The sequence below is a fragment of the Capra hircus genome, chromosome 15 (genome assembly GCF_001704415.2).
Source record: "Capra hircus breed San Clemente chromosome 15, ASM170441v1, whole genome shotgun sequence".
Lineage (NCBI taxonomy): Eukaryota > Metazoa > Chordata > Mammalia > Artiodactyla > Bovidae > Capra > Capra hircus.
Window position 1 is genome coordinate 47,210,689 of NC_030822.1, and position 140,969 is coordinate 47,351,657.

Consider the following 140,969-nt stretch of genomic DNA (forward strand, 5'->3'; position numbering starts at 1 on the left):
AATTTTGGGCCTGTCTTACTTACTAGCTGTATGATCTTAGCAAGTGACCCCCAAGTCCAATCCCATTTCCTCATCTGCAGATTGGGAGAGGAGCACCTTCCTCAGCACTGGACCACAGTGACATGAGACGCATCCTTTCTGCGGGATCTGCACACGGGGTGTGGACGAGCTTAGACTGCTCTATCTGTTTCCACATGATGCCCTAGAGGCAGAATCTCAGAAACAATTCTCACAGAATTTCTTGCTAGGCTGAGGGGACGTTAGGGGAGCTCTTCTGTCTGTAGTTAGACAAGTGCCTTAAAGAGAAGGGTGGCCCCAAAGGATGGGAGCACTGTTGGTGGACAAGAACCTCTGTGGGGTGGTCAAAGGAGGTCTGCTCTAGCTGCTCTTTCCATGCCTGGAGCTTTTCAGCTTTTCCCTGAGTTAAGCCTAAATGCTAGGGATCTCACAGGGTGAAGAGCCTAGGACTAGGAGAAAGCAATGGCACCCCACTCCAGTGTTCTTGCCTGGAGGATCCCAGGGACAGGGAGCCTGGTGGGCTGCCGTCTATGGGGTCGCACAGAGTCGGACACGACTGAAGTGACTTAGCAGCAGCAGTGATTCTGATTTTCTGGGATCAAGGAGGTCTTATCTGCGGCCAGCAGGTGGCGCTAAGCCCTCAGTTCTGCCATTTCGCCATCGCCAGCTGTTTAAAGGTGTATGGAGTGGAGGAAGGTTTCTCTGAATGGTCCCCAAGGAAGGTGCTGCCCAGACGCTTCTCATTAGTGAGTCTCACCTCCTCTGGTCTTGAAGACAGGTAAGCTGAGTCTTTAGACTAAGAACCAGGTACTGTCCCCAGAACCCTGGGCCAACTTTGAACAGCTTTCTCATCTCCTTCCTCTAAGCCAGAAACAAGTCAGCACAGCAAAAAATCAGCTTTCGGATGGGGGGCGAGGTGTGTTTCTATGGGTACAGGGATGGGGCTTGGAGAAGGAATGGCAACCCACTCCAGTGTTCTTGCCTGGAGAATCCCTGGGACAGGGGAGCCTGGTGGGCTGGCGTCTATGGGGTCCCACAGAGTCGGACACGACTGAAACGACTTAGCAGCAGCAGCAGCAGGGATGGGGCATCTTAGAGCCTGAACCAGCAGCTCCATAGTCCTTCAGCCCTGCCTCTTGAATAGCCTGGGACAAACTCTCACTGATGCAACCAAAGCCCTCTACAGGCCTCACACTGCACCATTGACCTTGACTTATCCTGTACATTATTCATTATTCACTCATTCAACACTTATTCAGAGACAGTCACAGTACTCAATCAGGCACAGTCCCTGATGTCAAGGAGCCATGGACTTGGGAATGGGGAGACAGACCCACAAACACTGGCAAAAGTAGAATGCCCACAAGCACAGAGGAAGGGACAGGACCATCACTTTCTAGAGGAATCAGAGGAGGCTTCAAGGAGGCATCATGGTGGCTTGGACTTTTATAGATTTCCACAGGGAGAGATGAGGCCTGGACAGTCCAGGAAAAGGGAATAACATCATCTAAAGCTCAGAGGTAGGAAGATCAATGTTGTATGCAGGGAGGGGATATTGAGGCTGCCAGGGTGGTAGGTGGTTACATAGGGTCCTGGCCAGAGAACAGTAGGCTGAAATGACTAGAAGTCAGGCAAAGCCTGAAATGACTGGTTATGGGTCTAGCCTTGACCAGAAGGGAATGGGGAACAACTGGAGGCACTTGACATTGGAGAGAATGAAGTCTTTTAATAAGACCACTCTGGTGGCCACATGGTAGGTTGAGATAGAGGAAGAAGCCCAGGTAATAGGTGCTGCCACAGCCCCTGTCATCAGGGTCTGAGCTGGGTGGGGACACAGTGTTGAAGGTAAGTCCAGGCAGAGAAACTCCTCACTAGGGGACATATAATAGCACCTTCTCTCATGGCGTTCACTTGCTCAGTTGCCTCATCATGTAGCTGATTAACCAGCAGTCTCAACAGTTTACATTTATTGAGTACTTACTATGAACTTCCCTGGTGGCTCAGACGGTAAAAGCATCTGTCTACAATGCGGGAGACCTGGGTTCGATCCCTGGGTTGGGAAGATCCCTTGGAGAAGGAAATGGCAATCCACTCCAGTATTGCCTGGAAAATCCCACGGACAGAGGAGCCTGGTAGGGTACAGTCCGTGGGGTCGCAAAGAGTTGGACACGACTGAGTGACTTCACTTCACTTCACTTCACTTACTATGGACGAGGCACTCAAGCATTTGACATGTGCTCTTCATTTACTCCCAAAGCAATTCTATGAGGTGGGTACTATTGGTAGCCCCACTTTATAGATGAAACAACTGAAGCACAGAGAAGTTAGGTCAGGTGAAGCCTGAGGACTCATGTCAGGGTGTGAACGAAAGCACTTGTTTTGAGAGCTAATGCTCCAGTCGCCCCACTAAGGCCCGTGACATCCCCGCCTCTTTCCTTGAGCACCTCAGCCTTCCAGCAGATTCCTGGGAGTGGAGGCAGAGCTCAGGGCTGTAAGCCTGATGAGTCCCCAATCGAGATGGTCAGACGGGCTGGCAGGGCTGGGCTACCAGAGGCAGAGAAGGGAAGTGTCCCTGAACAGCAGAAGATGCCCAACCCCAGGTCCCTTTCCTGGCCTCCCAGCTAGCAGAGCCTCTGAAATGTGGGCTGGCAGCGACCAGCCCCTGCCCTCCCTGCCCACCAGCAAGAACAGCCCAGAGTTTAGGTCACAAAGGGGTAGGCTTTATTGACGACAAAGAAGGCAGAATTCTGGGCAAGTACGCGTAGCACTGCTCCAAGAGTCTGGCTTGGGGTCAAGCCGGTCACAATCAACGGCCTTTTTGCCTCAGGGACCTCACCCACCCCCACCATCCTGTGCTTTCCAACATTTCCTTTCCTAGCAATCCAAAGGCTCTCTAAGGCCACCCTCTTGACAAAGTGAGTGGCAGCCACTGGTGGGGAGCCAGGCCTGTGGTGGGCCCAGGACCCCCGTCTCTCTCAGCCTCTTTCAGTCCACAGCCTCCCAGGGTGGGGGACAGAATGGGAACAGGCAGGTGCAGCAGCCCTGGGCCATGGAGCCCCGTTAAAGAAGCTTTGAGGTCAGAGGCAAGAGGCCTATCGCTCCTCCCCGAGCCTGAGCAGGGCTCAGAAAGCTAAGCCCCTCGGTGCCGTCTCCTCTCTGCAGAGCCTGCCTGGGGGGCGGGGGCTCCACATCTCCAACCCTCCAGCTCGACTGTGCTCACTCGTCGCCTGCCCTCCCTAGCAGACCAGGCCCACCCTTTCGGCCATCACTTTTTCAGGGACCAAGTAGGGGCTGGGGCCTCACCACAGGCATCTCTTGGGGCCACAGAAACAGGGCAGCGGGCCTCCAATTTGGCGCCTGTTCTCCCCAGCCACCTTGCCCATCTTGCGGCCAGTCAGTCGTGGAGGCCCAGGACTAGATGAAGACCCAACTTTAGGGCCTGACCCATTCCACAGCTGTCAGTCTGGGGCAGGGGAAGGGGACAAGCCAGTCCTGAGTTGGGGCTGGGAGGAGCAGGGACAAAAATAACCCAGTGCAGGCTCCTGCTGAGGCCAGAAATAGAGTAGTGACAAGTGCTTTGTAACACCCTGGGCGAGCAGCAGGCAGGGAGGCTGAGCTGGAGGGCCCAGCCTCACACCAGGTTCTGGCCTGGCCGAGGGGCCCACACCATGTCCGCTCTACATACCATGCCACACTGGCGTGCGCACACATAAAGAAGGAGCCCAAGGGAGCAGAGCTCAGGACAGAGAGTCTGGAGAGATGCTGAACTTGGGCTTGGCCTTGGCCACGGCCACGCTGCGCTTGCGTAAGGGCCCGCGGGCGAGGGTCAGGACATCCAGCAGGCTGGGGTCCTCCTCAAGCTGGCGGGCTGTGCAGAGTGGCGTGGGCACTTTGATAGTGTTGCCAAACTTGGAGTAGTCCACGGAGTAGCGGCCATCCTCCTCGGCCACAATGGGTACAAAGCGATGGCCCCACAGGATCTCATCGGCCAGGTAGGAGGTGCGGGCCTGGGTGGTGATGCCCGTGGTTTCCACCACACCCTCTAGGATGACGATGATCTCAAGGTCCTGGTGGTGGTGCAGGTCGCAGGGCGCCAGGTCATAGAGCGGGCTGTTGGCGTCAATGACGTGGTAGATGATGAGCGGGGCCACCAGGAAGATGCTATTGCCCCCCACACCATTCTCCATGGGGATGTCCACCTGGTGGAGGGGGACCACCTCACCCTCAGGGCTGGTGGTCTTGCGCACCACCTGCATGTGGATGGTGGCGCTGATGATCATGCTCTTGCGGAGGTCGCCCACGCGCAGCATGAAGCAGAGGCGGCCGTGGCGCAGGGCGATGACTGCATGCTTGCTGAAGATGAGGGTCTCGGCCCGCCGGTGGGCCTGAGCCGTCTTCATGAAGATGCAGCCCAGCATGATGGCGTTGATCATGAGCCCCACGATGTTCTGCACAATGAGGATCAGGATGGCCAGAGGGCACTCCTCGGTCACCATGCGCCCGCCGAAACCAATGGTCACCTGGACCTCAATGGAGAAAAGGAAGGCAGACGAAAAGGAGTGGATGCTGGTGACGCAGGGCACAGTGGCACCCTCGCCAGGGGCCAGGTCACCGTGGGCGAAGGCGATGAGCCACCAGACCATGGCAAAGAGCAGCCAGCTGCACAGGAAGGACATGGTGAAGATGAGCAGTGTGTATGGCCACTTGAGATCCACCAGCGTGGTGAACACGTCCTGTAGGAAGCGGCCTTGCTCCCGGATGTTCTTGTGGGCCACGTTGCAGTTGCCGTTCTTGGACACGAAGCGGGCTTTCCGCTCACGGGCACGGTACCGGGGCTCTGCAGGGTCTTCCGCTAGTCGCGTGAGCACATACTCCTCGGGGATGATGCCTTTGCGGGACAGCATGGCTCCAGGGACCACCAGGTAGAGGCCTCCCCCATGGAGGAGGGAGACAACCCCTGACTGAGCCTTCTCCCTAGTGTGGGGTTCCCGCCCTGGGACCACTCTGTCTGCACTGGTCTTACTTCTGAGATGCCTCTCCAGCTAGACTCGACTCATCCTCACCTCCACCTGGCCCCTGCTTCACTTCCTTATACCAGCCTCTCACCTCAGCCCACCTGCCCCACTGCCTACTCAATCACCTCCGCTCTGCCTGTTCGCCACTTGGCGCTGGATCCCAACTCTCCTCCACCCGCTGGCGACCCCTAGGCGTCTTCCTAGGGCCCCTTCTCCCCACCGAGCCTTCCTTCTCAACCCACCTCTCCCAGCTGGGAAAGTCACACCTCCGGATCTTACCGACTGACCAGACCTCACACAACGTGCACCGTGTCTCCCGTCTCGCCCACGCGCGCCCTGGGCTCCCCTCCAAGCTCCAGTTTCACACGGTCTCCCCTCCAGGTACGCTCCCTCTTTTCCTACCCCACCCGACGAAGCGCTCTCGCCAATTTGCGATCCCCCTCCAGCTCTCGTCCTCTCTGTCTCCTTGGGATCCTGCGCCCTCCAGAGTCGCCAGTCCACCCGGCCCCACTCCAGATCCCCTCGCCCCGGCGCGACCCGGCGGGGCTCAACTCGGAGTCGCGGCCTCCCGGCCCCGAGCCCGCCGCACGCACGCCGGCGCCGCGCCCCCGCCCGCCGCTCCGTCCCTGCCCCGCCCGCCCGTCGCCACGGCACCTGCTCCTGCTCCTCAAGCCGCAGTCCTCGCCTCCCCGCCCCCTCCTGCTGCCCGGGCGCCCGCGGCGGGTCGCTCTGCGGCCCGTCTGTCCGTCAGTCGGCCCGCGGAGACCGACCAGTGCTAGGCGGGGTAGAGGATTGAGGACCCCCGGCGCCCGGGGCCTGGAGTAGGGGCCGGGGGCCGCCAGGGGGAGCCCGACCTATTCCTGGGCTGGAGGGCGGGCGGGCACCGGCGCAGGCCCCGCCCCTCGCCATTCACCTCCCCCGCCTGCTTTCTCCGGAGCTCGCGGTCTGGCTTGGGGACTTTGCCCAATCAGATGGTCCGAAGAGGTTCCTCCCAGCCCTCACACTATGAAATCAGGGCGGGGTGAGGGGCGTGAAGGGAGTCGCGACCCGATCTCCCATTCTGGGGACAGATGCCCTGTTGTCCTGGCTCTCATACTCCAATTTTCCCATCCTCAGTTGTGCCAGTATCTGCCTGGGCTTTGTGGGTTCCCCGCGATAGGAGATACAGGAGCTGTGTCACCAACCTGGTACTGGGGCGGGGGGCAGATTAGGCGGCCGGAGGACTTCTCAACAGACCACTTCTCCTTGGCGATGCTTTTTAGTATTTTCTGAGTCATGGATTCTTTGGGAATCTGATAAAAGCTACGGATTTCCTCCCCGGAAAAAAGTACCTTAGAAAAAAAAAAGTGCCTTAGTAGGTGTAGAAACACAGTTTAACACCCACTAAAGGCAATGCTGGATGCTTAAGCCCAGAAGCCTGGGTGGTTGCATCTTCTTCAGTCATGACCCATCCTTGTAAAACCACCCCTGCATTTTAAAGGGAGTTTTAGCTACCGGCGCCTTCCCGGATGGCTCAGCAGTAAAGAATCAGCCTGCCAATCCAGGAGACACGGAAGACGCAGATTCGATCCCTGAGTCGGAAAGATCCCCTGGAGACGGAAATGGCAAACCACTCCAGTATCCTTATCTGGAAAATCTCATGGACAGAGGAGCCTGGCGGGCCACAGTTATGGGGTTGTAAAGACACGGCTGAGCACGCTCCCGCTTAAGCTACTGGTGTTTGCTTTACACCTCCCGGGGTACATGATTTTGTCTGCCTTAGGTTATGGGAGGCACCTAGGTCTGAGGAGCTGTGTCAAAGGGCTGTTTTGGGCACTGTGTGTGGGGGGTGTAGGGAGGGCTCAAGCTCTTGGCCTGAAGAGGAATGGTGTTTCTACTGCAGGCATCTACCTCGGGTTGTTCTGTGGCTTGGGCCCCCTCTACTACTCATGGTAAGCATGATTTGGGCTGTGTTACCAGAGATGCAGATGAAGGCAGGAGGAGAAGGGGACGACAGAGAATAAGATGGTTGGATGGCATCACGAACTCGATGGACATGAGTTTGAGCAAGCTCCGGGAGTTGGTGATGGACGGGGAAGCCTGGTGTGCTGCAGTCCGTGGGGTTGCAAAGAGTCAGACATGACTGAGTGACTGAACTGACCAGAGATGCAATGCTTAGGATGGGGAGGGGAAAACAGGATGAGCAGAGAGGGGAGCTCAAGGAGACAGAGGTACACAGGAATCCTCTGGGGCAACTACAGCTGTTCAGCCATCAGAAAAGAAGACTTGGAGAGCCTTCCCAGGGAGTTTGTGTTCTATTGCAGAAACCCCTGGTATCCAAGGAGGATGGACTAGTTATTTTGTGTGGCTCAAAATATAGAATTGGTATAGACATGGAGTGGAACAGAGGCAGGCTTTGATTTCATGTATGGAAAAGAAAGTGAAAGAAAGTGTTAGTCACTCAGTCATGTCCACCTCTTTTGTGACCCCATAGACTGTAGCCCACAAGGCTTCTCTGTCCATGAGATTTTCCAGGCAAGAATACTGGAGTGGGTTGCCATTCCCTTCTCTAGGGGATCTTCCCAACCCATTGCAGGCGGGTTCTTTACTGTCTGAGCCACCAGGGAATCATCATGCATGTATGGAAAAGTCAGTTCTAATAACCAGAGATGACCCTCATCTGTGGGGTGTCCATATCATGGTTGGTGGACCATCAGGGGTGCTATAGAGAGATTTAGGTTAAGATGACGTTGGGCATCTCTGCAAGACATCAGTGTGAGCTGTGATATGCCCCGGTGCCTATGCTGCTGCTGCTGCTGCTAAGTCGCTTCAGTCGTGTCTATGCTACATTCCTTTAATCCCTTGGTGAGGGGGGGAGGTCATAGACATGAGGATTGGGAACCCTTTTTTCCCTCCTCAGGCTCTACTCTGCTCCTTCCCAGCGGAGGGAGTTGCTGGGCCCCCAGAGGTATCTCTGAGTCATCTCAGAGCTGGAAAGGCTAGGACTTGCCTCACATGGGTGGCCCCGAGGCCTCAGCTATTCCCTTTGCAGGAAGGCTTGCTCCCCACCCGAAGGGCTCAGCCTCCTGCTGTGCTCCATCCGTCACCTCCTCATACTTATCTCCCCCCAACAATGCATTTGTCAGGTCTCTTTCTCACTCAGAAACCTTCTTCATTTTCCTATTGTGCATAGGCTTGTCCCAGACCTTGGGTTGGTCTTGGCATTCAAGGCTCTCTGATCTTGTTCTCCCTCCCCTTCTTGGGCCTTTTTCTTTAACTCTCTGCTTACATAAAATTCCTACCCTTCCCATGATCAACTTCAATCCTGCCTCTCCCAGGCACCCTGCCAGGCCTGACAGAGCTCTTCCTTCTGAGCTCCTCTGGCTCCTACAACAGCCAGAAGGGTCTGTCCTGGGCCCCTCTCCAGTGACTGGTGGGTTTCCCTTACATTGTCTGACTCTGACCCCCTGGCAACTGACAAGGCTGCAGGTCCAAGACGCCTTTGTCTGCACCCCAGGACTCAGTACAGCTAGTACTAAAGGAAACATATAAATGACAATAAAGCGATATCAAAATGGGCACTTCCTCTCTTGCTGGAACAGGTGTGCACTCCTGACTCATGATGCCCGTGGAGTCTGAGGACAACTATTGTAGTCTCCCCACTGTCTGGGCCCAGCATCTCCCAGTCACTACCTGGCTGACTTGTGGTATAGGTACTGTGTTTTCCCTCTGATGGGCCACCCTTCCCCAACTTCTGAATGTCCCTGTGTGTGGGATGGAGTGGGGGACATGTGATTCAGGCCCCTCTCCTTTTCAGAGGGGTAGGATGTACGCCGCAGGTGCTAGTAGCCATCTGTCATGGGCGAAAGACAAGAAGACGGAATCCATCTGCCCTGATGGCAAACACCTGGATCCAGCCATGCTTGAAGTAGTACACCTCCTGGTCTTCTCAGTCACATAGGATAAGAAATTCCAGTTTTTTTAAAAGCCACTCTGAGTTGGGTTCTTGTCATTTGTAATCAAAATGCACTGATCCAGGGTACCTGGGGACCCACAATTTTAACCCAAGAATTAAAGTAAGAAGGAAAAGGGACCAGACTGTATGGAGATCTGCCACCTTATCTGATGATAAAATCACAAAAATACTATAACCTTGTTATGGACTGACTTACATCCCCCCAAAACTCATATGTTGGAGCCTCCGGTGTGGTAGGGCCAGTGAAGAGGTAGTCAGATTAAATGAAGTCACAGGAGTACAGCCTCATCCAATATGTCTAGTATCCTAATAAGGAGAACGAGAGACCAGGCGTGTGCACACAGAGGAAAGGCCATGTGAAGATGCAGCTAGAAGGAGAGAGCCCTCGGGAGAAACCAAGCCTGTGACACTTTGATCTTGGACTTCCACTCTCTGCTGCTGCTGCTGCTAAGTCGCTTCAGTCATGTCCAACTCTGTGCGACTCCATAGACGGCAGCTCACCAGGCTCCCCTGTCCCTGTGATTCTCCAGGCAAGAACACTGGAATGGGTTGCCATTTCCTTCTCCAATGCATGAAAGGAAAAGTGAAAGTGAGTAGCTCAGTCGTGTCTGACTCTTAGCGACCCCATGGGCTGCAGCCTACCAGGCTCCTTTGTCCATGGGATTTTCCAGGCAAGAGTACTGGAGTGGGGAGCCATTGCCTTCTCCCTCCATTCTCTAGCACTGTCAAAGTAAATTTCTGCTGTTTAAGCCACCCGGGCTGTGGTGTTTTGCTACGTCAGAACACAACCTAGCAGATGAAGACAGCCCTCATTTCACAGATGAGGAAAGTGCTTTCAGCCACACTCACACAGCTCCCTCAGGTCTACTTGATGCTAAAGTCAGACTGGATCCATGGGACCCATGGCCCACCCCAGTCCCTGCCCACCAGACCCACAACCTCTGGCCTCCAGTAGGAAATAACCAATCTCTTTATTTACAAGTGATTTACAGTTAGAAAACCCAGGCAGGAGGGTGCAGCAGGGATGGCACTTGGGCTGTGGTAGGTCACTTGTCAGCATGGACAAAAGAGGCAAAGACACTGTCTTTCCGGCTGAGCAGCTTCTCTGGCTTGTCGAACTCAAGGATGGCGCCGCGCTTCAGGACAATCACCAGGTCTGCGCTCAGGATGGTGTGCACGCGGTGCTGGGCGAGGCAGGAGGGGCTGTCAGGGTGGTGCAGGCAGGGCTGGGGCCACTGAGGCATCCCTCCTGCATCTTGGAGGAGCAGGCATGTGGCCAGAATGTCCTGTCTACATGGTGACTGCCCTTTCCCAAGGTGGGACTCCAAACCCTCCATCCACTAATGCCACCTTCTCCCTCACCAGGTCTCAGATCTGCTCAGAGATCCCCAACACTTGCATCTCCCATTTGCTCTGGAGAAGTAACCCTAGCCTAGCTCACAGGGCCTTGGGGCAGGGGTGGACCCTGGGACCTGGAGAAAGAGGGCAAGTCTAAGGGAAGTGTGGGTGCAAACCCTCCTACACTCCAAATCCTGCAATCCAGACTCCTAGCAAGCCTGCCAGACTGCTTGCCCTGCACTGCCTAGGGCGCTCTTTTGATTACCAGGTGCAGGTGAGCCCAGAGGCTGCCCCGCTGATGATAGCCTCAGGAGGCCAGCCCTCTCTCTGGGTGTCCCCCCTGCACCCCATCAGTGGGCCCCTTACCGCGATGGTGACCACGGTGCGGTCTGCGAAAGCCGTCATCACCACTTTCTGGAGGATGTTTTCCTGCCGGGTGGGAGCAGCAGCTGTTGGCTTACCTGCCCAGGGGGTGGGGTCTGGCCTGGCTACTGGCCCAGTTCCCATGTGACCCCAAACCCAGCCGTGCCCCCTCCCTGGGGCTCTAGTCCCTGCAGGACCAACCTGCTTCCCAGCATTCAGGGGCTGGGCTCTGCTTGTTGGGAGTTCAGCTGTGTGTGTGCATGTGTGCATACATGCAGGCTATGAGTGTGTCTGGGTGTGCTGTCTGGTGGGGGATCGGTGTGAAGTCTGTGGGTCCCTGTGCAGCTTGTGAATATGTGTGTTATAAACATGCCCTAAGACTAACTGCAAGGAGATCCAACCAGTCCATTCTGAAGGAGATCAGCCCTGGGATTTCTTTGGAAGGAATGATGCTGAAGCTGAAACTCCAGTACTTGGGCCACCTCATGAGAAGAGCTGACTCATTGGAAAAGACTCTGATGCTGGGAGGGATTGGGGGCAGGAGCAGAAGGGAACGACAGAGGATGAGATGGCTGGATGCCATCACCGACTCGATGGACATGAGTTTGAGTGAACTCCAGGAGTTGGTGATGGACAGGGAGGCCTGGCGTGCTGCGATTCATGGGGTCACAAAGAGTCGGACACGACTGAGCAACTGAACTGTAGACTAGCTGAAATCAGGGTCCCTCAGTCTTTGCCTTTTCTGCCCCAAATGATCCTTGATGCTAAAGGCAACCTGAACTTCAGGACTACTTTCTGAACTTCTTCCTAACACCCCCTGAAAACCCTCTGCAAGACCCTGGCCCCATGGGTGTGCCCAGCACCGACCGTGGCCATGTCGATGGAAGCCGTGGCTTCGTCCATGATGAAGATACTGGTCTTCCTCACGAAGGCCCGGGCCAGGCAGAACAGCTGCCTCTGGCCCTGGCTGAAGTTCTCCCCGCCTTCCGTGATGATGGCATCTGAAAACAGCCCCGGGGAGCTCTGAGTTAACCCTGCGTTGTGAGTTGAGTGGATGGAGTGGCTTGTGTGGGAACATGTGTACAGCGGCTAACATGTAGGTGTTTATCATGGGTAGAGGTGTGTGCAGGGTGGCTGCACTTTACACAACATGGGAATTCCAGGAGTTACAAAGAGAAGAGTGTGCCCTGCAGTTATGCGTGGCTGTGGCCCTGGGCAGTACTGGGAGGAGGTGTGAGCAGAGTGTGTACATCAGGCATATGTGTGGGCCATGGTGGGGTAATTTTCTGAAGCCAAGGCTTGGCTGGCCTCCACTGCCCCAGGGGTTGCAGCAGATACACCAAGGCTCTGCTGACAGCCCCACCCTCACCTCCACCCACCCACCGGGTTGGGGACAGACTCTTCTCAGTAGCCTTGATGAATAAGCTGTGCCTGTGATCCCTGAGTCGGTCTCTCCTTCCTCAGGGTGGAACAGAGCAAACAGGTGGGTCGGGAGGGCAGGGCATGGTATCAGGGACTTGCAAGCTTTGTGTCACAGTGACCCTTACTGTCCCCCCTGTGCCCTGCAGGAGGGGCCAGATCCTGAACTGACCAGTTGTGTGACCTGGGACAAGTCACATGACCTCTCTGAGCTTCTGTATGGTAACAGGTAGAACTCAATGGTTTCTGGGGTCCTGCCAGACCCTAGACTCTAAACTCTGGGTGAAGTTAAGATGTGGGTGTGAGTCGTCCGTCCCTAGCCCTTACAGGTGTCCGTGAGTGCCTGGCCAGTGCTCAGCCAGGAGTAGTTACCAAGGCCTCCTGGTAGCGCCTTCACCACCAGCTTCAGCTGGGCTATCTCCAGGGCCTCCCACAGCGTGCTGTCGGAGCACTTCCGCTCTGGGTCCAGGTTAAATCTGGAGAGTGACACACAAAGCCCTTCGGGAGGGGAGCAGGGTCCTGGCTCCATTCCCAGGGTATGTGCAGTGGGCAAGGCTGGAAAAGGGAGCAGTGAGGGACCCACTTGACTTGGGGGCTTGGCTGGGAGGGGGCAGCAAGCTGCTGGCTGTGGGAGTGGGAAGGAAAGCATCCCAAGCCTGAGGAGTGGGAGACCCCTACCTGGGCCCAGCAGGAAAGAGAAAGGCATGGAGGTGCAGCTCTACAGAACCAGTGCCAACCCTTCATGCCAGAGCTGGAGCAGGGCTGCCCCTGGCCTTGCCATTGCCTCCTCTCTCTGCCCAGATCTAGAGGAGTGGAGCTGGGCCTGGGGCTGGGGTGGGCCTGGCAGTGGGGTAGGGGCTTACCGGATGGTGCCGCTAAAGAGGACGGGGTCCTGCAGGATGATGGAGAGGCGCGAGCGCAGGGTGTGCAGCGGCAGTTTGGCGATGTCGATGCCATCGATGATGATTCGCCCTGTGTGCAGACAGTGTCACAGGCGGGGCCCCAGGGAGCGGGGAGATGCGGACAGGGTCCGCCTGGGACATGGGTCCCAATGAGGATGCAGAGGAAGGTAGCGATGGCTGGGCCTCCTGCGACTTCTGAGCAAACCCAGGACTGAGATCCCGTCTGGTGGCTGTGGGATGCCTGTCACACGGCTCACCTTCGAACATGTCCACCATGCGGAAGAAGGCGAGAGAGAAGGAGGACTTCCCACTGCCTGTGCGGCCGCAGATGCCAATCTGGAAGGAGAGAAATGGCCATGCTGTGGGCACTGGGGTGGCTGGGAGCCGTGAGGGCTGGCTCTGGGCTGTGCGAGCATGGGAGTGTCTCTTCAGCCAGGGCTGGTCCCGGGTTCGGGCTTGTTTCCTGCAGTGGCTCCAGAGGGGGCTCCAGCTTGCCTGGCTGCGTGTGGCTGTGGCTGTGTTGGGTGCAGGGCCTCAGGGGAGGTGGGGGCACTGGGGGCACTCTCAGCAGGGTGTGCCGGGAGGGCACAGGGGTGGCCGAGTGTGGTGTGCAAGGTGTGCCTCCCCTTAAACTGGACTCATCCCTTACCCCATGGCTTCCTGCCCATGGATCCCTACAGAAAGCACCATCAGGGACCAACCCAGAGACAGAGATGGCGATACAGAAGGACCGGAGAGGCAGGGACAGAGTATATTGAAAGGTCAGGGAGAGTAAGACGGGCAGCCACCGACAATGATGGAGTGAGAGAGACAGGAGGAGAGGCGGAGAGGGTCAATCAAAGTCAGATCAGAGTGCCAGACGGGGGCTCCCTCCCCAGGACAGGCCCTCGCTCTCTGCCCCAGGACTCTGCCCTGAAGTTCGGGGACCAGTGTCCTGGGAGAGCCCCTGGCCGTTTCAGGGGTCCCTGACAAAGCGCCTCTGAGCCCGCAGAGTCTGTGGTGTCCATCTCCGTGGTGGGTGAGTGGGGGCAGCAGGAGGAGAAGGGGAGAGGCCCAGGGCTGGGAGACTGGGGGTCTGGATGGGTGTGAGGTCTGGAGGGCCCTGATGGTCAGAAGGTGACCCTAGGGGTGCTGTCCAGCTCTCCCCACCCCTACCTTCTGTCCGGGGGAGATGAGGGCGTTGACGTGCTTCAGCACCGGCTTCAGGGAGCTGTCATAGCGCACACTCAGGTTCTGGATCTGGATCTTGCCTTGGTCCGGCCAGTTCTTGGGGATCAGCGATGGTGCTGGGGACCAGTGTGGGGGGCTCAGCTGCCAGGCATGGGCCACAGCTGGTATCTGGGAGTGCCCCCCCCACCCCCAGGTTCCTCGTGGCTCCTCAACCCAAACACACATCCACACTGGGCCATTTCTCTGGGAGTCCTCCCGCGCCCCTCACCCAGCAGTCCCTCGTAGCTCTCCGCTTCGGTTTTCAGCAGCCCGTGGATGCGTTTCACGGCCCCCAGCTGGAGCTCCATGTCCGCCAGGTTCCTCACCATCCAGTTGAGGTAGTTGGACACCTGCGGGGAGTAAGGCAGTCACCTGGTCCCATTGGTGATCCCCTGGTCCTGTCCCTGGGCCCTGGGATGGCTCTTCTTACAGCCCAGGGTACCTTCTCTGGGGGTCACAGTGAACGTGGATCCTCACCCTGCACCCATCTGGAGCCCAGGCCTGGATGAAGGGGTGGGGACCTGCAAGGAGCCCTCCTACCCACACGGTCCCTCTGGCATCAGACTCGGTGTAGCTGGGGGGCGGGGGAAAGCCCAGGAGCATCTCAGTCGGGGGGAGGGGGTGCCCTGATGTCTGCTGCTGTCTACCCCCTCTCCTGCCCCGCCTGTCACCACTCACCATTAGGGCATAGGTGAGGCCCAGGCCCACCAGGCCGGCAGAGAGCTCCTTGTGCAGGGAGTTGGAGATGGAGGTCACCGCCGCGATGAGGACCACACACGCACCAATGTACTCCTGCAGAGGGAGCGGGGCTGGCCTGGGCCCTCGGTGGGCGCTTCGGCCACAGCATGCCCCGCCCCAACCCATACTCGCTCCCTTAGGACAGAGAGCAGCTCAGCTGAGACTCAACCCCAGCCCCACACTGCACATACACATCGTCAGATACGCAGGAGGGCGTGAGGGCTGGAGCCCCGGGAGACGTCGTGTGCACACAGCTGTGCTCCCCCACCCCCATGCCCAACACGCACAGCTCACCAGCTGGCCCCACGTGCCATATGGCCCACCGCAGACACACACACCTGTCACAGCTCAACGCACAACTGTTCTTTCTCAGACACACAAGCCTCCAGGCAGTGAGAGAGGGAAGAGGAGGCTAAGGGCAGACACAGGGAGGACCCCCAGGGTTGGGAGACGCAGGAGGCTCGACACCCACCCCCGGGTGCGCTCCTGAGTCAGCATCCATCCTTCCTTCCTGCCCTCTGGCCCCTGCTTGGCCCTTGCTCTGGCAGCACAGCGCTATCAGAGCCCCCTGTCCTGGGCTGGGGGGTAGGGGGAGGCACTTGCCATGCGGACTTCTAGCCACCTGTTGGCGGCTGTGAGGAAGAGGGAGGCGATGTTGTTGGAGTCTGTATATTCAAGGAGCTTCTGCTGGAACCGGGTCTCGTACCTGGAGGGAGCATCAGGAGGGTGAGGGGGAATCATCTTGGTCCACGCAGCCCCTGGGGCCCTCCTGGCCTGCAGCCCTGAAACATGCCACCTCTGCCACCTGATGTACGCCACTCCTCTCTGGAATGCCTTCCCCGCTCCCTTCTTATTCATACCTGTCAAGAGCGCCACCTCCTTCAGACTCTTGTTTTCACTCCAAGACCAGTTCTCCTCTGTAGGGCTTCCCTCTTACACTAAAGGGCTCCTCCACCCAGCCCGTTGCTCAGGCCAGAAACCTGATTCACATCCAATCATCTGATTCACATCCAATCCCTCAGTCCTCTTATGACTACCTCCAGTACTGCCCTTGCCTCTCTGCCTGCCTCTCGCCTGCTTCCTGCCCACCACAAACTCACCTGGACTATAGCATCAGCTTCCTAACAGGTCTACCTGCCATCTCTCTACAGTCCACTCTCCACACAGCAGCCAGCATAAGCTTCCCAAATCATGAATCGCATCCTACCTCTCCGATGCTAAGAATATGAGACTTTTTAGGATAAAGAACCTCCTCCTTGCCTGTGGGAACCAGCCCCTGCCAACCTCACCAGCCTGCTTCCATGCCACAAATCCCCTTGCTCACTGCGTTGCAGCCACAGAAATGACAGCGAAGTAATTTATTACATTGCTTGCCTTTTTTTCAGTTTTGTGACAGTGCCAAGTCCTCCCCACCCAAGGCCTTTTATCATGCTGTTCCTTTTGCCTGGAATGCTATCTCCTCTGGTCTACCCAAGGCTGATTCCTCTCAACCTTCAGGCTTTACCTTAAATGACATCTCTTCAGAGTGGCCTTTCCTGGCCTCTGCAGCCTGTTTGTTTCATAATCTCTGCTCATTAATTTCTCTAGCTGTTTATCATCGACCTCCCTCACTAGACTGTAAACTCCATGAGGATAGAGACCTTGTCTGTTTTGGTCACAAATGTATCTCCAGCACTTGTGTGTGCTCAGTGGCTGAGTCGTGTCTAACTCTTCATGACCCTATGAACTGTGGCCCTCAAGGCTCCCCTGTCCGTGGGATTCTCCAGGCAAAGATACTGGAGTGGGTTGCCATTTCCTCCTCCAGGGATCTTCCCAACCCAGGGATCAAACCCACATCTCTTATGTCTCCTTCATTGGCAGGCAGGTTCTTTTCCACAAGAGCCACCTGGGAAACCCTATCCCCAGCACCTGGCACTGTCAATAAATATTTGTTGAATGAACAAACCTTCTCCTATCCCTCTAAGACAGATGGGATCTTTCTGTGCAAGGAACTCTGGAGACTTCTTCCCTGTTCTCGTGCCCTCCTCATAGTCTCCCTTGTGTTACTCTGTATGGACCTGCCTCTTCTCTCTGACCAGCCTGGGCTCCTGGTATCACTCTCCTTGGCCACCTCTTCAGACCTTGGGCCAGGCCTACAGGAGGGGGCAGCTGTGCTTGTTTGATGGTGAATAAAGGAAAACCATCTCAACATGGTCTCAGGGAAACAACTGAGGGGACTCAGGGGGACTCAAGATGGATCTTGGTGGGCATTTGCTTTTCACTCCCAGAAGATGTTTGTTCTGCTTTGATTATTTCTGGGTGAAGGGTCTGCGTCAGAACCATGTGTCAGAGGAGAGCAAAGTGAATATCTGGGGTGTGAGAGGGTGTGATTGCCTAAACACAGGGTAGATGTGTGTATGGCGTGATGTGTCCTTCGGGACTGTGAAACCACATGTCTGAGGGCTTGAGTGAGTGAGTGCATGTAGGAGATGTGTATGTGTGAGTGCTCGTGTAACTGGAGAGTCTGAAGCGTGTGTGACTGAGGGGTGGGTGTGCATGAAGGTGCAAGTGAGATGGGGCTTCTGTGATAGGTGTGTGATGATGTAAGGAATGTGGAAAGAGCCCCAGATTTGGGGTCATGCAGAACCAGGCTAGAGTCTGAGTATTACTATTACTGGCTATGTTTCAGGACTGAAACTAAGTTTTTCTCATGGGGCTAGTAATAGTTCCTCCGTGAACTGAAACCATCACTCAGTGTTGGGCATCCTTGAAACTTTTGAGGGGAGAAAAAGTGGGGCTTCTAGGAAAACCAGAGGGTCAGCCAGACCTGGGTCCCAAGCCCGGAACCAGCTCTCACTGTGTGACCTCGGGCTGGTTACTCAGCCTCATCTGTAGAATGGGGCTTCTCCGACCTATGCCACAAGGTTCTTGTGAGGATTAAATGTTATAATCCACACACATGCCTGGCACACAGGAAGTGTACAATCAATAAATAAACACTAGTTTGCTCTTGGCAGGGCAGGCTGCTGGGCAAAAGCCAATGAATTCAACACCTTCAGGGATGATTTTTAAAAGTTCTTCATTCAAATTTAAAAACCATCCACTGTGTCAGTGCAGGGTGGAGTAGGCCTCCGGGGGAGCAGTTTCTCTAGCGGACCACAGGCTTGGTTGAGGTGAGTTGCAGGATGCTGGCATCCACGCAGATCCTGTCGAGGGGGTCTGGTCCACTCGAGGAAAGTCACAATCTCTCTGCCCCAGGCCCAGCCTGAAGGCCTCCAGGATACCAATTCTAAGAGGAGCATCACCAAAAGTTAGAGTAGAGGTTGGCCTGGCAGTGTTGAGGGATCCAAAGGGTGGAAGAACTGGGGAGTTCAGACTGGAGAAGAGGACAAAGCTGGGAGGAAACCCTGGAGTCAGGCCAGGTTCCAGGGAATATCCGTGGGGAAGACAGCGCAGGCTCGCACAGAGGCAGGGCAGGTCCAGGGAGAAGGGCCAAGGCCAGGGCAGAGTTCAGCTTTGCTTTACCCAGATGAGACCCCAAAGAGCACTTCCCATTGGCCCCAGATCCCCAAGGAGTGAACTGGGGCTGTGGTGTGGCACCAGGAGTCCGGGCAGCTGGACTTTGGGGGTTGGAGGGAGGAGATACAAGCCTTCTCAGACCCACTCCTTGAGCCCTAGGATTCCTGGACACAAGGCCTGTGTCACATGGTTATTGTCATGCCCCATGCAGCTGTGTCATCCTAAAAATAACCTAGAGTCACTCTCTGAGGCTTAGAGACCAGAGCCCAGAATCTGGGTCAGATGTCTCTAACGTGTCTCTCCAGAGGAGAGATGCTCTAATATTTCAGACAGAGACTGAGGTGGAGAGCAACAGCCCTAACCCCCACTCCCGAGGCAGCCTCACGTGCCCCTGTCAAGCTGAACATCACAACTCAGAGTATCAAGAGGATGGCAGGGCACTGACGTTTGGGGGGAGTTTCTGTAGCTTGGTGAACGCTTATTTACTCTTTGAGTCCCAGCACTAATGCCACCTCCTCAGTGAAGGCTTCCACGACTGCCTCCCTGCTATGCTACCATAGCCTTTCTTTCGGAGTACTTGGCACATGGGTTTGTCCTGGCCTGCTCAAAGCCTAGACTGTATATGCCTCCAGGGTATGGGCTCATCTGAATTATTTCCATCTTTTCAGTGCCTGGCAAGGGGCTGGGTGAACACTCAGTAAATGTTTGTTGAATGAACAAGCCAGCTTCAAATCTGGACTTTGTGGAACCTTACAGAGAACCTCAATTTTCTAACCTGAGAAATGGGAATCATCAAGCTTTCCATGTCAGATTGCAGGGCAGAATGAATGAGTACTGGCATGGAAAGTACTCAGCCTACCTGTGTTTGGCTCACAGTAGTGTCTCAATGAAAGATGGCCTCAGGGCTGGCCCACACCCTGTGAGGGCCTTTCCAGCATAGATTTATGAGGAACTGTCTTGGCCTTGTCTCTTTTCACGTTTTACCTTAGTTTACAGAGGCCCTGGGCTTGGCTCCAGGTCTGAGAGTCTCCCCTCTGGATCATGCAGCTGGAGCCCAGTGGACCTGACCCCTCGTGTGAACCGGCCTCAGGGCCTGATGAGGGGCTGGCAGACATGTGTTCTGGGCTTTCCTAAGCAGAGCCCTGAGAATCAAATCCCATGACCCGTGACTCTGGCTCCATCCCCACCCCCCTACCCTCCAGGGTGAATCTGGTACCTGAAGGCCCGGATGGTGGTGAGGCCTTCCACAGTTTCAGCGAAGTGAGAGAGCAGCGGGAGCTGGGTGGTGTCGTCCAGCTGCTGCAGGTCCCTGTGGGGGAAGTGGGGAGCAGAGCCAAATGGTTAAGAGGGTAGCTCGGGGCTCAGCCTGGGTCTGAATCGTAGCTCCTCCCCGACTATTGTGGGGCCAAATGGCTTCACCCCTCCGGGCCTCAGTTTCTCACCTGTGAAGAGGGAAGAGGAGGGTACCACCCCATCTCGTTCATGCAGATGCTTGAGCAGAGCATGTTGAAGGGTTACCATTAGCCTGCATGTCATCCACCTCACATCTGCATCTGTCCGCTGGCTTTGCTGCAGCGCCTCACTCTGTGGTGAGGCTCTACAGGCAGTGCTGGTTCCCTTTCAGAGGTGAACAACCTTAACAGCCAGGCAACGGAACAGGAGGACCAAACGCCCCAATAACCACCACAGGTGCTGGCACATCACAGGCCAGGAGCTAAAGAGCTCCTTGAGAGGGAAAGGCCAGTGGTTTCCATGGCAACAGAATTTGCTCCTGCTCCCCACAGCTGCACCTTGACAAGTGTATTAGTGCCCCGGAGGCGAGGTTGGAATGCAGGAAGCAGATTTCCTGGACAAACCACACCCACGGCCAGAGTGGATGCCAGGGGAATAGGGTGGTGTCTCTGGCAGAAGAAATGAACTTTGTAGAACAGCTTGTATAGTGTTTAAAAAGCCTCTGCAATTTTGTGGATATCAATGCACTTTGTTCTTCGTGGGTACCAAGGGATTCCAGATCAACCAGGCAAAAAGCCATTTATACAGATCTTGATCCTTGCGGGCAAGGTAATTGTAGCCAAAATGTATCTAAATTTAATTATTATTATTATACCCAATCAGTATTTTGACTCATTTCTAACAAACTCTGGGTACTTGAGAGACATCCTTAACCTTTCTGACCACAACCCCAGTAACAAACACATTTTATATTACAAATCAGTACACACACATGCACTCACCCCCACACACACCCATACACAGCCAAAACAAAGGTTTCATCAAGCAAAGCTTACTGTTACTATATGTGAATACAGTCTGATATTTTCTATTTCATTGAAAAACTGGTTATGATCTATGATACTGATATCATGACCCACTGATAGGTTGTGGTTGGCAGTTTGAGAAACACTGGCCTAGAGGCTCTTAAAAACTGGCCCTACAAATCTTTGAATCTGTGAGCTTAATAGAATTTCTCCCAGAAAGAACTTCTTAGAAAATGTTCTTAGAAAATTTTGAGTAGGAAAGAGCCATGCATGGTTCCACGGCCCATGAAGGCAAATGTGATCAATGAGAAAGGCGGTGAGAGGCTCCCTCCAGTCAAGGATTTTTCTATCCTTCCTCTGGACCCACGTGAGTTGGGAGATCTGATTGCCATCAGACCCGTCACATCAGGTGCCCTCTGATTTTATGCATCAGCAATCAGCCTGGACACTAGAATCATACAATCCTTCTGGGCAGCGTTTTGGCAAAATGAATGAAGGGCATAGTTGCATGTATACACCCTGAGCTAGCAATCCCATTCCTGAGCATATCACCCCAGGAAATAGTGCAGATAGTAACTGCAGTGTGTGTGCTGCCAGATGCTTATATTAGGATAGTGGAATATGAATATTTCTATTTTCATTTCGGGGAAGGGGACATGACACTACCACTTCTATGATGATTCTGATAACAGAGCTGAAGTGACTATTGCAAAGCAGCTCCTATCCCTCACCCCCCTGGCAAGTGCTGCCATCACCTGGATGCCACTCGGAAGTACTTCTGGATGAAGTAGCACATGACAGCCAGGGGCAGGAGGGCCACGAGGAACACCGGGGTGACATAGGAGATGACGGCCAGAGCTGAGACACAGAGCAGGGTGGAGCGGCTCAGGCACTCCAGCGTGGACGGGATGTGCTGCGGGAAGGCAGGGTGAGAAAGGGAGGTGAATTTTTTTTTTTAAGCTTTAAAAATATATATATTTATTTATGTATGTCTGCACTGAGTCTTAGTTGTGGCATGTGGGATCTTGGTTGTATGTGGGAGCAGCCCATGGGTTCCAGAGCTCTTGCGCTGTGTAGTTTGTGGCACGCAGGCTCTCTAGCTGAGGCCCTCTGGGCTTAGCCGTTGCGGCACGTGGGCTTAGTTGCTCTGCAGCATGTGGGATCTTAGCTCTCCCACCAGGAATTGAACCCTCATCTGCTCCAGTACTCTTGCCTGGAAAATCCCATGGATGGAGGAGCCTGGTGGGCTGCAGTCCATGGGGTTGCGACTCAGCAACTTCACTTTCACTTTTCACTTTCATGCATTGGAGAAGTAAATGGCAACCCACTCCAGTGTTCTTGCCTGAAGAATCCCAGGGATGGTGGAGCCTGATGGGCTGCCGTTTATGGGGTCGCACAGAATCGGACACGACTGAAGCAACTTAGCAGCAGCAGCAGCTGCTGCTGCATTGGAAGATGAATTCTTCCACTGGACCAGGGAAGTTCTGGGACATGCGTTTTGGTATTTGGTTATCTTCAGCGTGTTACCTGCTGCCAGGTTTTGCTCTTCCTTTACTACTGGTTCATGTCTTATCCCTGCAGCTACACTGTGGGCTCCCTGAGGCCAGGCATTAGGACTTTGCTTTTTCACCATTTAGTACGATGAAGAATAAAGGACATAGGCAGAATCAAAATGTTTGTTCTCCAGAAAATCAGTCACCTTGGTGCAGAGTATGCTGGAACCTTCCCGTGAGCCAGAGTGGGCTTGGCCAGAAGCCAAAGGGATGTGGTTTCTTTCAGCCTCATTAGGAGAGTCTCCCAGGGGAGGCCCCAGGTCCTGAGGCAGCATTGTAATCAGATGGAGCCCACTAGGTTCTTAGCCCAAGGCTCTGATCAGCTGATCTGGGGAAGCCAGTGTCAGACAGGAGAAGCTCCTGGGGACCTGGCTTCTCTTTGGACTGGGGACATACATCATCGCAATCTTGTGTACCTGGTCGACGGTGTTACAATCAGACGAAAATCTGTTCAGGATGCTTCCGAGGGGAGTGGTCTCGAAAAACCTAAGAGGAGATCAGAGGGCAGTTACTCATCCGTGTATTGATTTCCTTCCTGTTTACTGAAAGAGGGTAGTTATTTTTTTGTTTCCACATCTCTGGAGTCATCCCCAGGTCTGCCTTCCCAGGGCGATTGCCTGTGTCTGGCCTGTGTCCCTGAGAATTCCCGCGGCCGCCCAAAGGGGTGCTGGCCCCTTCGCAGCCTCGCTGACCCTCCAGCCCATGTGTGACCACTGCCACCCTTCTCTGCTTCTCACTGGGCCCGCCTCACTCAGCAGCTGTCCTCCTGGGGACGTAGAGTTCTTTCCAGAGACTCTCCTGGGGGAGGGGATGGGGCAGGGAGGGCAGAGGACGGGCCCTGGGGACAGCCTGTCAGCTGGCTGACCCTGCGAGGCCAAGCCAGCTGTCAGCACTCTGGCTGCGACCCAGAACCGGCCCAACCCCAGCCAGAGAATTTCAGAACCATAGACCTGGGACAAACAGAGGATAAGTAAATTTGGAGGCTGTGTCTGTGGGCCACAGACTGATCATGAAACTGAAGAGAGGAGATTGTGACTGGATGATGAGGAGGGATCAGATAGCCGGTTTGCCTGCTGGGTTTGTAAACTGATTTGGCAGCCAATCGGGCTGCGACAGCTTTAACTGTCTTTCACACCAAGCAGCCTTTGGGGTTTTGATTGATCCCATTACAGAGGATTAGAATAACTACCCTGTGTGTCCCTGGGGTCAGAACCTGCAGGATGGCTGAATGAGGAAGGAGAAGCAGGGAAGGGGAGAGCTGAACCGGGGGTGGTACCTGCCTAGAAGGGGAAAGCATTCATGCAGCGCCTGCAGACCCTTTGAAGGGCTGTTGTGAGAATTAGATGAGCTGTGTGACATTTCTAGCACCCTGTCTAGCTGAGTAGATAACAGTTTCCCTGTTTTCGGCACCAAGGAGGGGGCTTTTCCCACCCCATGTCCTTGAGTCACATCTAGCGACCTGCTATTAATAGAGATCGTATGTATTGATATATGCCCATTTTGCAGATGGGAGAGCTAAGGCCCAGAGAACAATGACTCGCCCACAGCCAGGCACAGCCAGGGGAGAGGGCTACCTCATGGGAGCCAGGATGATCTGGTTCAGCAGGCTGCGGTGCAACCTCTTGGCCACCTTCAGCCCCGTCCATTCCACTGTGACAGACGTGATGAGGCACAGCACGATGCCCAGGCTGCAGAGCACCGTGAACACCATGGCGTAGCCGGTCTGGTTGAGGGGACACTCCTGGGCCTGGCAGAGAACGAGGCTGGCATCCTGTGGGGGTGGCCCCTGCTCAGCCCTCCCCGGCCCCTGGCCCCGGCACGGGGGCTGCGGGACCCACCTGGCTGAGGGAGCAGTTCCTGGCTGTGGGGCTCAGGGTCAGGGCACTGTCAGTCCACTTGGCCAGCCAGTAGTCGATGGCCACCAGGACCATGTGCTTGAGCAGCTGGGAGAAGACGAGCAGCGAGAGCAGCAGGGTGCCGGCCGAGGACAGGTAGTTGGCACAGGCCCGCCATGGGATCTTGGCGCGCTGGTGCAACACCGACGACAGGTTGTCCTCCTCCTCGCTCTCGGCCGCCTCCTCTGCAGGTGGAAGAACCCCCTTATGGAGTCACCTTGCACACCCCTCTGAAGAGAACAGGGGTTGGATCAGCCCCGCTTACAGATGGGGAGACTGAGGTGCACAGGGGGGAAGGTGTGCATCAGAGGCACACCATCTCCCCACTCCCGGAACCCCAACTCTTAGTCTCCTCATGGTGGAGCAGACCTCAGGCCATGATTCCACTCCAGTCCCGTGGCCTGTACCTTCCTCCTCTTCCTCATCCTGCAGGAGCCCATCTCTTGAGGACATGGCCCGGGGCAGGCTCTGGGGTGGCTCCGTAGCTCTTCTCTCCATGACGGTTTCCTGAAAGATAGATGGGGCCTGGCTAATGTCCTCAGGGTGTGCAGAGGGGAAAAGGGAGGGGGGTAGAGGGGAACTGCCCCTGGTAATGACCACTGGCAGTTATCGAGCTGCCCCTGCCTGGAGGGCGGTCCAGATGGACACATGTTTGCCTGCCAGAATTTACTCCTTCCCCTTTATCAGCTACTAGCATCCCAGTATCCCTGTGGGAGACCACCTCTCCCTTATTCTGCCTCTGTGATTCAGGTGGGCTAATCATTCTCTCTGACTCCCAGAGTGGGCATGTGACCCAGGATTGGTCAGTCTTCACATTCCACATCCCTGACCACAGTGATTTGCTCAGGATGGGACCAACAGGAGTCAGCCCTGGGACTTTTGCTGAACTATCATAAAACAGGCACTGTGTTTCTGGCAGAGCTGCTGACCTGGAAGAATGGAAGCCTGAGATGCCGATGGCCCTCACTGCCTCCATGGGAATGAAGCCGGTGTGAGAGAAGCAGAGCCAAGGGGTGGGGAGAATTAGATTCCCGATGATATGGCCTGATCACCTGGATCCAGCTCCACCTGAAGCTATAGCATCACTGGACGCTCTAGTTTCCTGAGCCAGTAAATCCTTAACTCCTCACCTCCTTTTTCTCTTTGTTTAGCTGGTCTGAGTTGGTTATCTGAAGCTTTGTAACTAGATGGTATCTGCCTATTTCAGGACATGGGGAAGGCATTGGCCTGACTCTGCCTTGGGTAGCTGGCACAGGTAGTGGCTGTCTAGTCGGAGCAATTTCATGCCCAGCTCCCACATCTGTCCTTTGTGTGTGTTTGTGGGGGGCTTCCTAGGGCCAGTGAGGGCAGGAAGGCCTTTATGAATTCAGGTTCTAGCAGAACCTTATGCTCAGGGGCCAGGCTGCCTGACCCCCAGGCTACACCCACCTTCTCCAGCTCTTGGTCCTGCCGGTTCATCAGGGTCTTCCAGTGCTCAAAGAGCTGGCACTCAGACCTCTGGAAGTCCTTGAGGGTGCCCTCCCTCTGGATGGTGCCATCCTTCATTGCGATGATCTAAAAAAGCAGAAACAAACTCAGTGGGGGGCTGGCTGAGGTGGGGGAGTGGAGGTCATACCCCTGCCTGACCGAGGGGTTGGAGATGGATGTGCTCACAACAGATGTGCTCACAACAGATGTGCACACACCCCTTCCCCACCACAGATGGCTCCAGCTCACCCACTGCCCTCAGCAGGACACTCCAGGATTTAGAATCTGGTACCTCTCAGGGGTAGTTCTCAATGGTTGCCCCGTGGTTGATAGGAGGGTTTGCAGAGCAAATAAATGCATCCTGGTCAAGTTGTCTGCTTGTCCCCAAGGACTCCAGCAATGACAGCTGTTTGCATGCACTAAATGGGCTAACAGCTCATTACCCTCAACTCCTCCTCACATCAGGCCTGACAGGTTCCACCAGTGTTTGGCAAAGCACCTGTTGGTCTAAATGTGTGAGGCCTCTTTGAGATCAATAAAATGTATTTTATTTGAAACATTCAATGCTTTATACTCACGTAGACCCATCATTAATTCAGAAACCCAACCTGCTCTTCTCACTCCCACTCACCCCATGCTGGGGTTCAAGGGCTGATGCCCCGAAGTCCTGTTCACTTAAGGAACCAGGCACTCCTGTGTTTGCCTTCTTTGGACTAAGGATTGTCCTGAATTGTCTCACCAGGGTCACTGCAGAAACTCAGACACAAACTTGTACCTCCTCTAATAGCTATTTTTAAAATCTGGAACTTCCCCCTCACCCCCTGCCCCCTGCATTTTTTCTGCTTTAATAGCTTTTCTGAAAAGTCTGGATCTTTTTCCTTTTTATTCATAGTAGAGGGGAAGACCTTACTACATGAAGAAGGAAGAATTATTTGAGGGGAATTATCAGGGGCATTTAACACAGACCTGAAGCTTCGGAAGGGCCTCATTTCAACAGACAACTTTATCTACGAGTCAGGCAAGGCCTCAGTTTCAAAAGTCACATGATTTCCATTTTAAGAATTAAATGCTTTCCAATTATTTGAAAAATAACTACTGTCTTCATGTTGAGGAATATGGGGATTTAACTGATGTGATATTTCATTCTACTGATAACAGTGACGTTTCTATTACTACTGCCAAGGTTTGTTTCCATATTTCCCATTTGATCCTAACTTGAATCTGACGCACTAGTGGGCAGGAAGATGGCTCTCCTGTCCACATGGGCACTCCCCAAGGAGAGGGGAATGAGTCATCAAACTGGGTAGGAAATGGAAGTAGGAACTGAGTGTCTACTTCTTTCTGAGACTTCTTGGTGCTGACCTTGTGTGCACCCACGGGGCCCCCGGTCAGGATGCAACTCTAGGTGACGCCCAACACGTGGACTATGCCAGGCCTCCCCGATGGGCCCAGCCTGAGTGAAGCCACCCAGTGCTGCTCTCTTCTGCTCTGCGGCCCTCAGCAATTGCTGCTCAGACAGCTGATGGAGTCCTTTGGAGACACCCAACTGCCTCTCCCACCATAGCCCTCCACAGTTTGACCGCTGCTGGCCCCTCACCCAGTCTGCATGCGGTAGGTATTGTAGCTTGTGGGTCACTAGGACCACTGTCCTCCTATCATCTCGGAGCAGCTCAAGGATCCCGGCCTGCATCAGATGGTCACTCAGATGGACATCGAGAGCTGAGAAGGGATCGTCCTGGGTAGATGGGAGAAAACAGGGGCGAGCATGGGGGTGGGTAGCAGTGGATGTAAAACTGGATGTACCTGCTCTGGTTTAGTGACTGACACTGCTTCACTGTGTGGCCTTGGACAGCGTACCTAACCTCTCTGGAATTCAGCCATCAGTCATCACTCTCAAACAGGTCTAATTACAAGCACTTCCTGCCTCCTGAACCTCCAGTGACTCCCCATAGTCTGTTACGTCCGAATTCCTTAGCACCCTAATCCAGACCCCCTTCCACCTGCTCAGTCTTCCTTTCCAGCCTCACTTCCCATCTGTCTTGTAAAAGCTCCCTACGCTCTGATTTCCAGGGAGTCTGCCACTCCAGGCCTTTGCCCAAGCTTTTCCCTCTGCCTGGAGTGCTGATCTGCCTTTTGTCTGTCAGGTGAACTATCTTTTATCCTTCAGCACTTCCCCTAAGCACCAGCTCTTCCTGTGTCCTTTCCTGATGCCTGAGCCTAGTCTTCCCTCCCACTGTTCCAGAGATACCCTGCAGGAAGTCAGATCTGATAGCTATTTGTCTACCCTGGACCGTGGGGCCCTGAAGAACTGATATCCCCTGTGCCCGTGCCTCGTACAGAGTAGAGCTTAAAAGTTAGCTGAAATAAATTAAAGTATCCACTTTATTTCCCTCTAACAAGGTTGTTTAAAGCTCACAAGGGATCATGAGTAAGCTAGTACTTTGTGAAATGCTATGCTTGTGTCAGACGGTAACAAACGGTGTGAACCTTTCCATTATGCAGTGAGTTTAGTGGGGAGGTGGCTGGGTGGAGAATAAAGCCAGGATCAGAGAAGTGAGAGTCCTTCTGCCAGCGGTCTGTCCAAATGGCTCCCTCTTTCCTTCCGTCTGACTGACTCACTCTTTTAATGCTCTCTTCTATGAAGCCCTCCCTGATTACTCTTGTCCTCACAATTGTCTCCCTAGACGAGGCCCTTCACAGTCTGTCACACAGCTTGGCTTTCCAGTGGGCTGAGGCTCTTGAGTACTGGCGAGCTCTGTTTCCCTAATTAGATTCTAAACCTCTGAAGCCAAGGGCTATGTCTTGGAAGTCTTCAGTATCAACTAAGGCACACTACACAGAACTTGGCATGAAGGAGGGTGGGTACAGCCAAGTTTGATTATTAGAGGTTACCTGGAGCACTGTGTTAAGGATTCTGAGGCCAAGTTAAGTTTTCATGGGAGAGAAAACTGAGATCAATTAGCAATGTCTGCTCTGGGCCTGAAACAGGAAATGGCAACTCACTTTCCACGTATTTGTGATTCTTATATTTGGGCTAAATAAGTATTAATAGGCTGGGGATGTTCTACAAAGCAGGGGCCTATAATTACTCCTCATTTCCCCTCGTGGCTACTGCAGAGCTGTGTGAAGTCCATATTGATCAGTTGGACTAATCTTGTCTCAGTTTTTCCATCAATAAGATCAGCAGGTAGGGAGGGAGGTGGGAGGGGGGTTCAGGATGGGGAACACATGTGCACCCATGGCTGATTCATGTCAATGTTTGGCAAAAACCACTACAGTAGGTAATATCTCTGGCAGGAGAAGTTTGTTCCTGGAGAGGGATGTTGTTTGGTGAGAGAGAGAGAGTGTGCGTGTGTGTGTGTGTGTGTGTGTGTGCGTGTGTGTGTGTGTCTGTCTGTCTGTCTGTCTGTCTGTCTGAGCCAAGGGGGCAGCCAGACACAAGGACCTCAAGGAAGTTGCTGGCTGGTGCACTCACCAAGAAGACGACATTGGTGTGCTGGTAGAGGGCTCGGGCCACGCTGATTCGCTGGCGCTGACCACCGGACAGGTTGATGCCCTGCCGCCAAAGGGGAGGAAAGGTCAGGCCTGCACAGCCCTTCAGCAGAGACTGTCCAGGCCCCTACTTGATGTGAGCTCTTTGGCTTCAATCAGCTCTTTGCACCCTCCTCATCTGGTAGGGAGGAGGAACTTGTACACGTTCACTGAATTCATTCAGAAGTGGGGAGAATGATCCCCAGGCCTTTGACAATTCACCATGTAGGTGCTAGGGACCATCTGACCCATGAAAACCAGGACAGAGGAAAGTGAGTCTCTCAGTCATGCCCGACTCTTTGCTACCCCATCGACTATACAGTCCATGGAATTCTCCAGGCCAGAATACTGGAGTGGGTAGTGATCTTCCCAACCCAGAGATCAAAACCAGGTCTCCTGCATTGCAGGTGGATTCTTTACCAGCTGAGTCACAAGGGAAGCCCAAGAATAAATGGTATGGGTTGCCTATCCCTTCTCCAGTGGATCTTCCTGACCCAGGAATTGAATCAGGGTTTCCTGCATTGTAGGTGGACTCTTTACCAACTGAGCTATCAGGGAAGCCGTAGGAAGGGGGGATTTAAATCACACAGCAGGAGGAAAGCCATGGGAGAATCCTATTCATCTAAGCTTATGGAGGAGGGACCCCACCTGAGGATGAAACAGGAAGAATAACCCTGAGCCCGGTGCAGTGCTGGGTGGGCTATCAGTACATACTTGGGGTGTCTGTAGAGAGGTCAAGTCCTCCCCAGCCTGAGAAAGTGCTAAGCTGACCTCTGCACCCAGCAAGACTGGAAACTTGTCCACGACAGCCACCAGTCTAGGGCTCAAGGAGGTCATTTTGATCCCATGGCAGGCACTCTGCAGCCTTACCCCTCTTTCATTTCGCATTCCCTGCTCTCCCTGAGAACGATCTCGGGGCATGGTGATGGTGATGGGTGGGGAACAGGGGAGGCCAAGGGCCCCAGCTTTGAGTAACTCCCCCGGAGGTTGCTACTAACCCGTTCCCCAATCTGGGTCTGGTCTCCATGGGGCAAGATGTCGATGTCTGGCTGTAGGGAGCAGGCTTCAATGACCATCTTGTACCTGCAGTGGGGCGGGGTAGGGACACAGCTGAGCAGCCTGGCCGGGGGTGGGCCTGAGCTTTTGTAGAGGGTCATTACCCTCCGGACAGCTGTGCCAGGATGAGCGATGGCTTTAATGGGCCTCCTGATGGGTGTGAGCAAACACCACGTGAGCTCAAAAAGAGCTGAGGGCAGCACCTGACACCATCTTGGGGCAAGTTAAATATTTGAAGGATGAAATTGGATGGGAGCAAATAGCCATGTAAGTGACAAGAGAGGGCCTGTGGCCCCTGTGTGGTGGGAAAAGCTAGAGCCAGAGCCCACGCTTGGGGCACTGCCAGGGAAAAATCACTGCTGCTTTGTTGAGGCAGCAAATGATGATGGCTACTCAAATATTTGCCCAGCCTGCTCCCCTCACACTTCCCTGGTCAGCTCTCAGTCTGGGTGGGTGCCAGCCAGGGTGCGTGGAGGCATCAGAGTGTCTTGGTGACAGGCACTTGGGCGTTAGAAGATGGATTTGAAACCCATTTCTGTCACTTCCTGGCTGGGTGGTCTTGGGCAAGTTACCTGAGTCTTGGTTTCCTCATCTATAAAATGGGGATAATAATAGTACCTGCCTACTGGGATTGGTGTGAGCATTAGAAGAAATCATGAATACCGAGAGCCTCTGGAAAGAAGTCCATGGATGTCAGCGGTCATTAGCCCTGGAGGGATTTGTGTGTGAGCTGCAGAGCTGGGGGCGGGGAATCACGAGAATGGAGAGGGCAGAGCGCTGGTGGAGCCTTTTCACCAACCTCAAGAGGGGGCACCAGTGTGCCCGCACCTCCCTCCCCTCCTACCCTCTTAACCACGGGAGGTGGACTGCCCCGAAGTCCAGAACATCCGGATCATTTCCAGATGGACCATATGGAACAGGCTGGAATCTTGATCAGCGGGCTGGAGAACAGGACGGCGGGGTGAGGGAGATGGACGGAGGAGCAGGCAGCTGGCTGTGCTTAGGGGCTGGGGAGGGAGACTAAAGCATCACCAGTTTCTCCCCACCCTCAGCCTGACTCCCTCTGGGAGGCTTTTACCGTTGCTTGTTGAAGGGACTCTCAAAGGTGATGTTCTCCTCCACGGTGGCATTTAGCAGCCACGGCTTCTGAGAAGCATAGGCCACTGGGCCTCTCTTCCTGGAAAAAGCAGGGCAGGAGGAGGGCAGGCATTCTCAGGGGGCCACTGTCAGAGGTGGTTATCAAGCTGATGGATAAAACTGGGGCTAGGGGGTGGGGGCACCGCGAAGATGAGGAGGTGCAGCTGGCTGAAATCTGCTCTGTGTGGCTCCTGGTGGCCTCTCCATCCCCCAAGGCCTGAGGCAGGCTTGGGTGCTGGGCCTTAGCTGACTGGGGGATAAGGGACCTCAACCCCTCCCTGCTCTCCACCCCTCCCTGTCCCACCTCTGCAGTTTGCTCCCTTTCCCAGGTTTACTCGGAGCCTGGGAGAAGCCAACTAAGTGAACACTTGAACCCTGATCTCCTCCCTTGGGTAGCCCTCAAACCACTCAACTTTGATGTCAGCAGCTAACTCTCCAAATGGAAATTTTAAAAAGAGCACTGTTAAGGAAATCGTGTTTAGCGTGGTATGGTTTCTGAAGACAAAGAAAGAAAAAAAGGAAAAGGAAAAGATGACCACAGGGATAAAAATGATCTGGTGTGAAGGGCTTGATGCCCAGAAGCAACAGTGCTCTCCCAGCCACCCTGTGAAGCACAGCCCCCTCCCTGGCCTCCTCTGCGGCTGGGTTGGACCTGGGGGGCTGCCTGCCTGAGCTTTGTGGCTCCTCAGGCCTCACAGCCCCTCTGAGGAAGTCTGCCCCAGGGGGCAGTGCTCGGGATCACAGTACCTGACGTCCGCGTCGGCCACCGTCTCCCGCTCGGGGCTGCAGCAGGGAGGGAGAAACATACATTCAGGGTTCACCCGCGTGGACCGAGCACTCTATAGACATTCTCAGCTCCTTCAGACCCAGCGCAAGGGCCTTGATAACCCCCGAGACGGAGTCTGTAGCCACAAATGCCACAGGTCCTCCTGGGGAGCCTCCACTGCCTGAACACAATCGGGGTGTGTGAAATTACAAGGGAGAGTGGAGGGAAGGCACCTTGGGTGTAGGCTCACGGTGGTGGGGGTCTCCCTATGTCAGGGGAGTCTGAGGCCCAACTTGTGGCTCCTGCAGACCCAGCCTCTGAGTCAGGGCTCGGATGCACTGGCCAAGCTCGTGGGCTGACAGGGCTGCACAGACAGCTGGCGCAGGGAGTGCACTCTGACAGCGGCCAGCCCGGGTGGGACAGGCCACCACAGCTGCCTGCGAGTCCAGGGGCGGGAACCCACAGCTGATGCAACTCAGGGTGGCACCTGCAGGGCTGAGAAGGGCTCCAAGTGTGATTCCCAGAAGATAGCCGTGGGGCCTAGGAGATTCCCCCAGAGGGACAGGGTCAGCTGCGGTGGCCATGTGGCCTGGACGGGCCCCAGCTGCTCCGGGTCAAATATTCTGTCCTGTGCTCTCTTCCACGTGTTCTCACTTGCCACATACCGTGAGGTCGGCTTTTTGGCTCAACAGTTACGGTCACTATGGCTAGAGAGGCTGGGCTGCCATCAGGCCCTGGCACTCACCAAGGTAGGAGACACGGCGGAGAAAATGTGGGGACGTGAGACCTCTGTGGAGTTGGAGAGTGAAGGCCAGACGCTTACACTGACTTACAAGGTCAAGTCAACCTTCCCAGTCCTGACTTCCCACCTCCTCCAGTGTGTCTCGATTGTCTTGAAAGAAGTGTGCTTAGGGAGGGTTCTGAAGGTCTTACGGCCACATTAATCTATTTCACGTGGATGTTTTAGACAACCAGAACATAAAGCACACAGAACATAAAGCAACAAGGCTGAAGCTTCTGTCTGGCCTGGGGGATAACTACCTCCTCTCCTTATAGCTTTGTTTCTCAACTTTTTTTTCTTGATCACCCCAGGGCCGTTTTAGACAAATTTTTTTCTAATTGTCCTTTCCCTGCCACATTTATTTCCCAATTCAGTGGATTTTGAAAAATAATTACATTCACAAGTCTGTGCAACCACCACTGCTATCTAAATTGACAACATCTCCATCACCCCTAAAAGAAGCCATACCCATTAGCAGTCATCGCCTTCCTCCCTTCCCACTAATCCACTTTCTGACTCTATCCACTATGAAGTTTTAAAACCACAGATCTAGTGTACGTCTGCTCATATACTGTGGCCCTTTGGAGAGCCACAAAACACTGGAATATCTAAGTTTTTCCTCTCCAGCACCAGATTTTCCCCTCTTTGAGAATGCATGCCTCACGGATTATAGGGCTTCATGTCTCTAAGTGTATGTGGACTATACAGCCCGGAATCTATACTCAGCACCCCTCCATGCCCCACACACCCTGCCCTTCCCCTCCCCATTTTTTTAAAAACTGTTTTCCTCCCCTGTATTCCCTCTTCTTCCTTTTGTAAAACTGGTCACATGGCATAGCATTTGGGATCTTCGTTCCCCGATCAGGGGTTGAACCTGTGTCGCTTGCAGTGGAAGCGTGGAGTCTTAGCCACTGAACCACCAGGGAATCCCCCCAAGCCCCTTCCCTTTATTGGGGACCCACTTCCCACCCAGTCCCAAGGCTGTACCTGGGGTCTTCTCCCGTCTCGCTGTCAGGAAGGCTGCTGGGACACAAATGGGAAAGAACACCACCAGTTACTTCCCCCTTGCCCATTGCCTTTATTCAGATCACATTGTGTCTTTGGGGAGAAGCAGCCTCCACAGTCCCCACCCCTCCCACCCATCCCCAGCGTCCCCAAGTGGCTTCTCAGTTTCTGTCCCTCCCACAGCCCCGGGATGGGCTTCCCCCAAGCAGCAAGGGCTTCATCAGGCCTCCTAGCACCACTCCCAGCAGCAGCGAGGCTGGCTTGGTGTCAGGACAGGCTTTTAGTTGGGAAAACTAAAGCTCAGAGAGGGAAAGTGACTTTCCCAAGGTCATAACCATTTCATACAGTGTTTTCAAACTGTGGATTGGGACCCAATATAGGGTCTGAAATAAGTAATCTGCAACTGCCCTAAAACAAACAAACATACAACTCCCCCACCCCAAAACCAGTTTGTACCACATGTGGTCAAGTTGTATATTCTTTGTGTAAAATTTTTTCTTGCATATCAATGCATAAATGTAGCAGACTGTGATATAAAATGCATTTCATACTGTGAATTATAGTAAAAAAATTTTTTTGAAAAACACTGTGTGAAGTGACCTGAATTTTGGTGCCAACTTTACTAGTGCTCTTTCTCTTGCCCCAGGCCACCTTTCAACCTTCCAGAAGCAGCCTTCTGCCAACGAAGTGTGTACATCTGACATGCACATTTGGGGAAAATCAATCTGTCCTGTTTTCATGCAGATCTTACTTTAATAAAATCAGCTAACATTTATTATAATCTTGACAAGCACAGTGATAAACCCTGCAATCAGTTCAGTTCAGTTGCTCGGTCGTGTCCGACTCTTTGTGACCCCATGGACTGCAAGACACCAGGCTTCCCTGGCCTTCACCATCTACTGGAGTTTAGCACTGCAATACTATCATCTAAAGTTCAAAAAAACCATATGGAAGAGGTCTCTTTATAGACAAGGAATGTCTCTTTAAAGACAAGGCGACTTTTGAGAGTCTGGGTAACTTGTCCAAAGTCATACATCCAGCAAATAGCGGAGGAAATAGACCTGTCTGATTCCAAAGCTCCATGCTGGTAATGCCTATGTTATATTGCCTCACTATGACTACCCAGGCCATAGCTCTGATAAATTTGTTGCAAGGAAAATCAGGATGGATAGAAACAGGGATGGGAAGAAGACAGATGAAATTTTCTTTTGTCCTCTGGGGCAACCCACTCCAGTACTCTTGCCTGGAAAATCCCATGGACGGAGGAGCCTGGTGGGCTGCAGTCCATGGGGTCGCTAAGAGTCGGACACGACTGAGCGACTTCACTTTCACTTTTCCTTTCATGCATTGGAGAAGGAAATGGCAACCCGCTCCAGTGTTCTTGCCTGGAGAGTCCCAGGGACGGCGGAGCCTGGTGGGCTGCCGTCTATGGGGTCGCACAGAGTCGGAAACGACTGAAGCGACTTAGCAGCAGCAGCAGCAGCAGGCAGGAACTTAATTGAGACCTTGATGGATATATAATCACCAACTCCCTATGATCTTATTCTTTGATCTTTATTAGTTTCACTTCATTCTCTCAATTCAACCTAACTCGTGTTGCTTAATCATCAGATTGCTGTGATTTATGGACAAGCTGGTAACATGAAACAGATAAAAAACTCAAGCTTCCAAATTCCAACTCTGCGTCCACAGCCCAGAGAAGCTTGTCTCTGCAGTCTTCCACCTTGACTGCTTCCAGAGTTGCAAACGCTGTTATTTATCCAGAGGGAAGCACATCTGTGGCCTCCCCAAGGACCCTGGGACACAGGGAGCTCCTTCGGCTCTAACTCAATTTGCATCATTATCTGGGCTGCTCAATTAGCCCTTATAATGGACTGCTTTCCCCTCTAATAAGTTCCTGTATAAGTCCTTTATCCCCAGTGGGATTTTAAGGCAGGAAGAGCATCTTTTTTAGCCCCTACAGGGCTTAGCATATGGGAGATCTGTTATAAATGGAGGTTGATAACAGACATCTTTAATTATTTGGGAGGAAGGAAGGGAGGGGGGCTGGCACTCAACATGAGGCATTGTGTACAGTTGTTTGTATCCATGGTTTCATCCTCACAACAACTCTATAAAGAGGTTTTCCATCTTAGGAAAAAAACCAAGGCTTAGAGTTTGCCTAATGTACCCAAAGTTCAGAGCTAGGGAGAAGGGAGGCTGTGGTGTGAATCCAGGTTCATCGTCTCCTCTTTCCAGCATAGTTCCAGCCTTCCTAGAATGAGCCTCCTCATTGTATATATATGTCTTAATCTGAAAAGTAAAGAAGGATACACATGGCATGCACTTCCTCCCATTGATCGCTGGGCTCTTAAAGGAGTGTTCCTCCTCTGCCTGCAATTTCAGGACCAAACACTGAGCTAAGAAGATAATCTCTCCAGTTCTCTGACCCACCTCCTTCTCTGCAACAAGCTGTGAGCTGGGTCCCTGTGTGCACACCAACCTGAATCATGGCACAGAGCCTGCCCTCAAATGGCTCATGGACTGGCAGAGTGAATCCGACACGTACAGAAGTCAGAAAGCTATAGAGGCCAAAAGGAAAGTAGGAGCAAGAAGGTGCTATAGAGCTTTGGGAGAAAAGTATACAAACACATATGCAAATAATGCAGAAAAAAGACTGGAAACTTCTGGGAGGTGGGATATTGTATGTGTTTATATTAGGTGGTTTTTGCCCTCTTTACACTTGCTTCTTCTCATATTCAATGTACCTTCTTTTAGAATCAGAGAAAAATATATTTTTTAAAAGATTATTTTTTGATGTGGGCTATTTTAAAGTCTTTTTTTGAATTTATTACAATATTGCTTCTGTTTTGGCTTTTTGGCTGCGAGGCACGTGAGATCTTAGCTTCCTGACCAAGGGTCTAAGGACCAAGGACCCCCTGCATTGGAAGGCAAAGTGTTAACCACTGGACCACCAGGTAAGTCCAAATGCATATTTTGCAAGTAGTTTGGAGGAGGAAGAAATCTGAGAAAGTGAGGAAGGGCTCATAGAAGTTACAGGTGAAGGGAACCTCAAAGAGAGAAGGATTGGGACTGGGAGTGGAAGAAGGGAGTCCCAGGCTGGAGGAGGAGCTGGCATGAGTGCAGGCAGTGGGAGAAAGGGAAGGAACACGGGCTATAAAGTCTGTATCCGAGGGGCTTCTCTACCCACCGGTCGTGAAATCTTAGGCAAGTCCCTTTACTAAGGTAGCCTTGTTTCCTTATTGATAAAATTGAGGTCATGGTCGGAACCTCACTGTGACACCGGGAGAATGTATTAACGACACAGCTCAGAGTTGGTTGGAGGGGAAGATGAGGATGGGGTCTGAGAATGAGGGATGGAGTAGGGGCGTGGGGAGACCATCCTTTCAGCTCAGTGCTTGGTTTCAAAGGTGCAGGCAGAGGTGGAATCCAAAGGCCCCAACACTCATTTAAGACCCCAACAATAAACAAAGAGGAAAGCTGTGGGGACTGAGGTTGGAAGGGCAAGTTAGGACTTACAGGTCTCCACGGTCCATACATCCTGCCTCAGAGAAACTTATTGCTGCTCTGAAATGTAACCTTTCGCCCACAGTGCCCTTTCCAATTGAGGTCATTGGGTCCTAATGCCAAATCTCTGAGGGAGGAAAGGGTTTTTCGCTATTGTTCAGATGAGGAAACTAAGGCTCAGACCAGAGAAATAACCTGCTCAACGTCACACAGCTATCGAGCGGCAGAGGGAGAACCACAACCAGAGATCATCCCGTTCTCAAGGCAGGCTTGTCACGCTTACACAGCGCCCCTTCTGTCTGCCCACCGTCTCTCCACAGCTGCCTTCTCCAGGAAACTTGGGGTGTCCTTGAGCTCCTGACCCAACTCCCCAAAGTCTCCAGGGACTGTATGAACAGATGGATCACAAGGCTATGCTGAGAGGAGCCTTTTTTGTTTGTTTGTTTGCATTTTGGCCACACCCTGCAGCATGTGGGATCTTAAGCTCCCTGACCAGGGATTGAACCCACACCCTCTGTACTGGAAGACAGAGTCTTAACCATTGGACCACCAGGGAAATCTAAGAGGAGTTGTTTTTCACCCCTGGGGAATCAGGCTTCTCAGGAAGCAGCCTTCACACCCAACCACCACAAGGCAGCAATGTTCTGAGAGTGTCTGAGAGCAAGCAGGGCCTGGGCCCACACCCTAGCGGGTGGCAGGAGCAGCAGGGAGTTCCAGTGAGGCCAGTTCCTGGTGGGGAGCTGGGATTTTTCTCTCACCCCTAAGTTTTTCTCGGATCCCTGCTTCCTGCTGGCTCCCAGGGGACATCTAAAATCAATCTACTGTGGACATTAATGGCCCTCTTCTGTATTTCCAAGGAAAGAACTTCACTAGACTCTATCTGCTAATTTCGACCGCTTATCAGAATGTTTTCCTCTTAATAAAAAAAAAAAAAAGAATGTTTTCCTCTTAATGATCAAGGAGAGAGTTTGCAAATTCCAGGTTAATGGTGCATCAGAGCACAGAGCTGGGCTGGGGCAGGTGAGTATCATCAGAGAGAATTTTGAAATTGCACAGTTTTCCCAGAGACCTGGAGCCCAACAGCTGATGTATGGGATCTGCTCAGGGTGGCCACAGTAATTCTTCAGCCTGGAATTCAGGGAGTTACCCCTGAACTCCTGACAGAAGCCCCACAGGCTTCTGTCCACCTAAGACTGGTGAGGCCCCTGAGGGTGGGGCCAGGTCTTCTCCTTTGTAGCTTACACAGAGTGGCTCACAAAATACACATCCCATGTGGGCACCGCATTGGACTAACCCTCCAGCCCCACCTCCAAGGAGCTCAGTGTCCTGGAGGAGGCAGACACACAAGCATGCGATATGAGGCCACACAAAGAGGATTTGTACATTCTAAATGTTGGTGGAGAAGTTGGGTGGTAGAATTATGGGCGAGGGAAACAGCCTGGGCCAAGGTGTGTGGGAAGGAGAGAGACATAAAGACGTATTTAATGGCAGTCTCCTAAAGGTCATAAACTGTTCCCAGTTCATTCATTTAGCAAATGAATTCATTTAGCAAAGGCACTGTAAATACAGAGAGACAAATAAGATATGATCTTTGTTCCCAGGGAGCTCACTGCAGTCTCTCCTGGGAGACAGGCTGGGGTATAATTAAAGAGCAATAGGGGAATTTTTTTCCTGGCATAGAAGTACATTGTCAAAGAATAATATTTACACTAATATTTATAGGGCACTTGGTATGTGCCAGGTTAAGCCTCACATTAACTCCGTGGGTAATAAGGGGAAACTGGTGCAGAAAGGTCACAGGATTTCCCAAAGGATGGAGTCCAGATTTGAACTCGGGCAGCCTGCCTCCTGAACTTTTGATCCTATGAGCTCAGCAGTGCTGCTCATCGTTTTCAAGGAAGGAATAAATGAATGGTGCACACACAAACCCTTCTCCCAGAGCATTCTCTGTTGTGTGCCTCCTACTCCCCCAAATCCCTGCCTTGGGGCTCCTGGGACTCTTTCTGGCTGCCTGGTTACCAGGTCTCAGCCCTGGTATGGATTAAAAAAAAATATGGGAGCAACCTGGCATTGCCCTCACCTCTGGCTGCAAATAGGCAGGCCCTTGGGAGGGGCTGCTGGATCAAACGCTATTTTGCTCAAGGTTCATTTTGCAAGTGTGTCATCTCCCTGCAGACCTAGGGCCCAAGGTCTGAGGCATGGAGCTCCTGCAAGTAATGGAGAAGGGCCCTCAGCGTACAGCCCCTACACTTAACTCCCTGCCCAGGGTAGGTGGGTCAGGCAGAGCTGTGTACAAGCCAGGATTCTGAGAGCATATGAAGCCAATGAGCCATGTCTGGCCAGCCTACTCCTTCTTCCAGTTATAATGAGCTTGGGGCTGGTCTCCCTTTCTGTGGCCTCTCTCTCTCCCATCCCTCATCCTGTATCATCAGTACCTTTCCTCTACAGCCTTCAGACTAAATCTTATTTCCTGGGCCTGGTACACAGGGTGTCTGACCTCAGCTCAGCCTACATTTTCAGTTCTGACCTTCACCAGCGCCCCCCACACCCACTGCTCTGGGCACCAGAACCACATCCTCTCACATCAGCATGCCTTTGCCCACCCTGATACCCCTGCCTGGAACACCTTCCCCTCCACCCTGTCTCTTACATCTGATGAAGCCACAAGGGTCCCTCAAAACTCAGACACCATGTCCACATGAGTCTTTTCTCCTTGACCTCTTCCTCTGTGCTTGATGGTGGCACGAGGTGGCACCATGGCACTGGATATCTGTTCCCCTCCTTTGGAAGCAGGGCCACGTCTTCACGATCTTTGCATTCCTATTGCTGTGCCTGGGGTCTGGCGTACAGCAGGCGCTCGATAAGTATGGGGCGAGTAAATAGACCAACGCAGAGAAACCAGAGCACAAGCTAGTCATGAACGAATTCTCACAGCTTCTCAGGGTGGGCTGCAGGCTACCCTGACGTGCTCGCTGTGGTTGGGAGGGAAACCGAGCCATGGAAGAGGGCAAAGGAGCTTCTGGAGACACGAGATCCTCCCTGAGCCTCAAACAGAACCAGGAGGTGGGGCCCAAGCTGCCTGCTGGGGAGAGTGAGCGTCCATGCAGACAGAGCTGTGAGCAGAGATGTGGTGGTTCTGCGGGGGTCGGGGGGCAGGGCATCACAGCCCGAGCGGCCGCTGGCCTTGACCGTCAGGCTGGCTGCTTCTTCATGTTGCTCTCCAGCCCCTTCTCTCTCAGCACACAGTGGAAAGCCCATGCACTTGAGCACTGAAGTGTACATTCCACTTCTGCCATTTAAGAGCTGGGTGGCCCAGGGCAACCTGCTTCTTCTCAGTTTTCTCATCTGTTAGATCGGGATATTGAGAACGCCTGCCTCATAGTTTGGTGAAGACTGACCAAGACAATGAAGGAAATAAAGTGCCTTACGCAGTAATCTTGCACAAAAGAGCTGCTCCAACTCCCTGGAGAGACCCCCTAGGGCTGGGGCAGAGGCTTCCAAAGAGAAAGGAGGAGCAGTCAGACCCTGAGAGCTTGGAGAGGAGGTGGGAGCTGAGGCTGAGGCCTCTGCAGAGGACAGAGAGGTCTGATGCTGGTGTAAAAGGGCACGCGAGGGTGAGGCGGGTGGGGAGGAGATGAAGGAAGTGGAACAAAGGGGACAGGATCACAGAGGCTGAGCCGGATGCAGAAATGGGAATCCAGGAGTGACCCCAGTCTCTGAGCAGTGTAATCCCATCCAGGAAATCCCACCCTGCCCTGAGAGAGGGCCTGGATCCAGCTTGCCCTCTACATGGAAATTGGAGAATAATCTCTGGAGCTAAAACCCAAGGGACCCCCGCCCAAGGCAGCAGGCAGGCTTGAGGGAAAGAGTCCAGGCTTGGGACTCTGGTCCACACGCTGAGCATGCCACCCCACCTTGCTGTCCTCAGTTCTTACTTCTGTGAAATGGGGTAATAGCACCCAGCTGGAGGATCCAATGAGCTCGTGTGTGCAGTGCACCTAGCAAAGGCCTCCGCATGGCGGGTGTGCAGTGACATCAGTAGTTTTGTTCGGCTCACAGTTCACTGGGGTTTCCTGTCTTCCTGTCACAGATATACACAGGCAGCCAATGGCAGGGCTCTTCCCTCCAAAGTCCTGAGAGGCAGTTGGCACCAGGGTCTGGCAATCCAATGCCTGGACCTTTCCAGTCAGGCTGTGTTGAGAAACACCTGAATAAGATGGGAAATGGAGGCAGAGACCCTGTGCCCCCAGACACACTACATTCCCAGTGGAATTAAGGTTCCTGAGACTGAAGTTATAGGAAACCCAAGGAGCTCATTGCCAGCCCATAGACCTGTTGAGGAAGAAAACTTGCCATTTGTTGGGTGCACTGTTCAGGGGCATTTTGGAAAAGCAGGAAATGGGGGTGCCTGTTCCAAGGCCTTTCTCTCTGCTCAGCCTGCTCTCAAGTTGGTGAAAAACCCTGACATCTTGAATGCTAATTTGGCCCTAGAAATGATTGCTAGGGAAAGTTTGTCCTCTGTTGAATTGGCCTTGACTTTTATTTCTGAAACCTTGATCAGATCCCTCTTTCTCTTGGATACTTAAGGGCAGGGAGATGTTGGGGGGCAGAGGGTGGTGGACTCCAACCCAGGTTACCTGTTGACTGCCGTACCCATGTCCTGCCCAGGTTTCTGAACAGCTTTCCCACCCTCTTCATTTCTTGGCTCTTCTTTTCTTACTTTTAAAAAAGCTTTTATCATATATGTATCTTTAATCAACTAGTTTCAAGTGCTTTTGGGAAATAGATAGCCATAAATAATAGATTCATGATTGACTCAGGCTGGGGTTCGGCTCTTTAATTGAGATAGTAATCTCTGCCCAGAATCCCACATTTGCCTGATTTATCTCTGGTTGTTTGAAATACGCACTAACTGGTCTGTATCAGCTTTGCTGATGATCAAGCCAGAAACCAACATTCGTGTTACGGATCCCCACGCTGGGAGGCAGTGCAGCTGAGTGAACATGGAGTTTGGAGTCAAACAGAACTGAGTTTGAATTCCAGCTTTGCCACTAATTGGGTAGGTGAATTAGGGCAAATAGTTTGGCCCTTCTGTCCAAAATGAGATCTGTTAACAGTACTCATCTTTGTGGTTTTCGTTAAGAATTAAATGAAATAAATAGTGTGTGCAGAGGACTTAGCAAAGTACCTGGCACATAGTGAAAGTGTTAATCACTCAGACCCCAGGGACTGCAGCCCGCCAAGCTCTTCTGTCCATGGTATTTCCCAGGCAAGAATACTGGAGAGGGTTGCCATTTCCTTCTCCAGGGGATATTCCCGACCCAGGGATCGAACCCAGGTGCCTGCTTTGCAGGCAGATTCGTTGCCATCTGAGCCACCAGGGAAGTCCTTGGCACAATGTGAAGGCTAATGCTAATGATGGTAACAAGAGCAGAAAGTAACTGGTTTCACTGAGTGCTTGTGGAACACACTCAACACAGGCATGACGCACCCTGCACTGAGAACGGCTGCAAGGAGGGCTGCCCACCTGCCCGCTGTCTTTCCACTGTCTGAGCCCGGAAGGTGCACACAGTACCTGTTCCAGAAGACGGCCCCCGAGAGCTTCTGCATCTCCCCCAGGGTGGCGAGGAGGAGCGAGGACTTGCCGCAGCCCACCTGCCCCACGATCATCGTCAGCTGGCCTGCAGGGAGGGAGGGCAGCAGGGGGAGCAGAGGCCAGAGGGAGTCTGAACAACCACCACCCAGAAAGACAGACAGACACACCCAACTCTGGGGCCCCCACTTGCTCTTCTCCTACCTAGAATTGCCAGGGAGTCCTTTCTTCCTTTGAGCCTTTCCTTCTGGAAACCCACACCCTATCTCTGGCTCCCCACGTCCTCCTACTGCTAGTTCCCTGCCCTTTCCTGAGGGCCTACGTCTCTCTCCAGTGCTCTCCAGTGTGAGCTCAGTGCCTCCTGGTCCCCACAAAGGCCACCCTATCCTCCCCCTTCCCATGCTTTGCTCAAGCTGCTGCTTCTGCTGGACTGTCCACCCTGCTCACAGCCTGAAGGACCCTGCTCATTCTTGGAGTCCCCAGCTCTTTCACAACACTTTCCCTGGCTACTGGGGATCACCTTTCCTTTTGTGAAGCACCCACTCTGTCTGCAACAGATGGTTTGACATCAAGGCCCCGCTGTCTTGCCCTGTCCTTGCTGCTGCTCTCCCACCAAGCACCTGGACTCCCCAAGGAAGGAGCCCAGCCCCTCTCTAGCCTTCATACCCAGAGCACCCACCAAGAGTGCACACACAGCAGCTGCTCAATCGGTCCTGTTTTTTCTTTTTCTCTCCTTGTCATTCAGTGGAACATGGGGAGGGGGCACTTCAGACATGATTCCGAGGGGGCCACCCCTAGATCATGATGGAAGGGTGAGCTGGGCCATACCTCGGGGGATGCGGATGGTGATGTTGGACAGTGTGGGGATTCCATCAGGGGTCCACGTGAAGAAGCCTCCAATGATCTTCATGAGGGGCACCCCACCAACCAGAAGAGAGCAGAAAGGCAGCTGAGTTTGGTGTGAATAGTCTTGCCTCCCCTCCCCCATGAAAGCAAAGATTAAGAAAACCACACTGATTCCAGTCCACCTCCAAGGCAGGGGAGTGGGGGCATGGCCTTCTCATGCAGACCTCTACCTGAGGCACCCTCCCCAGAGGATGGCCACAGGTCCCCCCAGCTGGTGGAGACTGAAGCACTGGCCCCGGTCTCAGGACTCCTATGGACACTACAGGCTTGCAGGGTGACCTCCATTCGGGGCAGAGGGCTCAGGACACCGGGGTCTGGTCCTTCAGATGTTGTGCTTCCTTGTGGAGATGGTGCTGGGTGGCTGGGCATGGAGGTGCAGGGTCTAGGACTCACCTGGACACAGCAGTTGTCAGCATCCCCATCTGTGCCAGGGGCCAGGCTCTGCAGTGGGTTCGTGAGGCCCCTACAATCCTCCCGGGCTGGACGCTTGCGGTTCACAACCTTGAGGGGCTGGAGTTGATTAGAGGAGGTGAGGGCCCAGGGGCTGGGAGCTGTGCAAGGAAGCTGAGGCAGGACAACAGCAGGGCTCGAGCTGCAGGCGTTGGAGAAATACACCGGGGTGGGGGTGCAGGGCAGGGGGGCACTCACCACCACCTGGTACTTGCTGACCTGGCCCTGGGGCGCAGGTTCTCGCGGAGCACACTGCTCCTCACGGATCTCTGCACTGGACAGGAACTCGCTCAGCTTTTGCACGCTGCAGAGGAAGCACAGACACCCCTCACCCTGCCGGGGGGGCAGAGGGGAGGGGAGAGGGAGGAGGGCGAGGCCTGAGAGGGCAGTTCTGAGAAGACTTCAGGTTCCAGCTGTGGCCCCACAAAGCCCACACGGGAGGGGACAGACCAGGGCCATTCCATGGGGGCAATAGGAGTTACTAGGGTTATTAGTGTTGACTAGTCAGCTGGAGTAGGTTAGGGTGTGGATTAGGAGGGACTGACTAGTTTTACGGAGAAGGCAATGGCACCCTACTCCAGCACTCTTGCCTGGAAAATCCCATGGATGGAGGAGCCTGGTGGGCCCGCAGTCCATGGGGTCGCTAAGAATCGGACACGACTGAGCAATTTCACTTTCACTTTTCACTTTCATGCATTGGAGAAGGAAATGGCAACCCATTCCAGTGTTCTTGCCTGGAGAATCCCAGGGACGGGGGAGCCTCATGGGCTGCCGTCTATGGGGTCGCACAGATTCGGACACGACTGAAGCGACTTAGCAGCAGCAGCAGACTAGTTTTAGGGTTAGTTTAACGTTAGTGGGTTAGTCTGGTTATTAGACTGAAGAATAGTTGGTGTTGGGCTTTATTGGTTACTATTAGAGTTCTGACAGGTTAGTTAGGATTAGGATTGGCTATTAACCATTGAGTTGGGGCTTCCCTGGTGGCTCAGACAGCAGAGAATCTGCTTGCAATGCAAAAGACCCATGTTCAATCCTGGGATCAGGAAGATCCACTGGAGAAGGGAATGGCTAACCACTCCAGTACGCTTTCCTGGAGAATTCCATGGACAGAGGAGCCTGGCAGGCTACACAGCGGACACTGTTAAATGCTTTATAAGCACATAATTGAATCCCCATTAAATAATTCGATCTTGCTGGGGGAGGTGTGGAAGAGGTATTATTCCCAACTCAAGGAAGAAAAGGCTATTCTCCACCCCAAGGATTTCCTTATGAACTCAGAGGAGGTTCCAGAAGCTTCACTTGATTCATTCTCTCTTATCTCTAGGGGTGGGCAAGGTGTCTGGGGAATCTTGAGAACCGTTCAGACAATACCAACTTTTGCTTAAATTTGCAATAGCCTGGGGCCACCCCACCCCTATTTCTATTTTGAGCATGCACTCCCTCCCCATACAAGGAGCAGAATGCCAGCCTCTGCCTGCTTCTCCTTCTGTCCCCATTCCAACACACCTTGGTGGGGTGGTGCGGGGGCAAGGAGTGGGAGATGGAGCTGACTTAGGGTAAAGCTTCAGGCTGTGTCATGTTCCCACTTTCAGCCCAGAGTCTGGTCTCCTTTTTTAAAAAGCCTGTAGCTATCCTAAGGTGAGATGAGGAGTATTTATATAGAAATGCTTCTGGGTCAGGCAAGAGATTCCCCATAGCTATAACACCTTTGAATATATGGGTTCTACACAGAAATCATTGGCTGGGGTAAGGGTCGGGGAGGAGGGTTGACTGTTAGTAGTTTCACAATGTCACTAAAAGTGAGTCAACACAGTTGACCCTGGAAATGGGAGCTAATCCCTTTCCAGCCAGCTACTCCCTAGTGAGATTCTCCTATGACCACAGCTCTGCTGTCTTATGCCCCTCCATCCTCAACCCTCTTTCCATCAGCTACTTCATTCCAACAGCCACCCCTCCTGCCAGCTGCCTCGGACCTGCCAGGGTCCAGGAGAGGGATGTCACTTCCCTCAAGGCTGGAGGGGTTTGAGTACAGAGGATGTTTGTTCCTGTCTGGTCCCACTGGTGATAAGGAAGGACATAGCCAGCTCTCCCCAGAGGCACGCCTGGCCCTTGCTTTCACAAAGCTAGTTCAGAGGCCTCGGGGGATCTTCACACTCCAGCTGTGGCATTCCCCAGCCAGACCCTCAGCCTTCCACCTCCAGGCTTTCACTCCCAAGAAGGCGATGCCTCTGGGAGAGTGGCAGAGTCACCACTGGGCTCTTGAGCCTGAAGTGGGGCCTCCCAGCGCGCAGACCAGTTGGAGACAGGGGGTGCAGGTGCTTCGGGAAAGCCTCTTCACTGACCGGGACTGTGAAGTTGCTGAGTCCCGTGGAGAGACCTCAGGTGTTCAGCTTGGGGAAGACAAAGATTTCAGGGATGCCTTCTAACATCTGCGGGGCTGTCATCACGTGGGAGAGGGATGACGTTCATTCTGAGTGGCTCTGGAAGGCAGAACTTGGAGCAATGGTTAGAATTTATGAGGATATACCAAGTTCGGCTCAATGTTGATTTTTTTTTTATGGAGTTGTCTTGAAGGTGACCTTGAGTTCCCTTTCCTTGGAGGAGTTGTCTTGAAGGTGACCTTGAGTTTCCTCTCCTTGGAGGACATAAGAAATTTGGCTAGTCCTCCTCGGGGCTGGTGTAGAGGGGAGCTAAACATGGACTATATTCCCCTGAGCAACCACAACCAGCTTCAGCGAAGCCCACAGCAACGGGCACGTGTGTCCCGGGACCAAACAGCCGTGGTTGCCGTGGTTGCCGGAGCGAGCCTGGGCCCGACACGTGAGCAGCCTGTCGCCCTGGCCGGGCCCCTCCTCTCACCTGACCAGAGCCTTGACTGTGGACCGGACCACGCTGGACAGCAGGAACAGCGGCGTGACCAGGATGTGGAAGAGTGAGAGGGAGGCGAAGGCCACCGATGGGGAGAAGTCGGCCTCTCTGAAGAAGCTGACGTGGCCCACGAAGGTCTGTGGACAGAGGCACAAATGAGACGGAGCAGAGCGGGGTTCAGGGCACGGACCCCTCCCACACTGGCGGCCCTCAGTCCCCGGGGAAGGAAACCAGAAGCGGGGAGCAAGGGATCCAGGGGAACTTCTGGCTGGAGATGCTGTCATCCTCAGAGTCATCTCATGGAACCGTCCCTCCTGGCCCTGCCTCCTTCATTCCAGGAACACCAGGAGCCCTCAGGTTAGGTCAGCTCTGCCCACTCTCAGACAGCAGTCCTCAGCCGGACAATGTAAACATGCTGATTACAAAACCACCTCCTCAGCTGTGCCCCCCAGCCTCTGGCTACCTGGCTTGGCTCGGCAGCCTCTGTTACCCAGAGTTCCTCAAGAGCCAGGCTGGGAACCAGCCCAATAAATCATGTTGAAAGTGAATTCCCAAGCGTGACTGACAGGCTGTGAACTTGACACAGTTCAGGGACTCCGGCCCCGGGGGAAAGAAATGCATCTTTTTAAAGAACTGCGGCGGTCACAGAAGCCAAGGATGGGAGTCCTGAGAGAAGGCGCTGTGGGCGTGTGGCCTTTTTGGAGGGGCGTGCTGCTGGCCCCCACTATGCAGCTCCCACACAGCTTGGCCAAAATTGCTTTAGAAAACCACCACTGTGATATTTAATGACATGGAGAATTGTTTGTGTCATAGTCTTAAATTTTAAAAAGGCTGCAAAACTGCATGTGAAGCAAATCCTATTTTTGCAAAAATGCTGAATTCAGTGACTCAAGAAAAGACTGGAAAGAAACACACTGAAGTTGTTGCCAGTGGGATTATGGGTGATTTAAGCTCTCTTTGCCTTTTCCCTTCTGAGTTCCCCAACATTTCTACAAAAACGTGTCTCACTTTTATAATGAAGAAGTTTGGTGGCAATTTTTTAAAGAAAGTTTAATGGCTCTCGAGACTAAGCATCAGGTCTTCCAGGCTGGGAGGCAGAGGTCTTGTCTGCCTAGATGGGGTGTGGAGAAGGGACCAGCTCCATATACAGACAGACTTGCCATCCATGACCCTATTCTCAGTGCCCCTGCTGAACCTAGCTTCTGAAGCCCCTGTGCAGAAAGGCAAAACCCTGGGAATCTCTCACTCCAGAAATCGCCACTGCCCTCCCCTCAACAATGGGAGATGGAGAAAGGATCCACTTACGATGAGGACAGCTGCAATGGGGATGGCCGTGTTCATGAAAACTGCGGAAGAAGCACAGAGGGAGTTTAGCAGGATGAAGAAGGCAGCTGGAGGTGAAGCTGCCCAGGTTGGACTGGAGGTCCTTACCCAGTCAGTAGGATGGAGCTGGGGCATGGGAAGGGTAGAAATCTTAGCCCTGTGGCACCTCTAGCTCCTTACCATGTGCCCTCAAGATGCTTATCCCCTGTCCTTGAGTCATATAAGCCTCCAAAGAAAGCATGAAATGCTCTTACTTTGCTCCATGTGGACAGTGTAAAGAAAGCCTTACAAGAAAATGGCAGGGGAAGGATTGGAGAGTTGGCGGCCTGTGGTCAAACGTGAGGTCAGCAGCATGCATTTCTGGGGGCACCGAGTTGCTTCTCCTTCCTCTGTCTCTGGTCCCTGAACCTCCTTGGACTGAGGCTTAGAGGATTCCCAGTTTCCCACGGCTCTTAGAACTTCCCTGGTGGCTCAGATGGTAAGGAATCTGCCTGCAATGTGAGAGACCTGGGAACAATCCCAGGGTCAGGAAGATCCCCTGGAGGAGGAAATGGCAACCCATGCCAATATTCTTGCTTGGAGAATCCTCATGGACAGAGGAACCTGATGGGCTACCGTCCATGGGGTCGCAAAGTGTCGGACACGACTGAGCAACTAACACTTGCACTCTCGCATAGCTCTTAGGAAGGATTTCAAACTCGTTCACACTGAGGTATTAGTGACAGCTCAAAGCTTCCCTGGAGGCTCAGACGGTAAAGTGTCTGCCTGCAATGCAGGAGACCCGGGTTCGATTCCTGGGTCGGGAAGATCCCCTGGAGAAGGAAATGGCACTCCACTCCAGCACTCTTGCCTGGAAAATCCCATGGACGGAGGAGCCTGATAGGCTACAGTCCATGGGGTCGCAAAGAGTCGGACACGACTGAGCGACTTCACTTTCACTTTGACTTTTCCCAGCTCGAAGCAGGGACTGCCTTAGCTCTAAGGCTGAGAGTCCATGCATAGGTGGGGCAGTAGGTTTCCTGCCACGGAGGCCCCTTCGTTGTACTGTTTACAGAGCAGTCCTCAGACTCTTCACAGGGACCCCAAAGAGCAAAGAGGTCTGGACTTAAAGTCAGAGAAGGGTGGAGTCCTCATTTTTTTCTAACCTGTGTAATCCTGGGCTGATCGTTTACCTCCCTGGACCTCAGTTTCTTTCCCCTGAGTTTGTTAACTTGTACCGACTTGTTCCCACACTCAGGCATTCTCCAAGGTGAGAGCATGTAATGTAGGGAATAGGCTTCATGAAGCCTTAGTGCTACCTAAGTACTGCACCCCCCGGGCGGCTAGCTTAGCCCTGCTCCTCTGGCCCAATCTGTGAGATGCCCAAGGCATCCCTGACCCCTGGCCTAAACTTTCGGAGAGAGCACCCCTCTTGGAGTAAGAGATGCCCATTCTAGCTGCCATCTTCCCACCTCCTCCCCCTTCCTTCCTGGAGCCTCTTCCAGACCAGCCAAGAGTCTGGTGCTGCAATTAGCCAGATGAAAGCAGAAGGGGCCAGGAGCCAAAGGCCAAGGGCTAAGCCTATGCACATGGCCCCTGTTCAATGAATGGCGAAGCGTCTGACACTCTGAAGAATTCCAGATGTTCAACACCATTCCAAGCTGACTGTCTACTTACTCCAAGAGTCCAGCACCAGCGAGAACATCCACTGTGTGTTGGAGATGTGGAACCCCAAGGGAGAGGCAGAATGTGGCCCCTGCCCTCACGGGGCTCCGGGTCTGAGGAAGGAGGTAAGGAACTATGCTCCCAGGAGGCACCTTATAGGGTGGGAGACAGGGAACATGCCCCTGTGGGGCTCTCAAGCAAATAGGAAAGACACTGTTCCCATCTTCGGGGAATTCCTGACCTACGGGCCCTGTCATTGGAGGGCTCCCTGTCTCATGAAGAAGATATGACTGGAGCCCTTGGTGCACTGCCCATCTCTTTGACCACAGGGCTTTTTATCAACACTAATATCATACATGACGGTGCTTTGACTGCCCTTCCCGGATGAAGGCTCCATGGCCTCCTGGTGCCCACCACAATGCCACAGCCCTCCCTCATGGCCCTCTTACACTGCAGGGGGCAGGATATAAGCAGTGTTGGTTTCCCCACAGCACAGGGAACCCAGATCTGGCACGCAGAACACAGCACGGTCATCACTGGCTGGGGAGAGGGAGGGAGAGGACGATGCCCATCGGGCCTGGGCCCTGGACCATCACCATACAGCTCGAAAGACAGGTAGCCTCGCCCTCGGAGCTCCCTCAGGGCAGACGGCACCTTCTGTTCCTCTCCTGCCCATCCTGTCAACAGGAACTTGTGCACCCCACCCTGCCCCAGGCCAAGACCCCGCCCGCACATGCAGGGGCCCAACTCCCAGCTGAAGAACAGGCCAGGAAGTTAGATTATAAACCGGTATGGCTCGCTCAGAAAGCATTCTGGTGCTTCGTAGCTAGAGCTGCACAGAAGTTCAGACCTTCTGATACTGTAATCTCTCTCCTGGGAATTTATCCCGAATAATCACTCAAGAGAAGCACAAAGCTCTCAGTAAGACGGTGTTAGCCGCAGCACTATCTGTCACAGCAAAATGAAAACCGCAACCACAGCAAAGAGCCCTGAAACGAAGTAAACTGGAAACATCTAACAGGAGCGGCTGTTTTAGTAAACAAGGGACAGCAACTCCAGGCAGACTTTACAGTCAGGAAATGTGTGACAATTGACATTTTGTTCTACTCCGTGTTTTCCTTGGTCGTGATTTTTTAATTTATATATATATATATATATATTTCTACTTTATTATCCTCATTCTTGTAGCTGCCTGAACTCCTTTCAGGAATGAGACCAGCTATACATAAATCTGAAAAGGAGCATTCCAAAGCTGATGCAGCAACACGGAGAACACAAGTGATATATAATTAGCTTCTGTCCCGTTCTGGCTATTGTATAGAGACGCTAAGAATGAAAATGTCATTTCCCATTGTCCTCACTCTCTTTTGGAAGGATGGCCTTCTTACAGGGAGCTCTGGGTCACTCTCAGGGGTGGGGGTTGGGTGAATAGACTCACCAGCTGCAAGATCAGCCCATTAGGACCTGGGGTGAACACAGCTGGAACTGGGTGTGTCGGTGCTGGAGACTGGGAGGTGTTAGCTGCAGGCATGCTACAAGGTCTGGCATCTCTCTGCACTCAGCAGACCCCCCTGTGCCTGGGATGAAGGTATGATGGGGTGGGGCGGGAAGGGAGCTGGGCATCCCTTCAAGCTGTCATGGCTAGAAGACCTGAGGCCTTGCCTCTATTTCCCTGAACCACATAAGGGCCTATAGGAGGAGTGGGAAATAAGACCAACAATAGATTTCTCTCTGACTTTGGCATGGGGTGGGCTGACTCACTTTAATGTGATCTAGGAAAAAATTTAAAGAAGAAAAACATGACAGTGCTCAAACCTTGAATGTTGGGGAGTAGGAAATACTGTTAAATAACACGAAGTGAAAGCAGAAGATTACGAAACGAGGTGTGAGTGCGATGCTGTTATGGAAAAGTTTAGTTGCGTGTAGGCAGGCCTGAAAGGCCACCTTCAAAAGGGAAAGCCTTTCTGTAACAGCACAGAGTTAAGGACAGATATTGTTTTAATAACCCCCTCCTCCTTTAAGAAATATTCATTCAGAAATTGAGGGTCTCCTCTGTTCCAGGCATTGTGCTCCAGGCAACCAACACAACCCCTCACTACTGAGGGGCACAGTAGTGAACAACGGTGTTGACCCTCAAACAAAACAAAATAACACATCCACTGAACACAAAGCAGGGCTCGGACAGCCCGCTCCCCGCTGGCTTTGGTCAAGGAATGCTGCCCGGCCCGCGGGTGCCAGCCCCCACAATGTTACAACAGGAGCTTTTCATCTCCAAAGCACTGATAAATATTTCAGAAGCCACGCGTCGGGGAGTCACAGTGAGCCATTTGTGCCTCTGGTTAAGTTCACCCCCTCCCCCTCCCCAGGGCCAGGGGAGAAGCTGCCGGCTCACAGTGAAGCAGGCTGCACCTGGAAGAGCGCTATTCAGTCTGATAGCCAGTCTGAAGTCAAGAGAGGGAAGGAAAGCAGGTTCACAGTGTGTCCGGCGCTGGAGGTGGTGGAAGGGAGGCGGGAGGCTCACAGCCAGCTGAGTCCTGCCTCCAGCTCCCCCGACACCGCCCCCCCCACAGCCACCCAGCACCCCCCTCCCCAGGCAGGCCAGGGTATGCATCAGCAGCCCACTGGGGCTGCACCAGCTGGCGGAGGAAAGGCAGATGCTGAAGAAGTCCTGAGAAGCTGGGGAAGTCTGGAGGTCACCTTGTCTCCAGACGCGGGCTGTCTGGGGCCTCCACCCAGGGGGAAAGAGGGAGCTTACGGCTTGCCAAGAATAGCCAGGCCCTGGGTTTCCAGGAGGGGCAGGTGCTGGGTGCTCCGTGAATGGCAGAGCTGGGTTTGGCGGGGGCGGTTGTTTTTTGTTTTTCAGCACACAGTATGAGGCCAGTCACATTTATGCAACGTGACCCACCTGAGTGTGGGAAGAGGGAAGGCCCCCGACCACAGACACTGGAAAAGACAGCAAACCCCTTTCGTTTAAGCTCCTTCAATGCCTCCCTGCCTCAGGAGGAAACCCGGCGCACAAGATGCAGCCCTATCTGGCCCTGTGATCTTTGCTCACGGCAGTGTATTTCAGTCTTGAACACACCGTCTTCCTTTTCACTTTTCAGCCTTTGGGCCTGGAACATTCTTCCCTTACCCGGCTGACATACGATTCTTTGGGCATCGGCAGTGGGTTTCACCTACCGCAAGCCTTCCTTGACACCCACCACCCCTAAGACTAGGTTGGGCGCCACTCCAATGGGCCCTCTGCTCCTGTCACTCCCGGCACAGCTGCACACCTGGCTTCCCTGCCACACTGTCAGCAGCCTGCAGCAGGGACTGGTGCTCCTTCTCACCACCTGGCGTCCTCCAGGCCCTGACACACAGTAGGTGCTCAGTCGGTATCTATTAGATATGGGGATGAAATAAAGGCCAGGGCCAGGAGTGCACCATGAAAGCAAACCCGGGGGATTTAGAACTGACCACAGCATGGCCCCTGTTCACGTCACGGTTTCCCACAAGACGCGGAGGGCAAAGGCCAGGCAGCTCCTCTCTAATGCCCAGGGCCTCAGTAGAGCCTGGAAGAGAGAGAAGGCTCTGGAATGAGCGCTGCACAAAGGACAGAATGAACGAGCAGCATGTCAGCTGGATGATGGTTAGGGCCTGGGACCCTTCTGTCACCTCTGTAGAGCTTGTTCTTCAATTCATGGGTGGACTGGACACCTAGAGCTATGTGGGTGCTGCAAGAAAACAAGGGTGGGACTGACTTCTAAGAGGAGTGGGCACAGCACTCACCCCCCACTTTTCCTCACTTGGTCTTCTACTTACTAAAAACTGGCCTGTGCCAGCTGCAGCCAAACCTCCTCCTGCATGAAGCTTTGTGTGCACTCCCTGTCCCCATGGGCTTCCTTCTTCTCTATTCTCTGCCATTTATTGGCTGAGGACCTCAGAGAGTCCTTTCACTTTCCTGAGCCTCAGTCTTTCCTGCTGTAAAATGGGACAACAGGGGCACACAACTCACAGAGTTGTGAGGGTTAGTGCAGTCAGGCTCGCTGAGCAGCCAGTGCAGAGCAGGTCCTGTGGCTGAGAACTCCCAGCCACACTGTCTCATGTGCGTGAGCCCTGACTTCTCAGCAGAGTATAAACTCCGTGAGAACAGGAGCACATCTTTTGGCCTCTTGGGTGCTTAACACAGGGCAGGGCTCGCTCAGTGCCATCTGAGTAACTCACACCTGTTTTTCTTCAAGAGGAAATAGCCATTCTGGATTTTGATAGCAGGGAAACGGTACTCATTTCCTTGTCACGCCCCTGTGCTGACCTGCCCGGCACCAGCTCAGGGCTCCACACACAGGATCTCAGCGATGCTGACATTGAGACCATCAGATAGAGTGTCACAGGTGACCTCGTCTGCCTGACAGTCTGACTGCCTGGTGTACGATGACCAGACTGAAAACCCAGCAGGCACCGCCACCGATGGGCCCCATCAGGAAATGTGACTCCAGGGCTCCGTTGCGGCACCAGGACCCCATGGTTGGTGCCAGAAGCAAGAATGAAAGATGCCCCATTACCTCAAGCCTAATCACCTGTGTCCTAACTCCAGGTGACAGAGAGCAGAAGGCAGGAAGTCCAGGAGGACGTAAATGAAAACACACTCAAAGGCAATAACTGCAGCCTGGCAGGGCCCCTAACCTGTCTCTCCCCATCCCACCATCAACCAATACAGAGAAACCCATCCCAGGAAGGATGAGCACCCAGCGAGCAGCACTTGGCTTTCCAAGCTCTCTCTCTCCGAGGGCTTTTCCTGTCCCCCTCTCTGCCTTCTCCCATGGACCAGCCTCGGCTGCTCTGTTTATCTTTCTAAGTCACCAAGTACTGGACAGGCTAGGGGCCCTGGGCAGACCCCTGCATAGCTCCAGAGCCCCTGATTCCTTCCAGAGTCATCTCAGCTCTGGACAATAAGCAGTCTCCTTGCCCTAGGTCCTCCTGCCCCAAGCCCTGAGGGGGCCCATAGGACAAAGAGCACTTATTAGACAGGCTTCATTGGGCTAGCCCTGAAACCTAGGCATCTTATAATGCTGTTTACATAGGAAGCCATGTCCCAGCGGGATGCAGTTCAGATCACAGGAAATGAGCATACATTTTCTAGATGCAAAGGAGCTCCCACATGCTCCTGTCTTTACAGTCCGAGGCTGCCTCTACCTTGCTGCCGGGAATCTTGGGGACTTGATGCCCCCAATTTCCTTACTGCTTCCCTTCTCTCTCTCCCACTGTAGCAACAGTGAGCCTGCCCCACTCCACCCTGCCACATTCTTGTTGGAGGGAGAAGCCCTCCGCTGCCTCAACAGCTGTTCCTCCCGATGGGGTGTCTGGAAGCCAGGTGTCTGTAACTCACGGAGCAGAACACAGTGTGGGTTACTGTTACCATGGCCAGGCCCAGGGGTAGGCAGAGCTGATAGACAGGCTGAAGAAGGCCTGGGGTTGTGGACACTGGTTTCCCTGAGCTCCCCAGAGGCTCCTTCCCAATTTCTCCTGTTCTATCAAGTGCTCACAAGAGTCCCTTGGACTGCAAGGAGATCCAACCAGTCCATCCTAAAGGAAATCAGTCCTGAATATTCATTGGAAGGACTGATGATGAAGCTGAAACTCCAATACTCTGGCCACCTGATGAGAAGAACTGACTCATTTGAAAAGACCCTGATGCTGGGAAAGATTGAGGGCAGGATGAAAAGGGGACGACAGAGGATGAGATGGCTAGATGGCATCACCGACTCGATGGACATGAGTCTGAGTAAGCTCCGGGAGCTGGTGATGGACAGGGAAGCCTAGTGGGCTGCAGTCCATGGGGTCGCAAAGAGTTGGACACGACTGAGCAAATGAACTGAACTGATCAAGTGCTCAGTCCAGGAGGAGGCCACGGGGTCATGGCAGAGGAACCTGGAGTGTCTCAGTGAGGAGTCCAGGAAGCCTGCCGTGCTCATCTCTCCATTCTGCGAAAATCAGCTCTTAGCAGGATTTCCTGCAGAGAGATGCCATGGCGGGTGCCATGATGGTGGATGGCCTGGTCACTGCCACATGGACCAGGGTACCATCTGTCCTGTGCTGTCTGGGTGGACACAAGGAGGTGTCAGTGCAAGCCCTGCCCTGTGAGAACCTTCAGGTTGAATGCAGGCCACTTTGCCCCGCCAGACCCTCTCTCTAGGCAGTGGACTGCCAGGAACACACAGATGACCCGAATCCCATCTCCTTCCCCCGTGCCTCTCTGGGAAACAGTGCACCCTCCACTGCTGCCCGCTGCTGGCATGCCCACACATATGTCTCTTCCTGGCACACCAAAAGAACCAGCTTCAGCTGGCGGAGGGGGTGGTAGTGTCTCTCTCTCCTAATTTCCTTCTTTGTTTCCCATTCCCATCAAAGCCCATTCTAGGTTGCTTCCTTCCATTCAGAGACCACAGCCTGAAAGCGGTGTTCCATTGTGTCCTAAGTTTTCTTCACCTCATTTAGGTTCTCAGCTCTGAGAGTCTCAGAGATTCCAGAGAATCTAGTCTGAGCCATGCTATTAACCTCAGAAGTGACCTCAGGGAGATACACACTCTGGGCCTCAATTTCCCATCTGTAAAATGGTTCTCCCAACTTGCAGAAACATTTCCCATTTACTTATCCTTGCCACATTCTGTGTAATTTCCACAGATATATCTTTTTATTCACAAATCCCCTCTTCAGTTATGTGAATTCATTTAACCTGTACACTGAGTTCTTGCCCTTATAATTTTTTCTTTGGGGGCTTCCCCTCAGCCCTTCCTACCAAAATGGCTCTTAAACTGGGAAGATCAGGGAATCGGTATGGGGTCTTCTAGCTGCTAAGTATCTACATCCTGATTACGTACTTGGGCAGTAACTGCAAAGAGGTGAGTCCGTGGAGCTACCAGACCGACTGTGGAGATACACTTAGGCCAGGACTCCATCCACTGCCTGACCTCTATATGCTCACTCTGACAAGGGACCATCTGAATTCAATAAGTGAATTTCTAATTTTGAGAAGTTCTTTTGTCTTTCTTGTCACTGTTTTGCCTTGTGCCCTCCTTTAGCTCTTTATTTTAACACATATATTTTATTATCTCTTTCAAACTATTCTATCATCTCTAAGTACTGAAGAACTAATTCTATTTTTTGCATTTGCTGACTTTCACTCTGATGGTACATCTTTTCTGGTGGATTTTAATTTCTTTATTATTAGCTCATTATTTAACAGGAATGTTTGCCACTGGAGTCCTATGTTCTCTGGAAAATGGTTTTAATATGTCTCTCTTCTGGGACCATAAGAGTTTTATGCGTTTTGGGTTTTTTTCTCTATTTTCTGGATTTGGGCTTCCCAAACCACTTGGCTAATGTAAATTCAGTCCCTATACCTGTAAGTACCTCAAGTTTGAGCTTTTGTTCTTTAAAGAGAAAACTTCTCACTCCTATGGCTCCAGGGAGACAAAAGCTTCCTTGTAGCTCCCTTAGAGCAGTGGCAGCTCAGCCTGATTTATTGAAAAAAAGTCCTCACACTTGGGAGAATTCAAAACTGCTGTTATTTATTCACTTATTGATGCCTCTCAATAACATATCAGTTTAGTAAGACATCAAAGACCACATCTGTCTTTCTCATCACTGTATCTTGAGGGCCAACCCAGTGTCCTGCACATGGCAGGCTATCAATACAGTTGCTGGATCAATGGCTGAGAACACTGCTTTCTGGCAGCTCTAAGAGACAGTTTGATCATCCCTGGACGGAATGGTCCCAAAGTCTCCTGCTTCTGCACCCCTACTTCCTCTTCCAGCTCTGACACCCTATCCTGGCATGTAGGCAGCAGCACACAGTGCTGGCTGGTTGGCAGAGGTGGAGGGTACTCACTGGAGATGGAGGTGCAGATGGCAAAGGCCCTGAGGCTGGTCATCTCCTTCTTGCGGGTCATCTCGACCCGCGTGCGGAAGATGTTCTCCCAGGCATACAGCTTGAGCAGTTTGATGCCACGGAGCATCTCGTTGGTCTGCTTCAGCCTCTCATTGGAGTACTCCTGCCAGAAGTCCCCAAGTCAGAGGAGGGTTTCCTTTGCCCCCATCCCACCCAAGAGGAAGGAGCTGAGTCAATGCCCTCGCCGTCTTACAGATGATGCCCAGCTTCTGTCCCCACAGGAATGTCCCTGCATGAACCCTATTTCACAAAGAAACTGAAGTCTGAACAGCTGACGTGACCTGCTTAAGGCCAGTCACAGTGTGGATGTGTGAGGGGCTGTTTGGCAGCACGTGGGGGAAGTGAGGAGACCCACCAACACGAGGGGAGACGAGTGGGGGAAGGATGGGGAGGGGGCCACATGCACACTGTGGATACTTACCAGCGTGCTCCGCTGGGCCTGGGAGAGCTTGGTGGCCACGAAGTACTGGACAGGGGCCAGCACGATGATGACAGCCGCTCCAATTAAGGCACTGATCCCGAGGATATAGTAAAGGAGAATCACACCCACGATGATCTGAGGGAGGGTCATGGAGATGAGTTCCCTTTGACCTGAGGGTTGCCCTGCCAGGTCGTGTTGATGTTGTTCAGTCACTAAGTTGTGTCTGACTCTTTGCGATCCCGTGGACTGTAGCCCGCCAAGCTCCCCTGTCCATGGAATTTTCCAGGCAAGAATATTGGAGTGGGGTGCCATTTCCTTCTCTAGAGACTCTTCCCAACCCAGGGATGGAACCTGCATCTCCTACACTGACAGGCAGATTCTTTATCACTGAATCACCAGGGAAGCCCCTGCCAGGGGGTACTGACAAAGTCTGCACTCCACCCTCCCCAACCCCACTACCCTAAAGTGGGACATGCCTTGGTGTCCAGCCTTCCAAAGTTTCCTGGGAGAAAGAAGAGGAGGTGTGACAGTGTGATTTCAGAAGGAGGGATTAATATGATGGGTTCGCACACAATCAGAGAGTCTCTGGACTGGCAACTAACTACATTTATCTGCAAGCTTGACTGAGGCGTTCACTCTCTCCAGGTCTACCTTCCAGATGCAAGTCCGTCTCAGAGCTGAGGCTGCACAAAGAGTGACGGCACCTTTTGTGCAGTTTGCTGCTTATCAAGTTGATATTTCACGCTATTGGAAAAAAGTGATACCTGAGGAAAGGGGAAAAGAACTGCATCCGTGCCCGACAAGACCAGTCCAGGGTCTGAGAGTTTACTTTTTAGTCTAATGTTCCTGCTGTCTTTAATCTTTAATGAATCTGGTAGGTATTCTCTAAAAAGAGAATTCATTCTGCTTCTCGCTTTATGTAAGTGACAGCCGGCTTCTGAATATGGATGAGAAGTGTAAATTACTCTTGCCAGCCCCCAAAGCCTCAAGATGACAATTTCGCAGGTTGCCTTCAAAGGCAGACACTTCTAAATTCAGGGCTTATTCTAGAAGAACAGATGTGCTGTCTTCCTTAATTAAAAAGAAACAAAAAAGGTTAGGTTGGCCCTGCACTGCCTGAGCCCTCATCAAATTGACACAAAGCTCCAGCACCATCTCAAGGACAGAGGAGTGGGTGGCTGACTCTGTAATATCTATTAATTACAGAAAGCCTCCTCCATTAGCGGGTTCTTAGGGGCTGGTAAATGACCCCTTCACCACCTACCTCCCAGTGTTTAACTGATGTTAAATGCTGGCACGGGCGGGCAGAGGAGCACATTAGGGAACATTCCTACTCTTGCTAGAACCCACTCCCAACATCATTCTGGAAAATTATCCTTGGCATCCTCATTTGGAGGCAATCAGGGTGTCGTTCAGCAGCTTGGGTTAAAGATGGACACCACAAAAGCTCTTAGGGCACTCCCAGAGCACTCCCAGGGCCCCAGCTGGGTGTAGGTATCTGTACCCACCACCACCTCCAAGGCTGGCAGCTGCTGGGGATGTGACCACTGCTGCCACCGGGCTCATCCTCACACTTCGCCCACCCCATGTCATGCTCCCCAGACCCTCTGTCTGCTCTGTTCTTCTGCAGGGGTCTGAATGGACCACGTGGAAGAACACACCAGAAGTCAGGGATTTGGAGTGCGCAAAGCGAGTGTGGGGAATAAAAAGACTATTTTATCTCCTAGTCACAGGCCAGGAGAGCAATCTCGTGTAGTAGTGGGGCGATCACAGTCCAAGAGTCGGGAGCCCTGAGTTTGAATGCAGTCCCAGCACTTACTGGCTGTGAAATCTTGAGTCTCAGCTTCTTCATTTTTAAAGTGGTGATTTTAACTGCCCACTTAGCAGAACTGTTGGGAAGATTGCATGCTAAGTCACTTTAGTCATGTCCGACTCTTTGTAACCCTATGGACTGAAGCCCTCCAGGCTGCTCTGTCCACGGGATTCTCCAGACAAGAATTCTGGAGTGGGTTACCATGCCCTTCTCCAGGTTGTGAAGATTAAATGAGCATATATGATAAGCACATATATAATACCTGGCATACAGCTGGAGACAAGGTGGCTGATCCTCCTTATTAAAATAAACAAACAAGCCTCATGGGAACTCTGTCACTAGGGAACCATAAAAAGGATATACCTGGGTATGGTGTTGCTACCAGCTTGCTGGGTTGCCCAAGGTAAGGCCCTTGCCCTCTCCGGGTTTCCAATGCTCATGGGATGAGGTGGCACAGAGGTCCCCACTATGGGCAAGTTCCTTAACATAGTTGTCCATAAGCTTCAGGGGGCCCACAAAGCCCCCGAAATTGTAGGCAAAACATGTGAATGGACTTCTGTTTTTCTGAGGAGAAGGTTCATTACGTTTTCAAAAGTAATGACCTATATGGGAAAAGAATCTAAAAAAGCGTGGATATATGTGTATATATAACTGATTCACTTTGCTGTATGCTTGAAACTAACACAACATTGTACATCAACTATACACCAATAAAAATTATATAAAAGAAGTATATGTAGATCAGTGACGGTGTAGAGCTGGGGGCAAGCATGAAGAGTGACTCATCCAATGGGTATGGGTTTCTTTTTTGGGGTAATGAAAGTGTTCTAAAATTATGATGATGTTGCATAATTCTGTGAACATGCTAAAACCCACTGAACTGTGCACTTTAAATGGGTGAATTATATCTCAATGAAAGTGTTATTTAAAAGGCATATGTAATCAAAAAAAGATTCCAATCAGGGAGAGCCTTTGGGGATGAAGGAATGGGGCTCCTGAGCTCTCTTCAACACCATCAAAAGCCTCGTGTGCCCTGTGGATAACCAGGCTACATATGGAATCCTGAGCTGGTTGAAGGGATTATATTAGTTCTGGTGGTAATACCGGGTCTGGAGGGCTGGTCAAAGCTCTAAGTGCAAAGGTACAGTCTTTGAGGAATTAAAAACAAAAAAATCAAGGTCTTCCTTGGTGGTCTGGTGGCTAAGATAAATGCAAGGGGCCTGGGTTTTATCTCTGGTTTGGGGACTACAGCCCATAGGTTGTAACTAAGGGTTTGCATGCTACAATGAATACTGAAGATCCCATGTGCCACAATTAAGACCCAGTGCAGCCAAATGAATAAATAAATGTTAGAAAATAAATGTAAAAAACCTAGAAAATCAAATGATACTTCATGATAAATAAGTATAGATAAGTAATCAGTGGGGCCTTCCTTGGTGGCTCAACAGTGAAGAATCTGCCTGCAATGCAGGAGACTTGGGTTCAATCCCTGGGCTGGGACGATCCCCTTGAGGAGGAAGGACCTGGCAACCCACTCCTCCAGGAGAGAACCCCATGGATAGTGAAGCCTGCCAGGCTACAGTCCATAGGGTCACACAGAGTCGGACACGCCTGATGCGACTAAACAGCAGCAGCAGCAGCAGCAAGTAATCAGTGGAGGTAAAGATTCCTACCTAACTTTCCTCCCACTATGTTGTGAGGGTTAATTACACAAGTGAGAGAGGCTGGACAGGCCAGGCACAGGGGTTATTAGTTGTTAGTTAGTATTATTGTTAGCAATGGTCCATATGCAATAAAAACTGTTACTAATAGTAACAGGTTTGTAGCAGTTTGGTGGACAAAATCTCCTGAAATGAGCTGTTCAAGGGAAAACAAGTAAAATTATAAAAGATAAAATTGTAAATCTTAGCAGAGCAGAGGGGGCACAGGGGTCTGGGAGTGAGTAAGTGGGGGATAGCATATACGCCTGTTACCATGAAAAGGACCATCAGATTTTCTGCCCTACATCCAGTCTTGTCTAGAAGGAAATGGCAATCCACTCCAGTATTCTTGCCTGGAGAATTCCATGGACAGAGGAGCCTGGTGGGATAGAGTCCATGGGGTCACATGACTGAGTGACTAACACACTTCTTCCAGTCTTGTCTAGCTGCCTCCCTATACAAGCCTCTTCTATTTTCCTTTAGTGTCTCTTAAATAAAAACTTTGAGTTTCCCAGGTGGCTCAGTGATAAAGAATCCACCTGCTAAGCAGGAGATGTGGGTTCGATCCCTGGGTCAGGAAGATTCCCTGGAGAAAGAAACAGCAACCCATGCTAGTATTCTTGCCTGGGAAATTCCACAGACAGGAGCCTGGCGAGCTACAGTCCATGGGGTTGCAAAGGAGCTGGACATGAGTGAGCGACTAAACAACACTCTATGTCGGGCTCCCTGCTTGCTGCTTTGCTTACGTTATCTAACTGAATCATCAGAGCAACTCCAGAGAGTAGAGGAAACTAAGGCTCAGGATAGGCTAAGTGTCTTGAACCCAGGAAGCCTGCAGACTTTCTGGGAATGGATCTGGTATTTTGGCTTTTGACCTGAGCGCCAGAATGAAGATTCATCCCCAGGCACAGGGCAGGAGTCACAGACTCTGTGGTGGAAGAGCTCAGGATGGGAGAAGGAGCAGATGAGCAAGAGTCAGTAAATTACGCCAAGGACTCATTCTATTGGAGGAGAGTGCGCCTCCTCCAGAGCCAATCTCAAAAGTTGTCTCGCTTTAGAAAATGCCATGTTTAAGATTTCCAAAATTAAAACAGGCTTATTGGAGAATTTATAAATGAATAAATTAAAAATCTGCAGGGCTTCCCTGGTGTCTCAGTGATAAAGAACACACCTGCCAATGTAGGAGACATGGGTTCAATCGCTGATCTGGGAAGATCCCACGTGCTGTGGAGCAACTAAGCTCGTGCACCACAACTATTGAGCCTGTGCTCTAGGCCCGGGGAGCTGCAACCACCAAACCCTCACGCCACAACTACGATAGCCCACAAGAGAAGCCATCAGAATGAGAAGCCTGTGCACTGCAGTGAACAGTAGGCCCCACTCACCGCAACTAGAGAAAAGCCCGCTCAGCAGCAAAGACTCAGCACAGCTAAAAATAAATAAGATTTTACAAAGAATTTGGGAGAATGGCATTGAAACACGTATAATATCATATATGAAATGAATCGCCAGTCCAGGTTCGATGCATGATACTGGATGCTTGGGGCTGGTGCACTGAGATGACCCAGAGGGATGGTACGGGGAGGGAGGTGGGAGGGGGGTTCAGGATGGGGAACACATGTATACCTGTGGCGGATTCATGTTGATGTATGGCAAAACCAATACAATATTGCAAAATAAAAAATAAGTAAATAAATAAATTTAAGTGAAAAAAATAAAAAGAATTCATTTCTTTAAAAAATCATTTGTAAGCCCCCACAAGGCCCCTTAGTTCTTTTTTTCCTGTGTGGATCTGTGCAAATGCATACATATGTGTATTCCAATTTAGCAGGAAGCACACTGTGAATACTAAAAACACATCATGCTTTTAGATACATGACTAAAACACACTTAAAAACACATCATGAACACTTTTCAATGTAAGTAAGTACTTTGCTATAACACAACTTTTATGTGAAAGTGTTCTACACATGATTATCCTTCAGTTTTTTTTTTTTTAAGGTTGGCTGCACTTTTAAAGTCTTAGTGACCATTGCCTTCTTTGATTATCAAGAGAGACGCTTAGACCCCTTGGAGAGTGTGAGGCACTGTAGACACCCAGGATACATGGATACACCCATGCAGATCCCAAGGAGGTGAAAGGTATAGGCAAACATGGAATGGAATGGCAGGCTCTTAGCCACCGGGCATGCACCAGCAGATTCCAATTTTGTGTCTCCCAACTCCCAACAAAGCACATATCCCTTACCTGTACTGGCATGGCCCAGAGGTTTGGGCACAAGAAGAAAAACCACATGAGCTGGTTGGTGTCGATGGCTACCAGGTTACAGATCTGCCCGGCTGTCATTTCCCCCATGGATAGGTTGGAGGTGGACAGGTGCATAATTTTATTGTAAATCTTGGTCTGGAAATGAGAGTAGGGTGTTTCACATTTGTCATCATCAACCCCCTAATCACCTCTCCAGATGCCAGGTGTCTCTAAAGTGCCAGGGGCTTTTCAGGCATCCCCCCATGGAGCCCCAGAGCAGCCCTGTAAAGGGCACCGTGTGACTGTTCCAGTTTTATAAATGGAGAAGCTAAGGCTCAGAGAGGTAAAGGGCTTTGACTACAGTCCAAGCAAGTCAGACAGGCAGCATTCCCATGAGGAATCCCCAGCAAGCAAGACCTTTCCCTTGGAGACAGGACTTAATTGGCTTTTAAATCTTAAAAGCAGATTTTCATGCCCAGTTGTATTCTTGATTTACTGGAGGCCAGTGGAGAACATACTTGAGAGCCATAAAAATGATGAAAGGTGGCAGCCATCTGTTTTAATGTGGTTTCTCCAATGGGGAAAGTGGTTTGCTCTGGAGCTAAATCCTGTCTTAATTGAGCCTTAAAATAAATACAAGGGTTCAGCCTGGGAAGGTCTTATGTGAGACAAATGTGTATGTCGATCAGCCCAGCACTATCCCGAGTCCAGCCACGCCCGAGGACCTTGTTCTGTCTCTCCAGGGCACATGAGGAACAGCCACGGTAATGGCTTCCCATGAGCTCTGAACCTAAAAGCTCAATGTGCAGAGCAACTGTGCCTCCCAGAAAGATGGCAATTTTCAGGCTTATGTGTCCTGAAACAAGGAAAAATGCATTTCTGTCTTCATGACCTGGGGATGTCTGCTCTTGAAGGAAATTCTACTGTGCATTCTGTTGTAAGGTGGATTCCCAGCCCTTAATTCATCTTTTGTGTAAAGCCAGGCTTTTTCATGGGACAGGTCTGCTTAAAGCATGAACTTCTGTCTTTTTTGAGTTTATGTACACCATGGTTGAGGTTTAAAATAATGGCAATGATATTTTTTGACAGATCTAGGCTTATCCTAAGTTATATGCAATCGATTTTTAAAGAATAACAATAAATCTAGTTTCAGTGAAGTAGGAACATAAGTAAACTAACAAAGAAAGCATTATTAAGTAAAGACAAGCATCCACAGAATTACACAATGAAAACTTGATATATGTCAAAAATTACATACAATACAGGAATTTTGCTTTATAACCTTCTGTGCAAGAACTGTGGTTGTTCTCAAACTCACGAAGACATAAATCTTTATCTATAGATTTCTGTAAATCTTTGAAAGGAAGAATTTTTTTCTGATCTGTTCCCATAATTAATGCCAGCATTTTCTTTGGGGGACATAATGAATTAATCTTTCTTATTCATGCAAAATATTCAGACAGTATAATAAAAACAATTACATGCTAATACATTAAAAAGCCATATTTGGCTCTTTTAGCATAATTGGAAAATATTAGGTTAGAGTGTGATTTATGACAGAAATAGAAAGTAGATTTAATTACAAAACTGCTTGGCTACAAAACTGGCTGTTGTTTGTAGTGGTATGTGCCTGCTTATCACTGGAAGGCTCTGAACAGAGGTTGGGATTTTAGAAAGGTTTTCTGAACTTGCAATAGCTTGGTTCTCCTAGATCTGAACCCCTATGAGTCTTAGGGGTCTTGGATTTTTCTGGGATCTTTCCATTATTTTCACATGAAGACCTTCATGAGGAAATGGCTCTGCTTTTCAACAAAAAAGCATTGGAGATGGAGTGTCGTCATGAATAGCTTCACAAGTTGTGTACTGCACAACTCCAGGGGGCGCCATCCACATGGACTATACCAAGAACACCAGAGTTTGGACCTTGACACTGTCCCCAGCCGAGGCTATACCCTTCTCCTTAGTCCCTTTCCTGCAGTGCTTCTTATCCTGGCTCCCAGAGGACCAGTCAATGTAAATGACTTTGAGGAACATTTCTGAAGAATGAGGCAGCTTTGGGATTTAGTCACAACCTCTTAGTGTTCTACTGACTTCATAGGAATTGCTGGGTATGGCAGAATCTGCTAGCTGTCCCTCATTATCCATTCTCTTCTTTTCATAAGAAGAATTTGTAGCAGGGTATAAAAGCCTATAGCCATGGGGCCAATTGCTCCCCAGCGGGATGGGTAAAGATCTCTGCATCATGATTTGAAAAGAAGGCAGCCTTCCCTCCTACTGTCCCACCTTTATTATTGTTGGTTTAAATGTAGACACAATAGTGGCGATATCCATAGTCACATTAAACCATGGGACAAAGTCATGTGAGAAGGCTGGCAGCACACCAGTACAGAAGGAGCCAAGATCTCTGATGACTGTATCAGTCCTGACCAAACGGGAAAGACAAACTTCCATCCTGTTTAAGCAACTATCACACTGGGTCTCTCCATTCTAACAGTGGAACTAAAATTCTAATGAAAACACTGGGGCTCATCACTACCTTGCCTAAAGGGTCCCCGAATCCTTCCTGACCTTGATCAGCCTTCCAACAGACTCTGAGGAGGAAGTCACAGCAGGCAGTAGCAAGAACCTAGACCCAGGGATCTACCAGGCCAGATATGTCCCTCTCATCATGGCCTGAGACTTAAGAGCTCAAATTGATCTTGGTCTGGTCTGAAATCGCTCAGTTGTGTCCAGCTCTTTGTGACCCCATGGACTGTAGCCCACCAGGCTCTTATGTCCATGGAATTCTCCAGGCAAGAATACTGGAATGGATTGTCACTCCATTCTCCAGGGGATCTTCCCAATCCAGGGATTGAAACCTGGGTCTCCTGCATTGCAAGCAGATTCCTTACCATCTGAGCTACTCAGTCTGTCTAATCCTGGTATGTCAAAGATGCTTTTTTTGTAGCCAAAGAAGACTGTCCAGTAGCAGAGCCCTGAAACAGTATTTATAGAAGGATTATGAGGCCTCACTTGCATTCAGCAGGAAAAAGTTCTGTGATTGATTAGTGATGTCTGTCCCACTTCGAGGCTAAGCAGCTGACATCTCAGATCTAGTCCAAGGCAGAACTAGGGCTGGAACTACAACAGTTCCAAGGCCAGCCCAAGGCACTTTTCCACCATGTCACACTGCCTTGTCAATGGTTAGTTTCAAAACACTGTCAAAAGGCAACAAACAATACATTCACAGCAAAATCATTCTTGAGTGTTCATGAAGACACATAATGTGGTCCTTATTGCATAGTGAAAAGATAATCATTCAAGTACCTGTATTGCTCCTCTCAAGTTAATTCCAGTTTCAATGGCGACATAGTAAGATGCTTGCAGAAATGTCCTTTGCAGTAGGAGGGCAAGGAACAGCAGCACAGCTAAGACATAGGCATTCGCAAGGAACTCTTGGGATGAGACAAAGTAAACTCCGAGAAACCGTGTCTGTTGGAAAGAGAAATTCAGAGGTAGCTGTCATTGCCAGCAAAATGACTGCCATTAATACCTGTTATGGGCCACAGAGGCCATTGTGACAGGACTCTCCATGCTTGTGAGCCTTGTGCAACTGTTTATGAGTGGAAAAATCAGGCTAAACATTCTTGTAACTATAGGGAGGGTTGCCTATACTCTCTCCATCAACCCACTTAGGTTAACAGAATGTGACCCAGTTCTAACCTTATGTCCATAAATATGATTCTCAGCTTTGTGGACATGAGGCCAGGGGATTTCACTCTGAATGGGGGCAAGAATAAATAGAGCAAATCATAAAGCAGTCAAAACTAGAACCACTAAAACAGATCGCACAAGATGTATGCTCTGCTACAAAAGTGGAATCAGCTGAGGTTTTGTCTCACACTCACCAACAGCCTGCATTGTAGAAATTTTTGGGCAGAAAGACCAGCAGAAAACATGGGAGGAGTGCTCCCAGGGAGGAATGGGACCACATCGCCTGTAATGGACCATTTCAGACCCAAGCAGCCCAGTCTTGTGGGCTCCTGGGACCTCCTTTCAAATGGAAGGCTTTCTGAACCTCCAGCAAGATCTCAGATGATAAGCAGCGGGGGGAAAAAAACCAAATGGTTTGATTTTGTTGCTAAAGATACCAGAGAACAACAGCATGTCTGTTTCTAAATTCAGCATCAACAGCTCCCAGGAAAACTTTGATCTTGATTAAGTCCATCGTTCCACATCAATGTTTCCATGAAGACACAGCTCACCCCTTTCTGAGACTCTGCCCTGAACTCTGCAAGTGATTTGGAAGGTTGTGGGAGCTGCTGCTTCAGGGTAAAGAGTGGTGGGAACAAAATGATAAGGAGCCTGAGGGCGTGTCCACACCAGGATCAGGCTAAAAGGGTCAGGATTCTAAGCGGAGGCCTTTTCTAGAGTCAGAAATCCCTGCATCCTGGACACAGACCTTTCTGGCAGTAGGAAAGATTGTGCGTCTTGGTTCAACAGCGCCCTTTCACCAGCTCTTACAGGCCCATGGAGCTGGTTCTGGTTAAAACTATATTGCCCTTCCTCTGCGGGACAGGGTTGCTCCCTTGTGGGGTCAGCAGGAAACAATCATAGAGAAAACGGAGGCCTCTTAGAAAGAGGGTCCTGCTGAAACCTGAAGCCCTGATTCTGCCTCACTTGTTAAAGCACAAGGGGGAAAGCCAGAGGGGGAGGGAGAAGGAAGACAGTGGGGGTTGCTGGGAGCCGCAAAATGGACCTTAAAATTGGGCTGCTGAGTTTGAGACCTGATCTTACAGGGAAGCAAGGGGCAGCGCCCTGTGTTCACCAGGTGCAATGCTCACAACACCCAATGAGGAGCACACCATTATTAGATCAGTTTTATGCATGAGGAAATGAAGCGTCATTATGGTTAAGTGGCTGGCCCAGGGTCACATGCTGATAAAGGAAAAGATGTGAACATGAAACCACGTGATGCCAAAAACGCTCCCATAGATCCACTGCCTGAGCACCATCCAACCTGTTAACTCTGAGTCTCCTACTGTTAGCTGCAAGCTTGTGGCCTTGCAGGGACTGAAACCTGCCCACTTGGCTCGTTCTGGGTCCAAAATGAAGGCATCTGCTCTAGGGGAAAACCTGGTCCTGTTTAACATGCCTTGGAATTCTTCTGTTCTACCAGCCTCTGTAGAGACCCAGCTCTGGAGAATGGAGTCCATTATTTTAAAGCCACAAAGGACATGGTGGGGATTTATCCCAAAGGAAATAATTTAACGTAATGAAATAGCTGTATGTGCAAAGATGTACTGTCTCTGGGTTAGAACAGGCAAAAATCCATGTAAATGTGTAACCACAAGGGATGGGTAAGTATATAACGATACTCATGGGAAACACTATGTACCCAAGAACACCAATCAATATGAAAGCTCTTAAGTAGCATGGAACGGCTCACATTCACTATATCACAATGATCAGAAAGCACATAGGCTGCAGAATGAGGGCTAGAAAAATCAGCCGATCTCATTGTTTAGGTTACTGATGCGTGTGTGTTCTTTGTTAAATGCACTCATCAACATCTGTACATTTTCCACAAAGCAACAAATTCTCTTTTTAGAATTTGTTGGAATTTTTGGTCTAAAGCTAAAGCCTTGCTCCCTTTCCCCAAAATGCATACCCCCTAGGGTCAGAAATCATATTTATTTGGATCAAGAGTTTTGTGACCTGTTAAAATGAAAATCTGCCTGCAGGTGTTAGTCATTGGGTCATTTTTTTTTAATCTCTCTTCAAAGAGACAGAATAAAAGAGCTAGAGGCCAGAGTAGCTACCTTTTGATTAAGAAGTAGGTACTAGACTAGCCACAGAGGCCAGGGATGCTGCTCGTGGACGGCAAGCCCGGGGAAGCTTCAGATGGCTGTCAGGGCACTGGCATTGCCCAGCACCTTGACAGCTGGAGAGAAAGGCCGAGGACTTATAGCTTGACATTTGATGAGTGGAAAATGCTTTGGAAGATCAGATGCCCTTGTCTCACATTTTCACACGCTCTCAGGGAAGAAACTGTGTTTGTTTCCAGGGGTTTTCATAGTGGCACTCAATAAATATATTTTAAAGTAATCGATGCACATGATCTTCATCTCCCATCTACTTTTTATAGAAGCTATCCATTTCCCTATTTTACAGTTGAGCCAATCAAGGTATGCAGAATGTAAGGTTCCAGCTCTGGAAGGCCCTGGTGAAAATGTTGATAACTCTCTTTGACCCCTTATAGACCAAGGCACCCACCCATCCATCCACAACCATTTGACATGGTGGTTTAGAGTTTGACGTTAGCCCATATCTGAGTTCAAGTTCTGACTCATTATGTTAGTGACTGTTTTTAGTAAGTTCCTCAACCTCTTGGAGCTTCAGTTTATTTACATGTAAGATGAAGCTATTAAGGGTTTCTACTTCAGAGAGATGTTATGACAATTCAATGCAACAATGTAAGTAAAAAATTTTTCTTAGGACTTCCCCCAGTGGTCCAGTATTAACACTCCACACTCCCAGCACAGGGAGCATTGCCTTGATCCTTGGCTGGGGAACTAAGATCCCATATGCTACATGGTGTGGAAAAATAAAGATTTGTAGTAAGTACGCTGCTGCTGCTGCTAAGTCACTCTAGCCGTGTCTGACCCTGTGCGACCCCATAGACGGCAGCCCACCAGGTTCCCCCATCCCTGGGATTCTCCAGGCAAGAACACTGGAGTGGGTTATAGTAAGTATAAGCACTCAGTATATGGTAAGTCTGCATTTTTCATTGAAAAATCATTTCTCTTGTGCTTCTGGGGTGTCAGGCATGGAGCTGGGCACACAGAGGTCAGCCAATGCAGATCTTGTCTTAGGGGACTCAGGGTCAAGTTGAAGAAAAAGAAAATGGGTGTTTTGATGGTGCAAACATAGGATATTACAGGAGCACAGAAGAGGAGCATCTAATTCAATCAGAGGAAGGCTTCCTGGAGGAAGTGACATCAAAGACATGTCTTCGCAGTTCAGAGGGAGTTAGTGAGGCATGCCAGACCAGAGCAGCCACATGGACACTGTCATAAAGAGACCAGCCCATCACAGTCACAGAAAGGTGTATAAGTTCTCAAAGTACCCAGAGTGACAGCCACAAATATGGGTGTCCAGATGGGGACCCAGATACACACAGAAACAGGCATACCAAGAGACACCGGGACAACAGAAAGACACACACGAAGACTCATAAGCAGGTCCCAGGAGAACTCATTCAGAAACAAACACACGCTAACCTACACACGATCCCCACGGAGGTTTAGAGGCCGTGTGGAGCTTTAGAGGCCGTGTGGAGCTTTGTTTGGCCCTGAGATCAAACCCAAACTGTTCTTTCTTCCTCTGCTCAGCTGACAGCCTAGAGCAGTGCTGGCTGGTTTCAGATGCCAGCAGTGCTTTATGAATCCAATTCCCTTGCCCTCCAGCCAGATCAGAGGCATCCATGGCAGGTGACAGATTGTGGGTGGGGGCTGGGTGAGAGAGGGGGCTGGAAAGAGATCCATCAGGGGTTTTGCAGGGCCTAGGTCTCAGCGCTCCCTGGGGAGTGACAGTGGGGACAGGAGTGTTGAGGACCTAGCAGGCCATATGACACTTCCAGTAATAAAAGAAGAAATAAGAAATGCCTGTCCTTGAGGATGCCAAGGGCGGCAAGATTTCTTGCCAACTGTGAGTATCCTGGCAAGGGAAGAGACGACAGGGCAGCCACTGATAACAGAGTAAACAGTGAGTGCCCGGCTGCGCCGACTGCAGCAGCATGGATCCAGGTTGAACGGGAAGAAGGGCTCTCTCAGGGTGAGGGTTGTTAAACACAGCTAGGGAGCTTCCTTCTCTGTTCATGAAGACCAGGATAGCACCTGTCTCTCTGGGTGAGAGCCACTGGGAGGCAGGGGGTGGTAGTGAACCAAATAACTTCAATAAATGACCCCTTTCCCCCACTATACCTTCCCTGGTGGCTCAGACAGTAAAGTGTCTGCCTACAATGCGGGAGACCCGAGTTCCATCCCTGGGTCGGGAAGACCTCCTGAAGAAGGAAAGGGCAACCCACTCCAGTACTCTTGCCTGGAAAATCCCATGGACGGAGGAACCTGGTAGGCTACAGTCCATGGGGTCTCAAAGAGCTGGACACGACTGAGCAATTTCACTTCACTTTCCCCCACTACATGAGAATTAAGGCATATCCCAGGCAACCACACGACTGAGGACTCTCTGTTGCTCACACTGGAGACGATATTTACTTTCAACTCTCGTTTCTAAGTCTGTAATTTGCTGATTGCATTTGGGCTGCTGGGAACAAACATTAAATTTGATAAGACCTGCTGCCACTGAGGCAGGGCCATCTGTCTCGGCGATTTATGTGCTGGCAAGTAACTGAGACAAGAGCATTCCAATGAGAGGGCAGCAAATCCCAGGGATTGTGTACAAACAGAGAGAGAAGGCAAAGCTAACGCTCAAATGAACTAGTATTCTAAGTGTTGTTCTTACCATTTCTCTGATACATCTGGCCCCAGAGTTCTTAGGGGACTGGTGTAAGAGTTCAGGGAAACACAGGATGAAGATGATGATGTGGGCAAGCTGATAAGGGCTCTGGCTGGTGTCACTTTCCCATAGTGCTAACAACCGGCTCCATACTGCTCCACGCTTATCAGTCTGGAGTATCTGGGAATCCCCCATGGGCTTCCCTGGTGGCTCAGATATAAAGAATCTGCCTGCAGTGCAGGAGACCTGGGTTTGATCCCTGGGTCAGGAAGATCCCCTGGAGAAGGACATGGCTACCCACTCCAGTATTCTTGCCTGGAGAATCCCATGGACAGAGGAGCCTGGCGGGCTACAATCCATGGGATTACAAAGAGTCAGACACGACTGAGTAACTAACATTTCTTTTTTTTTTTTTTTTTTTCATTTATGGTTAGACTGAAGCTGAAGGTGACACTTTTTTTTTTTTTACAAAAGAAACAGTCTCTTCCCTGCCGTTTGGGCCAAATAAAGTTCAGCAGCTCAAAAGCCAGAGAAGGTCTCAAGAGCCCCTGAAGTCTAAATAAGCAAAAAGAGTCCTAATAATCTTTTTTCTTTTTTTTTTTTAAGGCTTTCTCATGTTAGTCTTTTAAAGAAATTGATGTATTATATAAACATTTTTAAAAGTGAAAAAATTGTGAAGTACTGTAAAGTTTTCATGAAATTTATTTCCAAGTTAATAGTTCTCACATCCTTAAATGAATAAGAAATCTACCCATCTCAGCCTAGGTAACTCCTACTCATCTGTCAAGGCCCCATTCAAATATCTTCTCCTTTTCGAAGCTGTCATGATCACTGGCTGAGTTAATTACTCCTTTTCCCATAGTTCCTTGTGTCTACTTCCAAGTAGCAGTATTTAACACATAAGTGGCACTAGTGGTAAAGAACTTGCCTGTCAGTGCAGGAGACATAAGAGACACAGGTTAGATCCTGGGTTGGGAAGATCCCCTGGAGGAGGGCATGGCCACCCACTCCAGTATTCTTGGCCCGGAGAACCCCATGGACAGAGGAGCCTGGCGGTCTACAGTCCACAGGGTCGCAAAGAGTTGGATATGACTGAAGCGACTTAGCACACTTAAAATATTTTATTTAGAATTCTCTCTTCCATTTGGTTCCATATTCCTTGAGGCCAGAGATGAAGACTTGATAACAATCAATTTAACATCATGATTGTAAGTGCCCAGACTATGGAGTAAAAGACACTTGATTTCAAATCCTGACTCTGTCACTAACTAGCTGAGAGACCCTAGGGAAAGTTACTTAACCTCTTTGAGCCCCAAGTTCTTCATCTATAAAATGGGGATTAAAGATACCTACCTTATAAGTTGTATGGTTTGTCAATTATATCTCAAAATGCTGTTACAAAAAAAAAATAACTTACCCTAAAAGGCTGTTTTAGGGATTCAAAGAGATAATACATGGATATGTATTAAGCAGTCAATCAGTGGGTTGTTATTATTAATCTTCCTTATCATAACCATTGTCTCCATACTCTCACAGTCTTACCCAGGTCTGGCACATGGTACAGCTCAATAATTGTTTGCTGAGTAAATCAGACAGACTTAAGAGTGTCTCATATTCCTGGCCAAAAGTGCTCAGCTGATTAATTATGTCTCTGGAAAAAAATTCATATGCACCTCCTGGGAATTAAATGGTATCTGCAGTTTTGGAAGCCACGAGATGGATAATACTACACAAGGGGAAGTCGTAAATTAGTAATCAGATCCCTAACCAGTAATTACCTGCATCATTTTTGGACTGTCTATTTGTGGTTAAAAGGTTATAATGATGTTCCTGCTGGGGAAATAAGACTCTGAATCTTATTAGAGGCGAAAAGTTTTCCATTTTGTGGCTATCTAAACCTGGCATCATCGACTCAATGGACATGAGTTTGAGCAGACTCTGGGAGATAGGAAGGACAGGGAAGTACCAGCGTGCTGCAGTCTGTGGGGGTCCCAAAGAGTTGGACGTGACTGAGCAACTGAACAACAACAAAGCTCAGCAGCCGCAAAGAAACATGAAAGAGTTAGGCCCTCCACCCTCACCCCCAGAGTGAATGCTATTGCCCCAAGGAAGGGAAGCAAACCCCAGAAACATTTTCTGTCTCTGTTGCCTGACAAATTTCAGTTTGTAGCATCTTTAGAGCTGGAAAGGCCATTGGGTATCATCTAGTCCAGTGGGTTTCAATTACTTTTAAGACACGGGATTCTTTTTTTTAAAAGAAATTTTAATGGGAAGTTCTAACATGTTAATAAAACTGGGGCAGCTTTTAACAAAATTTGGAGTGGAGGGAGAAAAAGCCCCACAGATGGAGGTTTCCTATTCTCCTCCCCACAACAGCAGCCACCAAAGTGGTCCTGCAGAGCCTCAAGTTCTGTGCGCATACAAAACCGGAGAAGAGAGATCCCATTAAAGTCATCGAGAGTCTTAAGACAGCATGAATTAAAAACTAACAAATAAAAGCTTTAGCTACCTCCTGCAACTTTCTGAATGATGACATAACCGAGAGAAGTATTATGGTGATTACGGTACGCTGCTGTTTAGTTGCTAAGTCAAAAGCGTAGGGCACCATACATTCTCTAGAGGCACAAGCTTACCTTCTAGCATTTCTGCTGACCAGGTGCAGACATCTCCTAGAGACAGATATTGCTAAGCGCTCTGCATGGTGAGGAACTGCCCTGAGCAGCCACTCTCACACACATCAACCTCTTGCCTGTTCTCACTAGTGAGTGAAAACCTTGCCGAGGGTGCCCTGCTCTCCCCCTGGGAGCCTACCTTGGGCTGGAAGACGCCATTCTCCTTCCCAAGGTGGTCCACGATTCCAAAGATGCACAGTGGCCCAGCGAAGCCCAGCAGGTCAGCCAAGATGCGGAACGTGCTGCTGAGGACCAGGCGCCTCCCGAAGGCACAGCAGAGGGCCTGCCAGATGGCCCGGGCACCTTGTGTGCTTTGCATGTCCTTCCGCTGCCCAAAGAGACAGAGTCAGAGTGGCTGAGGGCCCATTCACAGCAGGGCCCAGCCTCCCAGGGAACCCCTGGCTCCTGCTGCCTAGAGAAACCCAGTGGCCACATCTGCTGCAAAAAGGTGGACTCAGGGAAGAAATTATGGAGCCACCAAGTGCATGGTTGTGTGGGTCCACATAGAGACCTAACGTGGTCCAGATAGGGAATCTGAGGCCAGGTGATGGATCAAGGTCACGTGGCTGGGCAGGGACTGTGCGGTGAGCATAGTGCTATGACGAGGGCGGGGCATATGTCAGTCCAGTGCCACCGTGTCTGTCCTGGTGTTTTCCTCTGAAATGCTAGGGCAGAGGCAGTGAACGAGCACCGGACTGGGAGTCAGGCGACTGGCTCTGCCACCTGCCAGAGGTAGGCTAGCTCTGGGGAGGTCATGGCCTTTCTCAGGGCCTCAGTTTCCTCATCAGTGGTTTGAGGAGATGCCTTCTGGCCTAACGCATAGAGTTACTGCAAGGATTAGGTCACTAATGCCCTTGCTTTCCAAATGGGTGACCATCCCCACCTGTACAGTCACTCAGCTCCAAAAGAAAGACCACAAGATACGGGAAATCCAGTAGGGTTACCTCCCTTTAGAGCCTCAGTTTCCCCACATGGACAATGAAAGTGTTAGGTGGGGTGATCTAAACCGTGAGGACCATTCCAGCTGTGACTGTCCTATGGGTCTTTGGTCTTGGACTTCTCCCTGGTTCCCTGTGTGACTTAGGGCAAGCCTCTTTCCCTCACGGGACTCAGTTTCCCCACTGTCCCATCAGGGGTTTGACCTGATGCTTTCTGAGCTCCCTGTCTGTGATGCTAAACCAGAGGGCAGGGAACGGACAGTGTGACCATGCCCCCACTGACCGCCTGGGCATCAAAGGCCTCGCAGAGCCGCTGGTAGTTGGTGAGGGCCCGCATGGCAATGGGCAGCTTCCCAATGGCTCGGAGATCGATGGGCTTCTTGTGGGCAGTCTTGATGAAGGCGTTCATCCACCAGTAGGTGCCTTTGGACAGCAGGTTCACAAAGGGCTGCAGGAAGCGCACCCCCAGGTCCTGCAGGTCCTCTGGGGGCTTCACCTCCCTTGGTGTCTTGAAGAAGATGTACCTCTGTGGGCACATGGGACACCAGGGAAGGGTAAGTGCAACTTCTCATCACCTCTACTTTGTCCCAGCAGAGACCTGGGGTTGTGTCGTCCCACCTTGACTTCTAACAGGTCGGGCCATCATTTGCCTCTTCCCAGGAAAAAGACCCCCCAAACCCCTCTTGAGCACCAGTGCCAGGGCCTCCTGACTCATAACTCTTCACCGAGGCCCTACTTTGAATCCCCTGGGCTGGGTTGGGTTGGGCAAGAGCAGGAGTCTGCCATATGCCTTCTTCTCTCTCCTACAAATCTGAAGAAACCACCATGTTCATATAGGGTTTGCAGAATGTGGAGCCATGCAGACCTGGGTTCGAATTCTGCACCCCCCCCCCACTTACTAGCAAGGTATCTTTGGACAAACCTCATCTAATGTCTCATCTTAAAAGGGGATTTTACTTGTATCACGGCAATGCTGCAAGGGTCAGTGGAGGCAGAGAATATGAAAGCCTATGTACCCTGCAAATCACCAACTAAAAGCAGAGGAGTCAGAGAAATGCGAATTAAAGTAGCACTTCACACTCTTCAGACTGGCCCAAGTTAGACATGGCTGTGGCCCATCGCTGGTTGGAGGAAGGGACAGGGCTTCCTAATTCATTGCTGGTAGATCACAGCACTCCTGAAAGGCAATCTGCAACATCAATTACAATTTCAAATACTCAGGCCCTCGCAGCCAGCAACTCTGCTCCTTGGATTCCCTCCCATAGAAACAGAAGCAGCTTTACATAGATACAAGTATGTTTAATATGCCGTTATTTGCGATGGAAAAAAATTGGCAACAAAGTGAATGCTCATCAATAGGTAATGGCTCAGTTACATGATGGAATATTAGGCAGCCATTAAGAAAACCAAATTAACTATACTAGACTTGGAGGGAGTCCTAAGAGATACCTGATAGATGAGAAAAGCAAGATGTAAAAACTATATATAATATGATCCCATTTTTATAAAACAAACATCAAAAGAAACCATACCTATTTATGTTAAGGAGATATCCTTAACAGATGCAAGTATGTAGCACAATATATTAATAAAAAGAATGGAAGGACACATACTAGAATGCTAATCTGGGTTACCTGGGGAGGGACGGGTTGAGAGAGGGGAAGGTGTGAATCACAGAGGGGGAAAGGGAGCAAGCCGAAATGATAAAAAAAAAAAAACCCAAAACTCAAAAGATATGTATGCAGCCACACTTACCACATTTACTAATTCATGTGTAATTATATGAATACATTAAAATAAAACAAGCCCCCCCCACCTCAAAAAGAAAAAAAAATCAAACTCAGAGAAGCCAGAACCTGAAGTTTCATTTCCTCTCTATTAAACCCAGAACCCTATAGCCTTGGCTGTCACCTCCTCTCCCCCTGAGAGCCTGGGGTGGAGGGCTGCTGGGCTGGATGGAACGTTCCTCCTGAAACATCCCTCACTGGCCTCAAGTCTCCTTTTGAGGACAGGTAAAAGAAGCTGACTCCTTCTAGGACCTGTCTAAGAAGCAGGGTGGTGGCCCACATCCAGGGGCAGGACCCTGGTCAGCAGCACCGCCCTGGCCCAGGTGTGTCGGCAGGTGGGTGGCAGCCCAGGTGGGCCTGCTTACCCTCACCCTGATGACGTTGATCTCCACGAGGAGAAGCATCCCGTAGAGGATCACCAGCAGCCCCGTGAGGCAGAAGCGCAGCTGCGAGAAGCCGATGTCGTGGTCGTAGAACTTGGCAAACTTGATGGTCTTGGTGATGAAGGCCAGCGTCCAGTAGACTAGCAGGGCTGCCAGGGAGAGGCAAGAGAGCACGGAGGGCGTGTGTGCACGTACGTGCATGCGTGTGCACTCATGTGTGCACAAGTGTGTGCAAGAGGACAGAAAAGTGCGTCAGGGAGGAGGTGTGCCTGTGGCCAAGCACACTCAGTATGAGAGATGTCTGTGTGCGTGAATATAAGAGTATATAATTTTGAGAGAGTGAAAGTGAAGGTGTTAGTCATTCATTCATGTCTGACTCTTTGTGACCCTATGGACTGTGGCCCACCAGGCTCCTCTGTCCACGGAATTCTCCAGGCAAGAACACTGGAGTGGGTTGCCATGCCCTTCTCCAGGGGATCATCCTCACCCAGGGATTGAACCCAGGTCTCTTGCATGGCAGGTAGATTATTTACTGTCTGAGCTACCAGAGAAGCAATGTGCCTACATTAAAACATTCATGACAGGCATGTTCAGAAATAATTATAATCCTACAAGTCAAGGTGGTCAGCCAAATTTTCCTTTATAATAAATAAGAAAAATAGTGAAATTATTTCTTGAATTTAGCTAAGTTATAGGCACTGTGTCAAATAAGCACTTTAAACATATTTATCTCATTTATTTCTCACAAAAGCCTTGTGAGCAAAGTCCTGCCATCACCCTCAATTAAACAGATATAGGAATCAGAAAGGTTTAGTAACTCATCTAAGGTCACACAGACATTAAGTGGCATAAGTGGGCTAGCCTAATGCCTAATACATGTAGGCTCCACCTTATAATGGCTTCCTTGTGGAATCCCCAGTCTGGGAATATCTTAAATGTCCTTCAATCTAGTCCTTTAATTTCACAGATGAGAAAGCTGAGGCCCAGAGAGAGGAGGTGACCTGCCCAAGCTCACTGTAAGCTAATGACAGAGGGAAGGTGGAGGCCTAGGTCCCTGGCCCACCTTGCCCAGAGCCCAGTAGGGCACAGTGATGCTCCTCAGGGAGCCTGGGGAGTGGGGGATACAAAAAAGTGAGTCACAGTCCTGTGAGGCAGTGCGTATTGTGGTTAGAGCTGGGCCTGCAGCCAGATACGCTTGGGCTCAGATTCTGTGACTTAATAGCAACGTGATCCTGGGAAAGTCATTTAACTCATTGAGGCTTCAGTTTCCTCATCCACAAATGGGAATAATAATATTACTACCTCAAAGGCTGTTGTGAGCAACGTATGGAAAGCATTTAGCCCAGTGAGCCTGGCACACACTAGGTGCTCTTTGGATATCAGGTGTTAATATATTTATTATCTCCAGACTTCAGACCTGGGACCACAAATAATCAGAAGCCATCGGTGGAGTCTATCCTCTAAATTCCTATCTACCCCATTCAAACCCACCAATAAACCAGCCAGTTTTGGCTTACTGGTGACGACAAGAGAGCAGTAATTAAGTCCCCCTTTAGGGAGTGCTTTAGCACAGGAAGTCCTTCCCCCTTAGTCCCTAGAGTCATATGGTTTACGACATATGACATATGGGCTCTTACATATGATATAAGGTCAGCCTAAATACCTAAAGCTCTTCTCTAGAGGAATCACAGAGAGGGAAGAAGACCATCACCCTGCCTTTCATCCCTGGGTGGGCCTGGACATGAATGCCAGGGCATCTCTTGGGCACAAAAGCTGCGGTCTGTCTCAGCCTGGCTCTGGGCTGGGTACTAGGTCAAGACACTGAATTGGGGAGGGGCGAATGCCACCTATCTCAGGTCCCCGAGTGAGAACATCAGGATAGAGGGCAGGAGTGTCTGCTTCTGGTCCCAGCTCTGAAGTCTGGATGGTGTTTCTCAGCTTAGCCTGGTCTCCGGGTCACAAGGAATCCCCTAGCTGGATGCCATACCTCTGCCTCCACACTCATATTCTCCCAACAGCTCTATCCCAGGAACCAGAAGCTCTGGAGGCCTTCGTGAGGGTTTCCTACTGGGACCAGACTTGTAAATACATCTCAGATTGGTCTAGCCTCTAATGCTTAACAGATATGATCTGATTTGATCTTTATAAGAACCCTAGGACTTAGCCAGGGACTTACTATTCCTGTCCAGATGGGGAGACTGAGGCTCAGAGAGCCTGAGCGTCTTGTCCAAAGTCACACAGGGAATTAGTGGTGGACCCAGGACTAAGCCCACAACCCTACTCTACAGTGCTGAGCCCTCAGCCTGTGGCCAGATACAGCAGCGCTCGGTGAAAGCTTAGGGCTTGTCTGAGAGAAAGGGAGAGGGGAAAAAACAGCACGGGGGCTGCTGCTGAGCTTTAAACTCTGAATTCCCCGGAAACTACCACAACACTGTTAATCAACTATACTCCAATAGAAAATAAAAAGTTTAAAAAGTAAAATAATAAAAGAAATTCTCTGAATTCTCATTACCTCCGCTCCTTCCTTCTCTCTCTGCTCCCTCTCCCCCACATCCTACCTATTACCAAACTCTATTTTACTTTCTAATTGTCTTGAATCCATCCACTTCTGTCCATCCGGGTGGCCACCTGGGTTGCCACCATCGTGTCTCCCCTGGACTACCTTTAGAGCTTTCTCAGGGCTTCCCCACTTCCCCTCTCGCCCTCCACAGACCAATACATTTAATGAAATATGATCTCAACCCACCCATGCTCATAACAGCATAATTTGTAGTAGCCAAAAGGTGGAAGCAACCCAACTGCTTATGGACGAATGTATTAACAAAATATGGTATATATATAATATATATATACAACAGGATGTATATATACACAATGGAACATATATATATATATATATACACATACATACACACACACACACACAATGGAATGTCATTCAGCCTTAAAAAGGAAGAACTTTCTGACACGTGCTACAAATGAGTGAATCTTGAGAATATAAAACAGAGTTAAATGAACCAGTCACGAATGGACAAAATAGTGTACGATTTAACTTAAATGAGGAGCCTAAAGTAGTCAGATTCACAGGGACAGAAAGTAGAATGCCAGCTTTGAAGGGTTGAGGGTAGTTATTGTTTAATGCGTACAGTTATTGTTTAATGGGAAAATGAGAAAGAGTTTTGGAGATGGATGGTGGTGATAGTTACCCAACAAGGTGAATGTATTGACTGCCACTGAAGTATACATTGAAAAGTGATTAAAGTAAGTTTTATGATACATATCCTCAACGGCTTCCCATTGTCCTTGGGATAAAGACTGACGCCTGTGCTGTGGCCTTCAAGGTCCTGCCCCACCTGCCACTCTAGCCTTCACAGCTCAGCTCCCTTCCGCCCTCTGCACTCTAGCACCCCTTCCCTCCCCCACCCCAGATTTCCTAATGTGCTTTCTTTCTTCTGCCTCTGGGCCTTTGCACATGCCACGCCTTCTGTCTGAAGCATTTCCCTGTCCCTTTCCCCAACTAGGTCCTACCTATCCTTCGGTTTTCAACTCAAACATGACTTTCTCATAGAACACCTCCTGATCTCACCCAGGTCCATGAACAAGGTTACTTCTCGGGACACTGTAAGCTGCATCACGGTTCACTTTCTGCAGGACTCCAGACCTGTGACCAGACAGTAGCCTCCACAGAAGGACAGTTCTTTCTCTAATACTCACTGCCCTGCAGCCCATGGGTGCATCCTCTTCACTTTCCCCTGTTCTAGAACTTCCAGCTCTATCTAAGAGTTTCCAGCAAAACTCTACCTAAGGGGAATGGAGGGAGTTAGTCCTTGTTCCTTGGAGAAGGACTGGTCCGTCCAAGGGTGGTAATTTGTGCTTCATTGTTGTTGTTGAGACACTAAGTCATATTTGACTCTTTCGACCCCGTGGACTGTAGCCTGCCAGGCCCCTCTGTCCACGGAATTTCCCAGGCAAGAATACTGGAGTGGGTTGCCAGTCCCTTCTCCAGGGGATCTTCTCAACCCAGACACTGAAACTGTCTCCTGCATGGGCAGGCAGATTCTTTACTGCTGAGCCAGGGGAAGCCCAATTTGTGCTTTAGGGAGAGAATATTATATGCTTTCTGGAGAATGACAAAATGAACTTGCCAGATGCCCAGATAGGGTGTTTCCAGGGCACTGGTCAGCCAGGCCTGGTGATTAAGGAGGGGTCTCTGTGCATGAGAAGCTGCTTCAGACACTGGTGCGGGAGGCTCTCTGAAGCCTGTGTTTAACATCTCTCCACCTGCTGCCCCTCAGTCCCCCAGCCACACTCACACGGGGGCCGCTGGGGTGAGGATGTCTCTTGGACGATCCTGATGGGAGTGCAGCTCCCACCTTACCAGGAAGGTAGGCCTGAGCCAGGCTTGGGAAGCACCCCCTTCCCACTCATGACACCAGGCTGTCTCTGGCTTATCATAGCGGGTTCCAGACTCCAGATGTCAATTAATGCTGTGACTTCTGAAACTCATCGTCTGACTTAATGACACACAGTCTGACCACAGCTTAACAGTAAGATGTACAGCCCGGCCTTAGACATGCAGACGGAGCCCCACACAGAGGAAGATCTGTGGATTTATACCTCGGGTCCAACACAGTCTGAGGACTTTTAGACACACAGCTTCATTCTTTTTAACAGCCTGCTTGGGTCCCAGACTCCTGGGTTCTAACCTGGGTTTTACCCCTTGACTAGCTGGGGAGACTAGAGCAAACCACTTAAATTCTGAGTCTTGGTCTCCTGATCTGCAAAAGAGTAATAATGGTACCTCCCTCATAGAGTTGTTGTAAGGATTAAATGGCGTTAACAAATGTTAAATGGTTAGGATTATGCCTGACACATAGAAGGTGCTAAATGAGTGTTCGCTGTCATTATGTGTAACCTCTCTGAGTTCAGTGTTCACGTCTGTAAAATGGGGATAGCAACAGTACAAGAGGGAGAGTGAAGTGAGGGTTAAGTGAGATGATGCATGGAGGAAGCTCAGCATTGAGCCTGGCACACAGTGCAGCCTCAGTAAAGGTCAACAGTCATCACTGTTGTTTCTGCCTGGGACCCCGGCCACACGGTGTCAGAAGGTCTAAGCGGGCACTCCTAAGCGTTGGCAAACCGCAGGCTCTGGTCCTGGGGCCCTTCTCTTTGCTAAAGCTTACCACATCTGGGCTCAAGTTTTACATGCCACCTACAAAGCCATGACTGCCCTGGACCTCCCCTGAGTGCCCAACTTGTTTATCTGCCTGTCTGATACTTGAGCTGGCTGTTTCAACTCAGTGTGGCTTACACACCCCAACTCCGGCTCCTTTGCCACGGTGGTCACTAACACACTGCTCACGCAGGTGCCCAGGCCCAGAGCCTGGAGTCTTCTGTTCCTCTCCTGGCCCCCGACCTAACCTTCAATCATTCTCCCCGCGTTTGCCTTGGCCCACACCAGCTGCTTTGCCAAGTGTGCTCCTATCAGAAGGGCTTTGAACTTGCTTTACCACTTGTATGCAACATCTGCTGGGAGTCGGCATGAGGAGTCCCGCCCATGGCAAAGGTCATGAGGTTCAGGGGCCCAACAGGCAAAGGCGAGTCGGGCCTCAAGGGAGCCTCGCTAAATCTGCTCCTGCATCTGCCCCAAAAACCAGAGTTTGCCTGCCTTCCTGCATTATGCCTTTCACCTACGCTTCTGACATTACAGGGGGCTATCCCCCACCACCTCTCTCTGTAAAGGAGTTAACTTAGGACTCCAGTTAATAAATCTCCTGGGCATGGTCCAAAAACTCCTCTGATGGCTCTCTAGCCTGCCTGACAGGATTATCCGGCCACATGTGATTGTTTACAGCCTCCCAACCGTGAGAGGCATGAGATGCTTTAAACTTTCTAAAATCAGATTCTTTTGAGAAGTTAGAAAATTATTAGCATAGTATTAGCGAGTTAGTTAGAAATTATGTTGGTGAGGGGTTTCATTGCTGAGTTAATGATTGCCGCCAGGCCTCCATATCCTTAGGCACCTGGGAGTATGTTAATCAATGTAATTGGAATGTGGAAAAAGAAATATAGTAGTTTTGATGTTAGCAATACTAGACTTTTTGAGTTAATGAATTTTCTCTCTTGTTATAGATCACTGTACTCCTCTTTCTTTGTTATAAAACACTGCGTCCTTGCTTTGTAAAAATGTAACTTTATCACTATCTTAAGACTAAATAGATCTTTAGGGGAAACAAGTTTTCTGATCGATTAACCTTTATCCATAGAAAGACAGGTGGGGCCATAAAATGTTGATCGGTCTCCAGACCAGAAGATATCGTGAACAAATGTAAGACCCTTGTAAGAACAAAGATATGCTGATAAGGGTCAGAGCAGCTGACCCTGTGTGACTCTGTTTCTTGCATTTATCTCTATGTATAACTAAAAGTATAAAAGTGGACCTGGAAAATAAAGTAACAGACCAGTTCCTGGAAAGACTGGTTTCCCCCGTGTTGTTCTTTCTTGTTCTCTTCTTTTCTGGCTGAATTCCCATCTGGAGCATGGAGGCTCGCCATGTATACTTACTTGCCCTGGCTTCTAAGACCCACGCAAGAGGGAGCCCACGGCAGGGCACCCTCCGCTATTCAAGTGGGCGCCGGTGGCCTACGTAGGTGGTGCAAACTCCTTATCTCAGAGTTTTATTGGTTCTCCGTGTAAACCAAGTTATTCAGCCTCTTTTCTCTACTTATTTTCCTACTACACTATTTCTTTCTAATCTCCCTCCATACCTTTAATTAAGCAATTAATTCCTCAGATGCTGACGCCGTCTCCGCTTCGATTTCCCTGGATCCACTGGGGCTGGACCTCGGCAAACATCTACCCCCCAAAGTCTGCGTGCCCCCTCTTGCCAGAGGCCTCCTCCAAGCATCCTATACAGACAGCAACACGGCCTTCCCTCTCTGCCCCTTAGCATACTTTGTGTTCTTCTTAGCATCATCACTACTTGTCTGTCTACTGTCTTTGTAGGTCTCCTCCACCAGACTGGAGGCTCCACAATGGCAGGGATTTTTCTCCACTTCTGAACCTCTAGCGCCTAGAACAGCGCCTGGCTCAGGAACAAATGGAAGTCCCTATTCCCTCCCCCTCTCACCCCTCCCGCTCCCCTACCGATCAGCAGCTTGGGGAAGTTGGAGGTCTCGATGTTGTGATAGTAGACCACAGAGGTAACGGCGGCCATGAACGCCATCCCGGCCGGCATGTACAGGTGGAGATGGCGGGACTCGGTCACCCTGAGGGGAGGGCAAGAGAGAAGGAGAGAGGAGATGCGGGTGAGCTGCGCCATACCCCGACAGAGCAGCCCAGGTCTCGTGTTTAGGGTGCAGCATGCAGTGCGGCCTCCAGAACACACGCGTGGCCGCTATATGTTGGCCGCTATATGTTGGCAGTACCCCAAACACGTCTATCAAATAAGGGGCCCAGGCGATCACACGGAGATGCTACGAGGGTTTGGTGTCCAGGCTCTGAAATTCATGGTCTTCTCTCCCTGGGTTCACGCTTACAGAATCTAGCAGAGGGAAGCTGGCCTTGGCAGTCACAGCTGCAAAGCGTCTACCCTGAAACCAGAATGCAGAGAAGCTGGGGTCCTGATGCCACCACTAAGCCACCACACCAACTAAAAAAAGTGGCCTCTGGATTTCTTGGTAAATGAGACTGTAAATGTTGAGATTCTTCAAGCCTTGATTAGTGGATAGTCTCAGCACAGGTCCTCACACTGTTATAGGAGGTACAAGGCAGTCACTAGTGGGGACGCTGGGAACAGCCAACACCCTGCCCAGGGGGCCTTCGAAACTCTTGCCTCTGTACTCCTTGAAATAACTCTGAAGTGACTTCCTTGGCAGCTCAGTGGCTAAACACTACACTCCCAGTGCAGGGAGCCTGGGCTTGATCCCTGGTCAGGGATCTAGAGGCCCCATGCTGCTACTAAGACCCAGCACAGACAAATATATATCAAATAAATATTTTTAAAAGAAATACATAGAACATTTTTTAAAAAGAAAGAATTTTTAAAAACTCTGTACTCCTGCATAGATTTTAAGTGACATCTAAAATGTTATTTCATAAGTTTAAATACAGTCTTCTGTTTGAGAAGGTAGAAATAATAAATATTTTATAAGATAAAATGAGAATGAATAACCATAATTGAAATAAGTATTTTATGACATGACTTAAACAGATTTTTGGCTGCTTTATTGAATAATACATACTGACTTAGGTAACAAGTTAGGTAAAAGTTTCTACAGGGCTTTTTCCAGTTTATGCTGGTCTGGGAAAACATTCTATGTTAAGAAAAAATTTTTCTAAATAACCTAAAAACCTTTGGCTGTTCTAAATTCAGAGCACCACAGAGAAATAATCCTTAAAGGAAGACAAGAAGCCCTATAGGTTAGCCCTATACCTTAATTCATCAGTATAAGAGGCCTTGCATATGTGCTAAGCCACTTCATTCATGTCTGGCTCTTTGTATCCCCATGGACTGTGGTCTGCCAGGCTTCTCTGTCCATGAGATTTTCCAGGCAAGCATACTGGAATGGGTTGCCATGCCCTCCTTCAGGGGATCTTCCCTACCCAGGGATCGAACCCATGTTTCTTGTGTCTCCTGCATTAGCAGGCAGGTTCTTTACCACTAACACCACCTGGGAAGCCCAAAAGAGGCTTATACTTGAAGACCACTGCTTTAACACCCCCTCTCTTATCTGCCCTGTAGACTTCCCAGCAAGTCTGTAAACCCAGGGTGGGTGGATTGGGGGTGTCAGAAGGCAGGGACTGTGGCTTCTCCTCCAGTCTGACTCCCTTCCCATGTCCCTCTTTCATGCTTGCCTGCCCAGGGGTGTAGGCTACAGATGGAAACCAGCAGACACCAGGTGACAAGTGCCCATCTGAGGAGCTGACCCACCCTCTGGGGAGCTGATGGCGATTTGCACTGAGCGTAGAGAGGTTTGGGATACAGGTGCTGCCCACACAGGAGGGACTGCTGAACAGCCAGCAGGAAGGAGTCCCCAGCCTGATTCTTTCCAGTCTCCCACATCCTGGGAGTGTGCTCTCTGCCCAGGGCTCTGCCACTCTGCACTCTGCACCCTCTCCATGCTCTAATATCATCCTGGACTCTCCTATGAAGCAGGTCAGGCAAGGATTATGACGCTCATTTCACAGGTAGAGAAAGTGAGGCCCAGGAAGGCTGAGTGGCTCGTCCAAAGCCCCACAGTTGGTACGTGGCATAGCAGATATGCTGGTGAAGACCGAGGTCTACCTTCTCTACAGAAATGATGTTTTCCTTTCCATTGCTTTGTTCATTATAGCCCAGTGAGTATCTTCTGGCCGCAGGGCTCACAAGGCAGCCCTCCCCTCTCTGGCATTTGCACTGTTTTGGAAAGGGTGCTGGGATGGAAGGCAGGAGGCAGACTTTTCACCTGCTAGTTATGTGGCAGTATGCATTCTTGTCCTGCTCATCCCTTGGGCTTCGGAGGAAGCCCAAGACAAGCAGTTATCACAGAGATTATCTCTGAAGCCAGGATGCAGTGGGAACGGAGGGTGAGGGAGTATGTGTATCGATGAGGGTGGGGACCCCCGATCCCCTCGCCCTGCCATCCAACTCCAGGAGCCAGGGCTGGCAGGAGTGGAATCTGGGCATAGTCTAACCCCAGCTCAGAAGGGTTGGACCTCAGCTATTTAAGCCAAATGCTCACCACCTTCCACCACCACTTTACCCAGGGAGTTTTTCTTCCTTAATGCGATGGCTGCTCACCTCCTCCTTGTCTGCACCCCCAACTGCTGACACACCACTTTCAGCTGCAGTCATCTCTCACCTAGACTACCGCAGTCACCTCCTAGGTGCTGTTTCTACCTCCAGCTACTCACTGCTGCCACTCTGCCCTCAAGTTCTCACCTCCAAGTGCTGTGCTGATTACATCGCTTCTAAACTGCCTGCAAAATTCAACTCAAACACTCAGCCTGGCATTGGAAACCTTCCTGGAGATGCCCTCAGTGTCCAAGCCTCAGCCTTCACAGCTCTGGTGTGTTTCACACTAGCCCCGCTGCACTGCCTCACTGCTCCCACCCTCTCTGGAACTCCTCTGCTCCTCAGAACCCTAGTCATCCTTCCAGATTTGGCTCAGAAGGCCCCTCAACCATGAAGGTTGCCCAATCTGCCTTCCTTTATCCTCCCAGAGTACTTACTTGCAAGATTATTTCATTTATTCTCTTAAGGAGTCACTAAGAGTCTATGGAACTTTCTCATGTGCCTTGCACGGTGAATACAAAGATGAGTAAAATGCAGCTTCCAACTCTGAGGCCTTTCTAGCTTAGGGGGAAAGAGTTTGCAAATAGATACAGATGAGAACATAGAGTATGACCTGTGCAGTGGCAGAGGTGTGGAGAGTATGCTGTGAGGCCCTGGGAAAGGTGGGCATGGGGAGAAGGCCTTTGGGAATGAGGCTCGAGACAGGGAGGGCCAACTGTGAGGAACCTGGGTGCCAGGCTAAGCACTTGGGACCTTGAAAACAACTGGGAGCCAAGGAAAGATCTCAAGCAAGAGTGATTTTTTGCCCTGAGAAGGTAACTCCAGCAGTCTGTGGGAGAGGCTGAGTATAACCACAGGAGCTACGGTACTCTAATAAATTCTAGGATTATTTCACTGGGTCTTGGTGTGCAGATCTGGGTAGGGCATGATTCTCAGTGCCCAGTGCTTGGCACAGAGAGCCCGGCACACGTATGTTAGGTAAACGGTTGTTGAATTTATTAGCAAATGAAACCGTATCAGCTCATGGAATACAGGTGAGCTGGGGTCTCCTTGGGCCTTTCGGGAGGCACCCTGGAAGAGACCCGCTCTCTTCGGTTCTCTGCAAGTCACTCACCCATCAGACAGGATGCCCTCCGCGATTTCACACACCAGGACAAAGAGCAGCATGAAGGTCAGGATCCAGCGCAGGTTGTGCCCAGGAAAGTGGAGCCATGTGCTATGGTGAATGTGCACCTTGGAACTCTGACTGCCCCATCCTGCAAGGAGACACAAGAAGAGGCAAGAAGCCTGGCTCACCTGGAGGAGGTTTCATGAACCTCAGAAAGTGCTTAGGCACTGGGCCCATGATGGGGATGAGGAGTGTACCCAGGACAATGCCCCAGTCTGTTCACTTGAACTAAATGTCTTTGCATGAAGCCCAGACCCATGGAGGCCCACATGTGTAGGTACCCATTTTATATCTGGCTTTTCATGTGACAAACTACAGCGTAAATAAACCATCTGGTTGAGAGCAACAGTGTAAATGCTGGTACAATTTTTGATGTATCTGTGAGCGTAGCTTCCTTCCTAATTGTCTTTGTCAGTAACTAGCAACTTTTTGCTTCTGCAGCATCCTCTTTTTAATTCTGTGACAATTATTCCTTTCTTCCCAAAAGCTGTGTATGAATGTTAAGATTTGCTTTTTTCCCCCTTAATTGGAAGGAATTAACAGGTTTAGGGGGAAGCAGGGTTGACAGAGTGAGTTGACAGAGCTAGCCAGCTTGAGAAACTCGAGGTCTTGGAGAGACATTAAGGAACCCCAGGAAAGAGGCACTGAAAACCTCCCAGGAGGTTCCACCCAGCTCTGCAGGGGGTTTTCAAACAGGACGCTGGGGGCCTCCGGGGTCGCTGCTAAGTCGGATGAGCTCTGCAAGGAGCCTGAGAAGTTGCACTCTAGGCACACGCGCGCCCGGATGGGGTTGGCTGGGGAAGCAGAGCCTCTTCTCGCTCAGGGCGAGTGGGATCCCAGGATCTCCGGAGGCTGCTGACCACCACTGTCCGGCTCAGCCCGAGGGCTCGCAGGGCCTCCATCCCAGCCTCCGAGGCGCAGGCTGCTCTCCTCCCCGGCCCCAGTGGCGGCTGACGAGGAGGGTGCCCTGGGGGAGGGGTGACCCGGCTCCCTACATAGCGCCTCTGAGAGTATAGCCCGATCCCCTCCCGACCTTTCCAGCACGGAAAGGGACCCCGTGCCTTCCCCTTTCTCCATTCCGGCTCTAGCCCCGCGGTGGCAAAACTTGGGGGTCCCCTGGGTCAGGAGCGTCCGTTGTGGTTGGCGCGGTTTCAGGGACATCCCAGTAGTGAGGGCTGCGCGGGTATGCGAGCGCAGGGACCGAGGGGCATCGTACAGAGCACCCCGGAGGGAGGCGAGCGGAGATCGCCCGCCCGCAAGGGGACACCGAGAGCGGCAGGACGCAGCGCCTCCACCTCCCTCCCGGCCTCCGCCCTCCCCTCCTCCGCCGCTCGCCCAGAGCGCTCACCGATGAACAGGATGGGGAAGGTGATGAAGAGCAGGAAGACGTGCGGCACCACGTTGAGCGCGTCCACGAAGCAACCGTTGTTGAGGACGCCCTGGTCCACCCGGTAGGCGGCCGAGTGGTTCTCGCTGCCGCAGAAGGCCAGGGGCATGGCGGCGCCGGCTCGGGCTCGGGCTCCGGCTGCGGCTGCAGCTGGCTCCACGCGCCTCGCGCGCTCTGTCCCCTGTAGCCAGGCCCCCGCCCCCACCCCGCGGGCCCCGCCCCGCCGGCGCTCCCGCGCCCCCACCCCCACCTCCCTGCTCCGCTACCTGCGGCCCCCGGGGTGCGGCGGGAGGCCAGACCCTCCCGGCTGCGCTGGGACCCGGAGTTCCAGCTGCGGCGCCCGCGCGAGGTGCTGTGCGGGGGGCCGCCTGGTGGGTGCCCCGCTGCGCGCGCACGCTGGGGCATGGGAGAAGGCAGGCTGGCTGGCTGGGTGGGCGCGCTTGATTCTGGGTGGGAGGCTGAGGGGTGCAGAAGAGAGGAGGGGCCTCGTGTGTCCGGAGTGAGTGCCGTAGGAGTCTCACTGCCCTGGGTCTGAAATGTGGGCTCACCTGGCCTGGTGCTGGTGGATGAAGTTAGATCTGAGGGTCCTGATGGAGGCAGAGTGGGACAAATCCCACCCCACATGAATAGGAAAAGCATTGAAAATCAGAATCCAGGGGGACAATTCGATTGTTTTCAAAAGTCCTTCCAGGGGCTGGATGTTCACAGGTGCCTTATAGCCTATCCCACTCTTTCACAAAGGGCATCTCCCAATACTCCTGCTAAGTACAGGTTATAATCTCTCCCATTTTTCTGATGAGGAAACTGAGGCTCACGGAGTTTACATGACTGACCCAAGGTCTCACTGTATCCAGTGAAGGCAATGGAAGGCAGCCAAGAGAGGTGGAAAGACAATGTCACCCTAAGCTGTATCCTTGGTGCCTCAGTGGTAGAGAATCTGCCTGCCAATGCAAGAGACACAGGAGACTTGGGTTCAATCCTTGGGTGGGGATGATCCCCTGGAATAACAAATGGCAACCCACTCCAGTATTCTTGCCTGGGAAATCCCATGGACAGAGGAGCTGTAGGCGGGCTGTAGTCCATGGGCTCACAAAGAGCTGGACATGACTGAGTGAATGTGCACACAAGCTGTAGCCTTAACCTGACACACACAAGCTTAAGGAGTTCAAGAACCCTTAAGCTTGTGAAATTGTAAAGACAGTGTTATGTCTTTTTGGCTTTTTGGAAAAATTCTCATAGGTCTGTGGTCAAAAACAGTTTATGTCCTATGAAGAAAGAAGACTAAGGGGACTTTGGCTTAGATTTTAGAAGAATTTTCTGAGTTAGAGGTTTGCAATATAAATGCATGTATTCTCAGGGAGAGCTGGGGTGTCATCTTCAGTCCCTTTTCCTCTGAGCCTCTCTGAGCCTGTTCTGAGGCCACTTTGAGGCTCAGAGCCTTTACAGAACATTGTTGAGCAGGGCCTCAGCTCTGCCTCAGGCCTTGAGAGAGGCCAGGGCAGAGCCAGGCACCAGAACAGAAGGCAGGGGGGCTGAGTGAAGAGCTTAGAAGGGTAGGAGATCAGAGTCTGAAGTCCTTGGACAGTCTCTGACTTTGGGGAATCTCCATGAAGCTGAAAGAGGCCTGCCGTATTAGCCAAAATAGTGAAAAGTTGGTGGCGGTAAATGTCCAGTACCTGTGAAGGGAGTTAATTAACATGGGTGAAGGCAGTCACAGAAAAAGTGATTGCTGAGTGCATGTATGTATCCACGTGGGAAAAGCTTATGAGACAATGTCAGGTGAAAAATCAAGAAATAAAATTGTATGTTTCCTTTGATTATAGTCATATTAAATATGTATATTTGAATGCAAGCCCACAGGGGAAGCTCAGACTTGGAAATGGTTGTTAGGTTAGGGTGGTGTATAGTATACATTAGCTGCTGTTGCTGTGCTGATTCTTATTGTTATTACAATTCTCTTTCTGTAAGAATGAAACAACTAAGTTTCAGAGAGATATGATGTGCCCTTGGTCACCTAATAAGATTGTTTTTAGGATTTTATTTTTGACTCCCAAGTTTTTCTTTTCACACTTTCTGCTGCCATTTTGGGGACTTCCTTAGTGGTCCAGTGGTTAAGTCTTCACATTTCAGTGCAGAGGGTGCAGATTCGATCCCTGGCTGGGGAGCTAAGATCCCACCTGCCTTGTTGCCAAACAAACCAAAACATAAAACGGAGGCAATATTATTGAAGTAACAAATTCAATAAAGACTTTAAAAATGGTCCACGTTAAAAAAAAAAATCTTAAAAAAACCCAGCAACTTTTTGTTGCCATTTTGTTTTTGTAGTTATAATTTCCGTTTTTCACACTTTCAGCAATGCTATTTTACCTTTCAGTAGTAGTAATATTTTGTTGTGGTTGTTGAGCCACTCCGTCACGTCCGACTCTTCGACCCCATGGACTGCGGCTCTCCAGGCTTCCCTGTCCTTCACCAGAGAATATATATGTGTATTCCAGTAGTACTATTACCAGTAGTAATATAGGTGTGTTTGAAAGACAAGTCCCCAGTCCTGGCTCTACCACTACAAGTTATGTCACATAGTCACCATTCTGTGCTTAACTTTCCTCTTTTCTAAATGGGGAAGATAATAATACAGACCCTAGAGGATTAAAATGAGGTCACAGGCGTACCTGTGCTGTGTTAGCCTGGAAGATGATCCTGGCGACTTCATCCTCTGGGGGCTCACACATGGGACCCCATCAATCAATGAAGGTTATCTAGTGTTCTTTCCCTTTCTTGCACTCAGTACACAGTGCCCAGCATAACCCACATACTTGCTTCTTCTAGGTCATTTGAAATAAATAAAAAGCCTGCTCTAACCCAAACTGGGGGGTTTCCCAGGTGACATTAATAGTAAAGAATCTGCCTGAAATGCAGGAGACACGGGTTTGATCCTGGGGTCAGGAAGATCCCCTGGAAGAGGACATGGCAACCCACTCCAGTGTTCTTGCTTGTTAATCCCATGGAAAGAGGAACCGGGCAGGCTACAGTTCAAAGGGTCTCAAAGAGTTGGACACAACTGAAGTGACTTAGCACACAACCCAAGCTGGACCCAAATATGTAGGACAATTAAGGGATCACTCACTGGGACTAAGAGAGTGTTGGGTCTAGAGGCTGGAAGGGGTACCACATTTGCTATCTCCAATGCAAACCTACTGCATGACTGTGGGCAAATTCCACCCTTCCCTACACCTAGCTTTCTAGTGAGGATACCCATCCCACTGCCCGTCATGTGACTGTATTATCTTGAAAAGTGTGGAGCTAGGGGACTTCCCTGGTGGTCCAGTGGCTGAGACTCTGTGCTTCCAATGCAGGAAGCCTGGTTGGATCCTTGGTCGGGGAACTAAATCTCATATGCCTCAACTAAGAGTTTGTATGCCACAGCTAAGACCCAGCTGCTGCTGCTGCTGCTGCTAAGTCGCTTCATTCGTGTCCAAATTGTGTGACCATAGACGGCAGCCCACCAGGCTCCCCCGTCCCTGGGATTCTCCAGGCAAGAACACTGGAGTGGGTTGCCATTTCCTTCTCCAATTTATGGAAGTAAAAAGTGAAAGTGAAGTCGCTCAGTCGCGTCCAACTCTTAGCGACCCCATGGACTGCAGCCTACCAGGCTCCTCCATCCATGGGATTTCCCAGGCAAGAATACTGGAATGAGTGGGGTGCCATTGCCTTCTCCCTAAGACCCAGCATAGCCAAATAAATAAAGAAGTATGGAACTGGGTGCATAAAGTGGCATGAAAGGACTTCTGGTGTAACATGGATTGTAATCTAGAAAACACCCAAATGTTCATCAATAGAGGGCTAGTGAAAGCAAAACCAAAAAACAAACGAACAATATCATAATTCTATGCTGTGGAATACTGCGAGGCAAACACAGAGAATGAAGTAGGGTTATGTACAGAGATGTGGAAAGATGTCCAAGGCATAGATATGGAGCAGTCTGTGTGTGTGGCATGAAACCATTTTATTTTTGCAACAGAAACAGACAGGGAGCTGCAATGTCTCTATGGGGAGGCACTGGATCTCAAGCTTTTCCACCTCCAAAGATGCTGGCTGGATTACATCAATAGCAGGCTTGAAGCAAGGGTATTCCCCTTTGAGAATTCTCAGCCTTCCTCAGAGTAGAATGGAAAACCTGGGAAGGATTTCACGACCTGGATTCTTGAGCTCAAAGGGCTCACCAGGTGAACGTAGTTGCAGGCAGAGATCATCCCTCGCTTTGTGTACAGCGAAAGGAAACCTGAGTACAAGGCTTCAAAAAACTTCCTTCTAGCTGTGATGGCGTTCATCATTTAGTGCCCTGTCTCAGGTGTGTCAGTAACCACAACAGAGGAGGTCATCAAGATGATAATGGTGACATAGTAGAGAAGGAGGAAATTTCAAGAAATTAGCCCTTTCAGTAACCCCAATCAATAGTGCGATGGTTAAAAACAAAACCAAAAATAGTTTTATCCATGCTTTGCAGTAAGTAGAGAGAGTAAAGTAGGGCTATCCGTGCATGCATGCTAGGTCACTCAGTTGTGTCCGACACTTTGTGACCCCATGGACTGTAGCCCACCAGGCTCCTCTGTCCCCAGAATTCTCCGGGCAAGAACACTGGAGTGGGTTGCCACGCTCTCCTGCAAGGCATCTTCTCGGCTCAAGGACCCAGCCTCCTTCTCTTAAGTGAAGTTGCTCAGTCGTGTCCGACTCTTTGTGAGTCCGTGGACTGTCTCCTCCGTCCATGGCAAGAATACTGGAATGGGTTGCCATTTCCTTCTCCAGGGAATCTTCCAGACCCAAGGATCGAACCCAGGTCTCCCGAATTGCAGGCAGACGCTTTAACCTCTGAGCCACCAGGGCAGACCTTTCTCTTAAGTCTCCTGCATTAGCAGGAGAGTTCTTTACCTCTAGCACCACCTGGGAAGCCCCAGGGCTATCCAGACCGACTTGGAAAGATATTTTCCCCCGCCCCCAACTCTCCCTTCAGGCAGATGATTGTGAAGGAAATTGCAGACAGAGAACAGACAACTGATATATCAAAGAGAAAGAAGTTCTTGAGACCAGGAACCTGCACTCAACCTCCCTGCCTGCCTGCTGCACGTGTGTGTGTGTGTGTGTGTGTGTGTGTGTCTGTGTGTGTCTGCAGGGTGGGGTGGAGGGGTGGATAGCCACCCAGCAAGGGAAAGGCTAGGTGTCAGTTGTGCCAGAAAAATCCACACAAGGGTCATTAGCGGCGGGGGACCCTCTGCCATCCTTGCCTGGGTGGATGCTGCAGAAACAAGATGAACCCTCCGCAGTGTCTCTTCACTGTGTAAATGGGGAGGTGGGGAAGGAACTCCAAGAAAACCCAGGGTTAACATTTCCTGCCAGCCTGGAAGGGATGGAGGTCTGAAATAAAAATAAATAAGTTCTTGTTCTTGCCCACTTAAGCTCTGGTCCAAGATCACCCTCACCATAGTAACACAAGCCAGAGGACGACTGCATGCGTGGCCTGGTTTCTCTACACGCTTGAGGACAAGCCCATCCTCTCACTGTATTCCCAAAAGATCCGGCTCCCCAGTACCTTGATTTAAAATGGAGGCTTTACCAAAAGCCTCCATGGGGAGGTGGGAAGATGTAATTTTCACACCTCACAACAGAGACTTAGTAGAATCTCCTATTTCTCCTCCAGCCCCAGCAGTCTTCTCTGATTTGTGTTTTCTTACATCGCCTCTTCCTTTTTTCCCACACAGCCTCTCTTCAAAACATGCCCCTCAGTCCCCAGGGCAATTCAGCATTTGCCTTCAGCTTCTACACCCACTCAGGGTTTTTCAAGCATGCCCTGTGTCCTTTCCCCAGCTGCTGACTGGCCTCAAGCCTGCTCTCTTCCTGGACAGATTATTGGGAGAGATAATAAGATTTTTCTCTCTTTTGTTTCCCCAGCAACTGTTGAGTTCTTAGTGTATACCACACTTTACCTGATTTAAATCTCAGAGGAACTGCCTAGAAGTTACTATTATCAGAGAAAACTGAGACTCAGAGGAGTTAAGCTCTTTTCCCAGGGTCACACAGCTGGAGATTGGTAGAGAAAAGATCAAAACCCAGTTGGGGCCAGCTTCAGAGCCTGCTCCATCAGTCACTCCTTAAAGCGATGCTGAGGGTCCTGAGCATTTTACTGCCTCTGAGACTTCATCTCCGGAGGAGGGAATGAATGCAGGCCCCAAAGGACAGACCTTTGGGGAAACCTACAGAGCTGTGTACTCTGCCTTTTCTCTGTGTTAGAAGCCAAAGGAAACACCCAGTCATGACATCAGTCACTGGCGTCAGTCGGGGGGCCAGGTGGGAGGACCTGAGTGTGAGGGGGTCCTGTGGAGTGGGGCCTCACCTGTGGGTGAAGCAGGCTCTCAGGTGACCTTGCAGTGATTTGTTTCGGAGATGAATTCCAGCGACAGAGGGAATGATTGCACATGAGATGCACGGGGATCCCATTAGGTGCGCTGGGCTGCCTCTTTCCCCACCCGAGGTCGCCCTGCAGCAGAATCCCCATCTGGGCTCCTCTCTCTGGCACAGCCTGGGCCCAGACAGGTGCCTCTGGCAGGTACAGCACAGCCTCAGCTCTCCTGGCCTGAGGGGCCCCACCAGAGCCAGGGCTGGAGGCAGGTGAGGTAGGGGATGCTGCTGGGCCACCTGTCTTCCTTTTAGCTTTCTTCCACCTCCCACCCACCCAGAGGGACCTCAGCTCCTGTTCCCCTGAACCAAGGCTCCTGGACCCAATTCAGAGCTGGGAATGTTCAGGTTCCAGTTCAGCCCCTGACCAGCCATGTGACCTTGGGCAAGTCAGCCTCCCTGGTCTTCATCTGTAAAAGTGGACGAATAAGTCTTCTCTCGGGATTCAATTGTGTAAGAAAGCCTGGCAAACTGGAGACCACGTATCAAGCTTTCCAGTTTTCAAATCAGCTTCTTATCCAAGGACAAGACACTGATCCCCCTCCTAGTTTTATTAAGTGTAACTGACATATAACAATGCATGAGTTTAAGATGTATAACATAATGGCTAAATATATGGATATGATTATCACTGTGTTTAGTTAACATCCATCTTTTTACAGAGTTATATTTTTTTCTTGTGATGAGAATTTTTTTAAAGTTGCTCTCTTAGCAACTTTAAAATACACAATACAGTACTATTCACTGTGGTCACCATGCCATACATTACATGCTCAGAACTTATCTTGTAACCGGAAGTTTGTACCTTTTGACCACCTTCATCCATTTTTCCTATCCTGCTCCTCCACCCTCCATCTCTGGTAACTACCAGTTCATTTCTGTGAGTTCAGTTTTTTTAGATTCTGCACAGAAGTGAGTTCTACAGTTATCTGTCTTTCTCTGACTTATTAACTTAGCATAGTGCCCATAAGTTTCATCCATTTTGTTGCAAAGGGCAGAATTTCCTTCTTTTTATGGCTGATATTCCATTTCATATAGAGACCATATTTTCTTTATCCATTTATGCACTGATGGACACTTAGGTTGCTTTCCATGTATTGGCTATTATAAGTAATGCTGCAACACTTACTTACTGATTTTTAATAGTTGATTGAGTTCATACCTAAAACTTGACTGGGAAAGAATAAAATGCCAAGGCCTTTATAGCATTCTCTAGCTTGATCATCATCTCCCTTTAAAGCAGGTGATATAATCATCATTACAGACGTGAGCATGAAGCAGAGTGGAAAAGTCACTGACCCAGGGACCCCCAGCCATGTAGGTAGCAGAACGCAGGTCCCTACCTGGAGCATCCTGCTGAGAAACAGGGGTGGGTTGGCGTAGGGGTGGGATAAATGAGGAAGGCCAAATGGGGTATGGGAGCTTTCCAGTTGGAAGGAGGTGCGAGGAGGTATGGTGGGGGTGTCTGGAAGTTGTCTCTGCAAAGCAAGCCCACAGTCCTTATTTAGACTTGGCCGCTTGAGGCTGTGCCTATATGTAAGTATATATACAGCCAACTTCTTGGCGCACTGATGAAAACCTGGTGTATAAATTAAGGTACATGTGGGCATGCCTGCCACAGTGATTCTGTTGGGGAGGAAGAAAGAAGACCCTTTCCTCTGGTGCTTGGGCAAAGAAAGACCTCTTCACTCAGACAAACAGAGACCTGAAAGGGAGGGAGGGAAGGAGAGCTAGGGATGAGAGAGACAGAGGCATCGAGACAGACTCACAGCCACTACCTAACATTTACCTACTTACTCGAAAGAGACATTCCTGAAGCACTCCCCTGTTATTTGCTGTACAGACTCAAAATTTGTTTTCAGCTAAAAATTAGTGTATTAAGCATTCATATTCGTGAATATATTTAAGTTGAAGCTTTTTGAGTAGCCAGGGTGTCCTTGAGAAGACAATCATTTAATGATGTGAGTGTTCTGGGGCTTGGGCAAAGGACAGAGCCTGGAGAAGTTGTGTTGTGAAGAGCAAAGAGCCCAGCGGTTTGGAGAGAAGTGTCACCTTTTCCACTGGAGCTGGAGAAATCTAATCAAACTCCTCTGCTGGTCCAGCCTCCTGGTGGGAGAGGGTGGGGGGAGGAAGACATTGAAATTTGCTTGCTCTCCTATTTGGGAGAAATAACTTGGCTCAGGCCATGGCCGCTCCAGTCTGTATCTGAGGCAGTTAGTCAATCCATTATAGGCTTTATTGCATATCTGCTGGGTGCAGACTGGGTTTCCCAGATTACATTGTTCCCTGCAACCCTGCAAACTGAGTATTATTGCATCCTTAGGAAGCTAAAGCCCAGAGAGGCTAAGGGACTGCCGTAACTCACAAGCCAGTGAGATGCATAGCCTGCACTGAAACCCAGGTTCATCTGGATTTGGAACCACTATGTTTCCCATGCCAGTGGTTCTCAGAGTGAGATCTCTGGGCCAATGGCATTGCTAAGGAATTTGTTAGAAATGCAGATTCTTTGGTCCACCCTAAACTTACAGAATCTGAAATTCTGGGGATGGAGTTGAGACATCTGTCTTATTTTTATTTTTAAAAGTATTTATTTGTTTGTCTGCACAGAATCTTAGTTGAGGCCTGAGGGATCTTCCATCTTTGTTTCGGAGTTTGAGGTCTTTAGTGGCAGCATGCGAACTCTTAGTTGGGGTATATGGAATCTAGTCCCCTGACTAAGAATTGAACCTGGGAGCTTGGAGTCTCAGCCATCGGACTCCCAGGGAAGTCCTGAGAAATCTGTTTTAACAAGTCCTCCGGGTGACTCTAACCCCTGCAGAGTTTGAGAACCATTGCTCTCTACCTCATTGCCTTCTCATTAGGAATAACAGATGTCCCTGCCCTCAGGGGTGTACAATCTGCTTGGGAAAACAAAATAAACATACATCTGTTTTTTTTTTTTTTTTTTTTTAAGGTGACTGGGCTTGCAGAGTTAGCTTTCTTGAAGTTTTAGGGGAAACAGTGGCCTTGGGGATGGCCCAGCCTATACAGGGGAAGAAGGGGGAGACTGGCTGGTTAGACGGGATACCACTGCGTGTAAAGGTGGGAAAGCTGGGGTCAGACTTTTCCAGATGCAGTGAGGGAACCAGTAAGTCTGGCAGGGATGAGGCTCCATGAGGAAGGACAATGGGAGGCTGATGACTCGTGCTCTGGAGTTTCCAGCTGTGGAGCTCCCGCCAGAGATTCTGCCCCACTGTTCATTTGAAAGTCCACATTTAGGAAGCATCGGCTGGGTGTGCCCGGCAGGGAGCAATGGGAGCTAATAATAGGCTCCCTGACCCACTGACTGCCTGCTTCTAGGCTTTCAGCCTTGGGCTCAAATGTTACTTTCTCATGTGAAGCCTTCCCTGACCCTCCCTCATGGTAGACTACTTAAAGGTCCCTCCTTTTGGTCTCTCAGCACTTTGTACAGTCCCTGTCGCTGCCCTTGCCACCCAGTGATGGGCCATTTGCTGGTCTGCCTGACCCACTGTGGGCCAACACTGAGTCTCATGTAACTCTGGTTCTGGCACGTGGTGGGTGCTCAAATCTCAATATTTGTTAAATGAGTGAGTGAGTGGATGAATGAATGAATAAATTGATCAATGATAATGTTTCCCCATGGGCACAACAGCTGTGTGCTTGCTCAGCTAAGTGGAAAATTGATGTCTATGAATTGATTCGGCTTTTTCATTGACTTACATCATATCATGCAGGTGCACTTTCTTTGTCTGTCTTTAACAGATTCCTCCTCATTCATTTGTTGGCATATCTCTATTGAACGCATATTATATGACCAGCCCCTTACGAAATGCAGAGACCCAGTGGTGAATACAGGGCTTGCTTTGAGTGAACTTATTCTTTAATCTTCTGGGAGTTCCCAACATCTCATTATTAAGGTTTTTTGTTTTAATCATCACCCTATCATAGAGTGGATTTAACCTCTTTTAAATCAGAGATACTTTTGAAAATCTGGTATAATTTAGACCACTTCTCCAAAAGGAGATTTACGTTCTGAGGTTCATAAGCTCTCCCTAAATCTATCTGTGGACCCTTAGTTAGGACCTGCAGGCCTGAGGTGGCTGCCCGGTGGGTGTTGGTCAAACTGTGCAGAAGGTATAGAGCCATACCAAGCAGAATTTTGCCCCTCGGTATCTGTCAAGTGAGTAAGGGGGCCTGAACAGTAGAGTCTGAGCTGACTCCGTGGTCTCAGGATCACCATAAACTGATGAAGAGTCTGCGGTCAGAGTGGCCAGCTGCGCAGCACACAGCCAGAGAGGGAGAAATTCTGCCTCCTCTGAGGTGACAGCCGTCATCGCTTGCCTGTGATGCTCGCTGAGAACCTCTCTTGTCTGTCCACCTGTGACCAGCATGTGGACTGTGGGGAAATACAACTCCCTTAGATTCCTAGTTGAGGAAGTCAGAATGCGATGGTTACGAGTAACGTAGCTAGCGCAAAATTAGTCAGGAGAGTTATTATAAGGTTTATTGTTCTTTTTCGGGCTAGACCGAAACTAACTGATTGGAAGTCAGTCGTACTGATTAATACTAAAAGGACATGAACCTCATCAATAGATGGAAACATAGAGGAAAAGTCATACTACGTCTATGAAGTGTCAGTATCAGGGGTGTCTATTTAAAAAAAAAAAAAAAGGAGCCCTAGCCTCCTGAGATTTGGAAATATATATGATGTAAAGAAGAAATTTTTGCTTTCACTTTCCCTAGAAGCATTTTGCCCTTTGTACACCATGAGAGGGTCTTCCCTGATGGCTCAGCGAGTAAAGAATCTGCCTGCAATTCAAGAGACACAGGAGACATGGCTTGGTTCCTGGGTCAGGAAGATCCCCTGGAGGAGGGCATGTCAACCCACTCCAGTATTCTTGCCTGGAGAATCCCATGGACTGAGGATCCTGGCGGGCTATAGTCCAAAGGGTTACAAAGAGTCAGATATGACTGAACAACTAAGCGTGTGCATGCGCACGCATACACACACACACACCCCCCCCCCCATGAGAATTAGATCTGTAGCCATTTGTTTAGATAATTGCTTTTACCCAAAAAGATAACAAAACATACCCAGCAATTCCACCTGTGGATGGATGCTCAAAATTATTGAAAGCAGAGTCTGGAAGAGATATTTGTACACCCATGTTCATAGCAACGTTATTCACAATAGCTAAAGAGTAGAAGCAACCCAAGTGTACACCAAGAACTGAATGGATTAGAAAAATGTGATATTTCCACACAATGGAACATTATTCAGCCTTAAAATCACATGCTACAACATGGAAGAACCTTGAGGAAATTATGCTAAGTGAAATATGTGCGCTTAGTCACTCAGCTGCATCCGACTCTTTGCGACCCCATGGACTGTAGCCTGCCAGGCTCCTCTTCCATGGGGATTCTCTAGACAAGAATACTGGAGTGGGTTGCAATGCCCTCCTCCAGGGGATCTTCCCAACCCGGGGATTGAACCCAGGTCTCCCACATTGCAGGTGAATTCTTTACCATCTGAGCCACAAGGGGAGTTGAGAAAAGATAAACACTGTATGATTCCACTTATATGAGGTACTTGGAGTAGTACCTCGTATTCATAGAGATAGAAAACAGAATGGTGGTTGCCAGGGCTGAGGGGACAGGGGTTATGGAGAGTTATTTTAAATTTACTGAGGACAGAGTCTCAGTTGGGCAAGATAAAAGAGTTTTAGAGATGGATCGTGGTGATGGGTGCACAATAATGGGAATATGCTGAGTATCACTGAACTGTGTACTTGAAAAGATTAAGACAGTAAATTGTAGGTTATGTGTATCGTGTCACAATTTAGAAAATGATAACAAAGCTTCTATCTCTCCAAGAGAGCCAGAAGGTTATAGCCAGGGCCAGGTCCCCAGGTTAAGCCCCTGAGGTACCAGGAAGATTCGAGCACTAGCTCTCTTGGTGTGTACATTCCAGAAGCTTAGATTGAGAATCCTTTCCATTCCTTCTCAAAGAAGAAAAGACTTTTCAGTTTCCCTTTCAAGAGGGGAGGGAAATGGCTATCTGCCTCCTCCAGATAAATGGAGAAAACCCAGTTTGCCATCCCTGGCCTATGGATTGTCCGATTACTCATGTAGGAGACTCTCCCATCTGGTTTTCATCTCATCACCTCAGGGGTAAGATCGGGGACAATGGGAGGAGTGGGAAGGAGGGGCTGACTCCCTTATCATTGCCTATAAGATAATTGAGAGGAAATCTGCCTCTGATCTAGAATAACTCATGCACACATTCAGGACACAATTCATGAGGATGAATATTAACCAGCACATGTGTGTGCATGCGCGCACACCAACACACACACTCAGCTGGTGGCCTATTGGGGAACAGGTGCAGCTTCCATAGCAAGTGAAGGTGCAGGAGGACTTTGTGCACAGAACATGTGGACGGGGAGATAGACACCCCCCCCCCCACCAGCTGCTGCAGTTGTGCGTGTGGAGCACAGAGGCTGGCTGAGCAACACCTCGACCTCAGGGTCCACCTTGGGGAAGCCCCATTCTGGAATGGGTCCCAAGCTCCTCTTTCTATCCATTGTAGATCAAAATAAAAATAATAATGTTAATTTGAGATCCGAGAACTATCTCTAAGCACTTTACCTCTGTTCCTTTTGACTCTTACAGTTCTATGAAGTGGGCACTATTTTGTTGTTGTTGTTGTTCAGCTGCTGTCACATCTGAATCCATTGCAACCCTACGGACTGTAGCCCGCCAGGCTCCTCTGCCCATGGGATTTCCCAGACAAGAGTGTTGGAATACGTTACCTTCTCCAGTTAGGAGATCTTCCTAACTCAGAGATTGAATCTGTGTCTCCTGCGTTAGCAGGTGGGTTCTTTACAACTGCGCCACCTGGGAGGCCCCAGGTATTGTTTATATAACACTTTTATAGTTGAAGAAATGGAGGCAGCGATTAAGTAACATGCCCAAGGTCAGATTTCAGTTCTCACATCTCTGGACATCTGGAATCAAGTGTTGGAACCCCTGTATCTCAGCCCGAGAGTTCTATTGTCGTAGCAAATCTTTCACATCTACATTTCTTGTCCCTAAGTGGTGACCAAGCAGCCTGCGCTGGCAGCTGGAGTAGGTGAGAGTTCCACACACCAAGGGAGTTATCCCCTGGCCTCCTGAGCCTCCTCCCAGAGTAGATCACCAACAGAGGAAAAGGGAGACCGGAAGGAAGGGAGGAAAGAAGGGAGCTTTGGAGAACCAAGGTCCTTATGGACACCACTTTGGGACTGCCCAGATCTATTTTTTTGTCCTCCGTGAGAGCACCCCAATTTTCCTCTTGGAACCCAGTCTTCCCCTTTACTGAGTCCAATCAGGTGCTGGTAGGGTTACATGGATGGACATGTGATCCAGGCCTGGACAGTTAGGGAAAGCCTACCCCCAGGACAAGTTTATTGGAACTCCTAGGTTAGAGGAGTGCTCTTCCCACTGAGATAGCACTATCTGGTAGAATGTTTTGAATACTGGAGGCCATCTTGGCATCAGATGGAAGAACCTATCTGAGAATGAAGCCAACCAGAGGAGGGTGGAGCCAAGAGATGGTGTGATGGATAATTTTATGCCAACTTGGCTGAATGCTACTATGAAGGTATTTTCTTTAGATGAAATTAGCCTTTAAATTAGTAGACTTAAAGAAGATTATCCTCCATGATGTGGGTGGGTCTCATTCAATCAGTTGAAATCCATAATAAAGAAACCCTACTTTAGGACATTAGGGTACTAATATCCCCTGAGGAAGAGGGGGACAGATTACCTTCAGACTCAAGCTACAATATCAGTTCTTTGCTAGGTCTCCAGCTTGCTGGCCTGCCCTGCAGATTTTGGACTTCCCAAGCCCCATAATCACTTGAGCCAATTCCTTAAAATCTTTTTCCCTTCCTTGACACTCACAGATGGCCAGAACAGATTCCTGATATCATTGTTTTAACGCTTGGATCCAACCAGATCTGGCATCAAATACGCCTGGATTTTTCACTATAGTAGTCGTCTTGAATTGAATTTCTGTCACTTATCTCCTAAAGGGTCCATCTCAGGAGGGATCAGGAGCTCACACTGACTGAGCTCTATGCCAGGCCCACCGCTCCCCTTTCACAGTCCCCTGGGTGTTGAAGGATGCAGAGACATTCGCATGGGCATGAAGTGGACAGGGTAGAGTGAACATGTGCAAAGACACGGGGAAGTGATAGAGCACGGCAAGCCCAGGAAATCCACGTGTGGCGGATGCAGAAAAAGTGACGGGCAAGAGACTGGGTTGGAGACGTTGTCAGGGGCTACGTGACGCAGGATTTGAATGCCAGGCTGAGGAGTTTGGACTTTGTCCTGAGGACAGCAAGGGAGCCACTGAAGAGCGTTAAGCAGAGCAGTTAAATGAACTGACTCAGGCTTTGGTTGGTTCACTGAGCAGTGTGAAGCACACAGGATGCAGAGATAACAGAAGCAGAGAGAAATCATTTTATGGCTGGTGCTTTTCCTGGTGCTCTTGAAATAATATCCTAGACATCACTTCCCTCTCACCTACTGGAAGCAGTAAAGCACAGTGGTTAATGATGTGGCCTGCTGGAGCCACCCTGCCTGGCTCCCCATCCTGGCTCTGCCACTTACTGTCTATTTAACCCCAGGAGGGTCGCTTAAGTCTTAGTGCCTGTTTCTTTAGTGAAAGTAACATCTTTGTCCACCTCTTACTAAAGTCTTGTAATGATTACGTGTCATCACATACTTAGGGCTCAGCACAGTATTTGACAGGTGGTAAAGTGGCACAGCTGGGAGGGATTGGGGGCAGGAGGAGAAGGGGACGACAGAGGATGAGATGGCTGGATGGCATCACTGACTCGATGGACGTGAGTCTGAGTGAACTCCGGGAGTTGGTGATGGACAGGGAGGCCTGGCGTGCTGCAATTCATGGGGTCGCAAAGAGTCGGACATGACTGAGCGACTGAACTGAACCGAAAGTGGCACAGTGGTAAGAGCCCGCCTGCCAAGGCAGGAGATGCAAGAGACATGGGTTGGATCTCTGGGTCAGGAAGATCTCTTGGAATAGGAAATGTCAACCTTCTCCAGTATTCTTGCCTGGAGAATCCCATGAACAGAGGAGCCTGGCAGGCTACAGTCCATGGGATTGCAAAGAGTAGGACGCCACTGAGTGACTGAACACACACACACACACACACACACACACACACACACACACACGCCTAGTAGTTAGTAGCAATCTTACTCCTACCAAGGCCAGCGGGCAGCCTCCTAGGCTGCAAATCCCAGGCCCCAGGGCACCAGCAGCGGCAGGCCCCTGCCCTCTGTTCTCTCCCTGTGCCAGCCCCACCTGCCTTCCCTGGAGACCTAGTCTGCCTCTCCAGTTCTCACAGAGGCACGGCCAGCCCAGGCCTCGGGGAGTTGGGAAGGGTCACTGCAGGGACAGGAGGAGAAAAGGGCCTTTAGTTCTAGAAACAGATTCTCCTCTAAGTCTCAGTCTTGGGAATTAGGCTGGAATCGGGTAAAAAGCAGTTTCCCAGCCCTGCACAAGCCCACAGAGGGTGTCCTGGGATCACAGAGTCTGTCAACTCAGCCCTTTCACTCCGTCTTCCAGATGCAGAGGTGAGAGGCTCAAAGCCGGCTCCACCCCAGGGACTGGCTGTGGGAAGAAACTTCAATGACATGGACACAAGGCTAAAAGTTCAGAGTCAAAGGGTAGCTTTGAATTCCCGGCCATTTCATCCTGTCCCCTCACTGCGCAGTGCAGTGGAAATGGCAGGTCTAACCCCACCTTAGGGGGGCTCTGGACAAGACACCCTCTTTGTGGCCCTAATTTTCTTGAATACCCACTAATGGGGGTTAGATTCAAAGGTGGTTAAATAGTGTTCTACTTAGGGGCCAGACGTTTGATCAGTTTTAATGGTTGCTTGGTTGGCTGATTAGAAAGAGTGCTAGGACTGAAGGAGTGATGTCCGCCCTGCATGTGGGAGGCAACGGGTGGTGTGTCGGCAGTCTTTGGCCTGGATGGGTTTTTCGTCCTGAGTACTCAGTCTTGGCTCTGAAGTGGATTCCCATGTCTGGCCCAGTCTCCCAGGTGAGCTCTGAGCCTCAGTTGTGCCCTCATGCATCGCCCGGCCCTCCCCCCGACAGCAGGCCAAATACTACTTTTAAGCCTCCCTTCTATACATATTCTCTGAAGTTTTCCAGTTTTTAAGTGGTTGATGCCAATGTCTGCTGGGTACTTTGGGCTCAACCTGGAATAGCTTTGCAATACACGAGAATTGATTTCCTTGAATCATGAGAGTCAGGCGTCATAGAAAAGGAAGCTGAAGCTCAGGACTTAGGTTCCCCCTGTCTGCAGCTTCCCTTTACTTTATCCCCTCTTCTGGCCCTGTCCAATAGCACACTCTCCCGGCTCTTCTTTCACTAACCAGGGGCTCAAAGCCCTCTTTGCCTCACTCATCCGGTCTTGATAAGCACTGATAAACTCATTGACCCTGAGGTGCCAATAACTAAGAATAGCTGGAGATGAATTTCAAAGGGTGAGATTCCAGGCATGAAGGAACTGAAGGCCTCAGCAGCAGTAATTGTAGGTCATATGAGGTAGTAACCGTCCTTGAAGAACTGAACATTCATTGCTCTTCAACTGTGGGAAGAATTGTCCTGCTAACAGCCTAAAAACTGAGACATACCAATGAGGGTTGCCCTGCCCCCTACAGCTCAGAGTGGAGAAAGGTATGGGCTCCTGAGACAGAGCACCTGGGTTCTGAATGCCAGCTCCACAACTTCCAGACTGTGGGACTTGGTGAAAGTCATTTCACCTCTTTCTACCTCAATCTTCTCTTAATAAGATGGGGTTGATGATGGCAGTCCCTACCTGGTGGAGTTGTTGAGGGGAGTAGATGAGCTTACCATAGAAAGACCAGTACCTAGCAGACAGCTGATGCTAAGTGCTGCCTGTTAGCCCTGAGCTCCTTGGTGGTGGTGGGGGGTGGCAGTAGGGTGGGGCAGGGGGGGAGCTGCAGGAATCTTGCTCATTGCAGTTTGAGGTGGCAGATACCAGGGTCCAGCTCAGGGATGGCACATAGGAGGTTTCCCTCAAAGGAGGGAACACTTCCTTCAACCTTCACTTTGGAATTGTCGCCAGAGCCAGGTTAGGAGCCAGATAAGGAAACACAGAATTCCTCAGCACGGTTGCTCTCTCTGGGAGCCAGCTGTCAGGAGATCCTCGTGGCTTTGTCTCTTGTGTGATTGGAAAATCCAACAGTTTCTCCCTCTCTCCTTCCTTCTCTCTCTGCTCCTTCCATTGATCATGACTTGCTGCCCACAAGTCTGCCCTTGCCTCAGCTGCCTTGTTGGGTGGTATGTGACTCTGCCCCAGCCACAGCTGACTGGACATGAGATTGGCCCCTTCCCCCAAGACCGCCCATTCAGGTGAGTTGGCCCAGTCAGATTCCAATTCTCATTCTGGAATTGAGAATTGGAAAATGGTGGTGGAGCTACAGCTGCAAGGCCATCTAGAATTAGGTAGAAGATGGTGATGGCTGTGTTCAAAGTGAGCTCCAAGGATGCAGGAGAAGCTGGTGGCAGAGACAGGAAGTCTAGCCAGAGAGAGCTGCTCCTCTGAGGCACCTTAAATCAGAATCACCTTCCACTTCTCAGAAGGCCTGGGGACCCTCGGCTCCTCATCTTGGATCCCCATGATATGCCGACCACTCTTTTCCTTAGAGCCAGCCTGGGAGTTCATCCCTGGACCCTGAACCAGGAAGGCTTCCACTCACCCCCTGCCAGCCCCTTCAAGCTATCTCCCTTCTGCCTCACATCTTGCCTCCTTCCATGAGGATTTGCTAGACGTAATTTCATGGATGGAGTGGACTGCCTGAAGCTGCCTTGCTCACATCCTGTCTTGGTGATTTCAAGAGAAATAGCTGTGACCATGCTGTCTGTGAGAGAAACTGGGACACCTCACACCTTGAGGTGACCCTCTGGAGCTGCAGGCTTCAGCTATACTTTCTGGAATTGAGCAAAGTCCCTGCCACAAGAGCTTCATTCCCTGCCATCCTTCTGCTGAGAAGACACTGAAGAGCCCAGCCTGTCTCCAGCTTCCCCAGCCCGCTGCTCCAAGCCAGCCCCTAGCCATTGGATCACATCCTTCAAGTCCGTCCCAGATCCCGGCACCCAGATCTGTTTCTCATTCTTGAATAGGAGGCAAAACTATATGAATTTTAATTTGATAGCCTTGAACCTGCTGTCCAAAGCCACACTCACTCCTATAAGCTAGAAAAGAAGTCTGCTTATTTTATTAATGAGTTCAGAGTAAGGTGTGGCATCAATCATAGCAGCAAGGAGATCAGGAGAAGGAGAGGGATGGGGGGAGAGAGAGAGAGAGAGACCCAAGAGTCAGGTCCTAGCAGAGCTCAAGGGAGGAGTCTCCCAGATTCACTGGGCCCGGGGAATGACAGAAGAGTCTGGATCACAGGGCCTCTTCCGAATGGCTGGCTGCTCCCTCCCTCCATGCTGGCCTTCAGAAGGGTGGCCCAGGTGCTCCTTACGCAGCCCTGCTTCCAGGTCAGAGGAAGTCTGCCATCCCTGGGGGGTGGCTGCGGGTTTCCAGGGAGCCTGCAGGCTGCTGTGTCTCAGATGGTTCCCGGCATGACGATCAGGAGGGTGGAGCCGCAGCTCACTGGCTTCTAGGGGTGAATTTGTTTTCTCCTCTGAACTTCAGAAGAAGGTCCTGTGGGGAAGAGGAACAAACCAGGCGGGTGCAGGCCTGCGGGCGGGCACTCAGCAGAGGGCGAGGCCAATGGCAGGGAGCACACACGGCACCCCCAGAGGCACAAAGCACTGCCGGTTTCCGGATGCCCCTCTCGGTGCAGGCCCCGAGCAGCCACACCCCAGCCATAGCCGTGGCATACAGGAGCCAGGGAGGGAGCAGGAGGGACACCAGGGATGAGGTAAGACAAAGGGGCTGAGGTCCCTCGAAAAACAGCAGATGGCAAGTGACGGAAAACATAGGGCCACTGAGGCCACCCCGCCAGCCACAGGCACAGTTGAGGTCAACTGACTTGGGAGCATGAGGCTCTAATGTTCTGAGAAACTTGTAACCAAAAAGTTAGCACATCCAGGCTTCGGTCTGCCCCAGAAGCTGCCAGCTGTGGGCTTTAGGCCACACCAAACCCCAGGTTCACGGCCACCTACCAGCTCTGTCCATGGGCACCGTCCTGTCACAGGGCAGGAAATACATCCCAAAGCTGGGCTCCACAGTGTCCCACAGGTAGAGTCCAGAGTCAAGGGGGAGGGAAGACGCCAAGGACAGTCTGGTCTGAGCCGGGCTCAGGCCACAGGTCACAACAGGACATGGACCAGTCAGATAGGCCAGCCCTGGTTCTCTGGACCAGCCTCAGTTGCTTCTAAACTGCCCCGGCTCTACTCCAGGACAGTGTCCTGGTGGAGCTCCGAGGGGTGGGCTCACAGGGAAGGGGACATCCAGGCTGTGCTTCCTTTGGGCTCTCTCAGCCCATCATACCTGGTTTGAGGCGCTGCCTGTGCCCAGCAGAGAATGGTGCTCACTGCTCTATCCTGCTCAGGGGGTGTGGTGGGGACCCAGGGCAGATCCCCAGGCCTGTGGTGAGTGAGGATACCCAGATCTCAAGCATGCTACAAACTGGGCTCTGCTCGGCTTTGCTGAGCAGGAGGGCCTCTGAGTCCCACAGAATTGCAGCGTCATCACCAGCAGGCCCAGGTGGCACTTCAGGGATGGCACATCCCCCAGACACCAGTTCAAAGAACGTGCTGACAGCGTGGGCAGCAGACGGCCACGACATGCAGCCCACCTGCCTATTCACCGTGGGGGCTGCCGGGCTCCGGTTGCAGGAGGAACCCATGTCTTAGCACGGGAGCACGGTCTTCAAGGAGCTTTCGGACTGGCTGGGGGCTTTTGGCTGCAGAAGAGGGAAGAGAGGGGCTACATACGCAGAGCGGAGCAGGAAACACAAAACAGGGCTTGGTTACTCCAGGCAGAGCGCCTCTGGACTTCTCCCTTCACTGGGCTCCCGCTTTGGGTCTTGCCTGGACCCTGGGTTCCAGAATTAGTTGCTACAAGACCTTGATTTCTCTCTAGGACATAGAGGACTCAGCCTCTGCTGGGATGGGGAGCGAGCAGGCACAGCTGTGACAGGCAAGCAGGGAGGTGGGGGAGGTGCTGTAAAGAAGTGAGGATGAAGGCCAAGAGAAGGGGGAGAGTGATGAAGGCGAGAAGGATGCAGGGGAGAGGAGTGAATGGGAGAGAGATGGGCAGGAAGGATGGGGGAGTGGGAGGGAGGGAGAAGAGAGACAGAATGAGACAGAGAGATATGCACAGAGACAGGAATGAAACACACACAAAGACAGGCCCTGGACCAAGGAAAACCTGCAGGGTGGGGCCGAAGCCTATGGCCCTGGCTACATGAGGTAAAGGAACTAAGGATCAGGAAGACCCTCCAGAGAACAAAAGACACCGAAGTCTTTAAACTAGCTGGTGATGGGGCTGGAGACGAAGGGCTGCTTGGAAAGTCAGAAATCTGAGGCTTTGTCCCTACTTCATTGTTTACTGGGCCTGTTTTCCAGATGGAAAGAAGAATTTGAACAAGACGGACTTGCAGACCGCTCTGGCAATACTTGAGGACTGTGACTTTGTTCTAGGCTTGTTCTAGACGGGGAGCTTTCTAGGATCAGTTATTACTAGATGTTGTGTGCTTGGGCCATTCCTTCAAGCTGGAAGAGGGCTGGGGCTGGGGTGAGAGAAAGTGGCCAAGATTCCGGACGAGGAGGAAGACAGCAGAGTGGGCCAGGCCCCCGCACACACTTACAGCTCATCGTCATACTCCTTGGGGGGACAGACGGCGATGACAAGGTCGATCCAGTCCTGTGGGGAGAAGCTGTGTGACTCTGGGGCATGCTCAGTGGTCGCGGTGTGTCTGCCCCTGACACTCCATTCTCATGCCTGGGCACTTTGGCCCAGGCCCAGCCAGCTGGGATCTTCTCCCCATGGGAAGGTGGGCCCAGGTGGGGCTGGAGGTCCTCCTGGTCCAGAGGACTCTCACGGTGCAATCCTTTGGTCTGGGGATGATTCCAGTCCCTGAGGTTTCAGAACCACTGAGACCAGAGTTGCCAGGTCCTTAAATGACACCAGATTCCCAAATGGTGATCTGTGGACCGCAGTCAGGCAAAAACCACAGAATCACTCAGGAAATTTCTCCAAATTCTAGATTCATGGACTTGGTCCCCAGAAGTCTGAGGTTAGGTCCTGGGAAACAGCATTTTCAACAAACTCCTTAGGTCATTCTGATGCACAGCCAATCAGGGAACTTCAGGCTCTTTCTGCTCCTAACATTTAAATCCCCTCAATGGCACCACCTCCATCCTTATCTTGCTCCTCACTGTCCATCCTTGGCTTGGGTATCTCCAACACAAATTCTGTGGAATATCATTAGGCCCCTCTACCACGTAATCGTTCCTGATATTGAACTGAAATCTCTCTGTGGGACCTCCCTCCATCCAATCCGGTTCTGCCCTCAAAATCACAGAAAACACTCTGTTCCCTCCACCCTAATGCAGCACTTCAGATAATCAGAGACAGTCATCATGTTACCCGTAAGTCTTGTCTTCTCCACATCCCTTCATGGGGGTCCCAGGCCCATCTGGTCAGCATCCTCGGCACTGAACTTAATAGCTCAGGCTCGGCTGCCTGCATACAGTTGCACAGGTTGTGCACTGCACAACATGAGTGGGCACCATTCACACTGTAGTCTGTAGGAGGGCACCCCCTCTGATTGTGCAGTGCACAGCCTGGGAGACCTTACATGGCAGTCCTGACCCAGGTGGGTGTCTCATAAGCCAGAGCAGACTGCCACCAGCCCCTCCTCCATTCTGGGCCCTCTACTTCTGTTAATGCTTTCTAGTAGCCCCAAGCACTCTTTTGATTCCTGTTTGGCATGTACTTAATGAAAACTTTAAGTCTTTTTCTTGAGTGGGTTGCCACATCCGGTCTGGTGAAGTCTATTTATGCTACTTGGTTTTTGGACTCAAGGTCAGAAACTGACTTTGTGAATTCTGTTTTGTCAGATTAAGATCACTGGCCAGATAGGATATGTGGGTGTCACCCAAGAGTTACCTGGACCTTGGATATCTGCCCTGGGATGGGGCACCCCGACTGTAAGGTCTGGCTGAAGAGGCCAGGGTTTGAGGCAGGCAGACCAAGGAGGGAAGAAGGGAGGGGGGTTGTTCTTACCCCTTGATTCCAGGCTTTCTGCAAGGCGGCCTCAGCCTCAGCCAAGGTGTAGTCTGTCACGATCTTGCCATTGATGGCCATGATCTCATCCCCTTTCACAATGCCACCTGCAGGAAAGGAAGGCTGACATGCAACTGGGCTGTACGCGGAAAACAGGGCATCACTGTAGGGCCACAGAAGGGCCTGACTCTTGGATTCAGAAAGCTCATATAGGTTCAGAAAGCATGAGGGGAAACAATTGACCAGGTTACTCAAGGGCAGCACTTCCTTCCCACCCCATCCACATGCCCTCCCCTGAGCTCAGCAGAATCAGGACACCAGTGATGAATTACTGCCAACCCAACTTTTGTCCCTCTGACTGCAGAGGAAGGCTGACCTGCATTTCCGGTGAGGTTAACCAGAAACACAAGCTACTTCTGTGAGCCCTCCCTCTCTGTGCTTCAGCCATTCTGGTTGGTTTTAGGTCCCCGAGCCCGAGTTCTTTCCTGCCTCAGAGCCTTCACATGCTGTTTCACCTGGAGCACTTGCCTTCACTCTTTCCTCATTTGTTCCAAGTCTGAGATAAAACCCTTGAGAGGTCTTCTCTGACTCACCCCCCACACTCAGTCTCAAGTGGATCTTTGCTATTATCCTCTCATAACATAGTATTCTCCTGGTCTTTTCCTGTACAGCATTTTCACAATTTGTAATCATATATCTATTTGTTGACTGGTGCTCTCCCCTATCAGACCGTCAGCTCCATAAGGGCAGGGATTGTATTTTTGATTCACCACCACGTATCCAGTGCTTAATGAAATACCTAAAACAAAATAGGAATTCAACAGATAGTTCTTGAATGAATGAGTGTGGCTGAAGGTGTTCCTGGATAAGTGGACCTATGATCTGATAAGTTTGAGAAAAGCTGGTTATAAACTAAATAGAAGTACTTGCTGCAGGACTTGTCAGAGCCTTGAATATACTAATACAGTATGCTTGAGTATCCTGATATGCATTGTGCCTCTCCAAGAAGTTGATTATGCGTGGTTTCCCCACACATCTTCAACTTCAGAGCCTCTTCTTATTTTTTTGAGGACTTTCTCCCAGTCCTGGTGTCCACGGAACATTCTGTGTTATGTTGACACAGCTTACCCAGGAGCCTCGTGGACACGAAGGCCTACCAGACTGTGGTGTGTGCTACTGAAGATGGTGGCTGTGGTGGCTTAAAACACATGTGCTCCTGGGGGAGTTTCACCAGCTGCTTGTATGTCCAAGCAGTGTGGGACCAAACTGTAGACAGCAGCTTCTTCTGGACAGTGGGCCCGGGGAGAGGCAGCTTTCACATTTTCATTTTGTACAAACCCAAGATGGAGCCGCAGGGCCAATAAGACAGTGCTTGGGCTGGGGCTTCATAAGGAGGGGAGGGCCCAGGAAGTCACCCAGCCATCCTGGTGCTCTTTCCCTGCTAGACATGGCAGACAGGTGGGGCTGAGCATCGACCCTTCCCTCAGCTGGTGCAGGAAAGGAGGGCAGAGGAGGAGGCTGTGAGCCAGGTGGGCAGAGGTGGGCCCCGGCAGCTGCCTGGTTGAGCAGGACCCCGTCCTACGGCAGAAATGAAGGCTCAGAGTGTGGCTGTGAGGGGTGAGCTCATGAAGGCCATGGGAGGCTGAGCTGGACTCACCCTAGTAACTCACAGAAGCCTGGCTGCCACCGTGGCCAGGTCCCCTTGCCATCACTCCACCTCCTTCGTCAGGCCTGCACCGCCCTTTGTTCTCACCTCAGCTTGTGGGAGAGACTCCAGCCTAGCACTGTCGAGAAGGGATCTGACCCCGGGCTCCCTGCAAGGGTGTGTGGTGGTTCGTCGCTCAGTCATGTACGACTCTTTCTGACCCCATGGACTGTAGCCCACCAGGCTCCCCTGTTCATGGGATTTCTTAGGCAAGAATACTGGAGTGGGTTGCCATGCCCTCCTCCAGAGGATCTTCTCTACTCAGGGATCAAACCTTGGTCTCCTGCATTGCAGGCAAATTCTTTACCATCTGAGCTACCAGGGAAGCCCTCTTTGGCCTGTAAAGGGACTCCTCCTTCAAGGACATCTATTCCTCCACAAGGAGTCAGGAGTACTGAAAAGCTGCCGGACTGGAAGAAGAATTCATTAGCGGTGGCATTTTGGACACTGACACATGAATGGGCTGATCATTTGAAGCATGAGTCTGTGCTGGGTCCACAGAGGCTACACTCATTAGCAGGGGGTGTTTTTTTGTTGGTAAGAGGATCAAGACAAAGCAAGAAGATCTGCTGCAGAAGGTCCCAAGCTGGGTGGCACTTGTGCTGGCCAGTAAAGCAAAGGACCAAACAGTTGTGTCCAAGTGCTGCCTCCACTGCTACTGGCTGCAGGCCCTGAACCCTTCCTGTGCCTCAGTTTCCTGAGATGTGAAATGAGAGTGATAACCAGACCTACTCTCAGGGTTGTATACGGATTAAACAGGTTAATGCACATGAAATACTTAGACACAGGCTATATGCAGGTACTTAGAATAACATCTGGTGCAAGGCTAGTTCTGGACAGATGTTAGCTCTTATCGTTGTTAAAAGCACAGGTAAAGTTTCAGCGGTTTCTTTCTTGCCTTTACTTGTATGGTCCTCTCTGTCTGGAAAGCTCCTTCTCTCCTTCTCAAGGCAAGCATTGACTTACCTTTAAAGGCTCAGCTCAGGTATCACCGTCACAGGGAGCCCTCCAGGCTGCCCTCTTTCCCTCAGTGGGTTAGGCCCTCAGGGTTCCCACAGCTTCCCTCTACCCTCTCAGTCCTTGGCCAGCCTGCAGCACACCACACTGGTACAGTCAGCATTCGGTGATTCTGAGGATGTTTCCACCCCTAAACAGGGAGCCCTTGGAGGGCAGAGTGGTGTCTGCGTGGCTCTTTGCTCGCAGATCCCAAAACCATCGTGTGCCTGCAGGGAACATGTGGGACTGGTGGATGGATCCAGCGGGCAGAGCATTCCTGAGAGCTGTCAGCCCGCTCCCAGCAGGCTGCTGTTTGCTTTCCTGGAGGAGCCGGTATAACCATCACACCATCCCCAAACCTGAGCACGGCTGGTCCCCACTCACCATGCCTCTCAGCAGCTCCACCCTCGTAAACAGCGGAGACAACCACCTTCCCGATCGGGGAGTCCACGCCGCCTTCCAGGGCCAGGTCTAAAGCTCCCTCCTGATGAGAGGGAAACAGGCCTTTGGAGCTAAGCAGACAACAGACTGTGGGCACCTGGGCACCCAGGACCCTCTTGTCGGGGCCACAGAGAGGGCAGGAGAAGTCATGGGGGGCAATGACGGGCAGTGCCGTCAGCAAGAAAATCGGATGTGAGCACCAAGTGGGGCCTGGGCACGTGGTCCCACCAGAGGAAGGGGTGTCCCCAGGGGGGCGGAGGAGAGTGGGGATCTGAGAAGTCACCCAGGAGTCACTTTGAGAGTAGGAGAAACAAGGGACCAAGACAGGAGGGGGCAGGGACAGAGAAGAGTGGTCCCCGCCCAACCTCCGTGTGCCCCATACCTTCTTAATGCGCAGGAGCCGGACGTCCTTCCCCATGATCTGCTCCGGGGTGAACTAGAGGAAGAAGACGGAGTGAAGGATGCAGGTGGGGGCAGGGGTGGGAGCGAAAGCCAGGCACCTGTGGGACTTTGGGCCCTGGAGAAGGGATGGACAAGGGGGCCCTGCCCACCCCACTCCTATCAGTCATCAACTGGGGGCCCCATGGACACCCGTACACAGAGATGGTTTGTCCCTGGGATTGTTGTGAGGACTGGGGGACAGCATGCCAGGTGTCACCAGCACAGTGCCTGGTACACAGTTAGTGCTCAGCAAGTGTAACTATTGTTATAAAGCACACACACACACACTTCACAGTGGAATGCTGTTTGAAAGAAGCCTTCACAGGCAAGAGCCTCCTTGGGGCTCTTCGCAGCCCCTAACTCATCCCCAGGACCCTCAGAGCCCAGAAGGCATCGCCACCAAATAGACCACAACCCCCCGCCCCCTGCTCCTGGGCTTACTCCCCAGGGGAGGAGAGTCATCTCTCACCATGGAGTAGGGGTCGAAGCCTTCCTCATATTTCCGGAAATCCTGGAAGCAAAGAGAGCGTGTAAGGGCTTCGGGCTCCTCCAGGGGCACTGCAGGAAATAAGCTTAGGGTGAAGGAGGACAGCAAATGGCGGGAGGCAGGGAGAGAGCGGCGGGGTAAGGGGGCAGCTGCGGCCAGCATGGGGCACGTGGGGAGGAGGCTGGTCACCCCAGCAGCCAGAGCATCTATGTCTGGGAGAAGCAGGAAGCTTGGGAAGCATTTGAAGGACCCCAGCCCTGGACCCTGCACTGTTCTGGAGGGGTGGGCATCTGTGGCTGGCAGGGGCACCTGCTGATGTCAAGGTGGTCTGGGCAGCCTTGCTGAAGGTTGCCTTGCCCACAGCTTTAGGTCTTTCAAGCCCTTTCTCAGTCCCTCCAAGCCCACCGGAATCCAGGTCGAGGTTCTGGGGGTGAAGCCAAGCTTTTCTCCACCCACTGCTCTAGCCCCTAAATAAGGACGATACAGCTTAGGGGTCTTCCTGTGGAAACCAGCTACAGCATGATGGGCATGGGGAAGGGACATAAGGCACCCAGAGGAAAAGGGGGTGTCTGTGCTTGCCCAGTACCCAGTACCATTCTTCATGTCATGCTTATCTAGAAGGCAAGGCTCCTCCAGAACTCTAGCCAAGGGAGGAGGAGGGAGGCCCTCAGTTCAGAGGATTTGGCTTAGTGGGCGCTGTGGGGACAACATCCCCAAGAAGTAGAAATAAAGTGATGAGAAGAGAGAAGGGGAAGCAGAGTCAGAAAGCACAGTCTTTCCAGGAGTCTCACACAGGCAGTGGGAGCCCAGGATCCACAGACTGAGGGGCTGGGCACCCCAAGCCTCAGTCAGTCCCCTTGGCAAGGTGGGTGCAAAGGAGAAGCCCTGTGACCGATGCCCATACATGCTTTGTTGAGTGGAGCCATCCCCCAGCACACAGTCACTTGGGCCATACTGAGTCCCCTGGGGCCTGTGGTTGGCATCATGGGTGGCCACAGCCCCCTCCATGCCCAGCATGGAACAACCAAGCTCAGGGCACAAGACAGGGGCCAGAGAGCAGCAGACAGGTCCCTGGGCATCTGCCTCCCCTGCCTCCTCATGAGCCTTCATCACTCAGGCTCACCCCCAAAGAGCCTGGGGGTCTCCAGCCCGGCCCAGCTGAGGCCACTCCCAGGCTGGCATGTGGGTGTCAGGGCAGCAGAGAGAGAAACGGGTGCAGCAAATCCATGGGCAAGAAGGGAAACGGCAGGACGTGGAGTCAATTCTCTTTTACCAAGAGGTCTCTGCCTACCCATGGCTGTTTCTTCTGGAAAACTGAGCTGTGCTGGCCAGGGGTCTCCCTCTTTCCTTCCCTCTGAGAATCTGCTCTCAGCCACAGGCCAGACGGCAAGGACTTGTGCCTTGCATGAATTCAGATGAGAGATCTATAACCAACTAGCGCCGGTCAGCCCTTGAAGAGGGAGTTAGCCCTTCATCCAACAGACTGGAGACACTGGGACCCAGAGAGGTGACATTCACGCCCAAGAGGGAGGTAGAGGATTTAGGAGCCTGACTGTGGAGCCTGACCTCTTAGGTTAAATTCCAACCCAAGGTCTGACACTGGCTGTGCCACCAAAGGCATGATTCCCAATCTCTCTGCATCTACAAAATGGGGATGATATAAGCGGTTACTTCCTAGATTCTGGTAAAGATTAAAAGAGTTAAAATACATAAAGTAGTTATAAACAGTGCTTGGCACAGGACACCTTGGGTACCTGTCACTGCCCAGTGGGTTGGGGACAGCCTCCTTAGAAGGCCCTCCTGTCTCACTGTACAGCTGATACCTCCCCTTCCTTCCCTGCCTGCAGTCTGTTTCAGCCTGTAGTCAGATATTAGGCTATTGGTGAGCATGTTGGTGGGCTTCCTGAGTAGCTCAGTGGTAAAGAATTTGCCTGTCAATGCAGGAAACACAGAAGACATGGGTTCAGACCCTGGGTTGGGAAGATCCCCTGGAGGAGGAAATGGCAACCCACTCCAATATTCTCGCCTGGAGAATCCCATGGACAGAGCCTGGCAGGCTACTACAGTGCATGGGGTGGCAAAGAGTCAGGCATGTCTGAGCATGCACACACGAGGATGCTAGCTGTAAGATCTCCATCTTGGGCTCTTTCACCGGCAATGGCTAAACCAACGGCTGGCTCTGACGGTATAAGCTCCAGGAGGTGGGATGACAAATGGTTGCCTGCCTGAACCCACTCAGGGACCAGCAAGGACTTCTGTGGGCCCCGTGCACAGGTGTGCCCCTGCAGATAGAGGTCCTTGGGCCCCACTTTCTTCCTGATGCGGGTTTGGGGCCAAGTGGGGTTTGTTGAAGCTGTGATCTGCCTTGAGAAGGAAAGGAGGGGCAGGGGCAGGGAAATGCCTCAGGCAGTGCTTTCTCTCTAGGCTGCAGCAAGCAGCCATCTTGGCCTCTGTGACACTCTGAGCGTTCCCTCTTCCTGCTCCTCTACGAACAAACGGCAGCAAAAGAGGTGAGTGGCCAGGGACCTGCGGCCTTCTCAGCTTGGGCATGGAGTCCCACCCCAGGGTTCCCACCTTATATGAGAACCCCCAGCCCGGAGCCACAGGGAATGGGGGACACAGTCTTGGCCTGAGGCTGCCAGCAGATGGTGCCTGGGGCCCCCTTGGAGCTGACAGGCACCCCCAGAGAGGTCGGAGCGGGAGGGGCAGAAGGAGGTGCAAAGGTCCACAGACACATGACGAGGATCCTTTACTTGTCGGAACGCTGTCTGATAAACCACCATCCTCTTCAACATCTCCTGTGGCTGCCAGAGGGGAAAAGAAGAAAATCTATGCTGGACTCTCCCAATAGGTCTCATCTGCCCCCTGGTGCCAGGCCTTGGGCCTGCCAGCCTGAAGCTGCCTGGCCAACATCCTTCCCCAGACAGACACAGCCTGGTTTATGGTGGAGGGGGCCTCAACACCCCCAGACACAGCAGCTACCAGTCCCAGGCAAGCAGATACCACCCCTTGTCATCAGCCTGAAAACGCAATGCGGAGGCGTCTGCAGGCTGTCATGGGAGAGTGAACTTTCGCTCTTTGGGGAGCTAAGAGGACAGCTAAAACTCAAAGTAAGTATCAAAGTGGCCCCACCCTGACATTTGGATAGGCTTTCCTTGAGAGGGGAATATAAAGTCTAGCACGGCTCTTCCCACCATGGGTGGGCGGCCTGTCAGTGGCTGGCACCCCTGGAGGGGGTGCACCTGGTCCCAGTTTGCTCAGCCATGGGTGACGGGAGTGGGAGGGTAGACCATCCCCCTCCCCCCAGGACCACACCCCACACTCCCAGCCCCAGTGAGGAGTGAGGCGAGAAATGGAGAAGGGAAATGGGTCAGCTTTGCTCACTGCCCCATCTGAGGGTGACCCACCATAGGCCTTAGGGGCTCAGGCCAGGGCAACTGGAAGTGCTGTAGGTTTTGACAAAATGGCATGGAGATAAGAACTTGGGCTTTGGAGTCTGAAAGACTGGCGTAAATAGTCAGACTTGGCTCTGCCTTAGACAACCTACTTAACCTCTCTAAGCCTCAGTTTCCTCAAGTGTTGAACAGGGGTAGCAAAGGAACCATCTCACTGGACTATTGAGAGGATTAAATGGGGCCTTACAGAGCCTGACACATGGAGGCTGATAATAATCAGTCCTGTTATTATTTTTACTTTGAGGTGGCGCTCTAGGCCGGTTGATCAACTGAGGAACGGGAATTTCACTGGTTGTGGCAACACCCACCTATACCCACATGGATTCACCGCCTGGCTAATGAGAAGGTTATTAGCCTTACAAAGAGCTATTACAAACTCTGATGTGAGTTTGAATCCCACCTCGCTTTTCCTCTAGAGGCAGCAGCAGCAGCCAGGGGAGACAGCCCATGTCCACTCCTCTGAAGCAGCCTGGCAAGGGACCTGAGGGGCTTACCAGGACCTCGGATTTCACAGGTGGCCTGTAGACATAGTTGGACTCCTGGTGGACCATGACAGGCTTGGAGATGGTGGACACGCCAGGGCCTCGTGGAGGCTGTGGGCTTGGGCAGAATGTCTACAGGGGTTAGTTTAAAGAGAGGCCCACGTGAGGTCATGAGGTGGGCGACCCAAGCCGACCACGGCACTTTGACACAAAGGCAAATTCACACCATGCACTGAGCCAGCCTGGCCCACTCGCCCTGCGGGATGTCCTAGTTGTGTGACCTTCAGCAGAGGGACAAGAAGTCCATCGGCCACAGTGTGTCCTGAGGCTACAGAAACGTTTGGGTGGTTCCGAGGAATCAGGGACTTGAGCTGCAGCCTGTTGCGGGGGCGCCAGCGGGCACTGTCACTTACAGGATACTTTCAAGGCTCCCCCTCAGTGGCCACGTGTGCCATCCATCCCCTTCTCTTTCTAAGGAGGAGCTGCAGTCCCCGGACTGCACACGCAGCGTCTGCTGCTCCTGGTGGGTGGGCACAGAGGCCCTGGAGGCGGGGGCTGGGAGGGCGGACCAGTAAGCACAGCATCAGGAGAGCTGATGCAACATGTCTTCTTGGCTCTGACCCACTTGATCATCTTGGGCAAGACAAATCGGGTCACAGCCCTGCCTCGAACCCTTCACGGGTCCTCATTGCCTACCAAGCTCCTTGGATCAGCCCCCAGGGGCTTCTCTACCTTCCTTGGCAATCTCATCCCTCACTCCTTGCCCTCCTCACGCTGACTAGGTTGAGGCTTCCTTGCCTTGAGGCTTTTGCACATGCTCTTGCCTCCTGCTTTACCTGCCCAGGTGCCGGCTTGGGTGTCACCACCTTTGGGGACCATTCCTTGAGCTTTTCCTCCCCACCCCTCCTGCGTTTCCCTCATCTGTCATGGTGTTCGGGCATTTCCTGCCGACTTGGCTGTCCTCCCACCAGACTCAGGACTGGGCTGTCCATCTTGTGCTGGCTCTCAGTGCCCAGCACAGCGTCTGGCATAGAGTAGGAGTCACTAAACAGGTTACATGAGTAAATGAAGGACTTAGTAGGTAAGTGGACGCATGGGGCTGGGGGCGGACAGTGCCCTGGAAACCTTCCCCTGGCAGGTGCCTGTGCGGCGGACACGGGGGTTTGTTTCCACCACCCGAGACCTGCTGGGGGCAGGGCTGACTGTGCAGACGTGTGATGCCACACGTCCTACTGAAGCACTGATGACCCTCACCCGAGCATGCAGGGAGGAGGAGGATGGGCAGGGTCAGTGGTGCATGGACCCAAGTGCTGATGCAGGAGAGATGAAGCTCACCAAGACAGCTCACCCCCAACCTTTGTGGCTTTTATGTCACTTAAGGCATTTAGGGTCCAGTTCTTCAGAGGCTCCTTGTGTGGGGGGAGCTTTTAATTTTCTCTCTGCTCTGATCAGGAACTAACAGTGGGAAACTTCATGATGACTGGAGGAATTCGAGAAAGGGGGACCTGGCTTTGAATCTTGACCCTAACTCAGAAGGTTGCAGTTTACCTCTGACCTCCTGTTCGCAGCTTCACCCAAATTTTCTTGTATCCTGATCTGTCACTGATCACAGGTACTATCTATTGAGCGCCTTCTATGTGCTCCAAGTATTAACTTAGAATGAGTTCATGTGTTAATTCACTTGATCCTCGTATTAAGTAGGTGCCGTTAGCATTCCCATTTTACAGATGAGAAAACTCAGGCTCAGACAGATGAGGCAGTGCATGCCCAAAGTCATAGAGCCAGCGACTGAGCCAGGATCCAAACCTGGGTAGCTCCTTCTCGCCATTGCTACGTCCATGGCACCTGCAATAGCCTTCTCCCATCCTACATGTATCACTATCCCCCAAGGCTTAGCTCTAAAGAGGTGCCGTCAACCTTCCATTAGAATGAATCCCTCCCATAGCACCTAGCCTGTGCTGCTGCTATAGCTGATTCCTGCCTGGTCAGCTGTTAATCCTTTAGCTGAATCCTGGAGAGCACAACTGTGCCAACTGTCTCTGTGCAGTCTTCAGCTCTGCTCCCTGCACCCTGCCACCACGGCCCCAACACAGAAGCACAGGGAAGGTGCTCAGCTGATTACTGAGCTGAATACATGGAGCAGAAGCTGCTGCCCATCTTGGTGGGTGGCCCCCTCAAGAAGGATGTTGGCTTCTGTGCCAGAACCTGCTCTGGCTGGGCCTGGGGGCAAGACATCCTGGCAATGCCAGACTTCTGTCAGGGCTCAGGACCCCACTGGGAGTGCCTCTGAGAGCCCCCTGCTGGCAGTTGCAGCCTTGTCAGCATCTGGCACTTTCTTCGTTCCCAAATTCCTTCCTCCAAGCACTCCCGAATGCTCTGAGATGCTTAGTCTGCACTTCATGCAGGCACCCAAACCCGTGCAGCAAAGGTTAATAAAAATAGCTGATCAGGTACTACTGACTACCCTGCCCTCAAACCCCACTCTTAGTCGACATGAGTTGCTGTAGTTCTGACTCAAGTCTTCCCTTACAGCTACTGGAGCAGAGAACTATTTCGTTTTTCCCTCTCAGGGATCAAAGCTCTGTGTCTTCACTGTGGATTGCCTCTTAGTCTTTGGCTAAAGAACAATTAATGAGGAATATGTCTTTTTGAGAAAGATCACTGTTCTGCCTGCTGACATCCAAGAAAAAGGGCCCTAATCTTTTAGCTGCAAATTTGGAGCTTTCTAGGAGCTATCCATTTTCATTTTTTTCCGTAGCTGGCAGTTGGCCAGAAATTTCTGGGTATTATGCTTCAAGCTAATATAGTTGGCTAGTGTCATAGAAAAAGGTTTGGTAATGTCTTAATACTTCAGTGGACCGACGGTGTTATCACCTCATTTACAGAGCCTAATACCGCTCCCCTGTTAAACAGAGGATTCATTCACCACATTCAAGGCTTCCTGAGCTAATAACAAGAAAGGACTACCTGGCATATAAATAGAGCTCTGGCTCTTCATTAACATAACCTTGCAAGTGCTACAGTGAAGGTTACCAGCGATACTAGCCAAGAGGAGCAGAGAGAACAATCAACACTGATACACTGTTGCTCATCCCAAGTATCATAGGCAATTCACCATACCATGCAGCACTTCAGAATCAGCAGAAGCCACAGACATGCAGGAAGTCCACAACTGCAGGCTGGGGAGCCAGTGCCTGGAAAAGGGGCTGGGGTGATGTTTCCTCCCATCTGCACTCACAGGAGCAGAGGAGGGCGTGGGAAACAGCAGCCCGGCCCACTCTTCCTGCTTCCCTGCATCGCATGCGGAACAGAGGCAGTACCTTCTGGGTGGGTGGGAAGCTCCGATCGGGGACGGGAGAGTTGGCAGGCTTCCCACTGTGGTTCTTGGCCTCCCAGTCCTCTGCTGGATTGCCTGTCTCCCCAGCGCGGAAGGGGTGGTTGCCCAGCGCTTCTTCCAGTGCCGAGGGCAGTGGGCGGGTGGGAGTGAGGTCTTGGGTGGGAATGGAGGGCGGGGGAGGGATGGGAATGGGGGGTGGGGTGCGCTGCACCCAGGGTGAGGAAGAGGCACTCACGCGGCCCGATGAGGGCAGGACAGGGGGCGCGGGGACCTTGGAGGGTGGGTTGGAGGGTGGAGGGTGAGGCATCACAGGCAAGGCAGAGGCACTCTTGGGGGGATAGTAGAACATGTCCAAGGGGATGTCATCCAGGTCAGTGGTGTGCAGGTGCAGGCCGCCTGCGAAGCGTCTCAGGGGCGGGGCCAGGGGAGACACAGAGGGCGGGGGAGGGGGGGGCCCTGTGGTCATCTGGGGGTGGCAAGGAAGCTCTGTCACTGAGGAGCGCCCCACTTCACAATACACCGAGTCTAATGCTCATCTGTTTCTCTTGCTGCTGGAGACCCACCACCCTCAAACCCGAACCTTGGAAGCAGAGGGGCAGTCAATTCTCTGCCACTTGGGTGCCCAGCTGACCCCATACCAGGCGGCCAGTAGGGGGTACCCAAACCGCCGGGAGCGATGAAAAGGCAAGCATACAATCCATCATCTGAACTGGAGTGCACGCGACAGGGAGACGCACACTCCTGATAACTACGCCAGGACAGCAGGCCTCACGGATCATTTCTGATGGGCTGGGACTTAGAGGTCACTCTGGAAATAAGCCCAGAAATACAGACACACCTCCCTCCTCAAGAGGGGAGCATGGAGCGGGCTGGTCAGCGGCCCTGGAGGGTGAAGCTTGCCAGTGGCCAGGCTGCCTCCCGCTGTCCCCAGGGTGGGTGGTTCCAAAGGCAGCAGGAGGGTCTACTAGACAGAAGGGCTCTGGGAAGGGCTCTGTTACCTCTGAAATCTCATTATCAGCAGAGGAAATCTGCTCAAGGCGTGTCTGACAGAGCCTTTCCACCCAATACTGAATCTTTTCCGACTCCTCAAGGTCTTCCCGCTCTGTCTCAGATACCTGGGACCCAAGGCCAGAGCAAAATGGAGAGGGCAGAGGGCACACTGAGTCACATGTGGGTGGCACACTCAAGTCAACAGTTCAAAGCACTTCTTAAAAAACCCAGAGTACTGCTGAATGTGTCAACTACCTAGAAAAAGCCCCAGGCTTATTCCACCTGGCCCCAGTGGAGGGGAAATAAGAGAGAGAGGGGTTGGGGTGTTAGCTTACAGCAGGTGTAGGCAGAATTCGAGAAGGGGCATATGCCTTTCATGGGATTAGCTGTCTTTAGGATTCCCACAAACTCTGAGGCTCTTAGGATTTTCCAAAAATGGTCCTTTTGTAGGTACATTCCAAGAGTCCAGCTTTACTGTTTGTTTCTTTATCCCCTCATTCCAGGCTGCCTTGTCCTCAGGAGCACAAGCTCAATGTTATCTTTAATTCTGTAGCTAATTTGTTCTAATGTCAAATCTAATGCATTTCACATTTTCCAGGATTTCTCTGGTTTTGTAATCTAATCAGCTTGGCATTCTGATTCTCAGAAGCCTTAAAGAGAAGCATAACCTGAGTTGGTGATGGCGGGGGCGGGGTGGGCAGGGAGCTCAAACTGACCCAGATCTAATGACAGGTGAGTAGAAGGCTAACATCAGATCTACAGTCTGGGCAGAAGGGTTAGCCTCAGACTCAAACCCTGAGCAGGGAGGCCAGCCTTACGGCCATATCAAGGAGGAGAGGCCTAGCCTTGTGCTCAGTCTGTGGGGGTGGGGATTGAGGACAGACACAGACCTTTAACCATGTGCATGGAGACCAACCTGAGACCCACAGTCTGGGCAGAGGGGCCAACTCCTGAGCAAGGAGGTGAGTCTCGATCCCAAACATACACACCTTAGCCAGAAGCTAGTCTCACGCTGGGGAGGTGGGAAGATTTCACCCTCCAGCCTGGGGAGGGGGCTGGGCTCACTCCATCCTCAGACTCCATCTGGGAACAGCTACTCTAGCTGGTTCCCCGAAAGCATGGTGGGGACCAACCAAACTGTCCCAGGGATGCTCCCTGGCCTGGGAGCAGGACACATCATACCTCCTGGGCCAGCCGGTTGATCTTCAGTTGCTTTTCCTTCTCCAGCATTTCCTCTTTCTCTTTGTAAAGCTTCTGCTCAAACTCCAGTTCCTTCTTATTCTTTCTCAACTCCTGAAGGCTACCATACTTGGCTTTCTTCTTATCCTTTCCTTTCTGAGCAGATGTGGCATCGTTTATGCAAGGGTTACAAGGCAGTGTTAACACTGGCACGGCACAGCAGACAGGGCATCCAGACAACAGCAGGCACCTCCCCGCCACGAGTCCCTGTCCTCGCTCTGCTCAGCCACACTCGGCACTGGGCTCCGGGTTTAGAACAGGCAGGATGCTGCTACCCAGCACAGAGTAAGACACACTTCCTGTGTCAGCCAGAAGAACTAGCTCACTGGTTCACTAACAAGCTGTGTGACCTTGGTTAAGCTCCTTAACCTCTCTGGGCCTGGTTTATCTCACCTCCAAAATGGGGCAAAGACAGGTTTGCCATCTAGAGCCAATGAAACATCTATGAAAGCACTTTGTAAGCTTCCAAGTGCCGTATTTTAAAAAGGCACTGTATTTATTTCCCAGTGTCTGGGCATAGGCCTTCTCCATTATCGGGATGTTCAGACACCACAGATGCATCCTGGTAGATTCTAGAGAAAGTCTGAGACAGCTGGCTAAGCCTCATTTATAGAGATTCTCTGTCCTGAGCTAAAGGAGAAGGGGGCAGCCTCAGACCTGGAAGCCCAGAGCCAAGGACATCAATTTTGTCCTGCTGCTTTAACTCCGGACCTTTTCCTCCTGCAGAGTCCAAACCCACTGTTTCCTCTGAACTAGGTGGACTAGGGAGAAACTACAGGACTGGGAGTTGGTGTGGAGGGGCAGGTAGGAAGGATGGCCCGCAGGGTTCCAGAGGATTCAGGGCAGGCGGTGGGGGGTGGGGGGAGGTGCAGAGATGAAGGGCAAATGGACTTCTTTCTCCTGTTTGAATTAGCCCACAAAGTCTACTTTCCTGGCTGCTTCTCCCATGGGCTTGCAGGGAAGCCAAGGAGTAAAGAACGAAGAGAATTAAGACTTATGGACTGCCTGTGTGCCAAGAGGTTTATACTGCTTATCCCATCCATGGGGCTTCCCTGGTGGCTCAGATGGTAAAGAATCTGCCTGCAATGCAGAAGACCCAGGTTCAATCTCCCTTCTCTTGATGAAGGTGAAGTCCCTTGCCTGGTGTCAAACATCTAGCAAGTGGTGGTGCCAGAATTTGGACTACAGTCTTCCAGGTCCCACAGTTTCCCCACTGCAACCTGATGAGCTGGGGCAAGGGGAGCATGGCAGGAGGGCGTATCGGCCCCTCGTATAGCATGGAGGACAGGGGCCAGGAAACGGGGAAGGAGGAAACCCGCACGTTCACTGAACTCGCCCTCGCCCTCCCAGGCCTTCCTGGGTGGGGCCTGCTCTCAGAACTCCTGAATCATCCCATCATTCAAGGCCAGGAATGAGAAATTGAGTTTCCCAGCAATGGACACATAACTTTGTTCACAGCTAGAGGGGCCTGATGGATGATTATGGACCTGTGACCGAGTCATTCTGTCTCCCTTCCTAAAGACTACAACCACCTCTGTGGACAGGTGCTTTGGAGATGGTCCCCCATCTAGCAGATGGGGGCCCCACTCTCAGAGCAGTCTATGAGCCACTTGAGAAAATGGTTTTCACTGCTTCAGAGCCCTGCTTGGTTCCTTCTCACCTGGTTCACTAGACTCTTGGCTCAGTTGATAGATGACTCTCTACCCTCACATTATGGATTCAGACAACTCCTCAGGAGGAGTCAGAACCATTCTGCCCAATGGCAGCTTGCTAGACGAAGGGCATGACCTCCCACAGGGACCATCATAATAGGCATGGCCATTCTACTGCTTTTAAAAAAAAAAAACCAAAAACAAACAAACAAAAAAAAACACCAGTGTTAAGATTTTAGAGCTAGGGCTCCTGGATAGGGAGGGAGCTGTGACAGTTTCGGTCCCATCTCCAAGAAAAGAGCACCTGCTTACTGATGCAGAAAGGCAAGCTGCCCCATAGCGTTGCATAGTGATCTCATAGCAGCCTTCTCCGTATGGGTTACTTAGCTGTGTGTGAATCTGCCTCTCTTGCCAGATGGCAGGCTCCTACCAGGAGGGTTGTTCTGCATAATTTACTCAAGCAGTCCCGGGGAAAGGACTCAGTCAGGACCACAAAGCCTTCAGGCACTGGAATAGACTTTGTGAGGCCACATGCCTGGGCTTCTTGAGCCCCAGGGGGCCCAGGAAGACTCTGAATCTTTTCAAATAAGGGGAATTTTGTGCATTGCTGATCACGGCCATCAAAGGCCACTTGTAATACCTGGGGACTTGGTTCTAGCTGCTTGGAGACAAAGCATCTTATATAACTCTAGAAAAAAAACTGTCAGTTTTTTTTCAGAGTCAGCATGAGGGACATAATTCTGTTGTCCTTTAGCGGTCAGTTAAATTCACTGCAAATGTTCCTTCTGGTCCAGACCGAGAGGACAGGCAGATGGGGGTGGGGGATGCTCTTGCTTCTACCGTCACGTAATTTTTCTCTCTTTTGGAAATGAAATGAAAACCAAAACACAAGTGATTTCTGGAGTGACTAGACTAATGAGTAGAGGAAAACAGGCTTTCCTCTTTACCAACAGCGATCCTCAAGTGCTACGATTTCTGATGGGAGGTGTGTGTGAAGGAGACAGTAGTTCTTTTAGATTTACCTAGTTATTAGTGTTTGGAAAAGAATTTACCTGTAAATCTCCTTTTATTATTTTTTCAAGTAAAATCCTCTGGGGGGGGGGGCGTGTGTGTGTGTGTGTGTGTGTGTGTGTTATCCTGTCTAGTAGAGATAGTATGTATATAGAGAAGAATTAGAAATTGAACCCAGTGAAATATCATAAGCCATAGAGTCAGCCTGTAAGATGAAAAGGACAGCCTATGAGACCAAGACCTTTCTGAGAGAGGGGCAGTGTAGAAAGGGATCCCCTGAGATGCTCTGTTGTGCTTATTCAATGCCATACACATCATTATCTGTGCTCCTAAGGTAAAGACATTTACCCCTGTCAAGAGTAATACTGCCATCTATTATCTTAACAGTACCATGTTACAGGAAGGGGGTGGTTGTTTCCAGCACATCAGATATTCCCATTTTCCAGACAGGGAGATGCTACATATCATCAAGGTCACCCAGCTGCCAGTGCTTTGGTTTCTGGGGAACTGACATCCTGCCAGAAAGAGCCAGTCTAATGATAACACCTAAATTAGTTCACCCAGATTTATGCTGATGCCTGATTTCCAAATACCAAGTCATTCTGAATGTCCAATCTACAAATATTAACAGCAGCATTTTCATAATCAAATGCCAAAGTGGCTTAGGAAAAAAAAAAAAAAAAGAGGGAGCTTTATGGGGTCTGGAGATATAGGAATAAGATTTAGAGAGAAAACTCAAGGCCCCAGAGGCCAGAAAAATGCATTATCCTGGGCACATGCAGGGAAATTTCTAGGATAGAGCTAGGATTGGTGCACCTTTGAATCCAGCCTGAGGCAGAAAAATCCCCACCCTGGAGCCAGTCTGTGTCTGGTGCAGTCAGCCTCATAACCTGTCCTGCATGCACCCAATTGGATTTTTCACTCTCTCTGACCTTGGCTTCTGCTCTTAGCCTCTGGTTCTACTTGACAGAGAAACAAAGCAGAAGATTCCTGCCATGGCTCTGCCCTGCCCCGTGCCCAGTGGGCCTGGTGCCGACCTAGCAGAGCCTGATGGTACCTGGGAAGATCTCCACCTGTGAGTACTTCCCCCACGGTGCCCCTGTGAGAGCGTCCTGTCCTGTGACATCAGGCATCAGAGAGGCACAGAGGGGGTTAGCCCCCCCCAGTAAACAGGTGGTCACACTGTTGAGAGGCAACAGGAAAAGAAACAATGGGAAAGGTCAAAACCCACAGCAAACTCAGCTGCCAACAGCACTCAGTCCTGGCCTACCTTCCGGATGCTGGGGAATTTGCCATCGTATCGATAAAACCAGCCAAAGGCTATAAGAACACAGAGAACAAAGTGATGAGATGCAGATCAGCTTAACCAGGGCATCCACAGGCAGCAGCCGGGAGCTGGGTTCCCAAGGAACGTGTGGCTTTGTGAGCTGAAAGCAGCCCCGGCAAATTCAACAGCCGAACCACACCCTCTGCCTGACTCTCCACTTACCTGGCCTCACCCAGGTTGTAAAGCAGGCCCAAGACAACCCGAGAAACGGCCCGATTCCCAGGCCCTGGGCCGCTGTCAACTGCCTCCCCCTGGACACTGGCTTCAGAAGTCAGTGCCAGAAAGTCCAAGACAAAGCCCCTTGTAGAAGGATGAGCTTTTCCCCATCACAGCCACAGTCTGCAAACACAAAGCCCCATTGAGTGAGGCCTCTCCTAACTGGTGTCGGGTCCCTCCATCCAAGAAACAACCTAAAACAAAAGGGAGCCTGGGTCTCTGCCTAGAACGACTGTCAGACAGGACAAAATGGTCTTGCCTCACAGTGTAGTCCATGTCCTCAGGTTTTAATGTCGAAAGAGGAGACTCTGCAGGGTGTGGGGAGGGTGTCAGCCCTGGGAAGGATGCTCAGGTAGCAGTGGGCAGAAGAACTGCCCCCAGAAAAGCATATCCCCATCCAGGCCAGATCCACAGCCCCTGCCTTCCCCAACAACAGCATGAAGGATGGGCTAATATCGCAAGGCTAAAGCTCCCTGGCCAGTGGTGATGGCTTAACGACCCATCCTTGATCAGCTTGAATTCTGGAGGAGGATCTAGAAAGCCCCCTGCTGGAGCCAGCACTTCCCTCTTAGTTGCTGGATGTTGGGGAGGTCTAGAGAGCCCTAGGGGAGAGGCCAGGGCACCAGAGGAGGAACCTGGGCCTGTGGAGTATTAAATATTTGAATCAGCAGTTCCAGCTAACATTTCAGCCCAGTCTTTTCCTCAAGGTTTTGTGGGCAGTGCTTGGACCAAGTCGGGGGCCTGGAGGAGCTTCCCAGACTTCAGGAGTCCCCACCACGTACTAGCCCCACAGAGCTGAGAGTGCGCAGGTTTGGCAGGAAGAAGCAGGCAGGGCAAGCAGAGCAGCAAAGCCAGGGAGCGAAGCAGGGGCCGCAAACCTGCTCTCCCCGCTTGTCCGTGCCTCCGTCCAAGTCATCTGCTGGGTCAAGCTTGGGGTCCACGCCCAGATCGTCTACCCAGGAAAAGAGGAGGAGGCTGGTGAACCAAGAGAGACTCGGAAGACCAAGGGGCCAGAGGTAGCTGGGGGAGCCTGGGGGCCTGTGACCAGCTTATTCCGTGGGAGAGCTGGGAGGTCAGGGGCAGGAACAGGGCTCAGGAATCCAGAGGAAAGGTTTCTTGCTGTGGGATGGTGCAGGCACCACTTTCAGCCTTAGAAGCTCTCATTTCTCTGTCTGTATTGGGCTAATCTGATCTGACAGCAGCATGAGAAGGATTCTGCAAGGTATTTGGTTGACACAGGAGGGGTGGTGCTGATGACGGGAACACCTGAGTATTTACCAAGGGCCTGCAATGGGAGAACAGATCCTCCCTGCTTCTTCTGATCACCCTGGGAGCTCTGGGTCCCCAGGGGATGTCAGAACTGTGTGGATGGGCAGCAGATGGAAGTTGGGATCTTAAGGAGGTGAGGAGATACCAAGGAGTAAAAGCAGTTAGGAAGACATGGATTTTGACCTAATGTGGAGAACACCAAACCATCTGTTCCAGTGGTTTCTAACCCGGACTCTGGCCTCCCTGGGGCCCTAGAATATTTGAGTCTGTTATGAGCTGCTTATTAATACTTCAAAATATTAATGAGAACTTTCCCATTATCAAAGGAAAAGGTTATAAGTATTAATAAGTTCCTTTGCTTTGGGCTCTGTTTATATTTACTCCACAGTGAAACACTTGCTTTCTTGCTAATGAGAGGTATTACTTAATGAAACAATGAACACAAAAGGATGACTTAATAGTTTGGTAGGAAATAAAACTCAGCTTCTAAACCATGGGGTCTAATGGGGTGGGGGCTACCAGATGGGGTCCTTGATAGGGAGAAATGGCTAGAAAGCTCTTATTTAAACTTCTTTATCTCTCAAGCCTTCTTCCAGCTCTGGGATCCTTAAATACCCCTCTGCTCTCTGTTGCTTTTGCTAAGGAAAGCTATCTTGGGGCGTTTGTGATGGCGTGTCCTGGCTTTGAGGACTCCATATGGTGTTGGGGTTCTGCTGGGTCAGTCATGGGTAGGCAGCCAGATCCCTGGGGCAGGGAGTAGGGAGAAGATCAGGGTGGGTCATTAGGATGACAAGGCAAGAGATGTTCCAGGTAAGAGATGTTCCTCGCTCTTTCCTGTCTGTTCAGAAATGCAGGGTCCACATAGGCAGACACTTGAGTCAGATAAATAACCTGTCAGCTGACTGGTCCCCCAAACTGAAGAGTGGTCAGGGAGAGGCAGGCTGCAGCCTAGTTCCATCAGCTCAAGAAGAGAGCATTCCAGCCTCCCAGCAATGTGCAAGAGGCAGGAATTGGGCTGGCTCAGAGGCCTTAGTATATTTCCTGACCAATCTGCAAAGCAGAATTAAACTGCTGATGCAAACAGAGGTGGATGAAGGTGTAGCCACTTCAGCTCAGCTGGCAGGCCCTGGTCATCAATCACGTGCTTCCCGGGGTCCGCTGAGAAAACACTTATATCTCGAGCAAAGGGAAAGTTCCTGCTCCTTTTATTCAAGAAGATTGATTTGGGTTAAAAGCAGTGAATAAATAGCTAGAGAAAGGGTTTTTATTTTCTACAGTTCCTGAAAGGGTGTGTTTGCTCTGAAGCCCAGATCCAGTTTCTAGGAAGGTACTAAATTGACTAGGATTACTTTCATAAGAAGCAATTAAAATTGATTCCTCTCCTTTGGAAGCTCCTATTTCACTCCTAAGAGCAAATTAGCTCCCTGTCTAAAACACTGATTATTCACTGAGAATCTAGCTCAACTAACACCAAATGTCATAGGGTGACTGATGACAGCGTGCTTTGTCCTGGGGAGAGGACCCGAGATGACACTGCCCTGGTGCCCACAAGGAATGTGCTGGGGGCTGTCTGCCCTGCTCTAGGGAGGGGTGATGTGGAACTCTCCAGAGGCCCTGCACCTCTTGTTGACCCAAGTGGCCTGTGCTGGCAAGCTGATGTCCCTCCAGGGCTCAGTGTGACCCACAGTTGGGGCCACATCTGTCCAGACCCCATCACAGGATCCCACATGGCTGTTGCACAGCAGAAGTGGGGGAACCTCGGTTCTTGGATGCAGACTCAACTCCATATCTGGAGGATCCCAGGTCAGCTGAGCACAGTCAGCTGGAATAGATTCTGCCCCATGTCAGGTACAAATCAAAACAGCTGGAAAGTCAGAGTAAAGGCCCAACCGGGAATCCTGGACCTGTGACTGCCTCGCCCCCACACTGCTTTGCTCCTGACTCCCCACCACTAGCCCACAGGTGAAGCGCTGAGACTGAACCCCCTCCTCTGCCCCTTGAAGAGACATGACATCTTGGGAGCTGAGGTGGACAGCAGGTGGACAGGCGAGCAGTTGGTGGGGGCCTGGACTCCAAGTGGACGTGGGATCAGAAGACAGATGAGGAAAGATGGGAAGGGTAGAGGTTGCTGAAGCTTGGTGCTTCGGAGGGTTGCACAGTTCTCTCCCCAACTCCACCCTTGGAGGGGAGTGACTGTGGTCCACGCACAGGCGTGCAGGAGGTAGGGGTGTTCCCAGGAAGCTCCTCCCACGGCTACCCATCAGCCGTGGATCACAGAGTTCTTCTCTCACGTGAATCCCTTCCCCTCTTTCTTACCGCTCTTTCACCACAGCCCCAGTTTAGAACCCGGCAAAAAGAGGACGTGACACCAGACATACGAAGATGATCATCCCTGAGCAGTTCCTGCTTTTGCCACCGTTCTCCAGTCCCTCTTCAGAGGTCCAAGGGCACATGCTGGAGTCTGTGTCATGGGGCAGAGCCTGGCAGCAGGCCCCAGGACAAGGTGGGCAGGCAGACTCCACCCATCCCAACACCCTGGCAGACAGCCCCTGCACATGGCTGCCCCTCTGTGAAGACAGCCATGGCCGACTGGCCTGGGCAGCTGGTGGTAGGTGTAGGGATACCTGTACTTTTGTCAAGACACCCCCAGGGCGCTGGAGGAAGCCCTCTCCCCGCCAGCACATGATACATACACTTTGGCTTGCGAAGGGGTATTGGGTGCACCTCGGCGGTGATGGTTTTAGGTGACTGCAGCTGTTCCTTTGAGCCCCAGTCTTCTTCCCATTGCTTCCTGAACTTCTCTTCCTCCTCCACAATCCTGAAATACGATTCCCATGCCTGTGACTGGAGTCACAACCTTCACAGGCCAGCCTTCTGCCTATTGGAGAACCCCAACCACCCTGGGGAGTAGCCATGTGGTTCCAGTTGTGGTGAAGGAACCAAGTCCCTGGCACTTGTATTCTAAATCAGGTGGGAAGGCCACCCTGGCAAACAAAACCATGTTCCAGTCACCCCAACCTAGGAAGACCCATTACTAGGATTATGGAATGGCTGCAAATAAAGGACGATCCACCAGGGGACAAGCTGCTGCTGCTAAGTCGCTTCAGTTGTGTCCGACTCTGTGCAACCCCACAGACGGCAGCCCACCAGGCTCCTCCGTCCCTGGGATTCTCCAGGCAAGGACACTGGAGTGGGTTGCCATTTCCTTCTCCGATGCATGAAAGTGAAAAGTGAAAGTGAAGTTGCTCAGTCGTCGCGACCCCATGCACTGCAGCCTGCCAGGCTCTTCTGTCCAGGGCCAGGTAAACTGGGCCTGGAAGTGGCCTCTGGGGCCACACTCCTGCAAGCACACCCACGTCCACACACAGATGTGTGCGTGCAGACATGCGGGGCCAAGGCACTCACTGTTCCATCTCCTTCCGGTATCTCTCATTCTCCTCTGCTGCCTTCTGGGCAATTTCCTTTTTCCTTCTGAAACACAAATTCAGGTTGACGTGCTGGAGTCGACATAAGAGAAGTTAAATCTTCCTTGCAGCTAATCTCTGATTTGAGAAAAAGCTTTAAATATTTCTTCCAGGCTCCTTTCCAAGGATGCCTGGACCAAATTTGGATGCTGGGGAAGTGGGTCCAAAAAAGTCTGGGTCCCAAAAAAGTCTGTGTGGTTTCGCTTGGCACTGTTGAGCAGAGATGCTCCTCTGCAGGGGACTGAAGGCCATTCAGGGTAGGCCACATGCCATGCAGCCACCGCTAAACACCAAGAGGAACTGACTGAGTGAGGTCCTCCCAGAGGAGGGCCCCAGACCCCAGAAGCAATCCTGGGGCTGCTAACCAAGGCCAGGGTGGTTCTCCAGGCTAATTCTGTGATGGGAAAGATGGAAAGATCCTGTCCACCTTCCTTTCCCAAATTCTTCCTATGCTTGTAGAATGCAGCTAGATTGGAATTTTGACAATGGGTTTTGAATTATGAATTGCTAGCTCCATTTATTCTCAGTCATCATCCCAGCCACTCTGGGGTTGGTGGGGGACAGTTCTTAATCACCACAGTTGGGGTGGCTAAACTGCCAGGGTGTGAATTCCACAGCTTGGCCATATCTGACTTGGTGCATGAGTGGTGTAACCTCTCTGAGTCTCAGTGTCCTCACCTGTAAAATGGGTTAATAACCACGTATCTTTCACAGTTATTATGGGAATTCAGTTAAGGAACATAAACAAGACCCTCATGCAACGCCAGCCGCATGGTTGGTAGTTGACAAACATTAGCTACTGCTAGTAGAATCCTCATTTTCCATATTTCTGAGTCTTGGAAATCAGGGGGTTTCCTTGTTAAAGAGGGTGGAGCCCAGTGGTCTGGAGGCAGGGGATACTCGCGCTGAGCATCACTGAACCCATCTGGTGTGAGGACGGGCCTCGGGGGAGAGAGTGAAGTCAGCTGAGGACCCAGCCAACAGGAAGCAAAGCAGGTGGGATGGTATGGGGCCTGGGAGGGCTGGGCCGGGGCTCCCTGGCTGGCCATACTCACTGCCTCTCCATCTCCTGCTGCTCCTGGAGGATCTTGTTGGATTCCATCGCCAGCCGCTTCTGCATCAGGAGCTCCTGCCGCTGCAGCTCATGCTGCCGAACCTCCGCCAGCCGCTCCCGGTCTGTCATGAACAGCTCCCGGCCCTTGTGGAGAGAAAACAGGCCCCTTGCTCAGTCCCCGGGGAGCCTAGAAGTACAGAGCCAGAGTTTTGGGGGGGGCCAAGATGTGGCTTGTCTTCTCGTCACCATCGCCCCCCATGTCAGGCATGTGGCTCCTGCTCTCTGTGACCCTAATTTCTGGCTGGGCAGGGGTCTTCCCATCAGCTATCAGAGCTTTAGGGATGGAGACCCCTGGGCCAGGAGAGTGTGGCAGAAGCCAGCGGTCTGAGCAGCTGGGCTGCAGGTAGGGGTCGTGGGGCCCCCACCAGCTCGTTCCGGACTTACAGCTCCAGCTACGATGGAGATGGTCAGGCTGCGGCTACTCTTCAGCACGTTCACGGCCTACAGGGGACAGACAGACAGTCAGCAGAGGCCCGACAGACCAGAGCAACCGAGGCCTCTGCGGAGCACAGAAGGGTTCAGACTCTGTGGCAAGGGAGAGGAGGGTGGAAAGAGGAGAGCAGAGAGGCTCGTGGCCGGCAGGTGAAAACCCCACATCTCACCTCCTTGTGGTCCAGGTTGGAGAAGTCGATGCCATTGACTTCAACAATCTGGTCCCCTGTCTGGGGGAGAAGCGGAGAGGCATCAGCATACTTGTACTATCTGGACACTTTTTCTGTTGGAAGGGCTCCCCCTGGAGGCCAGTATCGGACACTGGCTCTTCAAGTAGCAGAGCCTCAACTCTTTCCAATGAGCAGTGTTCCAATGGGGTCCTCCCAGGGCCCCTCCATTCTGTATCTCTTTCAAATATTACACCAATAGGGGTTCATTCCTTTGGTTGAATGCATGCATTTGCTTAAAAATCTCAGTTTGTAGACATAGGAGCCTTTAAGATTCTCATACAGTAGATTCTGTGTGGAATCATAATTAGTATAATAGCTAATATTAATTGATCCCTCCCTACGTATCAGACACAGTTTGAAGTATATGTGTTAGTTCATTTAATCTACACAATGACCCTAGAAGGAAGACTATTACCCCCATTTTACAGGATAGGGAACTGAAGCACAGAAAAAGGAAGTAATTTGTCAAAAGTAGAGGTTAAAAGTTCTTGTTTTAGCATCAGACCACCGAGGGTTGACTCCCAGCCCGGCCTTACCAAGTACATGATCTTGGGAAAAATCACATACTTTCTCTGGGGCTCGGTTTCCTCATCTGCAAAATGAGGCTAATGATAGTACCTAATTCTCAGAGTTCTCATACGTTTTAAAGGGCTTAGAACAATGTCCAATCCAGTAATCACTCAATGAATGTCAATTCAGATTATTGTTACTACATTCCCAAGCTCAGGACCAAAGGATCCCAGAGCTGGAGAAGGGCTATAGAAAGGGTCAAATGTCACCCACTCTGTGAGGCCTTCCCTTCGAGGGATTAACAGGAATCCTCAGCCAGTGAGTGCTGAGAGAGCACTCTGGGAAAGCATGTGCTGTATCCCTAGGAGGTCACGGTCTGATCTGGCATCCCATGGGGCCCCCCTGGAGCAGGTCCAGGGTCACTCACCTCCAACCCCACCTCAGCAGACAGGGAGCCAGGCTTCACATGGCTGATGAAGATGCCGGGTTTCTGGATAGGGCCACTGGAAATGCTATGGGAGAGATGGGAGGTGTAGGTGAGCCTCGGCCCCAAAGTGCTTGCTCATTCAATGTCCTGCCCCATCTGCCTGTGTGTCCAGGCCACCTGTGAGCTCAGCACCCAAGTCCTCTGCCATCTACCTCCTCAGCCTCTGTCTATCAGTCCAGATTCATTCCCCTGGGGCAATACCCACAGGAAGCTACTTCTAACTCCCCACACCCAACCTCTCATCCAACACATGCAGATGCTGCTGCTTCTCTTTTTCTAGCATTTGCCAATGCTTTCTTTAAAACTCAAATGCTATCTTCTCTTCATGGTTTTAACTGAACTCCTTATTCTCTCTCAAGATAAAGCTGGTTGCCCCCTTCCCAGTGTGCCTAAAACACCTACAGCTAGGATGGCGTTTGCACTGTTATCCTCCCCTCCCAGGGCTGTGGCAGACATCACTAATCAATCAAACACTCTTTTCTACCTGAGCCTAGATACAGCCTTAACGTTCTTTTCAAAAGAGTACTCCAGGGTGGCCGCTGCTGCTGCTAAGTCGCTTCAGTCATGTCCGACTCTGTGCGACCCTGTAGATGGCAGCCCACCAGGCTCCGCCGTCCCTGGGATTCTCCAGGCAAGAACACTGGAGTGGGCTGCCATGGTGGCAGCTACCACTAATTGATTAGAGATAGCACAGAGTAGACAATCTGTTTGCCATGCTTGCATGAGAGCCCCTCAGTACTGTAACTATTTATGTGGTTGGCTTCTATATTAAGCTATAATTTCGCAGAAAGGAGGGACTTTCTTTTTATCACTTATGCTTGGCAGAAAAGTGTTAAATAAATGTGACAGAAAGGAAGTAGGGAGAATCACTTAGGGAATTCCCTGGAAGTCCAGTGGTGAGGACTCTGCACTTTCACTACCAAGGGCCTGAGGTCAGGGAACTAGGATCCCAAAAGCAGTGGGGCATGGCCAAAAAACGAAAAAATAAAGAATACCTTAAATAATAATAGCTAATATTTGCAAAATGCTTACCATCTGCCACGCACTAAGCTTGGTGCTTCACTCTGTCATCTTATTCTTACTCACAACAACCTTGTGAGGTGAGGACTGTGACCTCTGATTTATAGGGAACGCTGAGGCTTGGAGTGCTTAAGGAGTTAGTCCAGGGTTCTAGAGCTCATAGGTGGCAGAGCAGGGCCCAGAGCCTAGATCTCCAACCGTTGCACTTATGTGCTTAACAAGACCGTGCCATGAGCCCCTCTGTCTGTTAGCAATTCCCCGGCTGCCTCTTAAGGAAGTCACAAAGTAATAAGTGGCAAGAGAACTGTGTCAGAGGTGGCCAATTGGACAGGCTCCTTTTGCGTGACTTGAGGGCCCACCAACGGAACATGGCTCCGCTTTTGGGCCTCAGTTTCCTCCTCTGTAAAATGAGCCTGATAGAGCTGTCCCTCTGGCCCTACAGGACTGTTGTGAAGCTCAGAGGGGAAATCAAGCACCAAGAAGTAACATTACTAGTGGACAAAAATCTCAGCAGCAGCAGTGAGAAAGGGGAGCGGTGAGAGAGGCCAGCTGGCCATGAGTGAGCCCCAGGGTACACCTGCCACCCACCTGCAGCCAAGGCCCCGGGAGCCCACCAGGCTGATGAAGACCTTCTTCTCCTTGTTTTCCTGGCTGCCAGGGGAGCCCAGGCTGCTCCGCCCGCCCTGGCGGAGGGAGAGGCTGAGGTCACCAGGTGTCCACACTGCAAGTGGCCTCCTGTGCTCAAGGCCTCCAGGGTGAGCACTGCTGTGCCCACGCCAGCCTGACTGCCGTTCTGGCCCTCGGGGTGTGTGTCTGCACTGGCTGGGCCACCGCCCACAGGGCCATTCTGGGTGCACTGGCAGCCTGTGTGAAGCCCCCGAGAGCACCTCCCTAGAGCAAGCCCTCCTTCAGGCAGGCTGCCCCTCCTGGAAGACCGCCCCATCCAGACCCACCGCTGTGGTCCTGACCTTACCCCAGATTCTGACACAAACTGGTCCACGTACTGCCAT

The 140,969-nt window shown here is 51.2% G+C and overlaps 3 protein-coding genes across 6 annotated transcripts in view; all 3 read right to left on the bottom strand.

Annotated features, from left to right (window-relative positions):
• Window positions 2,717-5,631, bottom strand: KCNJ11 (potassium voltage-gated channel subfamily J member 11). Its single transcript, XM_005689579.3, has one exon. The coding sequence runs from the start codon at window positions 4,920-4,922 to the stop codon at window positions 3,756-3,758; it is 1,167 nt and encodes a 388-aa protein (XP_005689636.2). The 5' UTR covers window positions 4,923-5,631; the 3' UTR covers window positions 2,717-3,755.
• Window positions 9,941-91,102, bottom strand: ABCC8 (ATP binding cassette subfamily C member 8). 2 transcript variants are annotated; one of them, XM_018059613.1, is made up of 39 exons: window positions 90,878-91,102; window positions 89,476-89,617; window positions 85,733-85,854; window positions 78,569-78,735; window positions 76,700-76,942; window positions 75,618-75,806; window positions 67,614-67,778; window positions 64,308-64,463; window positions 58,547-58,681; window positions 58,066-58,228; window positions 48,534-48,574; window positions 47,220-47,365; window positions 44,559-44,664; window positions 44,304-44,420; window positions 43,833-43,908; window positions 42,987-43,092; window positions 33,887-33,919; window positions 32,100-32,135; window positions 31,294-31,392; window positions 30,158-30,242; window positions 29,104-29,184; window positions 27,226-27,363; window positions 25,590-25,715; window positions 24,569-24,668; window positions 24,105-24,346; window positions 23,841-24,013; window positions 22,683-22,752; window positions 21,469-21,626; window positions 19,672-19,764; window positions 15,561-15,663; window positions 14,898-15,011; window positions 14,449-14,569; window positions 14,166-14,296; window positions 13,268-13,346; window positions 12,972-13,080; window positions 12,481-12,584; window positions 11,557-11,690; window positions 10,693-10,755; window positions 9,941-10,172 (listed from the first exon to the last, which is right to left on the bottom strand). In XM_018059613.1, exons 1-39 carry the CDS (start codon window positions 91,023-91,025, stop codon window positions 10,035-10,037), a joined length of 4,752 nt encoding a protein of 1,583 aa, XP_017915102.1. In that variant the 5' UTR covers window positions 91,026-91,102; the 3' UTR covers window positions 9,941-10,034. The 2 variants fall into 2 exon arrangements, with proteins under 2 accessions (XP_017915102.1, XP_017915101.1); XM_018059612.1 differs by having other exon boundaries at window positions 33,887-33,922.
• The window catches only part of USH1C (USH1 protein network component harmonin), a 49,165-nt gene continuing 17,855 nt past the window's right edge, over window positions 109,660-140,969 (bottom strand). The window contains exons 7-27 of one of the 3 annotated variants that reach the window (XM_018059616.1): window positions 140,933-140,969; window positions 140,548-140,642; window positions 138,880-138,964; window positions 137,883-137,942; window positions 137,665-137,721; window positions 137,222-137,364; window positions 136,108-136,173; window positions 135,396-135,520; window positions 131,161-131,210; window positions 127,171-127,323; window positions 125,997-126,113; window positions 124,982-125,464; window positions 121,674-121,793; window positions 120,478-120,528; window positions 117,707-117,748; window positions 117,179-117,232; window positions 116,740-116,839; window positions 113,655-113,761; window positions 113,188-113,190; window positions 112,234-112,289; window positions 109,660-111,350 (exon numbers count right to left, since the gene is read on the bottom strand). The exon at window positions 140,933-140,969 is cut by the window's right edge and continues 21 nt beyond it. In XM_018059616.1, coding sequence (XP_017915105.1) covers window positions 111,224-111,350; window positions 112,234-112,289; window positions 113,188-113,190; window positions 113,655-113,761; window positions 116,740-116,839; window positions 117,179-117,232; window positions 117,707-117,748; window positions 120,478-120,528; window positions 121,674-121,793; window positions 124,982-125,464; window positions 125,997-126,113; window positions 127,171-127,323; window positions 131,161-131,210; window positions 135,396-135,520; window positions 136,108-136,173; window positions 137,222-137,364; window positions 137,665-137,721; window positions 137,883-137,942; window positions 138,880-138,964; window positions 140,548-140,642; window positions 140,933-140,969 — 2,131 coding nt within the window. In that variant the 3' untranslated portion in view covers window positions 109,660-111,223. Of the gene's footprint in view, window positions 111,351-112,233; window positions 112,290-113,187; window positions 113,191-113,654; window positions 113,762-116,739; window positions 116,840-117,178; window positions 117,233-117,706; window positions 117,749-120,477; window positions 120,529-121,673; window positions 121,794-124,981; window positions 125,465-125,996; window positions 126,114-127,170; window positions 127,324-131,160; window positions 131,211-132,311; window positions 132,386-135,395; window positions 135,521-136,107; window positions 136,174-137,221; window positions 137,365-137,664; window positions 137,722-137,882; window positions 137,943-138,879; window positions 138,965-140,547; window positions 140,643-140,932 lie in introns of all 3 variants that reach the window. The other 2 variants (XM_018059615.1, XM_018059614.1) reach the window with 2 other exon arrangements.

Coding starts and splice junctions, on each gene's coding strand:
- ABCC8 (XM_018059612.1), bottom strand. CDS start 91,025: ATGCCCCTGGCCTTCTGCGGCAGCGAGAACCACTCGGCCGCCTACCGG. Junction 24,347..24,568: donor GGATGAGGAAGAGGAGGAAG/GTACAGGCCACG, acceptor TTCCACCTGCAG/AGGAGGCGGCCGAGAGCGAG. Junction 13,081..13,267: donor CATGGTGGACATGTTCGAAG/GTGAGCCGTGTG, acceptor GTCTGCACACAG/GGCGAATCATCATCGATGGC.
- KCNJ11 (XM_005689579.3), bottom strand. CDS start 4,922: ATGCTGTCCCGCAAAGGCATCATCCCCGAGGAGTATGTGCTCACGCGA.